General features: G+C 33.0%; 7 protein-coding genes and 3 pseudogenes across 15 annotated transcripts; 4 read left to right on the top strand and 6 right to left on the bottom strand.

Moving 5' to 3' along the window:
- The first annotated feature begins 7122 nt into the window (after window positions 1–7122).
- On the top strand, window positions 7123–10133 carry LOC145597324 (putative aminotransferase ACS10). Its single transcript, XM_081653460.1, has 4 exons — window positions 7123–7808; window positions 8019–8174; window positions 8900–9060; window positions 9163–10133. Exons 1-4 carry the CDS (start codon window positions 7338–7340, stop codon window positions 10016–10018), a joined length of 1644 nt encoding a protein of 547 aa, XP_081509586.1. The 5' UTR covers window positions 7123–7337; the 3' UTR covers window positions 10019–10133.
- A 392-nt stretch (window positions 10134–10525) lies between these two features.
- On the bottom strand, window positions 10526–14063 carry LOC145597323 (uncharacterized). The gene is made up of 2 exons (XM_081653459.1): window positions 12219–14063; window positions 10526–12107 (listed from the first exon to the last, which is right to left on the bottom strand). Exons 1-2 carry the CDS (start codon window positions 13409–13411, stop codon window positions 10643–10645), a joined length of 2658 nt encoding a protein of 885 aa, XP_081509585.1. The 5' UTR covers window positions 13412–14063; the 3' UTR covers window positions 10526–10642.
- A 5871-nt stretch (window positions 14064–19934) lies between these two features.
- Window positions 19935–25133, bottom strand: LOC145598590 (uncharacterized). Its single transcript, XM_081654961.1, has 4 exons — window positions 24582–25133; window positions 23116–23352; window positions 22791–23008; window positions 19935–20474 (listed from the first exon to the last, which is right to left on the bottom strand). Exons 1-4 carry the CDS (start codon window positions 24867–24869, stop codon window positions 20294–20296), a joined length of 924 nt encoding a protein of 307 aa, XP_081511087.1. The 5' UTR covers window positions 24870–25133; the 3' UTR covers window positions 19935–20293.
- A 6857-nt stretch (window positions 25134–31990) lies between these two features.
- Window positions 31991–38531, top strand: LOC145596585 (putative sodium/metabolite cotransporter BASS6, chloroplastic). Its single transcript, XM_081652772.1, has 9 exons — window positions 31991–32255; window positions 32343–32381; window positions 32476–32549; window positions 33549–33676; window positions 35733–35926; window positions 36009–36261; window positions 36364–36617; window positions 36711–36793; window positions 38048–38531. The coding sequence occupies exons 1-9, from the start codon at window positions 32096–32098 to the stop codon at window positions 38108–38110; spliced, it is 1248 nt and encodes a 415-aa protein (XP_081508898.1). The 5' UTR covers window positions 31991–32095; the 3' UTR covers window positions 38111–38531.
- A 385-nt stretch (window positions 38532–38916) lies between these two features.
- LOC145596586 (uncharacterized) lies at window positions 38917–41809 on the bottom strand. Of its 4 annotated transcripts, none has more exons than XM_081652774.1 (8): window positions 41597–41809; window positions 41276–41442; window positions 41143–41172; window positions 40906–41039; window positions 40236–40374; window positions 40007–40135; window positions 39845–39935; window positions 38917–39488 (listed from the first exon to the last, which is right to left on the bottom strand). In XM_081652774.1, exons 2-8 carry the CDS (start codon window positions 41354–41356, stop codon window positions 39316–39318), a joined length of 777 nt encoding a protein of 258 aa, XP_081508900.1. In that variant the 5' UTR covers window positions 41357–41442; window positions 41597–41809; the 3' UTR covers window positions 38917–39315. The 4 variants fall into 4 exon arrangements, with proteins under 4 accessions (XP_081508900.1, XP_081508902.1, XP_081508903.1 ...); XM_081652776.1 differs by having other exon boundaries at window positions 41276–41480; XM_081652777.1 differs by having other exon boundaries at window positions 41276–41484.
- A 1541-nt stretch (window positions 41810–43350) lies between these two features.
- LOC145596587 (uncharacterized) lies at window positions 43351–57141 on the top strand. 5 transcript variants are annotated; one of them, XR_014103263.1, is made up of 5 exons: window positions 43351–43719; window positions 43983–44061; window positions 48059–48127; window positions 48236–48393; window positions 57069–57141. XR_014103263.1 is itself a non-coding variant. In XM_081652778.1 (4 exons), the coding sequence occupies exons 1-4, from the start codon at window positions 43406–43408 to the stop codon at window positions 48338–48340; spliced, it is 567 nt and encodes a 188-aa protein (XP_081508904.1). In that variant the 5' UTR covers window positions 43351–43405; the 3' UTR covers window positions 48341–48845. The 5 variants fall into 5 exon arrangements, 1 of the variants encoding a protein (XP_081508904.1); XR_014103262.1 differs by lacking the exon at window positions 57069–57141 and adding an exon at window positions 48979–49389; XR_014103261.1 differs by lacking the exon at window positions 57069–57141 and adding an exon at window positions 49067–49380.
- Window positions 57142–67269: 10128 nt separating this feature from the next.
- On the bottom strand, window positions 67270–67743 carry LOC145596750 (zinc finger A20 and AN1 domain-containing stress-associated protein 7 pseudogene; annotated as a pseudogene).
- A 5829-nt stretch (window positions 67744–73572) lies between these two features.
- Window positions 73573–74116, bottom strand: LOC145599302 (zinc finger A20 and AN1 domain-containing stress-associated protein 7 pseudogene; annotated as a pseudogene).
- Window positions 74117–79626: 5510 nt separating this feature from the next.
- LOC145596751 (zinc finger A20 and AN1 domain-containing stress-associated protein 4 pseudogene) lies at window positions 79627–80222 on the bottom strand (annotated as a pseudogene).
- A 5037-nt stretch (window positions 80223–85259) lies between these two features.
- Window positions 85260–98475, top strand: LOC145596541 (kinesin-like protein KIN-UA). Of its 2 annotated transcripts, none has more exons than XM_081652719.1 (19): window positions 85260–85745; window positions 87061–87161; window positions 87245–87367; window positions 87516–87701; window positions 87876–88097; window positions 88228–88381; window positions 88899–89048; window positions 89230–89318; window positions 89641–89844; window positions 91042–91188; window positions 93750–93875; window positions 93971–94102; window positions 94655–94796; window positions 94891–94983; window positions 95055–95180; window positions 95274–95399; window positions 96037–96180; window positions 97275–97403; window positions 97490–98475. In XM_081652719.1, the coding sequence occupies exons 1-19, from the start codon at window positions 85526–85528 to the stop codon at window positions 97648–97650; spliced, it is 2775 nt and encodes a 924-aa protein (XP_081508845.1). In that variant the 5' UTR covers window positions 85260–85525; the 3' UTR covers window positions 97651–98475. The 2 variants fall into 2 exon arrangements, with proteins under 2 accessions (XP_081508845.1, XP_081508844.1); XM_081652718.1 differs by having other exon boundaries at window positions 85261–85745; window positions 93741–93875; window positions 97490–98473.
- The last annotated feature ends 12554 nt before the right edge of the window (window positions 98476–111029 follow it).

The raw sequence follows: 111029 nt of genomic DNA on the forward strand, positions 1-111029 counted from the left end.
CACCAAAACTCTTGGAACGTATATACCTTGAGTATGAACAATGGGGGGAGTTATGGGGTTTTATATTTAACCATAACTTCTAATGGAGTACAGGACGCTGTACATTCCTTTGTATTTATTATTATGCGTAGGAATTCCGCCACCTTTGAGTGGTTTTGTCGCTGGCACGGTTAGCTCCCGTGTCAGTTAACCTCAATTTATTTGGGGGAGGTATAGTTGGAAACTCGTTCGATGCGTAATCAACGCTAAATGAATTATTTAGTGTCTAGTTAAAGTGTCTTGTTGAATGTTGTGTGTGCTTGTAAACAGGTGCAATGAGGTAAGTGTGTGATGATAGGAGAAAGCATGTTAGTTTGTTTCATTACTCTTATGTACTCAGCTTTGCTGATTGTGTGTGTGTGTTTGTGTCTGGCTATGTCTTTATCTTGGCCCTACGATGATCCATTTTAATGGAGAGTAGTGGGGGCAAGTAGAGATACACTTTTCAGGTATTGAAGCATGTTCATGACGGGGCATGAGTGAAGAGAGAATCATGCTAGCTTCCATTAGGATATGATGTGTTTTATGCATTGAATATTTTATGATATTTATTTTGTTGACTAACGCAAAAGTTTAGTTGATTCGGTTTTGAATAAGGGCCTTAAATGGTTCCAAGTTGTAGTGGATTTTATTTGACTTTGGTTTTGTTGATTTTCAACTTTACTTTCGTTGGTTTGGCTTTTGAATTGTGTCATTTAAATAGTTTTGGTTTTTAAGTCTTCCGCTGTGTATCTTTGATAGTTGCCTTAGCCGTTTTCACGGTGGCGGTAATGTCTTAGATATTCCTAAACGTATTTTCAAAGAGTAAAGTGTGTATTTTAAAGGAAAGGAATTTCTAGGGTGTTACAGTTTCAATTGGGGGGTGTTTAACAAATGGCTTTTAGGTGATTTTTTCATTGGTTTTTGTCTTTTCATCTTGGTCAAACAGTCGAAAAAATGTGTTTGGTAAATGGTTTTTAACTTATCCATCAAAAGTAAATAGTTAGTCTTATGGCCTATCTGATTGATTGAACTAAACTGAACTGAATTAAACTGAACTTATTGGATCTGAACTGAACTGAATATTTTATGTGAGAAGGAAATTAAGAACTGAACTGAATCGAAGTGAACTGAACTTATTGAAACTGAACTAAACTAAACTGAACTGAACTGAAAATAATTTGAAGAGATCGAACAAGCCCTTACTAGTTTTGTGGTATTGACTTTTTGCTTTTCACCTAGGGATTCCAACGCGCGCGATGTGCGCGTTATGGCTAGCTTTGAGAAGAATTATTATCGATGTTCTTTATGTTCAATGCCGGTTTGTGTATAATGTTTTATCAAAGCTATTTGCATATAAACGATAAATGTGTTAGATGTTGTGTAGTTGTGCAATGTTCTAAACTTTAGTTAAGCTACTTTAAAATAACTCCCACATAAAGCAACAACCTTTCATTGTCTAGTGACTAATGTTGTCATGTAATTAAACCATAAACCCCACTAAATATAGAACATTCTAAATTTTATTATTCCATTCCTCCATTTAATTTCTGATTAATTGATGGAACTTAAGAAAAATAGCAAAATTAATTACACATGGGGATAAAATGGTAAACAAACAATTTGAGGGGTATAATGGTCCGTGCACTACTCATAAGAGCAATCTCCTACTTTTTATAAGGTAGGGAAACTTACTTCCATATCCTTTCTTTTCACAAATATTTAACAATTAATAGTTAATAATAAATAACTTTTTGCACTTGATCAATGTTATTGATATATTTATCACAATATATATATATATATATATATAGTTACGTGAGCACTTGTTGGAACTTGGAATCATCTTAATTATTACTTCCTCTATATTCAAATAAATGCTTCACTTTTGTGTATGGATTCACAAGTATTCTAATAGGACATTACCTACAACAAACAATTTGATTGTTTTCTTTCAAAAAAAATAAAAACAAAATTGATTGTTTATTCATTTATGACTATAAAGAGTTTTTTAATCATAAATAAAATCACATAAGTCCTAATCTTCGTCGATGAGTGAGTGAGTTTAAGGGGACAAAGGTCATGAATTGATGATTAATTTCATCCACGTGGATGAAGAATATTGAAGATCAATATTCCAATTTTAATTTTCTGAATTCAATTTTAATTTTCTACTTTATAAAAAATGTGATTTTAATAAAATAATTATGAAAACAAAATTAAGATCTTAAGATTTTCGAAAAATCAAAAATTATTTTTTGGAAAAAAGAAAACGCATTAAAGTATAAAAAAAAGAGGTTTGACAAAGCTTTTTAAAAAATTTTAACCAATAGAATTTAAGAATAGTCATGGTCGTTTTAAGAATGACCATAGCAGAATTATCGAGGTTGGGTGGTGTTTTGCGGGGGCAACTGGGTTTCGCAAGGTCGGCTGGGGCCTGGGGTTTGGAGGGTGTGGTACTATGGCCATGTAGGTGAGTTGTTCAAGGGGGTTATGTGGAGTTTTTGGTGGGGTACGGTTAGGTGTGAGAGGGGTAGGGATGTGAATTAGGGGTGGAGAGATTGGAGTTTCGGGTGGTGGCGGTGGTTATGGAGGGGTTGCCATTGAAAAAGTTGTTGGAGAGGTGGGGGGTGAGAGGAGAGATTATAAAAATTAGAGATAAAATTAACTTGTTAAACAGGTTGTGGATAAAAAACATCGTTTAATACAGATGGATCGGAGGTCGAATGTGAGATTATTTTCTGATTACTCAAAGGTGAGATTGTTTTGAGTAGAAGTGAAAAAGGTGAAAGTATTCTTTTTCATTTTTCCTTATTATTATTACTATTACCAGTAATAAAATTTTGTATATTACGATGATAATGAATATACCAATGTTCTTAAAAGGTTATTTTCTTATAAACAAACGTATAAACATCTAGCAGCCAATTGTCATACAAGGTATATTTCTTTTTGATAAAAAGCAATATTATTTACATATTTAATGATTACCTTATGACAAATGGCTTTATGGTAGTCCATAAAATTTTACACTAATAATCCTTACTTTTTTTTGGGTGTTTAAAGAGCTATAAGAATGGGATAAGAATTGTTTAGGGTAAAAAAAAACCCCAAAAACGTGGTCCAATCCCATAGTGACACGTGGCCCAGTTAGAGGGTGACACGTGTCACCATGGGAAGATGACGCGTGTCAGATGCCATAAAGGAGCACCTGAAACCAGCAAAGAGAAAAGGCCCTTATTACATCAAGGCCCAAATCCCAAGAAAAAGACAGTGAAAGCCGCAAAACGGCGCCCCCAGGTAACACGTGGCACTCTCTGATTGCGCAGCCAATCACGTCACGAAATTTTAGGGTACAAACCCTAGAGGGGCACATACTCCCACCCCTATAAATACCATGGGCTGATCTAGGGGGGGTTCATTGAACCCACAGATTTTTTGGAAAAAAATTATAAGTTTTATTTATTTTTTTCTAAAAAAAACAAAAAAAAAAAAAAAAAAAAAAAAAACAGGGTTAAAACAGTTTTTGTGAGGTAAATAATTTGTTTAGTAAGTTTGGCGCATTGGTTAGAGCTGAAAGTTAGAGCAGCGAGATGCTTATAAGTCCTAGGTTCGATTCTTACTGTCCCCATTTTTTTTTTTTTTTTTTCAGATTTCAGACAAAGTAACATTAAAAAAAAAAATTGTTTATTGGGGACTTGGAATTTTTGTTTCATGTGAAGTATAGTTTTTTGCAATAGAATTATACTTTAAAAGTAGTAGATTTATAAAAGTAGTAATGTTGTAACTAGTATAGACTTTAAAATTGAAAATAACAATTATTATATTGTTTATTTTGTGTATTATTGTAGATTGTAGAGCTTTTGTTACCAACTTACCATGAGTTTAGAGTCTTTTTGGTTGTTTTAAAAAAAAAAAAAAAATTCTTTTGGGAAACATGCCGAGAATTTGCAAAAGTCCACTACTAGTTCTTCACCTAGTTCAAGGAATCCTCCGATAGAAGAAGATATTTTGTCTCCTATTGATGATGCAGATATTGAGTCGCAAAATTTGAACTTATGTATTGAATATTTAACTAATATATAATCATCGGTTTTTTTTTTAAGATTTCGAACCCACGGTTCGAAATTCCTGGATACGCCACTGATAAATACCCCAATCATTTATGGGGGGGAGGGGGTGGATTGTGACATAACCTTAAAAAGAGCATTAAAGAGCTCCAACTTCTCTCTATTTTCTCTCTCTAGATTTTCGTTTCCCGATCTCTAACTTGATCGTCGGAGGCAAATATTCCGGTAAAGGAATATTCGTTCACTTTGCAGGTGTCCGTGTCTCATTGCCCGAAGAGCGTGACTTGTATCCAAGGAGATCACAAAAAACCCCGAAATAAGAACTGATCTCCTGAACTCGGAACGAGAGTTCTAACCACTTAAGCTACCCCACACTCTCATAGTCTTTGATTTTAAAAATATTAATAACAATAAATAATAAAAATACCTAATTTCAGTTCAAATTTTTTTATTATATCAACATATATCACAGAGTTAAATAAGTGTCAGCGTGACGATACACTTGCATAGTTGTGGCATTTTATATATATATTTTTTTTGAAAATAGTTGTGGCATTATATAATGGCGCCCATTATTATATTTGGAGAATAGGAGAATTAATGGATGGTCGAGAGACTTTGGTTCTTGGATTTGGCTGCGCTGATTTTTGTGGTGAGACAGAAAAACTTCCAAAAAGGAAGAAAGTTGTAATTTTGTCTTCAATTGTCTAATAATATTAGTGAGCCCCCAAGTTGCCTTTGATTTGAGGCTTCTCTTATCTTTAATTATTTAGTTTGTTGATACTCTTCTAAGTTCTTATATGATTATGTAACCAAACATGAAGGAACCTATAAATGAATGAGTATTTTGTTTGTGCACATGCATATACCAAGCATGGACAACAATATAAGTTGTCAACGACAGTGACAAATAAAAGTAATTAGTATAGCTACTCTGTATTATTTTATTTTAGTTTTTTTTTCAACTTTTTTATTGTTTAAAAGACTTCTCTCAATAATTAAAAATAAAATTATGAATATAGTAGGCTACATATAAGAATCTAAAAAAAAAAATACATGTTTGTGTGCGACTTATCATACCATGTGGCCGCTTATAAAAATACTAGTAACTCCTATATAACACTGACCGAGTAATTCCCGTAATACTGATGATCGAGTAAACATTAGCCAAATAACCCCTATAACATTAATAAAGTAATCCTTGTAACACTGATTGAGCAAGTAACTAAACCATAAAACACTAATAAAGACATGAAGTAACCCGCATGAAGGCGGTGAATTTGTGTTAGCTCTTAGATGACAAGAAATAAAATATAATTAATTATAATTATTAGTTCATTACCCTCATATTCATAGAAATTTAACACAATTTGGCTACATACATACACTTTAAAAGACAACGACATGATAATAAATTTGTTTCTTGTTTAATACAAGTAGGTGATTTCATGATAGAGCGAGTGTGATTATGTGTGTTATCTTCTTCCTGTTATGAATATGACATGTTCCTTGCAAATAAAACTCTGATGACATATGATACCAATAAAAGGATTGATTCCTTAGATGACTAAATATACAAGAGCCGTGAATTTTCATTACTAATAGATAGCCTGAAATATAAATATTGTTTTCATTACATCATACTCCGTATAAGGTACGAAGTATAATGAAATTTTGTATCACATTAGGAATTTCAGTCATGAAAATCAGATGGATCGAATAATAATGCATCCTTAAGTTTACCTAATAATGTGGGAAGCTCTTGAAGCTAAACTATATCTAACTTATTGCAAACTTGGATTTATTGATGAACTTAAGATTTAGGCATTTAGCCCAATTCCTAAAATGGTATGTAGCAAAGCCATTTATAAGGCATGGAAACTACTCTATCTACTGTATATTTTACAATATTTTATTCGTTTGTAGAGCCATAAAAGACAATAATGTAGAAATTTGTTAATTTGCCTAATTGCAGGTCTTAAATCTTATACTTCATGTATTATTTCCTATACTTTATAAACTCAATTCCGAAGTATATAGAAATATTGTATGAAATATATGCATAAGATTACTACTTTATACTTTGTACTTTTAATTGAGTTATTTCCGATCTTTCCTTATATATCCTTCATTATTATTAGGCATTTAAAACTTTTATAATGATCAACAGCTAAGACAAACCCAAATAGAACCGTGCACATATTCAACCATTACCAACCTAAGCTAAGTCCAAGTCTAGACCAGTTGATGGTACATAATAATAAGTCTCATGCATGATACAAACCATTGAGGGCCTCATCTGATTTGCAGAACTGAACTAAACTGAATAGAGCTGAAATGAATTGTTTATGAGCAAAGGAAATTAAGAGCCGAATGAAACTGAACTGAACTGAACTAATTGGAGTTGAACTAAACAGAATTAAACTAATTGGAGTTGAATTGAACTGAACTAAACTGAACAGAAATTAAGCTGAAGAGAATAGGCCCTGATACAAATCCAAATAGAACCCGTGCACATATTCGACCATTACTAACTTAAGTCCGAGTCCAAACCAACTGGTTTGGACTAGACTAAGGCCCTATTCTTTAGAGTTGCTCTATTGAAATTTGCTCTATTCTGTTGAGCTGTACTTTGCTCTACTTCGCTCGTTGAAATATCCTCTATCCTGTTGACACCTGCTCGGCTCTGCTTCTGCTCTGTTATGCCAGAAACTCAATAACACATAGTCTTAAGGGGAATTGATTTTGGCACACCCTTTATTGATTTTGGCACACCCCTATGTGAGAAGAGCATAGAAAACTGTGCTCTTACATAAGGGTGTGCCAAAATCAATTAGGGGTGTGCTAAAATCATTTCCCAGTCTTAAGTTCTTAACCACCTATGACATACCTAGGTCACATAACAATGCTCGTCACATCCAAAATATCCCTAAGAATTGGATCTTGCATCTTGACACTCAAAAAAATACTCCCTAATTTTCTCTCTCCTCATAATTCGTCCAAATAAGCACATCCTCCTTTCACCCCCCGCAATCCAAGACAAGTACATACACAAAACACAATACACTCCTAAAATAATGATTCAATTCATAAATACACACAAACTTTACTCAAATATTTTGCTTACACACGTACTTGTACAAACAATCCAAAAATTCCTCCCTCTTTTTCTCTCTCCTCTCTCACGCTAACTCTCAACCCACCACAGAATACCATGATTTCTCCTCCTCCTCATCATCACTATAAACTATGACCCTTTTCTCCGCCGCCGACGAACCCACCGGAAAACCCAAACCCGCCGGAAAACCCGCCGGCTCCGGCGGAGGTACAGCGATGAGGATAATCGTCCCTTTACAAGGGGTTGCTCAGGGAAGAGGGGGTCTCTTCTTTGGCTCTGTTATACCTTGTGCTCTGTTTTACTTTCTTCAGCTTTATCTTCGTAGAAATCGTTCTGATAACAAAGATGCTACTAGTGATGATACTGATAATAATTCTCCGTCGCCGGAGATTGTGCCTCCGGCGCCGGGGTTGGAGAGGTCTCTGTCGCGGTCTCTTCTTTCTCCTAGAAGCCCGGCTGGCCCGGCCCATTTATCATCAAGAGCGGTTAAATCGGTTGACAGTTCGCCGTATTTTGTTGGGTTGAGTCGGGTTGATGATGACCCGTTTGATCAGTTGGGTAATCCTGATGGTGTTATTCAGCTTGGCTTGCCCGAAAATCATGTGGGTTAATATTTTATTTATGGTTATGATACGCGTGTATAAGCATTAAATACATTTATGTCATAACAATGCGATTAGTTGTTTGATTTAAGTTTGGTATGTCAAGGCTATTATTTTGCTCATTTGGATCGTACATAGTTTATAGGTGCACGCGGAAAGTGTTTTTGAGTTAATGGAGATTAATTATGATGTTTTATTATAATGTTGCAGGTATGTGTAGATTTGGTGAGAGAATGGATGGTGGAAAATGGGGGGAATTCAATAATTTTAAGTACAAAAAATGAGTACTGCGGTGGAGCAGAAGAAATGAGTATAAGTGGGACTGCAACAGACCAACCTTTTGATGGAATCATGAAATTAAAAATGGTATACTTTACTAGTTTTCAACCTAGTTTATGAAATGATTTCTAACTTTTCAGCTTCTTAAAAAAGGACAATCTGCATTTGCTTATGATTGATTACAATATTATGCCAATTATAGTTAAAAAAGAATTTTTTTGCTGAGCTTTTTCTGATTTTGTTTTCATGGTTCTATTTCCTTCACTTAGTCATTATCCTAATCACAATTATGAATTGCTAATGCCTAATGGGTCTAAGAACTGAGACTACGCAGATTTCACCCCTAAATACGAAATTCCAAGACACTATTCAGATTATTGTTCGGGATCCCATAGCGCTATATGCATTTCGAAGAAGTTAGCAGATTGTGTTTGTATGGTAGTGATTAGAACATTTCTCAAAAAGTCTGTGTTAATCAAATTACTGCATATGTATTCAAAATTTTCATCTTTGCCAATTGGTGCATTATGCTATTGGGCATTGTTCCAGATATATCATGCACACTACTACTAGACATCGAATTGAATGAGTGGCCTTTTGGCAACCTTAATCTTCACTGGGAAAGGTGTTACTTATATAGCTCACCAGTTCTAGATATCTAACTCTCTTGCAATTGAACTAGCAATGAAATCAGCCTACTTTTGGAGCAAAACATGTTTGACATGAACCACTGACACTACTGCTCAGCATGCTTTGAATTACAGTTCTCTTAAGCTTACATTGCTTACTTGTGAGTTAATATATCATAACAGGCAATAGCTGGATTCATGTCTGAAATCACAGAAAGAAGGGTTCATTTTAATCCGTCCCAAATAGTCTTGACAGCCGGTGCAGCCTCAGCGATTGAGATCCTTTGCTTCTGCTTGGCAGATCCTGGAAATGCATTTCTTGTTCCTTCCCCATACTATCCTGGGTATTATGCTTTCCTTCTCAGTAGTCAGTACTCCAAACCCTCTTTTTTCTTCAAGTTTGTGCATGTCGAAATTTCAGAGAAATTTGACTGAAATGCCTGCAGGTTTGACAGGGATATAAAATGGCGAACTGGGGTTGAGATTATTCCTGTTCCTTGCCGCAGTGCTGACAATTTCAATCCAAGCATTACAGCCCTTGATCGTGCTTTCCACCAGGCAAAGAAGCGTGGTATGAAAGTTCGTGGGGTGATCATTTCAAATCCTTCAAATTCTGTTGGCAATCTGCTTGGCAGAGAAGCACTCTATAATCTTATAGATTTTGCTACAGAGAAAAACATCCACATAATATCCAATGAAATTTTTGTGGGGTCTACTCATGGCGGAGAAGAATTCATCAGCATGGCTGAAATGATCGAATCAGAAGATCTTGAGCGCAACAGGGTTCATGTAGTCTACAGTCTATCAGAAGATCTTTCTCTTTACAGTTTTAGAGCAGGAGTAATTTATTCTTTTAATCAAAACCTTTTGGCTGCTGCCACAAAAATGGTGCGGTTTTCTCCATTATCATCTATAATCCAACGATTGCTATTCTCAATGCTTTCTGATACAAGATTCATCCAGACATTGATACAGACTAATAGAGAGAGACTACAGAGATTATGTATGAAATTTGTGTCAGGGCTGAAAGAATTGGGCATTGAATCCACAAAAAGCAGCGGAGGTTTCTGTTGTTGGGCTGATATGAGTGGATTAATTCGGTCTTACAGTGAGAAAGGAGAACTTGAGCTTTGGGATAAGTTGTTGAATGTAGCCAAGATCAACGTAATTCCTGGATCTTCATGCCATTGCATAGAGCCTGGATGGTTTCAATGCTGCTTTGCAACTTTAGGCGAAAAGGATATTCCTGTAGTTATGGGCAGAATACAAAGAATCATGGAAACTTGTAAATCTCGTAGTTAAATTGCTATTCATTTATTATATTTTAAGTGTATAGTCTAGTTCAAAAAGAAATTATATTGTTAGGATAAGCTCCTGAAAAGAAAATGAAATTGCAGTTGCAGATTAGTTTGTTTAATTCCTACTTCCTAGTACTGGCATCTGGATATCTGTTGTAGATGAAAGAAAATAATTCTGAAAGATTACTTCAGTACCGAAAATGAAAGAAGTCCGGCATGTGTGATGTCTGAGATGGTGGTTCTCTGACCTGATGGTGCCTTCTGAGTTAGATAATGCTGTAACTAATGCTTTCATGGTCAAATTTTATATTCGAACAGAGGCCAGATTTTAAATTCGAGCAGAGGCAAACGGATTGTATGGGATATACAAAAAATCAATGAATTTATTTCAGAATATAGGGTGTGTACAACAATGGGAGAGATTGAAAACAAAGAAAAAGAATACAAAAGAATCACTGCTGTTTCCCCTGACGCCCTACCTGTTCCTTCGGAAAGTATCTCAACTTCCCTCTCCGCTAAACTACATTGCTTCACTGCACAATGAACATACACAAAAGATCCCAAATTAAAAAAAAAAAAAAAAAAAAAAAAAAAAAAAAAAAAAAAAAAAAACCACCCTTTTTCAATTTCAAGTATTGTGATTCCTAATTGACTCAAGGAATTGGACAACTTCAGCCATACTAGGTCTCTTGGAAGGAACCTGAGAAGTACAATAAAGCCCCAGTTTCATAACTTGAATCAGCTCATCTTCAGCAAAATTCCTCAACCTTCTGTCAAAGCAATCGGATGCTGATCCTCTCTCCAACAGTTCTCTTACATAATCGCACAAAACAACAATCTCGCTTGATGAAGGGCTCTCCACAGGCTTCCTCCCTGTGACCAGCTCCAGCAACACAACCCCATAGCTATATACATCACACTTGTCACTTCCTTTTGAAGTTTGAGCTAACTCAGGAGCAATATACCCAACTGCATTGTGATACTTTGTCAGGCCATAATTATCAAACATAGGAAGCAGCTTTGACAACCCATAATCAGATAACCTGGGCTCGTAATTTTCATCCAAGAGAATATTTGTGGACTTTATGTTAAGATGAAGAATTGGGGGTCTACAATCATGATGAAGATAAGCGAGTGCTCTAGCAGTTCCCAGGGCAATCTGAAATCTTCGTCCCCAATACAATTCGCTATAACCACCACGACTACTGGAGCTAGCAAGGTTTATGCCATGCAGATTTTCGTACAGGTTACCATTAGTTATAAACTCTGAAAGAATCAGCTGCATTGTTGAAGACCAGTAATAACCTTGAAATGTTGCCAAATTAGGATGCTGAATATTTCCTAATTTACCAATTTCTTGCTCAAATTCATCTTGACTTTTGATCCTTCCCAAAGTCTCGAGCTTCTTCACAGCTATCGAGATCCCACCTTCAAAACTGGTCCTGTAGACTGTACCTAGGGACCCTCCACCAACAAGACGCTCTTTGTCAAGCAAAGCTCGGGTACCAGCTTCCCAATCTTCATATTTGGACGGCAAACTTTTGCTGAACAAAACTAACTTCCCAATGATGATATTTGTTTCAGTGGAAGCCAGAGGAGTGCTTTCTAAGACCATGGTCTCCACTTCTTCCCTACTCTTGCGTGCCCCTTTATTTAATATGGTAACTATGCAAACCCCAAAAAGAATAAGAGCAGCAGCAACAATTGCAACAATGGCAGAAACTGTTAGTGCCTTTGCCCTTTTAGACATTGCCCCTGAGCAGCTGTCCAGAGGATGGCCACATAGCCGAGGGTTATGAAAAAATGATGTATACCCGAAGTTTGTGATGGTCAAAAGTTGAGGTATTTCCCCAGAGAGAGAATTATATGAAACATTAAAATGGGTTAGCTTTCCTAAATTCCCTAGTGAAGTAGGGATTGATCCAGATAGTAAATTTTCCGAAAGATCAAGATACTTTATCCCTGAGAGGTCTCCAATATTTGTCGGGATGTTACCCCTGAGTTTGTTCCTATGAAGGTCGAGAATTAAAAGGTATGTCATGTTATATATGGTTTGAGGTATTTCACCTTCTAATACATTGCCAGAAACATCCCTGCAGGAGCAAAACATCATAGAATATGTTTAAACTTTCATGTTCAAATCAAAACAAAGCTTAAGTTAAAACGATAAAGCAGTTGTGAATACTTGTAATAAGGCGACTCACAGCTCAAGGAGAAATCGACAACGAGCCAGTTCATCAGGAATTGGACCATGAAGATTGAGGTTGTGTAAATTGAGAACTTGCAATAGCTCAATATCTCCAATCTCTCCAGGGATTGTCCCGTCTATCGAGTTATTCCCCAACCTTAAGCTTGAAAGGGTCTTCAAAGTCCCAATACCCTTTGGGATATTCCCAGTTAGCCTATTGCTCTCCAAGTCCAAATTTTTAAGATTTGCACAGCTAGTGATCCATAAAGGAATCACCCCACCCAAATTGTTCCATGAAGCATCAAAATACCTCATCCTTTGGCTGCATGTAATTGTATTCGGAATTTGCCCTTGGAATCCATTATGAGAAACATTGAAATAAGTCATATTCACCAATCCTAAACGATCAAAAGGCGCCTCCCCATTGAACATATTGCTACTTAGATCCAAAAACTCTAAGCTGTTGCATCCTGTTAGCTTCCCTTTAACACTCCCAGCAAACAAATTTCTCCTCAATGACAAGAAAGACAAACTAGGCAACTTGCAAATACGAGAAGATACACTACCACCAAGAACATTGTAAGAAACATCCAAACCCAAAAGACTTGTGCAATTGATCACAGATTCAGGAATTGAACCAGTGAGATTGTTGCTAGATAAAGAAATAAACTTCATTTTCTCACAATTTGCAAACAAATTGGGTGGAATTTCCCCTGAAAACCCATTTTTAGACAAATCCAAAAACCTCATATTCTCCAATTTCCCAATAAATTCTGGGATTGGCCCAGATAGAGCATTGGAACTCAAATTCAACTTCCACAATGACTTAATACTTCCATATTCTTCCGGGATATTCCCAGTAAACTTGTTGCCAAACAAAGTGATTGACCGAAGCGATGGCAACCCAGATAATGCAGGTGCCAAAACCCCAGAAAGGCTAGTATTCCACAATACAATTCTAGCAACATTTTGGTTAGCATCACAAACAATACCAGTATAATTTCTGCACGGATCGGCCGCAGCAACCCAAGAACTTAACACATTAAGTGGGTCAATTGACACATTGCCCTTAAACTGCAGCAAAATCTGCTTCTCTTTCTCAGTAGCTGGGCAAACAAAAACAAATTCCAGAAACAAGAAAAACAGTAACACAAGAACAGGTTTAAATTTCTGCTTCTGGAATTTTCTCATGCTCACAATGCTAAACATACACAAAACCCAGCTCCTCTAATCCACATTATACTAGCTAATCATCAAATTAACCTAGAAAAAAATAATTAAATTTCTGGGATATTAGGAATCTGCAAAAAGAAAGAGCAAGACAAATATGACAACCATATAATAGCAACATAACAAATACTGACATTCTTTCTTTCAATAAAGAAAAGGGTATTTACTAGTCAATTTGAAGGTGGTCCTAATATCATAAGTAATTAACAGCAACAACAGCAACTTCACATTAATGTGTACCTGAGTGGGTACATTAATGAGATACACAAATTGGGTATTAGGCTTAATTTTGTTTAGTGGGGTCGAATCGGGTCGGTTACATGAACCAAGAATTTATCTACTAGGTTCGTCTGCAAAGATTGAACTTAAATTAGGGTAATAACAAAAAAGATTGGAGCTTTATTAATAACAAAAAATGGGATTTGTGTGAGAAATGGCTGGAAAGTGAAGTGAAGCATAAAAAGCTCAGAAATACAACAATGGTGGCCACAAGCTGATGAATGCCCACGTGCCCTCCACAGTTTCTCTCTCTTATTCTGTCACTTTCTCTCTCTAGATTACTGTGAAAATTAAGTACAGTAGTAATAATAAAGAAAGAAAAGAGTCGAGCTGTAAAATTTGGTGCTTTTGCTCACTTTCATAGTTATTTTAGTGAGTGAGTGAGGAAGATAAGAGTAGGATTTATTTAAATGGGAACAATATTGGCAACAACCATGCCACACGCATTTATATTTTGATAGGAACTGGGTAACTCACTGTCACATTAACTGCTTCACCACCAACCACTTTTATTCATTGTGAGATTTGTAAATTGTGACTGTGAAATGTAGCGAAGAAGATGTATTATTTATATTATTTGCAATGATTAGATATTTTTCCTCTATTTTATGTCAAATCGTTGCAAATAATATGAAACGGATGTACTGTAGTATTTTGAACGAGAAAAAAAAAACTTTTATGGCTCTTTTGTTTAGGTTGAATTGCTCTTTTGATCTAAAAACAGTGATTTTCTTGATTAATTTTTACTCCTTTTACTTTTCTAGGATGGTAGATTTGATTATATTTCTAGGTTTATCAAAGGTGAGACAAAGACATGGGTCCTATTTTCTTCAGCTTATTTTCAGTTCAGTTCAGTTCCAATAAGTTAAGTTTAGTTCAGCTCTAATAAGTTTAGTTTTTATCTTAATTTCGACTCTCATAAAATATTCAGTTCAGTTTAGTTCAATTCATTTCAGCTCTAATAAGTTAAGTTCAATTCAGTTAGTTCAGTTCAGTCAATCAAAACATGCCCATAGTTGTTTTATTTGAAACTTTGTATTTTGTTGTTTTATAGGAAGATTTGTTCTCTGCCATAGCAGGGGAAGAGAAAGAGAAGAATGAAAAGAAGAGGAAGAGAGGGCGTGGACAGGAAGACGAAGACTAGGGCAGCGGAAGCAAAGAAACCCTAGACACTGATACCATGAAAGAATATTTTGGTTACCTTTTCCCATTCATTCGATAGCAATATATACATCAGTGTTTACATAACTGTAGGCTATAAAATAGGGAAGGATAAATACACTTAACTAATATACAATCACATAATATATCTACAATATATTTAACACTCACGTCCTCAGGAAAATTTAAATAACTACAATATAAACCATTATATTTGCCAAGAGGGAAGAAAAAGTGGTGCTTGCATACACTTGGCGTTTTATTAAAATGCATGTCAAGAAATTTTCAAAAAAAAAAAAAAAAAAAAAAAAAAAATCTATGCCTGATACTAGTAAGTTTTTTAGATCAATATTAGACCTAACAATCCTTACTAGTTAGGCAAAGTTTTCTCAATAGTTTATTAAACTAAGGGCCTGTTCACATTTACTGAACTGAGCTGAGCTGAACTAAACTGAATTGATTGGAGCTGAACTGAACTGATTGGAGCTGAACTGAACTGAACTGAATTGAGCTGAAATGAATATTTTATAAGAAAGGGAAATTAGGAGCTGAACTGAACTGATTGGAGCTGAACTTAACTAAATTGAACTTATTGGAGTTGAACTGAACTGAAATTAAGTAAATATGAACAGACCCTAAATAATAGAATTACTTGAATTGATTAGTCCATTTCTAACACATAGGACTTTTAGATTCTATTGATTTTACTGTTAATCAAATACATGTACAATAAAAATCATTATCACAATTCTTTATCAAATATTTATATACTACAGAGTTCGTATATAAAAAGTACAATTGAAGCTTAGTTAACTTCAATCAATAAACCAAATTTTTATTGTAGTACGTATTGATTACTCAATATATACAAGTCTCTTAATCTTAGCTTCTATAGTTCTATCTATAATCATTATTAAACTAAATGACATTCTTTTTGTCCAAAATTATCTATAAATACGGAGTACAACACAAAAATTAATGAAAAACTTTCATTAATTTTTTTTTTTAAAAAAAAACTTTCATTAATAATTATCTTCATTTATGTTTATTGTAATTATTACTCTTAGCTTAGTTATATCAATTTTGTTTTAGGACCATCTAAGAGGACATGTAATGAATTTTATCAATAAATATTTTTAAGGAAAAATAAAAGTCAGTCAATGTTCTTCCTCAGATCCACTCTAATTCAACAAGGGTATCTTCCTAATCACCTAAAATGTGCTCAACTGACTTTGATTAATTTAATCATTTTTAAAAGAGTGAGATTTTATGCTTGTATTTGTCGCTGACTTGGTTTGGATGATTCTGATTTCACATACCCTAATCATTTCTCAATTTATTTTATTATATGCTCGTTCTATTTCCTTTTTAATTATTTTCAGTTTTGCTATAAACTTATAAAGCCAGGAAGTTTCTTCGTTACTGTACGACTATGACATAAATTGTGTAGGTCATCTTGAAAACTAACGTATTGCTGTTTTGACGATTATGAGTTAAGGCTTACGCGTAATAATAAATACAATATTACGTACGTCTGAAGTAAGAGCAAAGCTATTTAGTTGGGTTAATAAGTTTTGAGGTGATACACATAATTTAGAATTGAGTTTATGAATCCCATTTACCTCAAGTGACAATTGTCATTTAGTTGACGGTTGTACTATTTGGCTAGTTTGATCAATAATTTGTATTTACGGTTTGAATCGGCTTGTGACTTAAGTTATTGTGTGTTAAAAGTAGTTGTTACAAAAGAAATTAAAACCAAAAATGTAAAAGAAAGTAGGCTAACCCTTTTGATAGGATCAACCTAATTCATCCTTCGGGTGGTCTAACAGGGGGAAGGGTCAGTCGAAAACCAGAACACCATGTTACTGTAGGAGCTCACTTTTTCTGCCAAGAAATATGTCTTTGGTTAGCCTACTCGAAGCAATGATTGATCAAGAGTATTCGGCTTATCAAATTTTACACTTGACTTTGTAATGTCAAGTATAAAAGCGCAAAACTTGTTAATGAATACTAATTCTTTTGTTTTAAATAGTTGATACATTTTGACTTTTGACACTATTTATAAACTTTATTTTGATTAACATTTGTGATTTTTAAATGTGAGAAAACATAGTTGTGTGGATCTTGTTAGATTCGTTTCATTGTATACCTGGTTAAAATTTAATTTTTTGTATTTTTACAATAGTATTATTAAAGGTATTTTTCATTTGTATTTTTGTATGGACAAATATGATAAAAGAAATGTGTCAACTAGTTTGAAATGATGAAAGTCAAATATTCAATGAATCATGCTTGAACAATTGGTTGACAGCACAAGCTATGCAATTAGTATTATATACTCCTGGATCACGGTACTCCAATATTCCATGTTCAATATACTTAAATTATTTTGCCTAAGGGTCTGTTCACATTTACTTAATTTCAGTTCAGTTCAGCTCCAATCAGTTCAGTTCAGCTCCAATCAGTTCAGTTCAGTTTCAGCTCTTAATTTCTCTCTCTCATATAATATTAATTTCAGCTCAATTCAGTTCAGTTCAGCTCCAATCAGTTCAGTTCATTTCAGTTCATCTCTAATCAGTTCAGTTCAGTTCAGCTTAGTTCAGTAAATGTGAACAGGCCCTAAGTCTTATGTTATTTTGCTTAAAACCTTGTGTTATTTTGCTAAAATAATATGTTATTCACTTATTTACTTTAACATCATTTATAAATAAAATAAATAAATAAATAATAATAAAAAAAACATGCATTTATTAAAATAACATGTACTTCCTCTGTTCTTTTTTACTTGACCTGTTTCTTTTATCAGGATTGCCAATGCAAAACTTTAACAATCAATAACTTTAATTCTCCATAAGTAAAAATTGTAAAATTTACATATTATTATAGTACTTATTGAGACAAATTCAAAAAGATGCTACATGAATATGTTTTTCATTACATATTATTCACAAAAGACGGTCAAAGGAGGGGTCGTGAATAGTGTAAAAGTCAAAGCGGGTCAAGTAAAAAAGAACGGAGGAAGTACTTATTTAAAAAATAACATATATATAAATTTAAATAATAAGAGGTTCACATCAAAATAACATGAATTTTATAATTTGGAGTACAGCGAAAGGATCAGTGTTGAAAAAAAAAACAACATGCAAATATAAAATAACATATATTTATTTTAAAATAACATATATATAAATTGAAATAACAAGAAGTTCATATTAAAATAACATAAATTTTATAAACCTGGAGTACCGTACACACGGTACTCCAGGGATAGCATAGAATTTGCGCAAGCCATGTTCTTCCTTAAGTTTGCATAAGTTAAATGAATATAGAAAATGGAACAATACTTATTCAACCAACTCGACTCAATTCGACTCATTTACATCTCTGGGCCATCTCCGACAATAATCCATAACACTTTTGAATTACAATAGTACGTCCGACTAGATAAATACAAATTCTTAAATGGACCTGGTTCACACTAATTTATTGTGGACCACTAACATTAGAGAAACTATGGTTGTTTTATTAATAAAAAAAAAAAAGGTCACTATATTAATAATTAAGGTCACTATGTTGAAATAAAAGTCATTTTAATAATATATACAATATAATAGGTTAATTTTTTCAATGAAATATTTTATATAGTGGTCAATATAAATAATAAAGATCACTATGTTAAAATTAGGGTCATACGTCGTACTTCAACTTCACAATAATATTAAGCGTTATACTAGTTTTGATAAAGTTACTATGCTAAAAATAAGGTTACTATGTCAAAAATGAGGGTCACTATGTTCAATATAATGTCAGCTGCGTGTGTATAACCTCTGGTCCACAATAATATTATTGTGAACCAGGTCCACGCAAGTCTTTCTGCTACATAAATATCAGATATTACGGGTCTGACCAAGGCCATCAAGCACTAAAAGTTTTATATTCATACACTGTGAAAGCCTATATTGTATATTTTCTGCCGTTATATTGTGTTTGACATTTCATATAACAAGATGATAACAATAATTTTATCAACTGTAGTACATTGTAAAAGGGGTCGTTTGTATATAAAAATAAAATAAAAGGGGTCGTTCCTCCTTTAAACAAAAGATTTTAAAAGGCGTAGGAAGCTAGGAATACATATTCAACCATTTTACTATGGAAAACGTTTCCCAACATCAACAACTCAAGAAAACTAGACATTACCAAATCACTTTGCAACGGATAGAACTGAAAAGTTGTGTAGTTGGAGCTTTTTTTTCTTTATAATTCAACGTTAGAGCATGTTGTGTCTGATGAATGACATGCTTGCTTAGGTTCGGGTTTGGATTTCCCAAGTGATGATAATGGTTCGTGATCCGACCCATTCGAGCATCATGAAAACAAATGAAAGAACAGTAGGGTTTGCAACTTCTGCTTGAATCTGACTGCTTAAATCTCATTTCTAAGCTCAAGTACGTCAATAATATTTGGTGGGTCAATAATATGTTGATATCCCCTTGTTTTTTTTTACCTGTTGCAGAATCTCTTCTATAGCTTTGCTGCTGCCACAAACGGATACAAATATATAAGGCTAAGCAGCGCATGATCTGCCTTTGACATGTCATTGCAAAACCTGCAACATGGGAAATGTTCATTTGTACCATACAACAAATACAAATTATGTAACCCAGAATTATAATTGTTACCATTATATAGTGTTTGTTTTACCAATATAAGCACATCAAGCTACACTTGGATTATATAAACTGCCTCCCATCCCCACCATCTTTGGATCGAAATCCAGGTTTAAGTCGGTCAGTGACTCTAATCACACCGCAACTCATGAATGTGATGCAACCTACATTATGAAAAAGTCATACAAGTTGCTTAAAAGGCTAACCAACAAATCATAAAGTAACCAGAGTCTTATCATACAGCCATAGTCATAAATTCATAATGAACATCACTGTCGTAGTTTCTCGGAAAACTTGTATTTTATATATACCTTCTTTCGATAGTAATATTTATATTTAACAACATATGAGCAGCTGCATACAAAGATGAGCTTCAAACCTTGGACACGTGATAAAAATATATAGAATTGATAAGGAGTGGTTGATACAGAAGATAGAACAAACATGATCAACATGCTGCAACTCTACAGCAGAGAGGTGCTGTTATGTACAATATTAGTCTTTGAGGTGCAGCATATGAAGATAAAAAATTGAACACAAAGACACTGGCAGAACAACAAAATATACCATCTCCGGCAAAAGAATTTATAACAGATAGTGTAGTTGGTCAACTATGTTGTTCAGAGTCTTCTCTTTCGTGACTCCCTCCTCTGTATGTCATCCTCCAGAATCAAATCTCCCTCGACTGTACAATACCAATTAAATGCTGGCACATGGATCTCTCAAACCCTTTGTTAGAATAAGTTAATTACTGCAGAAGCGGCTCATCTTCAATTGGCATTGTCTTGAGCCGTTTCTTTGCAAGAATCGTGCAGATGATTGTGGTAGCAACTGTAGCAGCAAACCCAACAACGTTCATAATAATTTCTTGTGCTGAGAGTGAATGCTTTGTGTCAGATGCATCTGCCAATGTCTTGATCAAGATACCACTGCAAAAACAGAAAGAAATACAATTCTAATTAGTCTCATTCTGCTACTTGTGCATGAACTGACCTGGAATATATAATAACAATAAAGAAAAGAGGATTCAGGACGACAAAGAAAAACAGAAGGTCAAAAAAGGCTTAAGATGACATTCACCAATCAATCACCAATATGCTCATCAGCAAAGCTAGATTAGCAGGGAGTCGAAAGGCTGTAAAATTAGAACCTACCTTATCAGTTTCAAAATCCTCTAGGTTAGTTCTTTCTATCAATCTGATAAGAACTTCACATTTTCCTTCACTATGCTTGATATAAATTATTATCATCTCTCCACCTCTAACTTTCTATCTCTCCTTCAAGCTTTTCATCAAAATGTTAATTAACGGACCCATCTTCATAGTAGTCCTCTTTAACAAACAGGTAAAAGCTGAATCTTATAATTCTCTCACTGGAAGACTGGTTATTCTTGAGCATTAATTATACGGATGTTAAACCTATTACAGACAGATGAGTCGCTCTTAAGGATTTTACACCACATTTACTTGTTTGTTTCTTTTATCTTTTACTGTGCACGTTTAACCACTAGCTTTTTCTAGACTTACATGATCTTAAATCCTCAAATTCCAGCCTTGAACAGTCTTGCAAGCTATTATACGATTTATATCCACATGATTGCTATTCACTGAAGTACATATATGCAACAATGTCTAAGCCCGCAATAAGCATATGCTGAGCCCACAAAAGAGAATGGTGAATTCATGACAGCCTTACGATAAAAAGTACGCTCATGGACTTGAAAGGCCACATAGCTGGCCACCCTTAAAGGATAAAGATCACCAACAATATCTCAATCAGATCATGTGGACATGGAGTAGAGTTTGAAAAATCTACTGTCCTCTAGAGACTTGTTCAAAAGATATGAAAAATGACTCTATACAAGTGTTGCCAACAACACATATGCTTTCACCAAAAAAAAAAAAAAAAAAAAAAAAAAATACACAACACATGTGCTAAACACGTCTCTGAAATACCCAGCAATCTTCCTTTAAAAAGAGAAATGCACCTAGAAAAGAGCAAGCATAACATATTGTTTATGCACCTAAACACATGACTACAAGCACCTAGATAATCAATGTGTTCCTCCTAAAGTACACCCCCACTCACCTCTTACCCCCTTAAAGTCAGGGAAAAGTAACACCTTGAAAATAATCTTACTCATGTGTATGGTCAAATCATCTTTATAGCAACTTGACACAATATAGTAGTCAATAAATTGCAAGTTATGTCTTAAATACTACAAGCATCTCGCTCACAAGCTGCTATACTACTAATCAAATTCATCGGGAGACATCAGTCAAAAAGCCAGATGTGAGTAAGATCAACCATGCCCTTTTTTTTTTAATGAATAACTTGAGGATTGACTTTCCCTTGTATACAGTATAACATCCCAAACATACTTTATGCCTTTTACGCAATAACAGTTACTCCAATCAAATCCGTTGAGAAAGATTACTCACATTAGGAAGCCATTAATTTGCACTTCTATTCATATGAGTTTAACCACAATCTAGTGGTCTAAAATAATTACTAGTAAGGCTGCCTACATCATGACCTCCCTAAACTGTGACAGCAGAGGCATTGTTATTTCCCCAAATTTTCTGACTTGCTACCATGAAATCATTATCAAAATCTAAATAATGCAGGAAGCTATTCTAGGGAAAGTTTGCAAGGTGATAAATAATTAAAAAACATCATGTTTTGGAAGAATTAGTTCCTTAAATTTTGACGGTCAAACAGTTCTTGTGAAGAAACCACAAGAGACCAGCCAAAATTGATATAAGCCTTAAAAATCTTTCCACTTATCTTGAGGCTTGGGGGGAGTAATTAGCCTAATTTATTAAATTTAGGCATTGCTCTCCAATGTTAAGTATGCTAGCTAGTTATAAAAGTGTTGGATCTGTTAGCAACTGGAGCAAGTGTCATGATGTCAGCTAAGGTTACTAAAAAAAAGGGAAAAAGAAGAGAGGGGGGGGGGGGGGGGGGTACTCAATTTGTGTCTCTTAACTCTCTTGGAATAATGCACAAAGGTTTACAATATTTCTATAGATTCATTTATTTGAAAATCCAGTAACCTGAAACAAATAGATAGAAGATTAGAAGTCCTGCAAACAAAGATACAAAATGACATAATTCATGGAGATGAAACAGCATACAAGAACATAATACAGTGGAACAAATGGACGATTGATTTCCAAGAAAAAGGACCTCTTTATATAACAAAAACAAAGCAACATTCCTAGACAGCCACAGAAATAACTTACGTGTAGAGTGCAACCAAAACATCAGGCACCATTCCCAGTACTGACCCCAAAATATAAGGCCCATATTTGACATTTGTTGCTACAGCACAGTAATTGTATATGATGTAGGGAAAGGGAGAAATTCTTATCAACGACACAGCACGAAATTGATCAAGCCATTCTCCTTCACCAGCTAGTCTTATGATAGAAGCTCTCTTTGGATACTTTTCCATCCAATTCTGTTCAAGCATGCGAAAGCATTAGCAAATGACATACAAGTGAACAAGAAAAATTCTATTTTTAGGTATATTTTGGATTTATAACCAATGTTACAGCCAACACTTACTTGGATTTTGTGGTAGAAGAGGGAACCAATAAGGTACGGCAGAGAAACACCAATGAACACAGCTGGCATAATTAATAGGAAGCCGTATACATAACCAAAAGTCATCCCAGCCACCCACATGGAAGGAGATGATGGCAAGAGAATGGTAGGAAACAATGCTACAGAAGTAAAGATTATAAGTGCCAGAACAGGGGTACTGAATGAAGTTCTCTCCCAGTTTAGAATAGGAATTATTCCCTGCAGAAAGAAAATATTTATCTTTGTGAGAACATAAGATGCAAGAACTCAAACAATAAGGATGTACAGTAATTTCCACATCAATGATCGAGAACATGTTGTCATGCTACTAGGAAAAAGAATGTCACCAAGGCTTTTCCTAACTGTAACATTTTTTTTTTATTTCTTATCACCAAGTTTTTGCAATTATTGTAAATGTTCAATACATATACAAGAGATTCCTAATTTAAAAAAAAAAAAAAAAAAAAAAAAAAGAAAAAAAAAGAAGACTATAGCTGAAGAATATGAAAGGAGCCCTTCTTGTTCCATCAAGTTCTTATTTATCCAACTTGTGGAGATTATGCCTTCCCCCTTTAGCCTTGAGTATGTATCTTGTATCTTATCAACTACTTACTTCCCCAACTGCAAGCCCCGACACTTCACTTGCTAATAAAAATTGACAATTCATCAATGTGATCATGGAACAAAATATTGCAGCAATGGTGCTAGGCTTCTATCTATGTATTTAACTTGCACGTAATTATTATTCCTTTCGTACAAGTCCTAGTCTGAATCTCCTTTCCAGTTCTATACTTCTAGAACCTCTCCCCAAAATCAATTCATCATCTTGTTTCATGTTCTTCAGTTTACAGATCAAAAAGTTATGAATAGTCAGTCATACACTAGCGTGAGACTAAATAGCAACACTACCCAATATAAATCCTCCTCTTTTGTTCATCCATTACTTTCGAAACCGCCTCTCTAATATGATTGAGCTGACTATGCCACTAAGGGTAAGTTTGTGTACATATAGACCTCATAAACTCGGATTCGTGTTGTTTTTTCCCAACAATTAAAGAACAAAACTCCAAAGTACGGATATAATTAATATGATTGCAACAATAATCATACCACATATGAAAGTACGGAACAATATAATAATCCTAAGCACATAAAAAATTATAAAAATTACACCCAGAATTCCCAGAGATGAAAATCTTATCTATAAGAAAAAGGGGCAAAGAAAAAAAGTAAATCAACTAAATCTTCTGTTGAGCTGACAAATTTAGCAACAAATCGAATCAAATAACAACAAATACAATTATAATATGTATAATTTATGATCAATTTCCCCAAATTGTAAGCAAATTCTTACACAGAATTCCAATTATCTAATAAAAAATACCCAATTTGACATATGAAATAAAAAACCAAAAATCAGAGGAAAAAATCAAAGAAAAATTGAATACCTTATCCATTGCAAAAGGTCCAAGCCATTTGAAAACAACAAGAGCAAGACCACCCAAAAAAACGAACAATAAGAAAAATTTAATCCATTTACAGATGAAACAACATCGTATTCTGGGTGTTGAAGGTTCCGACAAACAATGATCCTCCACCATTGAATCACCCTCTTCTTCTTCCTCCTCGTACTGAACTAGATTAACGTAAAACTCATCCTTGTCGGAGACTCTTAACGTTGTTAGCTCCGGTACTGCGATGACGTCGTTGTTGTCATCATTGCCGACAAAAGTCATCACCTCTGCCGGCGATCTTCCGGTTAATTCGGTTTCCACTTGTAATCAATTGAAATTCTCCGACGAATTTGAGAAACCCTAATTGAGGAGAGAAATTAATTGAGATTGGAATTGAATTGGGGAAAAATCAACCGTTGGGAGAACGAAGGAGGAGAGAGAATCAATGAATATTGAGGAAATAATTTTGGGATGAATGAATGAATTCGTTAAAGTAAATAATTTAGCAATTTATTTATGCCCCCACCTTTTCTCCCTCTTCTTTTTGTTGCAATTTGCATTTTTGTATAATTGTGAAATTTTGTGTTTGTTTTTTTCTTTTTATTATTGAAGAAAAAAAAAAAGAATTTGTGTTTATTATAAATTAATGATTTTCTTTTTGATAAAAATTATTTGAATTAATTAGTGATGTTGATAATGAGGTGAATAACATTCAACCTTTTATTTTGATTTTTATTTTTCGAATGGTGAGAGGAAAGAAAAACATTAGAAGATAGTTTTTACAAGTGAAACTCCGTTTTTATAGGGGTAAAGGTTAATTAGTCCGAGTTTTACTCGAACTTCCTCTTTTTTGGGTTAAGAAATTGCTTAGATTTTATATTGATTTAGTAATTTTCTACTCCTATCATTATTAGATAGTTCTAGAATACTCTTTTGTCATATAAAGGCTATTGATAGATAAATTGCTTTTTTGCACTATTTATATGAATAGAGTCAAATATTATGCAATTTTAAAATGTGGAGAGAACCATTTCACCAAAAAAAAATGTGGAGAGAACCATCGATAAAATTATATGAGAGTAAATTTTTATTTGTTTTGACCTAAAATAAAGGTTGTGAATCTGACAAGGATATATAGATGAAATATGTAGAGCTACATGTAATCAATAAGTGTTTTTATTGAAAACAAAATTAGGGTAATCAGATCAATTCATCTTTTTAAATTATATGCTTAATTTAATTCACCTTTAGATCGGATAATTTTATTTCAAGTTATCAAAGTTTTCATGTTAAATTGTAAGGTTGTGACATGAACTATAAATTTTAAGGCAATATATTCGTTGAAGATACTGTAGTTATTTTGTTTATGCTCGATAATGCTTGTGAGTTGTGAGGAGTGGAGAGAGGTGTTTGACATGTATTGTTTTGTTGTGAATTTATAAACTTACATGTTCTTATAAAATTTTGAAACACTTGACCTTTTTTGCCCGTGAATATAACACTCTTTATTATTGACACAAGATCATTATTAGTTTAATTAACTCCATTTGTATTAATTTCTATCTTATTATCTCATAGATCACATGCAATTAAAAGTACATCAATTTATAGCAACTTACATATTAGCTTATTAATTTTCATTTCACTACCCCCCATAATTCGTCATAAAACTAAATTCAAATAAACCTAAATGATACGAGTAATTAGAAACAAAGGCCACTTATAATTTTTCCTTCGAGATTTACAAATACGTCATCATATATAACCAGCTTTCCAAGGGAAAGGCCATTATAAATTTGATTCTTTCTATCAAGGATTCAAGGTCGTCTATTACATGGTTTAACCGGAGCTATATAAACAATTTTAATGTCTAAGTAAGAAAAGAAATCTTCCGTTCATCATAATGAAATCAATACAACAAGTTAGCAACCTTTTCATATTTTCAGTGCTTTTAATTTCTTATTTATTGTAATTATTTTCTATTAAGCTTTAGTTGTATATGTCTTTCTTAAGATGATAAAATTAGTGTTTTTTTTAACGTTTTTTCAAAGTGTAAAACAATCATAATAATGTCATAGTAGTAATGTTTTTTCACAATTAAAATTAGACGGCTTTGTTTTTCTTTATAAACAAAAGTCAAAATATATCAAAACCAGTCTTCGTCAAAAAATAAAATCTGTTCTTTCAAAAAAAAAATCTAGGAATATCCAATTATTCCTATCGTATTTCATTCGAATGAAAATGAATTTCCCAAATTGGCACAATAGAAAAAGAAAAGGAAGAAAACGACGTCGCAAGTATGTGTTTTATCCCCTATTATTACATGACACGTGGATATATAGACTCAGACAGAAGACACGTGTACAGAAAAACGGTGAAGTGGGACCCATGGAAGTGAGCTAAGTGGACCGTCCCTTAAACGGTACGAATGGAAAGCTCCAAAATGAACTGTGATTGAGTTGTGTTGACTCCTGTCATCCAATACCACTTCCATTATTCATTTATTGCCCAATGGATTTTTCATCCATTTGTACATTTTACGTCCCTCCAAATAAATAAAAAAATAAAAAGAAAAAAAATGCAATAATTACACTAATTTATTCTTTTGAAAGAATAATTACACTAATTTAAGAGCTTGTTCAATATTTTACATTATAGGTTCTCTCTCTTCAAAAACCCTAAAAATTTCTCTATTCTCTCTCTTCAAACCTAGTCATTGATTTTTATCGATAGTAAGCCCCAAATTCTTCTTTAATTTAATGTTTTTGGCTAATAAAAATCACCATCAGTATGGTGATTATAGTCAGTCCCTCCATGTAGGGTTTTGTCAGTCCCTCCATGTAGGGTTAGTATTGTTTGTTTGTTTGATTTTAGTGTGTGCAGGGATACAAATTTAGAAGTTTCGTCTTGCAAATTTGTGGAATTGCGCGTCTGTTGGTATAAGGGTGTAGATTTCGAAGATTCGTCTGGCAAATTTGCAGATCTTGATGATCAATCAAGTTATATCTATTTTGCGACTATACATCAATGGAGCTCCGTCAAGAACAATGCAAAGTCATCTAAAATTATCCAGAGCAGTTCAGAAGCGATACCATTAGTTTAGGGGTATTTAATTCTTGTATTGAGAATTTAGATCTCTTAAGGGATGATTGTAAGTGTCGAATGGCTATTATTATTTAATGAAATCACCCCTCCCTATTCCATTAAAAAAAAAAAAAAAAAAAAGAGTTTGTTCACTTCAACTTATTTTTCCTGGTCTAAAATTATTTTTATTAAATTGAAATTATTTTTGTTGAATTGAAAATTATTTAAAGAAAATTAAAATTAATTTTACTGAACTGAAAGTATTTCTACTTAGGTGAATTTTTTTTTTTTTTTTTTTTTGATGAATTGAAATCATCTTTGATGATTCTCTATTACTGATATTTACTAGACTGCATTTATTTTATTAAACTGAAATTATATTATTGAATATTACAGTATTATTTAAGATAAAGTGAACAAGGCCTGAATAATACGGAGTAGTAATGCATCTCCATTTTAAAAACATTGCAATCGTTTCACTGACATATGTGTCAAAACATAAGTTTATTACCCAAAAAGGAATGGATATAATCTTTAAGAGATAGTGGGAGTAAGTGTTAACATCTTTGTGAAACATAGGTAGTAATAAATAGGAATAAATTAGAATAATGCATGTTGGATAAGATTAAAACTAACTTTATTAAGATTCTGGAGTAGAGTAATAGAAAATTAGAAATGCAAGAAACAAAATTGATAGCTTAACATTGTAATTTTAAAATATATGGAGTGTTTTACAGAAAAAAAAAATGAATATAATACTCGTAATAAAAATATATAATAACAGAAAACATCACAATCATATGACTCACCCTCATTCCATTTAAAAAATCTTTATAAAAATCGTTTAGAGTCCTATCTCAACTTTTCAAGATCACTATCTCCGACCTTCATCTCTAAATTATTGATGTGTCCGTCTCAACTTGCTTTTCACTTCCTATCCAACTACAATTTTTATTTGATTTCAAAAGAATATCTTGGTGATTTTCTTTTTCCTATAAGAAGGGTTATTTAGAGTACAAATCATATTGCACCAAACTGCAAAACCAATTACTCCATATATTTTACAATTCGCAATTATGTTGACCAGACCACAATTTACAGCTTAATGGGATTTTAAATACTTTCAACTACAAGTTAGTAAAAATATGGATTAATATGATGATACTACAAAATATTATGATGAAATCAACATGATATATCAAAATAAGTACTTTCTTTGACTTTCAGATAGTAAATAGAGCAAATATTAAGGGGACGACGAAATACTCAATAATAGTGAATAAGTCTGCAAAAGACTAAGGTCATGATTGAAACATTTTGTAATTGATGAAATTCATCAAAAGATTCACTCACCTAGTTCCCCGAATCAATCCCTCCTTTTAATCTTTTGTTTTAGGTTTTTTTTTTTTTTTTTATTTTTATTTGTTTCATAAAATTCTTCCATAATGTTTCATTATTAAACTTCAATTCTGACATTTTAATTCTTTCATACAAAACATTTATCTCATTCAAACATCCAAGCATATTGAAAAATCTTAGAGATTTTAAATGTTACATATTACTAGATTTATAATGTAAAACGTAAGTCATCTATTGTTCGATTTTGAGATTCAGGTTTCTAATTCATAGATTTTTATTTTTTCGATTAAATTTTTTTATTTTTATAATAATAATAATTTAATTTTCTAAATAAGTTTTGTAGTTTTACACTAAGATAGAAATGAAGGAAAGAAGGGATAGAAAAGGAATGGGAAGTAGAAGTGTTCAAAAAAACCCAACCCGATTTCCCGATGACCCGATAAATACCCGATGGGAAATTCCGACCTGAGAAAATAGCATATTATCCGCGTCGGGACATGGGCCGCATTTTTTAATACCCGGGCACCCAATTACCCGATATCTTTAAAAAAATACCCTCCCTCAAACTAAGCCCAGCCCACCCTAGTTAGGGTTCTTTCAAACGCCTCTCACCCCGCATCTCTCTCATTCCCTGCCTCCTCTTCCTCTCTTATTGCATCTCTTATTCCATGCCTCCTTTCTCTCTCTCTTCTTGTATCTTTCTCATTCCTTTCCTGCCTTCCTTCTTCCTTAAATGATTTCCTTCACAAATATAGAAAGAGAAGAAGAAGAAGAAGAAGAAGAAGAAGAAGAAGAAGAAGAAGAAGAAGAAGAAGAAGAAGAAGAAGAGAGGAGAGAGAATGTCTTCGGGCCTGTTCACATTTACTGAACCGAGCTGAACTAAACTGAACTGAACTGAACTGATTGGAGCTGAACTGAACTGAACTAAACTGAACTGAACTAAATTGAACTGAATAAAGCTGAAATGAATATTTTATGAGAGAAGGAAATTAGGAGCTGAATTGAACTGATTGAAGCTGAACTGAACTGATTGGAGCTGAACTGAACTGAAATTAAGTAAATATGAACAGGCCCTTCATCAGGGGGCGATCCAAGGCTACCATCGCCATATGTGTCGATTACTCCAGCATCCAGCAAATCGAACTCCTCAAGATGTTCCGCGTGAACTTCCTGTCGATTACTCCGGCTTCATCGCCGTATGCGTCGTCGTCGGAGCTTCTCCGGCAGATCTAATTCTTTTTCTCCTCTTTATTTTCCAAATTCATTAAATTTTGTCAACCCCTTTTATTAGTTTATTTTTCGCATCAAAGATTCAATCTTTAAGCTGTTAATTCCATGGATCTTTTTTGTACATTTTCCCACAAATTGTAAGTATAATTTTGGATTCTACATTATGTTTTTGTTATTTTAATTTTGATGATGATATGCTTGTGAATTGGGAAATCAGTGGTTATAATTTGTGTTTACCTAACAAAAAAAATTTAATTACAGCAAGTATAAATACCTAAAATTAATACAAGTATAATTTTTTTTTTTAAAGAAAGAAATCTGGGTACCCTATATCCCGACCCCGACCCGAATAATTCGGGTATCCGAAACCCGGGTACCCGAGATATTCGGGTCACGTGGGACGAATTCACAACTACCCGAAAACCCGGGTATCCGAATTTGAACACCCCTAATGAAAAGGGATGGAAAAGGAAGGGGGCCGGAAGAGTGGAGTTCATTTTCCTTCCAATTATCTTAATTTTGAAGGATTGATGTCTAGACTCTAGAGATTCCTTCCCTCTGTTTCCTCAACCTCTTTTATCCAAAATAATGGAACTTGTGCCCTTTCTTTCTTTTCTTTTATCCAAACCATAAAAGTGTTAGCTATTGGTTGATCAAATATAAAATTGGTTAAGAAAATTATTGACTAAATTATTTTATATAAACATATAATTATAATTAGGATGTCGCTAATTAACGCCTCGGGGACGTTGGATAAGCATTTAAAATACTACCTAAAGTGGTATTAATTTAGGAAAGCATAACAAAATTACGCGTCGATCGGTGTAATTAATGTTCATTTTAATTCAATCTTTCTACTTTTAGCTAGCTTATCAAACGCCCCCGTTCATTAGCTTTTGCCTTATAATTATAAAGTGCAATATGTGTATTTTTCTAAAAATAAATTATAAAATATGATCAGGTAAGGGGTAATACTATAAGAATTGAGCGAGTATAATCTCAAATGCACCACCTACTTATGAGTCATGATGAATATGAGTTGTGCCTTGTTAATCCCCTAGATAAACAAAGGGTATCTGGGGGTATAATCGTCTTTTCAAGTACCAGTGGAGGGGTATATGCGTCTTTTCATGTACTAGTTTAGGGGTACATATGCAATTTCCTCACCAAACAGTAATTGGACAGCTCACCAAAAATACTGAATAAATAACCACGCTTTTCTAATATATTTACAGAAATACCACCAGATTAACAAAATTTCGTTTATTAGGAAGATAAACTTGTATTTGTCGGATGAATATTAATATTTAGTCATGTTAACTACTCTATTCACCAAAATCATACGGAGTATTCATATTTTACCTGAGAGTATAGGATAGTAAAATAGAATTTGTACTTTCATATATTTAGGGTCTGTTCTGATTGACTGAACAAAATATTTTATAAGAGATAAAAATTAAGAACTGAACTGAAAATAATCTGAAGAGATCAGACCCTTAATAAGATTCGAACTCCAAACCACTCTATACTTAATTGAGAGTGACTAAGACGGAGACTGAGACTAGATTGAAAATGCGGTGCTGTGCAGTGCAGTGCAGTGCATTGCGACGTAAAATCATACACCCCTGCGGGCTGCGGCCCTGCCACCCTACTACCCTAGTACTCGTACAGTCGTACTCCGTATAATAAAAGACAGCAGCAGGACAGCAGCAACCTTTTCTAACACCAGTCAAAACTCAAAACCGAAGATCATCCTAAAAGTTAAGAAATAAAATCCAAAAAGAGAAGCTTCTTATTCCTTGAAAATTAAATCAAAACAAAAAAAAAAACAAAAAATGAGCACAGCAAATAATAATCTACAACTCCTCCATCTTCGCCACCTTCAAATTCAACGCCATCGTTGCTCATCTTTATCTCTCTCATGCCCTCGTTCATCCTCTCAATCTTCCAATTCTCTTTCTCTCTTCCCCTCAAAATGCAGTATTTCTCTTTCAGGTCAAACCCCATTAATTTTTTCGACTTTGAATTTTACATTTTCAACAAAAATGTAGTTTAATTATGTATTTGTATTTGATTTTGTAGGTCCAAATTCTCTTACCCTGAACCCCAAGATTATAAAATGTAATTGCTTTCTCTCTTATTTAAATTTGTAATTTAAATTTGAAAAAATTTGAATGATAGTGATTAATTGGAATTGGGTTTTTTTTTTTGGTAGGTGGGAGTTCTTGTAACGTGGTGGTTAAATGTGTACCAAAAGATTTTGAATCAGAATTCAATGTTGTTCCTGAGGTTTGTGTTTACTTTTGATTTTTTTAAATATAATTGTTTGCTTATTTAATTTGGTTATCAATCATTAGTTGAATTTTTAAGATTCTATTCTTGATTGTATGTAATTTTTGTTAAGTTTTTTGTCTGGTTTAGGCTGGAAACTAATAATTTCTATGGATATATATAAATATTGGGATTAATTGTAGGAGGAATATTGTTATCTGGATTTATGTTGCTTTAGAGTTTGGTTGTGTAATGTACACATAATTGCATATCCTTTAGTTTCTGGGTTGTGAACGAATGCGCTGTTGGCGTGAGCTTATGGGTTTTGTATTATAATTTCAAAGTACAGTATAAAATTTTCAAAAAAGTGTGTTTTTTTAAAATTTATTCAGTAGTGTTCTAAAGAAATTAAGCTGTTTTTTTTACATCGGTCATCCAATTTGATGGCTTGAGCTAGTTTCTTGTTTCTTGTTTCATATTTATAATTCTAGGGAATAGTATTATAGGACAATGTCAATACTATAGAATAGTTTGTGGTGGGGCTAATGAATAATGATTAGGGTTAAGGGAAATAATTGGACTTTTTGTTAAATGGTTGAAGCAGAAGAGAACTGGAAAGAACATAAACTTTGATCAAGCTATACTCCGTATTGATTAATGTATGATGATGTAAATGAGACCCGTGTTGATCAAATAAAGTGTATAATCTGATTGATCCTTGTAAGAATTAGGAATCTGTTATGGAGTACAAAATTGTAGATTTTGGGACCAATTCTGACCTCCTAATGCAATTCTGTATTGTAATGATTTCGCCTGTCATGGAATTGCCAGATGGTCGTATAACTGGTATTGGTATCCACATAATGAATGACTGAACTAGCATGTGTATATTATATAGTGGATGTAGTGTGACCAAATCACAGTGCTTCTAGAGATTTGGATTTATCAATGTGAATTCTGATGCGTTTAAAAGGGTGATTAGGTAGCTGATTTATTGCTATTTCTCTTTTGTTTTAGGAGGTTGAGAAGTTTGAAGACATTTCCAATATCTTGAGCAAAGCAAATTCTTTTTTGCCTCATGTTGTGCTTGCAAGTACACTGCTTGCTCTTGCTTATCCTCCTTCTTTTACTTGGTTTACCAACAGGTGGTTGTTTGTCCTGTTTCAAATTTTTATTTGGAGAATAAAAATATGTGCTGTGTTTAATAGCCATGTGTCTAAATTTGTATCTTTATGTGTTTCTGTTGCCTTTTGAATGCAAGATTCTACTACGCATTAGATAACTCCAGTTTTTTATGAGTCTGATAGACAGCCTTTCCATTTTCTCTCTTGAACACATTCATAGTGATACCACACCCTGTTTTTCTAGTTAAGAGTTTAGACACCTATAGAAGGAGATATCACTTGTTCTTCATATTCTACCTATAGTAAAACCAAATAAAAACATGTGAATTTATGATTTGACATAATACAATTCAAATAATATGCAAAATAGTTTTGGGACTTTTCAACCTGTTTATTTAATTGGGTCACCATACCTAATTGACTTAGGTAAACCTGTCAAGTTATTCTTAAAGTATAAGATGCAAGGTTGAAAAATCTGAAGGCTGAAGATTTGAACTACATTCTAGTATAATCCATCCTTTACCCTTGGATCACAATATAGGGTTGGGAACTAGGGATTTTTAAGCCCATACTGAATTCTAGTATAAATCATCCACTTTCCATCTTGAAGACTTAGAGTTCTGCTCACTACTTCTTTGTGTCTTTTCTTTAAAGACAAGCTTTTGTCATGAAAGGTTGAGTATCCTTCTTGGCACGTGTAACACGTGCTATCCTTATTAGTATTTTTCGCCTTGTAGCCTCTTCTCCTTTTGTGTATCTAGCTTACTTGCTCCAAACTTGACATAACAGATCAAATAGCTTCAATATTGGCCCCAAATTTATCGTCAGTTGTCCAATGACCACAGGCATAGCAGGCCTCCTTAAATTGCAAATTTATTCACTTGCTAGTTGCTACTGAAACCTTTCAGAGCAAGGCACCTTGAACCAAACAGTTCATAATGCTTGACACTATATAGCCATCTTGAACCAAACAGTTCATAATCCTTGACACTATATAGGTTTGTCAGTTCGACCATTATTTAACCATGTTTTATAATTTATATTCTCAACACTTATCCATCTTTTCAGTTTATAATTCTGCTGTGCCAATCTATTTGATCTTCTAGACCCTTGGCAGTTCAATTCTTCAAAATTGATTATGGTTTTCTGTGATTCATTTTCAATAATATTCCTCTTCCCAGGTGTAGAAGTCCTCCGCTGCTGATATAATTGAGATTATAAACCCTAAATTATCTGATATTTGAATTTTATTTATGGCAATAGTGGTAACCTTCCTTCCACTGTTTTCACTTGGTGCTTTACAAGTAAATTTTTGCTTCTGATTTTGATAATTTGATATGTGATCTTATGTTGCTGAAGTTAGCTTTGTAGTTTGTGGTTTATTTGTTGGGTGCTCCCATAAATGTGCTAGAATGTAACCTCTTTTTTTTTTTTCCACCTTAAAATAACAATAACCAACAAGTTTATACAATCTCACTGATTTTCAAAATATTTCATTATATTGGAAATTGAGAGACTGCCAGACTGGGCCCATGTCTCGGTCCAATGATTATATGGAACTGCTTACCGCTATGGAGTATTTGCATAACTTTAGTTTGGAGCTTGCATGGCAATAAAATGCAAGTAATCATTAAGTTGGAAAAGTGTTCCCATAAGGTAGCAGCTTTTTTTTTGAAACCCCAGAAGGTAGCAGCTTGGGAACATTACATACAGTCCTGGAGTTGTCTTGGCTGTGAGTTCAGTAATTCTCAATGTTAGAACTGAAGTATTTGCTGTTAATAATCTTTGTCTGAAACTGCTACATACAGTTTAGTCAGATAATGAGTTCACTAGATAAATTTTTTTGCCTGGAACACTAAATACAGTCTAGTCTGAATGTCTGATAATGATTTCACTAGATACAAATTTCTCTACCTGGAACACTAAACCAATCTAGATAATGCTTGGCACACTAAAGAGTAAAGACAATCAGTCAGCTGGTTTATTCTGAAAACTCGATGTGCAGAAATTTTAAATTATGATCTCACCCACCTATTGACCTATTTACTGCTTCATGGTGTTTATTGCATTATTACAGGTACTATGCACCAGCACTGGGATTTTTGATGTTTGCAGTGGGTCTAAATTCAAGTGAGAAAGATTTCCTTGAAGCATTTAAAAGACCTGCTGCTATTTTTGCTGGCTATATTGGGCAATTCGTTGTCAAACCTCTGCTTGGATTTATATTTGGCAACATTGCAGTGTCAGTTTTTGGTCTTCCAACTCCTGTTGGTAATAGTCATCCAGCTTGTTTCTCAATATATGTTACTTCGTATCATGTTATAGTAATTAATGTTTCAACTGGTACCTACAGGTGCTGGGATCATGTTGACATCTTGTGTCAGTGGGGCCCAACTCTCAAATTATGCAACTTTCTTAACTGACCCTCAAATGGCCCCTTTAAGCATTGTTATGACATCATTGTCTACAGCCTCTGCAACATTTGTGACACCCCTTCTATCACTGCTTCTCATTGGAAAGAGATTACCTGTTGACGTTAAAGGAATGATGACTAGTATTATGCAGATTGTAGTAGCACCTATTGCAACTGGCTTGCTTCTGAATAGGTGAAACCTGACTTCTTTCTTTGTTATCCTTCCATCCGTCTTCCACACCCTTTGTAATTCTATTGTTGGTGATTAGTTCGTGACTCTCATACATTAGTACAGGTTGTTTCCTAAGGTCTGCAAGGCAATACGGCCCTTTCTGCCTCCACTATCAGTTTTTGTAACATCTCTTTGTATTGGTGCACCCCTCGCTATCAATATACATGCTGTTATGTCCCCTTTTGGATTGACCATCCTTCTACTTGTAACTATGTTTCACCTGTCTGCATTTGTTGCTGGTTATGTGATGTCTGGCTTGGTATTTCATAACGCACCTGATGCAAAAGCTCTCCAAAGAACACTTTCCTATGAGACAGGTGTTGTACTTATTTCCACTGCTGATTGCTTCTTTACTTTTTTCTTTTTATATGTAATCCATATTATATAGCTAACTTAATATTACCATATAGGCATGCAAAGCAGTCTTCTTGGTCTGGCACTTGCTAATCGGTTTTTTGAGGATCCTGTTGTGGGAGTTCCTCCTGCTATATCTGTAAGTCCAAGCTTTACCTGTCACTCTTGAACTGGGTTATAGTATACTTTCTAAGATATATACAAAGCAGGTGACTAAGTAGTCCTGTCACTGATAAGAATAGACAAACATGCATGACGTATGCCAACCTTGCCTTAAACCTTCACACTCACACTTAACACCCCCCCTCCCGGGCGACCCCACTTTCCTCTCTTTTTTGAGGATGTACGTTGTTATCCCCTTTGGAATTCATTGATACAATTGCCCTCGATGTGATAATAATCCTAGCTACCTCGGCATCTGGGTTAGCTCTAGCAATGAAAACTGGGATTTTATATTTTGGTGGATTGCTCAATTGTTTAAAATAAAAAAATAGTGATTCAGCCATTATATCCTCCAATATTATGTGTGAAAGAAACACTTCTATTAAGGTTTCTGTATAACCTTCGATAGCATATTAACAGAGTCAACTCAACTGTTTGAATACGAAGCTTAGTTGTACAACAATGATGGCATGAAAGAACTCAGTAGAGCAGCTTATTTCCATATATATAGTCTAAAAACTTACGATCCATTCTGAAATTTAATTTGCGTCATTGTTCTGTTGACCTGGCATACAAGGCTCTGAACGGGAAATGTCTTGTTGAGCCACCAATTGTCCACTGAATGCTCAGCAAGATCACAATGAAGAGTAAATTATATGGATTATATCATTATAAGCGCAGATACAGTCATGATTATTTATCTATGATAGAGTTGCAAAAGAAAAGCTATTTTAATGGATAGTCTCCAGCTCAATTCTGCCAGACGTTGTGGTTTGTGGATTATGTTTTCATTACTTACCAGTGGTACCAAGCGGCATCATAAGGGAAAGATTTCTTCCCATATGGGCCTGGCCTGATTAAATACGGATTGGCGGGATTTCTACTTGGTTTATCTTAAACAGAATTCTGGAAAAAGTTTACTTGGATGCTAGATGCAACTATAACTTTAACAATCAGAATAGAAGAACAAGAGACAAAGAATAGTCTTAGAAACAAGCTGTCCTTTAGAGTATAGGCTACTATGTTCAGATTGCAGTGGTAGATGTAAGAAGGCATCCAGCTCTTTTGTGCATAGTATTTCATTTCCCAAGTTCTATGGTTGATTAAAAAAACTCATAATTGCTCATATATTATCATAATGCTTGAGAATTTGAGATGCATAAACTTCTATATATTCATAAGCATCAGTTGATTTAGTCTCACACTCACTCACAGTCCTTTTGTTTTGCAGACTGTTATGATGTCTTTGATGGGGTTCTCTCTTGTTATGTTGTGGGCGAAGAAGAAGAAATGATAGTTTCAAGTACAAGTGCCATCACAAGTTGTGGAAGAACTGGCGTGTTTGTATCGACATCTGGAATAAGTATACACGTTTTCTGATGAAGACGAAGCCCATGCTGGACCTATGAGTTCAGGGAGAGCTGGTGCAGCAGTGCTTCTGTAATTTTGTATCTAACATTAGGCATTAGTAACCATGGTTTATGATGATCGGATTGTGGTCACTTAAGTAGGTTTAAATAGCATAATGTCTGGTGTTTATACACCTGACAGTGTGTAGGTTTAGGCAGTAGCATAGCAGCTAGCCTCTTGTTTGTGTCAACACCTATTAACGTTTTTATATACCAATCTTCTTATCATTCTGGCTTTTGCATTTTGTTGTAGACATATTACCGATTCCCAAATTAATGTAGCAGATGAAGTATTTTTATTTTTGACATGGATTATTGAGTGAGCTAAGTGTATGCATTATAATCCAATATTGGTAGTTGAGCCATTATCATGGAAGTTTATTTTTAGTAAATACTCCGTATTTTGTTAGTAGTTTGTTACTAAATTACATGAAACATGTATGCTATAAAGTCTAAATTGGAAAATGTATATTACAGAAAAAGTTGTACAAATGTTCTGTCTGTCCTGGGGATTGGTAATGCTGTCGATGTAGACAAGTTTCTGACACATATATTGAAGTTTCTGACAAGTTTCTGTCTGCTGCAGTTTAATAAGAGAATAGAACTGTTTCGTTAATCATTTTCGGATGAACAAAATAATGTAACGGTGAAAGGAAGTTAAAGGGTGCATCATTTCAACAGCTACAATCAATTTTGGTTATAAAATTCAATTGATCTTCTTATCACCGTCAGCTATGATTCTGTGAACAAGAAATGGTTTGACAGCAAAGGTATCATCTTGTGAAAAGAAGCTAAACTAATACTTAGTATTACAGTTTATAATGCTTGAATGAGAGAAAAATCTCCCAGTGAGTGAAAAATCCGTAGTTTCGTGTCTGATTTTAACAATTAGCCCTTCTTTGTGAACATTCTTTATCAGCTCCACGTGGACAGCCATTACATTTGCCTAGTTTCCTGCTTCTGTCATTCCAAAGCATTCATTTGTTTTTTTACCAGGTTGCCTCTTAGCTTCCTCAGTAACACAAAAAATGCAACCTACCCTAAGCAGCGTCATTGACTACCTAAGTATCAGCTGGTAGATAAGTTAGGGCTAGGAGTCCTTTTCTGTGACCAACTGCCCAGGTCTTTTGAGATCTTGATCCCTTGGCAGAAGAAAAGGCGGGAGAAATCGAGGCACAGAAAAACCCACCACTACACATAGGAATGCGAATGCTGCAACCAGCCAAGCTTTATGGGGGATGCCCAACATCAGCTCATCACAAACTGTCATAGTTAGGAGGCAGAATGAGTAACAGGTGCAAGTTCATGTATCGGCCACATATAAAAAGCAGAATAAGCGAAGAACTAAAAACAGGAATTGTTTGATAAAGATGAATATAGAAGACAGGAAGCACAAGAAACATGTTCAATGCAAAGTATAAGAGCAATATTTATCTGGTCACTTGGTCAATTCACTGTTTCACAGTAACTGTAACATCAAGTCTATCTCTAATAAGGTGAACAAAATAGTTCATCCCAATATACTAATACTCTAAGCATCCTAACCAAAATATCTAAGCATGTTCCAGTCTATGACAATGAAGTAATCATTCCGAATCAAAGACAAGAAAGCAGCATACCTATATTGAACAAGATGTTCTCCCTTTCCTGAACACCGGGTATTGCAACAAATCCCTCAGGCTCCACAGTTATCAGAACATACAATCCGCCCTGTCCATAACCCACAATCAAATATAGTAAACCATGAGATGACCATCGATAAACAATGAACGTACTCAAACCTGACGATTGATCTCATCAAGGTCCTCCGCCTTGAAAATCAGTTTCTCAGTGTTGAGCAATTTCCTTAGCCTGTTCATTCCAACATCAGAAACACCTCTCTTCAACTGTAATGAAAACATAGCAGGTATCTGTAACACAAACAACACCCATCTGGCCATCAATAAGCTCGCAATCAACGATATCCCACGGATAATTACACAAGTTTAAATCATGTTATAAATTACATACAGTAGCTGGATATGAGATCTTCACTTCATACCAAGTATCAGGTTTCAACCCTTGAAGTAAATAATAGCGCGATCCCATCTGTAATGGTAAACTTTCCTTAAACAACTCCTTCCCTACAATCAACTCCTTTTGATCAACTCTGTGTCATATAATTGTTTTATATCTCAGACATCAAATTCACCCAAAAGTGTAAATTAAAAAACATAATCAAAATTAGCTTGCACTAAAATTACAATGGATAGTCCAGAAATACACCATTACACTATTCTAGGGTGAAAATTATTGACTTTTTAAATATCCCAAATTGAAACAAGTATGACAAATTCATGGGGTAACTTTTTCTTGATTACTGATTAGAAGCTTCCCAATAATGCATGAAATTAAACAAGATTACAAATTCAATTTTTCAGGTGAATAATTTACAGTATGTATAAATTTCATTCTAGCAACAGTAGATTATGATAAATTTTCAAGCGAATGAATGAATGAATATGGAGCAAATGAAATAATGTACTGTAGTTGAAAAAAAAAGAATTAACAATAATTAGGATTAAGAAGGAAAATTAATAATACTAAATACAATTTAAGATTATTTGAATGTAGCAAGATGGAATTTTTATAGTTGGAAACTAAAAAAGGATGAAACTTGAGTTGTAGAAAGAAGACTAACCCGTTTCCATAGGTGCAAGTTGAGAAGAAGAAAAGAGAGATGCCAAGAATGTTGAGAATCGACATCAATTTAATCTGTGTTTCTTCCTCAAATGCTCTTAGAAGACTCAATTGCGGTTTTTGGTACAAGGAAATCTAGGAATAGGAGAGAATAATTTATTTATTTTTTTTTTTTTAATTTTTTATTAGTGTTTAAAAAAATACTGAAAAACAAAAGAACCCAAATTTAAAATTATACAAGCGGCGCAACTGTCCAACAACTGGTTTCCTGCATTAACAACAAAATTGAAAATTGAAATAATAAGAAATCAAATAATTCAATTGTAGTTTACAAGAATTGAATTTTGATTTTGAATGTTGGGGAAATGTACCATATGTTTAGAGAGAGGACCAGCGCAGTGAGGACATGAAATTGGAGTTACAACTTTAGAATTTGAAGAATTCTTAGCCATCTTCAAGCTTTGATATACTGATTATGTGGTGGTTGTTCTTGATGGAGGTGGTGGAGCACCGTGGTGATATGAGAGAGAAAGTTAACCTATAATATGATCCGATGATGAGTTGATGGAGGAAATTCTGTCTCCAGATCCACTCAATGCGTGAAATCATTAGATATACTTGAAAGATTGGAACTAAAATGCGTGCTAGCATAATAATTCAAAATAAGAAAAATAAACAAAATTGAGGATTACCTGTGAATTGTGAATTGAACAATTTTCTAAAAAAATTCAAACAAATTGCCAACAAAAAAAGCTTCAAATTTAACGAACTGAGAACAAATTAGATTCAACTATCCAACATTGAAGTAACTTAGGGTTTATCAAATAGTTTATTGAGAGAGATTTAGGAGAGTGGAAAAATTTGGAGAAACCAATGTATGGAAATGCGATTGGAAATTAATTAGATGAAGCTCATGCAATGCACGGTTTATTTGATTTTTTTTTTTTTGTATTTATAAGCTAAAATTTGTTATATATTTAGATAAAATTCTTAATATTAAAAGATAATATTTAATACAGAGTATTTAACTAATTTAAACTTAAAAATCTCATCGCCAATTTTGCTTACGTGGTATTTGAATTATTTAATTCTAAAAAAAATTAATACTCTCTTATTTAATTGGATACTACTAAAATTCATAATCCTACATGGCGTGCCGAAAAAATTAGATCCTACGTGGCTCTCTAAAAACTCGGGAAAAAACTCCCCTTTATACATATATATATATTAGATTTTTATTAGTGGTTGAATTTAAATTTGAGTGGAATATTATGGTGCTTATTATTTGTAATGTATTCTGTAAAGGACAATAATGTAGACGGAATTTGATCTCAAGTTTAGATAGCGGCTCGAGATTCTAATCTCAATATTTAATAATTAATTACCACTTATATTGCTAAATTGAGATTGAGGCATTGAACCTCGTAGCTCATAAGTTGGCAAATGTTAGTAGAGATTATGATGAGATGAGGGTGTGGATTGAGGAGGTTCCCCCTAGTGATGCTATGGCTGTTGTTTGTGATGTTCCTTGAACTCTTTTGCTTTTGAATAAAAGTGTGGTGTTTGTGTCCCAAAAAAAAAAAAAAAAAAAAGAAAAAAAAAAAGATTGAGGTATTGAAACTCTAAGTTGTTTAGACTTGGCTTGAGCTTGCTCGAATGGATTTGAGCTTGAATCTATATCAAGTCAATTTCATAGTTTTATATTAATAATACTGTTATAAATGTTGATGGCTTAACAAGATATTTCAAATAAGTATAATTAAGTCGTTTGTGAGCCTAGCCAAATTGAACAAATTGTCCAAGTTAAGAAAACAATCATTGACTAAACATATTGATCATGTGTTATATTTGTTAATCTAATGACAAATTTTCAATCAAACTTGTTTATAATCAATGTATAATCAGTATAACTCAAATGTATTTATACCAACCAATGAGAGAGATAGCGGTCATTTAACATCTTCCAAGCCAAAACCAACCTAAGCTTAGTTAGGGCCTGTTCATATTTACTTAATTTCAGTTCAGTTCAGCTCCAATCAGTTCAGTTCAGTTCCAACCAGTTCAGTTCAGTCCAGTTTAGCTCTTAATTTCCCTCTCTCATAAAATATTCATTTCAGCTCAGTTCAGTTCAGTTCAGCTCCAATCAGTTCAGTTCAGCTCAATTCAGTAAATGTGAACATGCCCTTAGTGATAAAAATTGCACCTTCTAACCTTGAAATTGGAGATTCAATTCCCACTAGAGACACTTTGAGGGTGGGGATCCCCTACTTTTCCCCCTCACTCTTAAAGTATCTTACCCGCAAATACCAGACCAAGAAAACCGTGAGAGTTAAAGGTACGGTCAGGGTTTTTCTCCTTACCTTTAAAAAAAAAAAAAAAAAAAAAACCTTTCAAGCCAAAAATATAACTTTGTAATCTTTCTCAATCCAAACCCAAGTTAGCAAAGTAGACTTGAAAGTACAAAAGAAAAAAAAAAACTCCCGGCAAGCCTAACGCCAAGCATGTTATCCATTCCTTCAAATTCACCTCTTTCTTCATCTTCTACAATACCCTGTTTTCTCTCTCCTCAAAACCACTCAAATCTCCGTTTACCCAAGGTTTCCTGCTCCAATCAAACTAAGAAAACCACCTTCATTTGCAAAACCCAGAAATGGGTACCCGCTTTGTTAAGCGCTGGTGTTGCTCTTGCTTTGGTGGGTCCCGCCATTGCCGCCGATTCTTTGCCGCCATTGTTGTCATCAATTCAGCTTCATGAACCTTCCAATGCTCTCTCTCTCCCCACTTGGGCTGTCCACGTTTCCAGTGTTGCTGAATGGTGAGCAGGTCTCAATTTTGCCCCCCTTTTATTTGATTTTGTTGGTTATCATTTTGTTTGGTGTTATAATTGTTGATTCTATTGTTTAGTTTCTGCAATTTTATAATGTAATCATATTTTGTAAAGTGATTTATGTAGCCCTAGATATGTATTTGATGCTTATGGTTAGCCCTTACGATTGCATATATTAAAACTGTTTAATTGTTCATCGTATCGGTTTCGGATGATTTATACTGAATTATCAATCTTTTTGTGTTTTTAAGGGTGATAGCAATGGCTTTGGTTTGGCAATATGGGGATAAACCTGGAAATGAATCTTGGAAGGGTCTCTCTTGGGGAATGGTAAGTTTGTTTAACATTGTATGATGTTGGGTATGAATTTATCATTGAAGCTGTCATAATTTCATAAATGTGTGTGTTTAATTATTGCAATGCTACAATTTGATGTCGAGCTTTGCTTTTAGTTATACTCCGTTGCAATGCTATGATGTGTGTTTGTGTGTGTGTGTGTGTGACTTTGTTACTGAAGCTTAGCTAAGCTTGCAATTTGTTTTAGCTTCTGCAATGCTATGGCTTTGGGTATGATTGTATCACTGAAGCTTAGATTAGTTTGTATGTCTAACTTTTGCAACATTATAAGGCCGTTGCCATTCATTGCATTTGGCGATATTTGGTCTTGCAATCCAGCAATGACAGTGTAGCCTAAATTTCTGATGTGATGATGTATGTATGTTTGTGTGTGCTTATGAATTATGATATCGACTCTGTTTGTTTTGGAGTAAAGTGTATTCTTGGAAATCTTTTTTTTCCGACTTTTGGTATAGACCGGATGATAAGAAAGGAAAATTTGGATGGAAATTCTACTTTTCTAACTAGTGTAACCATTGTTCTCCAATTTGGAAGGGATGCTGCATTTTGTGTCAAGAAAGATATTAATAGAAGATAGAGACCGGCAGCTTATTGCCTTCTCACTTACCAACTAGATTAGTTGAGATGGTGGCAGTCAAGATTTGTTCACACAACCAAACAAAGGAAAACCTATCTTCAATTGCATTTTCCTTATTTCATGGAAACTATTTTCAGTTAAAATAGTTTCTGTCCAAACAAACAGAGCCATAGTGGTGTAGAACTAGTAATGACCATTGTTTTGAAGGGTATTTAGGGGTAACCTGGAATATTAGTAAAACGTAACATTGTCATAATCAGATGCTTGATAGATGAAATCATCTATGAAATTACGTGCTCCTCATCATCATGGCCTGTGATATTTATGTATAAGACTCACCTGATAGGTTGATGCTATATGAAAACTAAACTTCCCAGGAAAATTAATATATACACGGAAGAGACTAGGTTATCCATGATAGTGGGCTCTATTGGTTTAAACTCCTGCAAGGCTATGGATCAGTTTAGTGACCAGGACATTCATTCCCAAAGGCTTTTATATGAATGGCTTAGTTACACCTCGTGCTTATGCTTGAAATTGAATGAGTATGTTAGTTGAGACAACACTACAAGAAGGGGGGGAGGGGGATTGAATTGTATGTGAGTTCCTAGTTACTACTTTTGCGGAATATAAAACAGAACATAAAGGAACTTGCAAATGCACACAGGATTTTACAAGGAAACCTTCCAGGGCTCAACTGGAAGTGTAAAACCTCGACCCTTCTAAGGGATTTCCAAACCAAACCAATTTACTATAATAGGGCAAACACCAAGTTACAACCTATTATAAACAGACCTTTACTCACAAGTTTCAGAACAAACTTGCTACATAGTAGGACCCTATCCTACCCAATCTAAGTTCCACACTTAGATTCACTCGTACTCCCTAAATACTAATACTCACATCTTCACATTGGAAGCTCCTATAACTATATGCAATATTCAATTCACACACCTACCCAATAACCAAACCAATACAAACATATGACACTTAGTATGATAGGCAAGCTATGCATGAAACTCGAAACTAATATGACAAAGTTATAAGCTTGGCAAACTTACACAATTAAAGCTCAAATGATTTCTTCACGTATAATTTCACAAAGAACTAGTGAAATAAGATCTCTACTATTTATACACGAATAACTCGTATAACAAGTAGGGTTTTAAGAAGATAATTATGTTTATTTCAACCAAATCTTAAAACACGATTTTAAGTGAATTAAGCTTAGAGAAATCTTTTAGGAAAACTAGATAAAGATAGATTATCAATCGAATCATATCTCTTGATAATCAGTTTTTAAGAAATAAAATAATTTAGAAAATCTTTTCTTAAAAACTTATCTTTTTAACTTTCCTATTATAAGATATTCGCCAAGCCACTTTGCCACGCTTCTAATAAGTCTCATGCGTAATCTTGCTTACCATATTTACAGCAATTCTAAAAGATAAAATCTTAACTAAATTACTTTTGTCAATATTCTGTATAATCAGATGCTTGAGTATCACGCAGACCAGGACTGAGTTCCTGCTTTCACTTGCGCTCCAATTTTGCACTGGAACTTCGCAGAACTTGCTGTCTTCAGGTTCCCGTTAGGGAACACAGTTCTTGTTAGAGAACTCTTCTTTTATTATAATTGCTTTTTCAAAGGTCTCTTTATGTCTTTACAGTGTTTGGTTACTCTTCCACCTCCTTGGTCTATTCACCTATTCTGTTTACACACTCATAAACCTTTATAAGTTGAGTTTGCTAGAAGTTAAGTCTATCATCATCAAAACCTTCAAGCTTCAACAGAGTATAAACGTGTCTAGATTTTAATCCAAGAAGTCCAAGAGATCAAGCAGTATGAAGATTAGCAACAGTACAACTGTAATATAACAATGTTTTCTATATAAAGGAAGCAAGAACCCAACATTGTTAACATTAATTGATCTTATAATGTCATCAGATTCATCTGTTTCTCTGTTTTCTATTGCTTTGTCTCCATATGTATTACATATAAAGCCTTTAGTTGGGAAATATTGATCTTTAAATCCTGAAAGAATTTACTAGGTGATGGTATGCTGTGTCTTGGGGTAGGTCAAGGTCATACCCATGGGCCATGTAACTCTCTAGCTAAGTTAGAAGGATGAATTCCACCATTTCTTTAGTTGTATCTCGTATGTTCTATCTTGATGGATTTGATAGCTGGGTATTTGTAAGTTCGAGTAGTATCTCATACAATGTTACATGTTTTTATTTTTATTTTTATTTTTTTTACGGGAAATGTTACATGGTATTTGTTATGATACCATTCGTGATATGGGAACGGGAACATGGGATGCTAAAGAGAATCAGGTGTGCCCCGGAATATGATGAATGATTAATAATAAGCAAAAATACCTTAATGATGTTGGTAATAGTCTTTTTGAACCAGGTTGCATTGTTCACCGAATTGAGTCACTTTTTGGAATGCTTGAATTCAGTTGTTGAATGGGGGTTTGTATCATGCTCTCTGTAAAACTAAGTTCTCTTATAATGAGGTAAGAACTAAGAAGTATAGGCTTATATGTGAGCAGTGATGTAGTAATTTGGATGGTTGGCTTTGTCAAGTCCATTCAAACTTGTCATGTCACCAATAATTTTGGACAAGATGGTAAGATAGTATGCTTTATTTCTAAGGGCATAGTTGGATTAAGGGTAATGCATCAAGGGGGTGATTAAAGTCAAATTAAGGAAAATGAAGATGAGAAGAGGTAGTTATTAAAGGTAGGAAGAAGAGGTAAAGAGAATAAAAAAGTCTTGGTATGAAGAAGAGGGAAGGATGGTAGTCGTCATTATGGCAGTAATATCTACTCTCCTTTCTCATTACACTGTCATTAAATCATTCTCCAAGTAATATTCACCTCTTTTGTTCAGCTCAAAATGCATTATCCTCACTCCATGCATGCCTTATGGTGTGAAAAATAGCAATCCTTTCATTCTTTACTCTGGCTGTTTGGGGCTTGTTAGCAGTTTGGGTAGTTTCCATGTTTGTTCGTATTAATTTTGTTGTTAATAAAATATATATATATATATATATATATATATATATATATATATATATATATATATATATATATATATATGTATATATATATACATATATGTATATATATATGTACATATGTATATATATATATATATACATATGTACATATATATATACATATATATATACATATATACATATACATATACATATATATATACATATATATATACATATATATGTTTCATATATATATTTCATATATATATATTTCAGTTACTCTTATTCAAATTATATGATTTTCCTTAAGATGCTATGGTATTAACTTGCTGGTTGCCAATTACCGCCCTATTATAAAATCTTGGATTTTAATAATTGCTTAGGTACCCTTACTTGGCGGGGCAATGTGTGCATGTACATGGCATTTCTTTTACAATGCTGAGTCACTTCAGGTAACTATGCCTTTTCATACATTGGCAATAGATTGGTAACCGCTCTGACTTCATTCTGAATTTTGCTAACTGATGACAGCTTAAAATTTTACTTCTTAATGTTTGAAGGTACTGGTGGCACTTCAAGCTGCTTTGACAGTTTGTGGAAATGCCACTATGTGTGTTGCTGCCTACCGCATATACAAGTCACAGAATCGCCCAGAAAATTTATAAAATACTTCAATAAAAATAAGTTTCAAGTATATCCTGCAAGGATTGGATTTGAGGTATTTTTCTCTCATATCAATTAAACTTGCTCTTCCTGTAATATTATCCTCCTCCTTCCATTGTGCTGTATTTATATTTTTATTGAGCTGATAATGACATTCTCGTTGTTTTTAGAAGTAGGAATGGTTGCATTTGAGAATTTGACACATTTGTGTAATTTTATATTGAACTAGTCTAGTAACAGGCTTTTTTTCTTCTTAATGTTCACATATGTATTTATATTTATCATAATTTGTGGGTCTTGATAGCAAGCTCTAGTACAAGATACAATTTACAGTATGGCTGGGAACTCAGTCCTCTATTATATATTGCCAATTTATGAAAAAAAAAGGTGGTATGTAGTGGTGTTAGGAGGCCAAAATACATGTATAGTAGGCTGATTGAGATCTTAGCTGTATTGACATCTGACATTCAGAACTCATTAGCAATAAATGCTCCGTTTTATGACTCATTTGGAATTGGCTAAACCAGAACACCTGCCATCAAGAAGTTTGTATGGTGTATATTATAATCCTGTTTGTTTGATAGGTCTGGGGAAGAAATTATAGTGGTTACAGTGCTGATTTCCTATTATTTTGTTCTAGGAAAGTGCTGGAAGGTTTTGATATTTGATAGTGCAGGTGAAAACAGTATAACCTGTACTAATTGTAAGTTTTTTTTCGAGAGGACTAGTCTATCATTGCGGAGCTTGGGAAACGTTGGACACTGGGGCAGCCGATTCAAGTCTATTGACCTATAACTTGTAAAGCAATATGATAGTTGTCAATTTCTCCAATGCATTCATTTGATTTGTGATAGCTAAGATCCTTTAAGGCGACCCCATAAGAGGGCATCACTCAATGTCGAGGGCAATGTTTGGTACTCAGTAGTTGAACAAACAATACTACGTTTATTTTGGATATTAAGATAGCCATATGTTTATTTTATTATCTATTGAACAAACGAACATTTTCTATGTGTGTTGAGGCTAAAAACGGATTTAGTAGCAAAGGTAACTTCAGGGCTTTTGGTAGGTTGTTTATACGAAGTATTAGACTTGATGGTAAACTATATATCTACAGTAGGAGTTGACTGGCCTTCTGCAGTTTATTTAAGTTTTGAATAAAAGATGAGGAAGGGAAAGGACTTTTAATCCTTACTGACTAAGGGAACTAGCTAGTCAAAAACCACATTATACACATACAACAATCAAAAGGAAAAGAAAATTTTAGTAACAGTCAAGAGAGACGTATGAGATGGTTTGTTTATTTTGACATTATCACCACAAAGATTAACTTTCGGTTTTTTTTGTTCCTTCCTATGGGATTAAAAAGTTTTAAGAGTACTATATTTTATATATTAACATGATCATAGAGCTCAAGTTTGCTGACTTTTTCCACATACATATTGCCTTCATTTTTTGCATTTTATTTATGAACTAGTGTTATGTTTGGACAAATTGGTTGTTTCAAGTCAATTTCATGCATGTATCAATTGAATTTAAGAATTGAGACATCTACAGATTGTTTGGATTAATTATTAACTTTGAGGTGATCTGGAGACTTTGACAAAGGGATAGTTATAAATTGTCAAGGTTGACATGATTTATAACAGTTCTTTTTCCTGATTGAAATTTTTTAATTTGGTACCATTTATGGTAGTGAGATTTGACTGCAAAATGCTAATTAAAGCCCTCCAATCTCATTGCTACTCCATTGGTCCCTTTTTTTTTTATTTACCTAGTGGGGTGAAGTTTTATGAATTGGTTGAGGGGAGTTGATGAAAGAGAAGAGTGGTAGGACTAGATGCAAGGTTGTGATAGAAAAGTTATGGTCCCCTACAACCATTTGTAATATGGAGCGAACTAAATACTCGTAGGAAATTGGAGCAAACATTAAGGGACGAACTTTGCCATCCTAATACCTTGAACTCGAGTTTTCTCCTTAGTGACAGAAGTTAAACTTGTTAAATGTGGGAGAGGATTGTTTTTATTGAACCTATTGTGCACCAAAAAATTTAAGACATGGAGACATTGTAGTAAAATTGGATACGGGTGACTCTGGGGCTCAGCATAAATGGAACATTCTTGTTTTTTGAAGACATTATGCATGAATTTTAATGTATAGATATATACACATATAGTCAATTCTTGTTAATTACTTGTCTCAAGTCCATTTTTAGCACTATCCTACATACTATTTTTTTTCTTCTCTTGTACACATTTTCTCTTATAATTATGTGGTTCAAGATAGTTGAAGTGTTTGGGTGAGCAATGAAGTGTCAAGTATGGATTCCACGCTCTTGTTTGACTATTGAGTATTTGAGTGTCCGACATGGGTATATAATATAAAATAAAGAGTTGAAATAACATAGCATGGAGCATTGGCCAAAATAACTACGAGTAATTCTAAGATTATCTAAAGTGCCATATGATACTTAGTTGGTATTAATTTCTAGCCCAACGTGCTTAATAAAGGACTAGAATTCTATTATGATGTGGCATTTTGGGCAATAGGTTAAGTTAGAATTGATGTTACTTCGGATATAGTTCAAATTTGAGTCGATCAATTTACTTTACTTGACGGGAGGATTATTTGTTTTGCCAAATCTTAGTTTACTTGACGGGACGATTGAGACCATAACCATTAATGATGTAACACTAGATTTGTACCTAGACAAAAAGGTTATATGTTTTACATGTATGAGGCTAGATTACAAGGTGGGAAATGGTTTAGAGCATAGTTGCATTAACATAAGCATATAATTTCCAAAAGAAGTCTGGGCTAATGATTATTTTGCCGCGTCTGTAGACTAACTGTTTTTCTCTCAGTCATTTTTTACAAATATATTTATTAATCTGTGTAGCAGTTCAGTGTATCTCCTACGTCATTTGGTTTAAGTTTTTAAACTACTATGATTGCTTTGACTGATAAAACTTTGTCTATGTATTAAATACGACTAGTTAGATTTTGTGTTTATTATTGTTTTTACATAATTGGGAAAAGTTGGATGGAAATTTGAAAGCAATTCCCAGTAAAATTCTGGGAAGAGTTTTTGGTCATGATTGCATTTTGACAAGATGCTCCCTTACTACTACTATTTCATAAAAAGGTGGGCAAAGAAAGGTGATCACTCGCTGGATTGCGAAGGTTGTACTGTACTAAAAATTTGACGGGAGTTTTACGGTTTAATGTTTTGTTTATTTAAGATGACTAGGAATCAATCAGGATTGTGTTTTATATCTTACGAGTATAAAGTATAATATACCCTTTGTCGGAATTAATAATCGTATATACTTCTTCCGATCCTTTTTATTGTTCCCCATCATGAATTTACATGAGAAAAACAATAAGGATTAGAGGGAGTATTGTTTTATGTTGATGTATAGTCTTAGGGTCTGTTCTCATTTATTGAGCTGAACTGAACTGAATATTTTATGAGAGGAGAAAATTAGGTATTGAACTGAACTTAAGCTGAAAAGAACATGCCCTTACTCGTAATATATATATTATCAACTTTATAATGCCTCACCTGAATGTATATCTTGCAAAGAAATAACTCCACATGTAGTATTTCAGATGTTATGATTCAACATACTATGTCCTACATATTGAAGCCAATGCAGAATAATTTACCCCTTTTGTATTGTATTACCCTTTTTCACTTTTGATGCTTTACATCTGAAACACTCTCTTCTTCATTCACTGATACCTTAAAGTACATTCAGTGTTGGATTGGCTGAATTTTAGGAGATGTTTTTAACCATTGCTTCCTCATTCTGTCTTCTTTATTTGCAATGGCACACTACTATGACATAAATAAAGTTACCTCCTTTTTAGGACCTCATTTTTTAATTACGCTATGCTGTAGGGTTGCCTCTTTTTTTCACTTCCTTTTCCTATTTTGTCTTGCTTCTTTACTACATCATCTCTTTTCTCTTTTTCAGTTACTGGGATTTTTTTTTTTTTTTTTTTTTTTTAAATAAAAAAAAAATATAAAACAGAGATATACTAGATTTAGAAGCTTGGAAATGATTGTGGATCGAATCTAATTAATAAATACATTATACTGAATTAAGGCCTTTATCTATTTTCCGGTATATGTATATAGATATATGTATTATAAGTGCCATTTCTAATTAAATTTTGGAAACATGCTAAAATAATAATTATAACAATACTTGTGTATATTACATATTTTTTTGCTTTGGTACAAACTGAAGATTTTACATTTAAGATGTTCAGGATCTTAGATCATGATACAAAGAGATAAGTAGGCCAATGAAAAAATTCTCTGATTATTCCTTAGTCCACCCCTAAACTAGCTACTCTTAAAAATAAAAATAATACTAATGATTATTACATTAAGACTTGGGAATACTAGCAGTCTAGCATACAATAGTTATATCATGAAAATTAGACTACGATCTTCTTGCTATGTCCTTGATCATTTTGGTGTCATGAGCTGAGAGGATTTGAATCTCTTCTGAAACTCAGAAAGGAGAGCTAGATTTTCTTGTCGAAGGCGAATAGCCTTTTGCCTTAGCTGTTCATTCTGTTCTAAAATGCTTCTGTTCTCTAAGTACAGCTTCAGGTTCTTTAGCTCCATGTCCTCCGTCTTCGTTCCTTCGTACCTTCTCCTGTTCCACCAAGTCATACGTTATTACCTTGTACAATGAAAGATCATAGCCAAGAAACGGAAAAAATAGTGGGGGAAGTAAAAACTATATGAGATTGTTTATGGTTGTATCCTACAGACTGTAGAATTAGTACAAGAAAAGGTTTGCATATGTGTTTTGTTAACATGTACCGTACCTTACGATGAGGCAGTGGACTCGAACTTTGGATTTCCTCGAGGGTCGTTGGCCATTGCAAGGAGTCGGAGGAGACTGAAGCCAATCTTTTGCACTACACATTGTGTGATTATCAAGCAAGCTTTGCTATATAGTTTAGGTCGAGGTAGAGGTCGAGGTAGAGATTGAGGTCGAGACTCGAGAGGGATCAAACTAGTGTGTGTGGGACAGTGGGAGAGGAAGAAGAGACTATAAAACTTGATGGCGGTGGATTGAGGGGAGAAGAAGGGGGAAGGTGAGTTCCTTTAAATAGGAGAAGTAGAAGTATGTACCAAAGTAGTGAAATGGTGGGCTAACTTAGGTTGGAGAGAGAAATGGAGTGATCTTTTGGGTTCTTGAATGGTAATGATGGCAGGTAGACTCATCATTACAAAGTTTGGCAACCCCATCTTTGGCAATTGCCACCCAAAGAGTTTAAAGCCTAAGAAAATGGAAGCATCGTTATTGCTCCATCTTCTTTCTTCCCTCCATTACGTTCTTTGATATCTCCTTATTTTCCCCCTAGGTTATGCATTGTAATTATAGCGAACTATTTTCATCCATATTTGAAATTTAGTTGTTACATTAGTAATCCAAATAAATTGTCGATATAACAATTAATTTTAAAGAGATTGTATAGCTTTTTTGAATTTAAATTATTAATTGTGTTTTCAATAGTGATCACAAGTCAAACCGATTCATAATAACCTAAATTTAATAAGTATTTTAAATAAGAAGGCAATTCTTACAAAATTGACTCTAAATAATGGTGGCCTATAAATTGTCGACGTACGTAAAACAGCTTTGTGGGCGTGAATCATTATCAAGGTTAGGAAATTGCTTAAAGAGTTTCCTGTCCTTATGCTTCAGGTGTGGAAACTTTATTTCTTGTAATGTCTCTTATATTACATTGTTGGTATAACTCTCTTACGTGTTTTATGACCCCTTAAAAGTAAGGAATTTAAAAAAAAAATTAATCTTTTGCCCCCCTAATAAAGTACAAAACTTAGGGAATGATTAGGTGGAATTATCATGTCCACTATTATATCTACTAGTTTTGAAAATTCATCAATGAGTTTGAATTTCCTTGTAAATATAGAATATCTTACGTTTTAAGGCTTCCATTTGGCTTGATTACCAAATATTGTAGATTATAGACCATATCCGAAGGGCAGTTAGAACATCATAGGACAATATCTTGTATAAGAGACTTACCATAATTTATCGTGATTGTTTATTATTTTTACGGATTTATTATCTTTAATTTATTATAAATTATTGTAACCCTGTCTCATCTAAAAATCCATATTTGCTATAGTTTTGAGTTTTAGATTTGTTGTTTAGCTGTTATAACAAAACAAAGTTTCGGGTGGGCATAGATGGCCCATAAGAAAAGAAATTTCCACAGAAATGGGATTAGTTTATAACATAATTCGGGTCCATGCAGGTTATACTTATGCTAGAAATTATGTGATTTCCACGTGAGTTAAGGCCCGTTTCCGTAATCGAACTTTAATTAATTAATTAATTACTCGTAATCAATAGTATTACAAACAAAGTTAGACTGTTAATCAAGGAAGGGATCTTGATCCTTCTCTCTCTAATTAACCTCTTAATTTTGTATCTCATGATTAAATCTGCTTTCATAATTAGGTTTGAACACAAATATTTTAGAGTCAAACATTTCTTTTTGGGTGTATTACCCTCTTTTTTACCGCGTCATCCTCTGAATTTGTTGACCAGTTGCACGTTTGCATAACCCTACTTGCTTCCGTTGATTGCAATTTTAATTTGATCTTTATCTGTTTATTTTGATAATCATAACAATTTCACTTTTGCATTGTTCATACACTAACTATGACCTATTTTACAATATTGTTTGTGTAATTATAAGAAATCTATGAATCTAAATTTTGCCAAAATCTTGGTTTGTGCACCTGAAATTACAAGAACATAAAAGTTAATATGAATGAACATGAATCCCTAAAACAATAAAGAATGTGTATTTTAAATGCAAAGAACATAATTGATCTTCACATCCAAACTCAATGAACAATGTAGTTCAAACTCAAAACACATATTTATTTTTTTGATTGGGTGCACCATGGGCAATGTGCAATTAGGTTCACCAAATAATTAACAATTATTTCCATAATGTCATGAAGAGCAAATTATTTGTTCATTTTGAGGCTCTGTTTTTTCACCTTATTTCTGTTGAACTTAAATTATTTTATTGAACAGAAATTAATTTTACTAAATTGAAAATTAATTTTACTAATCTAAAATTAATTTTACTAATTTTCTATCATATTTTTTTATTTAAAGTGATTGTTTTTTAATGAATTGAAATTACTTTTGCTAAATAAATTGAATATTATTTTGATAAAGAGAATATGGCCTTAGTGAGTGGAATATTAATTAAGAAATTGTTGATTAGTGTACCGGCATAAAGTATATTGGATTTTTGCATGTGTATTATTGTATAGATTAGAACTTAATATTTTGGCCTAAAATAGTATAGAATGAGGCAGAGTGTGTCTTTTTTTTTTTTTTTTTTGGCCTAAAATAGTATAGAATGAGGCAGATTAATTTGGCCTTCTGTACAAATTTTGCTTAATCCTTGCCGCCAACACAAGTTTAAGCTTTTTGTGGGGGCCCTTTTGTATAAAATTATTTATCATAAATCATGATAATATGTAGAGTAGAATCTAATAATTTTACTTTGAAATTTAAAATGAGAAGAGGTTTTGATACCTACACCCACCACTTGAATGCTCACTTATTCCTTCGTTTACTATTTTGATATCCCTTCCAAGAAAAACAATCAAAATCAAATACGACTAATTAAAAAAAAGAAATGATGGTATGATATACAATAGTAGTCAACAATCAAATGAAGTTATATGCACTCCCTTGCTTCTATTTATTCTACCTTGCCCTCAAGTGATCTAAATGGATCTCTATCTGTTTTTCCTACTCTTTGTACTACCCTAAATATTTGACATGTATTGTATAGTGCTACTTCACATGGAGGTTAATCATGATAAATTGGCGAAACCCATGGAAGAATAATTATATGGATCGAATTTATCGAGCATAGTTGAGATAGTCATCGTTGATTTAACTTTATTTGTAGACACAGTAAGAACAAGTTTTAATTATCATACTTAAAAAAAGAAGAATGATAAAAGATATTTATGTTGTGAGTTGTTGTTGTACTAAATTATGTAGTGAACTAACTAAATGGATCTCTACCTTATTTTCCTACACTTGTACTACTCAAATACTTGACACTTAGTAGTGCAAATTCACATGGTGGTTAATCATGATATATTGGCAAAAACCATGAAATTTTCAAAAATATGGATCGGATCTTTTGGGTATAGTTGCACTAGTAATTGATTACTTTTTATTTTTTTTTCCAAATAGTAGGAAATCGTATCACCTTCATTATAAAGGGTGTCAATAAAATCATCAATAACAAATATTTGATGCTTCCCCTTCTTCCTCTTCTAAGCTATGATTGTAATCATGTATTTCATAATTCATCATGGCAATTCTTGAACTTGTGTAAAAAAATAGACCACATGAAATTGAATAATTTCAACTTAAACATCATGACTTTTGATATTTGGGGTAAACTTTAGGGTGTTGTATATACACTAGCGAAATTAGCTATTATTTCATATTTGTTTGTGCCTGTTATATGATGTACTACAATTGCAATTCATCATATGAAGGTCACTTGGCTTTCTTCTTTACAAACATGTGGTGATGTTGAAACCTATCTTATTGTTATCGTGTATTTATATGGGTTGATATCAAAACATATCAATTTCATTGATAAGATATTTGAATTTGTAGCTTGCGATCATGGAAGTGATGCTACAAGAAAAGGCATACCGACAAGGATTAGATTAATCATATCGTACAAGGGGGTAACAAACTGAATTGAGATTGAACTTGAGGTTCGTTGCTTTGGTTTAGCTTGTAAATTTTCAAACTCAAGATATCTCGAGATCACATACATGTGTGAATAAATTACATTAAAACTCATCGATATTCTTCACGAACTATCACATTTGATTTTGAAAATTATGACTGCTTTATCTTATAATATGGTATCATAAGTGTATATTCTTACTTTACTATAAAAAAAATTCATAGTAATAGGATCAATCATCCTTAAACGCGGGGACATGTATGTTTTTATTTTTAATATTATATTGGCATACGTTTAGGATGGATTGTGGCTAAAAAGGAGGGTATTTTGGCAAGAACAGGAGATGTGTGTGGATTCTTAACCCCCACAAAATGTGCTTGGTTTATCAATCCTCAATGGGCACTTCCCCTCTTTTGTATAGTGAGATGCTTTGACTTTACCAAGAAATTTTTTAGTGTGGCTTGATTCTAAGGTAAAGGTCATGAGACACGTGTCCTATTAATTGGCTATATTGGTGACATGAACCTTGATTTATTGACTTGAATTTGGTGGCTTAGCTTCTAATTATTTAACAAAACCACCATTTAAAAAATTAAAAACTTATTTCAAACTCTATGGCTGGCCAAAATAGGAGGTTACTTTGTTAGTGTTATACGAGTAAGAATTACTCGATCAGTGTGTTACAAATGTTAATTCATTAGTGTTATAGGGATTACTTTGTTCTTTTACAACCGATCACTTGTTATTACCAGCTGTATACATTATCATTCTTCTTACATATTGTAGTAACATGCATATCACCGGCTCACCGCTCATTAGGAATGGAAAAAAATTTCGCTAATTGATTATCATGCGTGGAAGGCCAATTAGGTCAAGGGCGAAGAACAACAAAGGTAAAAGGTACGTACGTTTCCAATTTTTGTTTTCGTGGGATCAAGAAACGCAAGGGAATAAGCTTGGAACAACTTATGGTTAGTTCCGGTGATGGATCTTCTCAACCCAGTTATTTGCTTTGTCAAGCAGTTCACAACGTCTGTAACCCCAATCCACTTAGCTTGTTAATTCTTTTATCAATTTGATTAAGAGAGTTAAATATTCTCTTTGTAGTCTTGAGTCACTTGGGAGCTAAGATGATGATCATGCATGGATTTAGACATGGGATTTTCCTTGCGACAATCGAATGCTGAACCCAACTCATACCCTCAATAATAAAAAGAATCTCAATCTCTTTTTTCATCTATCATACATTCATACCCTTTTCCAATGCAATCGCTATCAAGTATACATCGGTTTTAATTTAGATCTTACTCAATATCTTTTTGTGCTCTAGTCAGTGATAGGAATATACTGTCTCAGCAATTATATGAAAAAAATGGTACAATGAAGATGAAGTTAACATATGAGACATGCAATTGCAAGGTGGAATCATAAAAAGGAGAACTTCGCAATTATCACAAACAAGTACAAGAGATGATCAATGAAGCTTATTGGAAAGATGGAATTTCATAATACGTACATTTTTGGATTTTGTTTGAGGAAAAATTGTCCGGAATAATCCCACCTTTGGGCCGTCTGCTACAAATAATCCCACCTTTGGATTATTTTTAAATAATCCGACCTTTATACTCTATCCGCTAAAAATGGTCCCAACCGGTCATTTAACTTGTTATACCAAGTTACCTGACACGTGGCGGGTTGTGGTTGGTCAAAATCAAAAAATTAAAATTAAAAAAAAAACCTTTAAAAAAATAAAAAAAGACCCAGCCGCAGCTCTTGCCGCCACCACTGGGAGGTTGTTGCGCCAGCAACCACTCGTCTTCCGCCATCCCATTTCCGACGGTCCGGTGTCCTCCCCTTCCTCACCATGTTTTCCGGCGTCCTCCCCTTCCCATGTCCCTTTCCCATAGTGACTCTAAATCCTCCTCATCTTCGTCTTCATCATCCTTAACATCATCATGCTCATCATCATCATCCTGAACATCATCAGCAACAACAGCAGCACTAACCCCTGCTTCTGCTTCCTCTTTGCCATTCCTCCTCCTCTCCTCCTCTTCCTCATCATCAACCCAATTTCGACCCAATCCCCTTTCCCGTCGATTTCAATTCAACCCAATCCCCTTTCCCGTTGATTTCAATTTCGACCCAATCCCCTTTCCCGTCGATTTCAATTTCGACCCAATCCCCTTTCCCGTCTATTTCAATTCAACCCAATCCCCTTTCCTCATCATCAACCCGATTTCCACCCCTCCCCTTCCTTCGTCCCATTCTGACCCCCCTTCCCTTCCAAAGCATCAATTTTGCCCATCAACATCAAATTCGGCCTTCACCATCAATTTCGGCATCACCATTGTTACGGGAATTGCATCGGCTTCACCATCAGTTTAAAGACGACGGACGGGGGTAGGTGGAGGAGCGGCGACCGGCCCGGATTTGGGAGCGGCGAAGGGTTGTTCCGGGCTGATGTTGGCGGCGTAGAGGTGGCTGGAAATGGTGGTGGTTGTTTGAAGTTTTAATCATTTATTAAAAGATTTAATTAATGTTAATTACTCCAATAATCATGTTTAAAAAAATTAAAATTAAAACTTATTTTTTGACCAATCACGTATTGACACGTGTAAATTAAATTTAATTAAGAAAAAAAAAACTTACTCAACCGGTTGCAGGTCACTTGGGACCAATTTGAGCGGATTGAGGGTAAAGGTGGGATTATTTAAAAATAATCCAAAGGTGGGATTATTTTTAGCGGACGGTCCAAAGGTGGGATTATTGCAGGCAATTTTTCCTTTGTTTGATGAATTTCTTCTGTATGTTTTGCTGGAAAATGAATTTCCCATGTGAATATATGATTTTAGTATATGTTAGGAGTTGTTCAATTGATTGTAAGTGTCGTTTGGCTATTTTATAAAAGAAATCTTTAATCTTCCTGTAAAAAAAAAAGGAAAAATTGACAAGAATAATCCTAACTTTCCTCGATTCGCCCAAAATAATCCCAACTTTTGATTATTTTTTAATAATTCGAACTTTAATGTGAGTTTGCTCCCAATGGTCCCAAGTGTCCTTTAACCTCTTGAATAGGTAATTTTTATATATATATAAATTTAATTTACACGTGTCACCAACTAATTTGTCAAAAATAATTTTAATTTTAATTTTTTTAAAGAAAAGATAATTAATTACTAATTAACATTTAACTAACAATTTTAAAACTAAAAGTTTCTAATAATAATAAAATAAAAAAAAAAACTAACTAATTTAAAAATAAGTAAAAAAAAAAAACCCCACTCCACCACAACCAGCAGCCGCCCCAGCCTTCCCCCGGCGACCGGCCACGCCGACACCCATATTCACCATTTCCACCGTTAGCTGGCCCACCCCCTCCCTTTTCCCTGACCTTACACCCACAGCCATTGCCGGCTTGCCGCTGGCCCGCTGCCCGAGCTTCCCTGCCAACGCACCAATCATATTCTAAATCACCATCACAGCAGGTTAGCAGCCACGCACAAACACCAAGTATCATCATCGCAGCTTAGCAGTCTCACTAGCATCCACGGATAGCATCGCAGGTCAAGGGAGGGGAGCTATTTGTGGTGGGAAAGTGAGGGGGTTTGGTTAGGTGGTCGCGCGGCTAGGAAAGGAGGTCGGGGATGGGTCTCAGCCGGCGTTGGAGGTGGGGGATGCTGGTTGCCGGTGTGGCCAGTCGCCGACAGCGGTGGCAGCGAGAAAGGAGGTATGGCTAGTTGGGGGTGGTTTTATTATGTGTTAATAATTAATTTTTTTTTAAAAAAATCCTTAAATTTTATTTTTATTTTTTTGAATCAGTCACATGATTACACGTGTCAGGTGACTTGTGATATCAAGTTATATAACTAGTTGGGACCATTATAAGCAAATGCACATTAAAGTTCGGATTATTAAAACATAAACGAAAGTTGGGATTATTTTAGGCGAATCGAACGAAGTTGGGATTATTCTTGTCAATTTTTCCAAAAAAAAGGAGTTGTTCAAAAAGCCCTCGAGATACTTAGACAATTGTATGCAATTTTGATTCAATCAATGTTCATGAGAATAGAAACTAATAGGTGCATTTATAAATTTAAACGAATTTCTTTGATTAAGAGAAATACTGCAAGAGGGTGAATCGATAAGATTTATACAGAGTATGTAATAACTGATCTAGCTAAATAAGGTTCTTTACAATATTAAGGAAGCAAGAAAACAACACAAAGGAGTAGCTAGTATTCTAATAACCTTATTCGCGTGTTGGCCATTAGCTTCACTCTTTCATTCTGAATGTACCCCATGACATCAGCACTTCCTGGTAAAAGCTACATATACAATTGTTGTATGTGGCCCCTACGTATAACTTTAATTTGACATATTTTTATTCAATGACGGATCTAGGGGGTGGCCAACCCAGGCCATGGCCCGCCTCACGATCCAAAAAACCTATATAATAACTTAAGCTGCTTAAAATTAAATGCAAAACACCTTGGCTAAGTTGGTTCCATTGGCAAAATTTCAATCATTGATAGTTCAGAGTTCGAATCTAGCAACCTACAAATTATATTTTCCTCTTTTTATGCTTTTTCCTTAATGCTCAAGCTCAACCTTTTTTTTTTTTTTTTTTTTTGTTAGCTTAAGGATTATAATTATCTACTTCTTATAATGTTTTCTTTTTATTCTTTGTTATAATAATTCAAAATTAGGATATGAATAAATTTTAGAGGATTAGGTACGGCCTGGTCTATATATAATTTCTGGATCCGTCATTGTTTTTATTGGCTAGAATAATGGGTCCAAGTTATATTATAATTAAATTTTATTTGACTTCTAATTTTCTCCCCTTTTTTTGATGATGTGTCAAATTTCTATTGGTATTGTATGTAGGGACAACATATATAATGGGTGTATGCTTTTAATTTGTCGCACTTCCCTCTTGAATTTGTTAAAGTCTGATAAGTGAATGTGCATAAGCACGCTCGTTATTATTCATTAATTAACAAAAATTTGCATTGAATATTACGGAGTAGATTTTATTTTATACAGAGTACTCTTTGTGGTTAATTTCCCATCTATAAAAGTATACATTAATAAATAAGTTCAAGTATGGCTCGGTATTAATTACCTAATCACTTATGATAATTTTCAAACATATATCGCGCCCAAGGCATTCTTAATGTCTGAGTGGAAGTTTGGAACATCTTTCCTTGATCTAATGTGTACTTGCACTCTTTGAAATTTGTGTTATCTTTCTTCTTAATTTAGTTTTGGACTACTTCAGCTAGCCAATTAAATTTCTTACAAAGGATCTTAAATTCTTAAGACTACATTAGAGTGAAAGACAAGAGTATTCAGATATCCAATGAGCTAATTATGGGCAAAATTGGTGCAACACAGTCCATTTAATATCACATGGGATTCATGCAGCTTAATCCAACTAAACATTCACAGCCTAGCACAACTATAACAGGAATGCTGAGATACTAGACATACCAAAGTAATTGAGAATGGAAAAATAAATTGGTTATTGTAAAATATTAATACTCAAAGCATTCAAGGAGGAATCAGACTCTGCAGCTCTTCAGCTAATTTAGTTGCAAAGGATGATGGATGACCAACTGACAAAGACATTACCATCTGTCGAAACGAACCTATATATGCATCTAACTAGCTCTTGCAAATGTATATGAAATCCAGAAAATTGGTATAGAAATAAACATATTATGTGCCCTGATTTATGCAAGGTCCTACAGTATGGCCTTTCCATACTATGTCTTCCCATCAAATTTAGGGTTTGTTCTGTTCATCTTATTTTCACTTATTTCAGGTGTAATAAGTTTATAAGTTAAGTTTAGATAAGTTCAGATCAGGTTTAATAAGTTTTGTCAAGGGTTACCCATGTACAAATTACAACTAAATTAAGTTTTAATAAGTTTAGATAAGTTCAGGTAAGTTCAGATAAGTGAAAATCAGGTTAATAGAACACACCCTTAGCATGATCAACTAAATAGGGAGGAAACTGCAAAAGGAAACCACATAAATGATACGGAGTACCAAGTATAATTGCAAGACTGCAGATAGTCGATGACAATAACAAGGATTAATTTTCACGTCGAATCTTGTTTCCTCTTCTAAGAACAGAGGTGTTTGCTTATCCCTCAACCGGCCTCTTTCAAAGTTTATACATTTACAATGACAAAACTCGGTTATCTGACACAAATCAGAATTGTAATTATACTTAACAACCAATATCAAGATTTTAAGATACTCTGTAGATGCTATGATCATTGGATTAATTACATTTGATAACTAATCGAAGACTAATGCAAATTAAATTTCAGGACTAAAATATCAGAAGAACTCAGACCGATTATGCAAGACAGTAATTCAACAAAATCTTATATAGGACTGTCTTACTTAACTTGCTCAAAACAGTTCTGTTATCAACAAGAAAATTGGAATGCACATGTAACATCAAATTCTTTTGTCCAGTTGATGAACTTTGTAACATGAAACAAATTGGAAGCACATATAGTCAGATTATTGTTGCTTACACATATATTTTCCGATATCTCATATCTCTAACATTATAATTAGGAAGGTACGTGATAGTAAAATTGCACATACACGAAAGCAAATTGCACTTTGATCAACCAATAGCAAAAACAAGATTGTCATCATAAACTACCCGGCTACCAGCAAGTAGTTGCAAATCTTGAATTTGAAATAATTAGTAATAATCAGGGAATCAAAGTTTCTTAATGCTTACTCAAGACCAATAGTAAGTGCATAATAGAATGCATTGCATTATCCTTAATAATAACATTCTTGTTGCAACCATAACATCTTTTTATCAATATCACACTAAAAAGAATTAAAGAAATATAATGTTGAACCAAGAAATCATTGTTAAAAATTATAAAGTATAGATTTGCACATTAGGATAACCAAGAAACGAACTTATTATTAAAAAAAATTACTGTTCACAATTGAAACAATACTAACACTAAATCTTGTATACAATGGAGGTAACATATACAACCACTTAATTAGTCGCAAAATCACATAAAAATCACCCCTTAGCGAAATTGACTATTATATGATTTCCCTAATCGATTTAGTCATATACAGTTACCCATTGTAAACAAGTTCACTCATAACTAAATACCGAAAATTTGAAACTATAGATTAAATATGGCTTGATACCCTAATTGAATCAGATTTTCTGTAATTTATTTGGTAAGACTAGAGGATTATCCTTGACAATGGCAACAACACCAGCAGCTTTGTGATCGAACGTGCACGTATGTTCTTCAGGGTACCTATGAGATCCACAGAAAGTACTCCCACACTTGCACTTGAACCCTAACATTCCAACCTTCTTGTTACACATCTCACACCTGTTTTTAGTCGCCTTCTTCGAACACGACTCCTCCGCAACAACAGCCTCCTTAACACCCTCTTCCTTTTCTTTATCGTCAGACAAAGACAACAAACTTAAGGGCTTCTCTAAAGTGGTTGTCACAAAGGGTTTGAGACATAATTCTTTGTAACACTTCGAGCATAGATTCTTTGTCGCCGCGGTCCCGAAGAAACCACACCCATTAGCGCAGTATATTGGATCGTTTGATTGCAACAAACTCGTTTCATTGTTGTTCTTCATCATCTTCTCCATGTTGAAATCGCGGTATTGTTCACTTTTGTAAGTCAAATTCTATGAGGAATTTTGGTGACGTTTACAAAGATGGTATTGTGTAGTTTTAAGATAATGGATTTTAGGGTGTTTAGCTCCAATTTATAATGAGAAAAAGTCGGTTTAGTAATTGTTGATTGTTTGGGATTGAAGTTTGAAGACTTTCCTATTATAAGTTTCTTTGAATTTCTTTTTGTATATAATTTGTTTGAAGGAATTATATGTTAATTCTTTTACAAGTAAAGGTAATCTGAAGATTATCGATTTCAACATATCCTAAGAAGTACGTAGTCTTAAAGGTTTTTATGTGCCAAGACGTACATTAATCTTACTATCTATCATGAATCAATTCTAAATTCATTAAAAATATATATTATATATACATACAGATCAGATAATTTTTTTAAAAATTGGATAAGTTAAAAATTATGTGATGATCTAAACATAACTTTAATCAAACCCGTTAAAAAAAAGAAGAAAAAAAAAAAACTTTAATCAAAAACTGTTCAAAACTATGAGTTGGGCTGTTAAAGGTATGGTTGGACAATGTTTAAAAAAAGGTAGGGTTTGGACAAATGTTTTGCTTTAAAAATTAAGCCTTTGCAGACTTTGGGATTATTTTCTAGGCCTGAAATGAATAAAGCCCAAAATGTTTGTTTGATTGTTCATGTACTCTTGAGCAAGGTTGTTCACCGGTCCAAAATTGGACCGGACCTGTTGGGACCGCACCTAAATTAAAGAAATTTCAGGACCGGAGACCGGACCTGATTCTACAGGTCTTATTCCGGGTCAGACCTGATGCAACAGGTCCGGACCTGTTTTGTAATTTTCTTTTGTTTTTTTAAATAAATAACCCGTCGGACCTATATTTGGACATGTTATGATGATTTTAGACATGTTGCATAATTTGGACTTGTTTTGATTTTTGAAAAATAAGCTTTAAAAAAAAATACAATTTTACCGGGTTTTAGGTTCGGACCTAAAAACCTTGATTTTAGACCTGATCCGAACCGGGACCTAAATCCTTGAATTTCAAGGATCGGATCTAAATCTACATTTCCGGGTCAAGTCCGGTCCTGTTTTTGTACACCCCTACTCTTGAGTGCATACAAAGAATGAAAGAACATTGACAGTTAATCAGTGATTACTATTCTAATTCTTATTTCCTCTGTTTTTAAGTACTTGCTCCACTTTTTATTTCCAACCGTTTTTATATACTTGATCCATTACCTTATTTGGAAAACTTTTACAATATTTAAGTATTTCTCTCACCTAATGGACCCAACATAAATCATATTTTTTACTTATTTTACATTTTCTCCTTCCCATTCTCTCCCCTACTTTTGTTTTTTACAATTGTTTATTATTCTACCAATTCCACTACCTGCATATTTAATTATTTTTTTACAATTTCTCCTAAAACTCTATGTATGGAGAAATCACACGTGGAGAATGGAACAAGTATCTTAAAAAAGAGGGAAATATTATTTGAAAAATAGAGTCATAGATTGAAATATGAGCCTATGAGGCCATAAATAACACAATCATGTTTGACTCTAGACATGATCTCATGACTAGAGATCTCATTTTTTTTTTTTTTTTTTTTTTTTTTTTTTTTTTTTTTTTTTTTTGTAAAAAATTCGACCAAATCTCAAGTGGATACAAGCTATACTTTGTACTCTGTATTTGATTTGTACACTCACTAATCTAACAATACTTAGCATAACCACATTTGACATTGATTCAAATTATTATGCTCAAACCCAAACTTAGCCAGCATGCCTGTTTTGACAACGTTAAACACTCTAATCCAATAATATGCGATTGTGAATTTTGTGAGAATAGTGGTTAATTGGTTATTTGTCATTTTTGTCGTAACAATTTTTTGTGAAAGGCGTAAGATAGATTTGAAGAATAATAATCTAAAATTAATGATGAGATTGATGACATATAGCTTAATCTTGTCAATTACTATCCATGTACCATCCGTTGAACACTAAAATTTCCACGTATCAAATAAGCACTAAAGATGATGCAAAACACACGTTTTATACTTATCAGTTAAACTTTAATTAAAAATCCCAACAATTACAAAAATCATTCATGTCTCATGTCTCAAGGCTTACTCAACGTCTCAACCTCTCATCATCAGTAATTTCTTCTAGACTTTTCTTCAATAAAATTATAGCCTTGTAGAGTTTTAGGTGACCCAATTTATCAAATTATAAACAAAACTACATTATTAACAATGAAAAATTAACAATGAAAAATTAGGATAATTTAGTACTGCCAAGAGTGCCAACATAAAAATACTAAAACTCTATAATTCTCTTAATTCATAAAAACTAATCACCAATCGATTAATCCATACAAGTGCAAATTTAAATCATAAAATCTATTTAAAAAAAAAAAAAAAAATTCCTAAAACTTCAGATCTTGTGCAACTTAGTAGCAACAACCTTAGGATTTTGTTTAGCGATGACAACTCCACCGGCAACCTTAAAATTATATGTACAACTATGTTCTTCAGGGAATCTATGTGACCCACAGAAAGTGGACCCACACTTACACTTAAACCCGACAACTCCGACCTTCTTGTTGCAACTCATACACCTATTCGCCGTCTTTGTCGAACTCTCTGCCTCCTTCTCCGCCGACACAACCACTACTTCATCGGACTTCTGTTTTGATTCCTCACTGATTGAATCATGTATCAACAAAGATGTCGATGATAACGATTTTTCAACGACGGCTCTAACGGATACGGATTGGTCCTCCTTGAGACGGTGGTCACGGTAACACTTTGAACACATGTTCATTGTCGCCGCTGTTCCGAAGAATCCGCAGCCTTTAGCGCAGTATGTCGGGGTTTCTGATTGTCGGGTGTTCATCATGTTCTCCATCTTTCTTTCAATCGATCTGAATAACGGAATTTTTTATTTTTTTTGAATCGAATTCGTGAGAAGGTTTTTTTTTTTTTTTTTTTTTTTTTTTAATAGATTTGATGGAAAAAGAGGGGGTGTTGGGAGAGAATAAATAGAGAAGAAATTGGAAGGTGGTAGAAGTTTGGATTTGTATATGAATTAACGGTTTTACCCTCGAGGGAAGGTTCTGGAATACTGGTGTGGGAATATTTTTGGCAAGGGGTTTTATAAAGGTAGTGTGGCCTGTGTGGGTTTTGGAAATTTATTTATGGATTATGATGACAGCTCAAGTTTACCAGTTTGTATTGTATGGGACTAACGTTATTCTTTCGTGGAAATTCTGTATGGGATAGGTTTGCACTAAATATTATGAAAACACTTAAAATTCTTGGGAATTACATTAATGATATGTTATTTGATTAATTAAAAAAGTACAAAATAAAGGAAATAGAAATTCCTGAAATTTTCTCATAAGTTGTAAATTACCATAGACAGTTAATTTCCATTACAATCAAACGAGTTCTAAGCTACTTTTTCGATAAATAAATTATTTTTTTCTTTTTTTAATATAAAAGTAATATAAGTTCAGATTACAACTAAAACTAATCTTAATAAGTTCAAATAAGATAGATATATTCACATAAGTGAAAATCGGGTGATTACGCCCTAAAATTCAATAATAGCAATAAATCAAAAAAATTCTAATTCTTTTTCTTTGAAGAAAAATAAAATTCTAATTCTAATTGTGTATATTAATTTATTTGATACTAAAGAGAAAAAAAATATATAAAGGCAAATAAATAAGGAGATTAAAATAAAAAAATTAAAAAACATTTTTACTCATTGGTCATTCAATGTGGGATAGTCCCTACAGGATAGGAGTTCACCCATGTCCACAATTTTGATACAGGTCTCTCTCGGTTTGTTTTATTATTCATCTTTTTATATAGGTGAGAAAGATGGTGTATGTTCATATAAAATAACTTGTGCTATGCTATGTTTAATTTGTCTTATTTTTGTTCTTTAAATATTATATAAAATATTTTTTTTTTATTAATCTTAATATATCAAAGGAGGTTTTAGAAGATTTGTATAAGCATATGTATTTTTAATTTAATATGCAATTTTCATATTTTTTTTTTTTAAGGAATTTTGATTAGAAAATAAAAGATATTTAGCATTGAAAAACCACAAATAAAACGATAAAATAGATAACTTCATTTTTCCTGATATAATTGTAGCGTAACTTAATTTTTTAGATCTGGTTTGAAATAAGTAATAAGGTCCTTTGATAAAGTAGATCTAAACTTTTTTTTTTTATATAATCAAATACGTACTTAAGTTTTATTCAGATAAAAAAAAAAGTAATAAGATCACTTTTACTCCTTGTAACTACTATTGTTATTGTTATTATTATTATTATTATTATTATTATTATTATTATTATTATTATTATTATTATTATTACTACTACTACTATTAAAAAATAACAAAAACCTATAAAGACAATTGATTTACAAGAAATTAATGGGGAGCTGAGTTACAATCTAAGCTCTCACCCTCTAGCTATAGCGAACCCTATCCAACTGAAGATATGAGCAGCTGCATGAGCACCAATAGCATGAGTCCTAGCAAACGCCGGAGTACTATTACTATTACTATTACGGTTGGTATGTAAGGGTCTGTTCACATTTACAGAACTGAGCTGAACTGAATTGAACTGAGCTGAAATGAATATTTTATGAGAGAAGGATATTAGGAGCTGAGCTGAACTGAACTGAACTGAAATTAAGCTGAAGTGAACAGGCCCTAAGTAGAAGAAAATTTCAATCTTTACGATTTTTTTGGTCGAGTATTTACAAGTCAAACACTTTTGAAGAGGAGGAGAGAAGAGATTATTATTATAACCCTAAACACAAATGCAAAAATCTATTGGTGACTCTATAAATCATATCATAACAGGATATTCTATATGCTTATATCTACTGACTTGCCATGCCAAATAGAATGATTTGTATAAGTTAATTTGGGCAATATAATGAAGACTCTGCCCAAATGAAAAATTTTCATCTGGAAAGTTTTCATAGATAGTATTGCATGCAACAAAATTGAATCTCTTAAATCAAGGTTTGACTAGTTGTTCGACTTGTGGTATCTGTGCCTCTGTGGGGAGAAAAAAAATAAGGAAAAAAAAAAAAAAAAAAAACCTCCCGCGACATCTTTTTATATTTGACAAATATGCAATAATAACATGGAGGTGTGGAAGCCTTGGCAATTGGTATTCACTCAGATTGTAATGAAAACCTTACTACTTGTATTATGGATCGATGGTTAAATTATATTACAAGGTGTGCTTATTTCATCAACATATGGCCGATATGGGGCTTTTGGAATGCAATGAATAATCAAGTTTTCAAAATAAGATGGTTATAATGCAATCAATTGAAGCCATTATCTATCAGAGTGGCAATGACACAACATGATATGCATGATTCTCTTTACCCTATTCTCATTGATGGTTCGTGGCTTGTTTTTTTAGCTTACAGTAGACCGCTTCAATCTTAATAGGAATCTCAAAAAATTGTCTGTTACTCTGTTTTTTTAATTCTATTTTTGGGTTGTAATTAGTAGAAAAAATGCACCCACCCATGTACTAATTAAAAATTCTACAATGTCATCCTTTAAAAATGACACCACAATTTGATGGCAAAATATAATTGGCCTATATTTTGTATTTTTATTTTCATTTTGAATTATTTTTAATGTCCACAATGTATTAAAATTGTATTTTTTTTTATTTTTAATACATGAATTTTTTTTAAAATACATAATTATATATCATGAAAATGTATTTTTATAATATAAATTAATTTTCAATTTTATAATTATAATTAAAAATCATCGTGATAAGAATTGCTCATCATCGTTCATCGTTCATCATCATCATCATTGTTCGATCATCATTGTTCATTGTTCATCGTTCATCATTGTTCTATCATTATTGTTCATCATTGTTCGATTTTTGTTGGTATGCGTTCATCATCATGGTTCATCATTGCTCGATTGTCATCGTTCATCATTGTTCGATCATATCGATCATCATTGTTCATAAACCATGTCATAGATTAGCCCCCTATACCCAAATTCAATGTTAGTTGTATTTGCAAAGGACAAATTTCGGTTTAAATGGTTCAAAAATATGTTTTATGTAGACTCAAATTGTGCAATTTTGTCAAAGAACAAGGAGTATCAAGTTTGTAGAAGATGAAGTGGGTCGAATTCTTTTACCTACCGCAAACCCTGTTTGATCTTATAAATGTAATTAAGTTTTCTCGAAGTTGTTTGTGGGTTAGGTAATGACTTAAACTATCTTTGGTCATTACATAGGATTTGATAAACAACCATATAAAGCTAATAAAAAAAAAAGTCAATAAAAGCTAATAACAAAAAAAAAAAAAAAAAAAAAAAAAAAAGAAGCTAATTTTTAAATTTTTTTGGTAAACTCTTATATGTGAAGGTTTTTTGATATTGTTTTTAAAAAAATACTAGATATAAGCCCGTGCGATGCACGATTCTAGTAAATATTTTTATTAACTTAAGATTTTTTTATATGATGATCATTCATTAGATATTTGGATAATATTCCTAATATCATAAGATAATTTTTTTATTTTATTTTTAACACTAAAGTTATCTTTCGTAGGTTTATTTATTTTAAGTGGCGCTTGAATTTAAAATCTCAAACCTTATTCTTTAATTTTACTTAGGTGACAATTTAATTTTTTAATTAAATTTAATTGACAAATCATTTTATTTATTGGCTAAAATAAGTCGTTTGCAAATGCGTTTTTTTATATATTCGTTCTGTTTCAAAATGTTAGTCTCATATAGAATCTTTTAACTATTAAAAAATAAAGGGGAATCTTCTAAATTTCTCTCTCTATATATGAAAAACATAGTGATATGAGAATTAGTTTTATTCGTTTCGATGAGTACATTATTAATATCTAATTTTTATAATATTTGCTAGGGAGAAATTAAAGATTTTTACGATCAAAGATTTACATCCATATATGTAAAAAAGATAATTATTAGTTTTATAAATAATTTAAATTTTAATTGTTCACTATTCATTATTTTTACCTAGGTGGCAAAATTCTTGAATTTTATTCGTCACTTTTTCTTAGGTGGCGAGTGAATTTTTTAATTCTAAAATAAATTATTTCTCTAATTTTTCATTGGTCAAAATAATACCTTTTCTTATGTGGCGCGCCAAATGCTCTCCAAAAATGCCTACTTTATTTATATATATTAGATTCTCTTAAATGTCATTAACGATTTGAGAGAGAATATTTCTCTATAAATTGCTAAATAAACAGGCAAATCATATAAAAAAGGTATATTTGTATAACTTTATAAACAAAATATAAATATATGATATATATATGGCAAAAATGTGTTTCTTAACAATGATAAAAAGGATGGGTCCAAAATTATGGATGTAGATGTATATAAGGTCATACAACATGTAATTTAAGAAAGTTATCATCATCTAATATATAGCTAATAACAAAAAAAACAAGGTGAATGAAAGCTAATTAGGAATATCTCAATATTATAGCCACTAATTTATATGCCCAAGATTTCAAAAATATTTTTTTCCAAATTATAATAAGATAATTATCCCATAAATATATTTTGCTAAAATGATATGATAATAATTCAAAAAAATATTTTTTCCAAAATATAATAAGATAATGATCACAAAAACATTTTTTGCTAAAATTATATGATAAAAATTCCGTAAATTATTTTTTTTGTAGCTAGTACGATTAGCGTAGAAGTAGATTCCAACTACAAAAGTTAAACTAAAATTTTAAGGTAATGACCTAACTAAATATAGGTGATTACCTAACCACAAACAGATTACAAAAATCGGAAAACAAGATTCTAGATCAAACAATGCGAAAAAAAAACTCGAACTCTAATCGAAGAGCAAACCCTCGTACCGTTTTCCATTCATTGTTTTATAAAACTGAAAGATATGCATTTTACATAATCATAATAGACATTCCTAATGCTTTTTTCATCCTCAAAACTATCAAACAATGTGATTTTTACATTAATCGAAATTATCAATCGAACCCTAAAACAAAATTTGTAAACGAATTTGGACGGAATTTTGATCAAAATTTTGATCTTCGTTGTGAATAGATTATACAAGATTATGGGAGTGGTTAATTACTATCATGAATGATGAATGATGATTGATGATGAACAATGATGAATTTTTTAATTTATAGATTATAATTATAATTTAATTTTGGAAAATGATTTTAATAAGATGAAAAAAAAAATGATTTTAAAAAGCTATAATTACATATTCTTTACAAAAAATACATGTATATACAATAATACATACATGTATAGTATATCTAGGCTTTTAAAAATAAATAAAAAATGGACCAATCATAACATGACACATCAGCATGTTATGGTGTCATTTTTCAAAAAATAACACCGTAGAAACATCCCGTACTAATTCTACATTTTGTACTTATTGTTTAGCACTTTGAATTCTAATTATCTCTCAACAGTTACATTCAATAAAAATGTCTAAAAGCTTACTCAACCATCATCAAGACTTTTCTTCAAGGTTCATATATGTCACAAACAGTCAGGATAATAATACCACAAATTAAAAAAGAACACATAAATCAAATCTCTATTATTTTCTTAATTTTTGAACTATAATCAAATTATACAAACAAGTGCAAAATCAATTTATAAAATCTAAGATAAAAAATAGACAAATTCTGAAATTTCAGATCCTCTGCAACTTAGTAGCAACAACCTTAGGATTTTGTTTAGCGATAACAACTTCACCGGCAACCTTAAAATCATATGTACAACTATGTTCTTCAGGGAATCTATGGGACCCACAGAAAGTAGACCCACACTTACACTTAAACCCGACAACTCCGACCTTCTTGTTACAACTCGTACACCTATTCGCCGCCTTTGTCGAACTCTCTGCCTCCTTCGCTGTCCCCGACACCGACACCGAATCATCGGACTTCTGTTTCGGTTCCCCACTTACTGATTCATGTATCAACAAAGATGTCGACGACAACGATTTTTCAACGGCGGCTCGTACGGTGACAGATTGGTCCTCCTTAAGACGGTGGTCACGGTAACACTTCGAACACATATTCATTGTCGCTGCTGTTCCGAAGAATCCACAACCCTTTGCGCAGTATGTCGGAGTTTCTACTTGGTGGCTGTTCATCATGTTCTCCATCTTTCAATATAAAATTGTTGGAATTTTTTAGTTTGTAACAATTGAGTTTGTAAAGCTATTTGATTTAAGAAGAGGTTTAGAAGTTTGATAGAAGGATGATGGGTTTGGTAGTGAGGGTGTGGGAGAGTATTTATAGCAATTTCAATTTCATGTGGGTAGAATTTGGTTCAGTAATGAATTGACGGTGGTGGGATGTTTCTAGTGTGCACTAACGAGTTCTAAATCGTGTTCAACCGTGTCCGGATTTTGGTAAAGGCGGTGTAGGTTTTGGGATTTTATTTTATTTACTTCCCATAGTTTATGTAATTATTGTTTAATGGTTTGCCTTGTTTAGTTAGAAATAGGAAATCTATGAAATTGTAATTTTTAGGAAATCCCAAAAATAGTTTGGTCGGATGTAAGAAGTTCCACTTACTTTTTTTTTTTTTTTTTCCTTGAAGGTACTTAGGGGACGTAGCTAGTAAGTTAATTTCCTCCATGTGGGAAGTAGAACTTCCTACGAAGTCCCAATTCCTATATTATTGTCAACCAAACAAGTATGCATGCATATATTCATTTCCTAGGATATCAAATTTCCCATGAATTTATTTGTTAACCAAACAAGGCCCAAAAACAATCGAAAAAATTAAAAAGAATTCCAACTTTGCTCGACTTGCTCAAAATTACCCAATCTTTGAGTATTTTAGGAACAATCCTACCTTTGCCCTCCTATTTTCTCATAACAAGTCTTTAACGATTTTAAATCGATATGTGAGTTGATTTGCCATGTATCCCTATTTAATTGGTCCTATTTTTTAATAATAAAAAACAAAATAATTAAAGTAAACAAAACAAATTACAAAAAATTCCTTCCAAAAAAAAAAATTAAAAAAAAAAAGCTCTCTTCATCCACGTCACCCAATGTTGATGCTTAAAGGTTTTAATGATGATGAATACAAACTAAGCAAACTTCAACTAATAAAGGTTTTTCTAAGTGTTGTAATTAGAACATGTGAAGCAGACTTTGGAAGTGGAAGAGTAACCTAATCTAAGAAGACATGAAGAGATTCCAAGGAAAGGTTAAACAAGATAGAAGAAGAGTTCTCTAACAAGAACTATCTGAGTTCCCTAACAGGAACTTGAAGACAGCAAGTTGAAGTGCTGACTTGGTCAGCGTTGAAGACAGCAAGTTCTATTAGAACTTGGCCTGTGAAGTTCCAGTTCAGAACTTGAGTACAAGTGACAGCAGGAACTAACTTAGTCCTGGGCTGCGTGAACCCCAAGTATCACTAGTAGAAAAATTGAAAAATACAACGCTCATTGGCCACCGGTTTTTGAAAACCCGTGGCAAAAATTAGTGGCGGGATGAGGCAAAGAGTTATTGCCACCGGTTCAACCAAACCCGTGGCAAAAATTTGAAAGGCCACCGGTTTTGAACCGGTGGCAATAACTTAGTATATTAAAAAAAAAAAAAAAAAACCGGCCCTTTATATACCCAAACCCTACCATTTCTTCTCCCAGCCGTTTCCTCCATCCTCTCTCCTCTCTCCATCCTCTCTCCTCAACCAAACATCCACCTCTGATCTCCTCCTTCTCTTTCGGCCTCAACTCCGATCCCCTCTCCCCTCTTCTCCTTCATCCTCTCCTCCTTCTCTTTCTCTCTCATCTCTTCCCTCTCCTCCTTCTCTTTCTCCTTCTCTCGATCTCTCTCTCCTTCTCTCCCTCTCTGTTCCCTCTCGTCCTCTCTCCTCCGTTCTCCTCCTTCGCCACCATCAACCCACGAAATCACCACCACGCCACCACCACACCAGCAACACCAACATCAACAACACCGACAGATCTACATCATCAACACCACTTTTCGCCTTGATTTGTGCATGTTTATGGGTCTACAGGTAAATGCCTTGATTTTTATGGATTTGATTGTTGTAATATTGTTCGAAATTGATTTTCGAAATTTCTGGGTTTAATTGATTTTCGAAATTTCTGGGTTTAATTGATTTTCGAAAGTTTTGGGGTTAATTGATTTGCCGGGTTTGATTGATTTGGGTTTAATTGTGATTGATTTTCGACAGTTTATAGGTACATGCATGATTTTTGGGTTTTTTTTCGCAATTTTTTTTTTTAGTTTTAATAATTTATGATTTCTGTGTTTTTTAGGATATTTATCGTTTTTTTTTTTGGATTTTTTTCTGGGTTTTAAAAAACTGATTAGTGTTTTTTTTTTTTTTTAATTCCGAGATTAGTGTTTGTTTTTTTTTTCATCAGCTTAATTTAAACTGATTAGTCTTCTGTTTTTTTTTTAATTCCGAGATTAGTGTTCTTTTTTTTTTTATTATTCAATTTATATTTTTGTTTTAATTGATGCAGGTATATTGATTTGGATGTGAAAGTGAAGAATCAAGATTTTGATTTAGATGTTGTATGGGATTTTTGTGATTTTGATGTTGTAATTTTTTATGATTTATATTGTAATTTTTTACTGATTTATTTGATGTAATAATTGTTGGATTATATTGGAAATTTTTTTTTAATTAAATGTTGTAATTTTTCGATTAAATTGAATGATATTGTTCGATTTATATTTAGATGCTGTCATTTTTTTTTTGATTTATGTTCAGTTATATTTCAAGTAAAAAAAAAACAAATATATATATATATATATATATGTTCATTGCCACCGGTTAACCGGTGGCAATACTTAATTTTGCCACCGGTTTTGAACCGGTGGCCTTTTCAACCGAGTATTGCCACCCCCCAACTGACCACCGGTTCAAAACCGGTGGCATAGGGGGGTTTTGAACCGGTGGCCAATTGATATTTTCGCCTAGTGTATCCTAGTTTACAAAATATTGGCGAAGCAAATTAGTTTTGTTAAGTTTTTATCTCTTGGACTTGCTGTAAATATGATTGTTAGGTTTACGCGTGAGACTTATTAGAAACGTGACAAAAGATCTTGGCAAGCCCTTAAAATATGAAAGTTCAAAAAAAAGATAAGTTTTTAAGAAAAGATTTTCTAAAATGATTTATTTCTTAAAAACAGATTATCAAAAGATATTATTCTTTTGATGATTTATCTTTGATAAGTTTTCTGGAAAAGATTTTATTCTAAATAGATTTACTTAAAATCGTGTTTTGGGATTTTGGTAATATAACATATTTATCTTTTGAAAACCCTACTTTCTATACAAGCAAGCCTTGTATAAATTGTAGAAATCTTATTCATTATTTTTTGTGAGTTTATGCGTGAAGAAATCGAAGTGTGCTTAATTGTGTAAGCTTGCTAAGTTCATAACTTTGTCATATTAGTTTCGGGTTTCATGCGTACCTTACCTTTCATATACTAGGGGTCAATAGTTTGTATTGGTTGGGTTCTTGGGTGTGTGTGTGATTTATCTTTGCATACAATTGTATAGGCTTCTAGGTTGAAGCTGAGTGAGAAGAGTGCTCAGGGAGTACGAGTGAATCTAAGTGAATCTAAGTAAGGGACTTAGGTTGGGTAGGATAGGATAGGGTCCTACTGTGTAGCAAGTTTAGTCTGGAACTTGTGAGTAAAAGTCTGAGTATAATAGGTTGTAACTTGTGTGTTTGCCCTATTATTGTGGATTGGTTTGGTTTTGGAAATCCCTTAGAGGATCGAGGTTTTACTTCCAATTAGGCCCTGAAAGATTTCCTCTTAAAATACTGTGTGCATTGCAAGTTCCTTTACATTCTCTTTTTATATTCCGCAAAAGTAGCCACTGGGAACTCACATACAATTCACCCCCCTCTTGTAGTGTTCGTCTCAACTAACACCCAAGTCCTGCTCTGCCTGTACAATCACGCCCCCCCTTGCCCCATGCCCCAGTGCCGCCCCCACATGTACGACCGCCCCTTGCATACCTTGCCTTCCCCTAATTCCTTAGTAGCCCATCATCATGAGATTGATGTTTAAACATAAATTATTGCCTTTTTACTCAATTCACCATGTTTTTCTAGCTATAAAGGAGAAAGTATAAGTTTCTCAACATGAGCAACTCCTCATATTTTCAAAGGGACAAATTCGACATCTTCAATTAATAAGTTGGGTTCATGTGTAATTTTGTCTCAAAAAATCTGTATTTTCTAGTAAAATCAGAAGTTTATATTGAAGAACCATAATTAAACAATAATGGAGAAGCTAGATTTCAATGGGGAATCGAACATGGCAAAGGTTTTCAATGGAGGAGGACATAACCCTTTCCTTTAAGGGTTAATCATACCCTTCTTTTCTCCATTAATTTTGGCAGCCGAAAATATGGTGATGAAAGTGGTGTTCACTAGCTACTACAATGGAAGAGCAGTAAAGCAAGAAGAAAATGGGTATGAAGAGGTTGGAGGATGAAGAAGATGGAGGAGGAAGAAAAGAAGATGGAGTACGAATTAAAGAAGAAGAAAGGACAAAGAAAAAGTACTAAAAATATATTTAAAAAAAAACTTGTAATTCCTCTTATTTACAAAAAAACCATTTTGAGAAACACCCCATGTTTCTCATGTTGAGAAGCCGAGGCTCCCTCCCTGTAAAGTTGAAAATTAAATTAATGTAGTTGGAGGTCAAATTGATGTTTGTTGATTGGGTGATAAATTATTGCAATTGGATGAAAAAAAATGTTACAATTTGGTGGCAAATTGGGCAAGAAGTTCAGGGACTGTTTGGTATGATGCATGGAGCAACAATGGAGTTACGAAGGGTGACAACAACGTCGCAGTGGCTGGTTTGGGCGTGAAATAGTTGGTTGTTGCTGTTATTGGTGGGCAATAGGGGCTGCTGTGTTGATGAAGGTAAAAATGTCAGGGTGGAAATCTATGGTGGCTGGTGGGGTTTATGGAGTGGGTTTTTTTTTTCGAGGTGGCTAGGGTTTTCAAGGCGACGGGGTGAGAATTTTTGGTTGCTATTAGGGTTTTTGGAGTGGGGTGGGGTATTCGAGGTGATTAGTGGTGGTTTGAGTTGGAGTGGGGTTTTTGCGGAGGCTGAGTTGCATTGGGTAGGGGTGGGTCTTTGAGGTGGATTCTACCATTCCAGGGTGAGGGTGCTTGATGCTAGCTAAGGATGTGTTGTGGTGGTTAATTAGGGTAGGAGAAGAACGATCAAAGGAAAAACAAAAAATTTATAAAAATAATAACAAACCTACTTGTTAAACATGTTATAGATTAATAAGGTTATTTTGAGAAAACAGGGGTAAAGATAGTCTCGTTCCCATAAAAGGTTGGCTTATTTTGAGTAGGTCGAGCAAAGATGAGGGTATTCTTTTTAATTTTTCCAAATAAGTTTTATGATTATATATATATATATATATATATATATATATATATATATATATATATATATTTATGATAAGTATATTTATGATAAGTTATGAGCTTATACATCCAACACATCTATTGTATAGACTTTTCTTTACTCCAACTCTTTTTGGTCATTCTTGCTTAATCCCTTATAATATCAAAACTTTGCTTCAATAATCAACATACAAATTATACTTCGTAATTAAATCCCTTCTTGCCTTCTTGGTGGCCCATTGTTCATATAATAAAGACTATGAAACAACATATAATCAGAAAAATTAATCCTGCAAAAGCAAAAGAACATTATAATATACATCGACTAAATCTGTAAAATTTACTATATTTATAAAAAATTAATCACCAATTAAAACAATCCAAACAAGTGTTAATCTAAATCATAAAATCTAAACTTTCAGATCTTGTTCAACTTAGTAGCAACAACCTTAGGATTTTGTTTAACGATGACAACTTGACCAGCAACCTTAAAATCACATGTACAACTATGTTCTTCAGGAAATCTATGAGACCCGCAGAAAGTGGACCCACACTTACACTTAAACCCGACAACTCCAACCTTCTTGTTGCAACTCATACACCTATTCGCCGTCTTTGTCGAACTCTCCACCTCCGCCGACACCGACACCGTGTCATCATCGGACTTCTGTTTCGGTTCCCCGCTTTGTGATTCATGTATCAACAAAGATGATAACGATTTTTCAACAACGGCTCTAACGGATTGGTCCTCCTTGAGACAATGGTCACGGTAACACTTCGAACACATATTCATTGTCGCTGCTGTTCCGAAGAATCCACAACCCTTTGCGCAATATGTCGGGGTTTTTGTTTGGTGGCTGCTCATCATCATGTTCTCCATCTTTCAATCTGAATTATTGAGGGTTGATGTTTTGTTTTTTGAGAGAGGTTTTGAGGTATGAATGTCTTATGGAAGATGAAGAGAGTTGATTTTTGTGTTGGGAGAGTATTTATAGGAACGAAGATTGAAAAGTGGTAGAATTTTATTTTGGGTAGAATTTTATTATTTTACCTCAGGATGTTTCTAGAACGAATAGAGTATTACTCAAGAAATTAAAACACGCTTAAGAACAAGGCTTTGATTACCTATTTTGTTTTGTTTGTGTTTGCTTCACAACTTGGGCTACTAGGAGAAGGATTCGAACTAACAAAAAAAGGTATCCAAATCAATATTAATATAGGAAACCCGATTTGATAGTCCGATAATTGAGTGAGGTTACGGTTGTTATCATTTTAAAATTAACTTATGGCCTTATGGGTACTCAATAATAATACGATATTTCTGTCAAAAAAAGGAGAAAAAAAAAACATGCAATTATAATATTAAAGGTGATCAAAATTCGGGCCAGGTTGAGTCTTAGCATCAAATCTCATGCCAAACTAACAAAAAGTAAAAGATGTATTTTAAGGCTTGTCCAAAATTTATATTAAATAATGAAATAATTTCATAGTTTTATATTTTCTTTGTAATTAGTATACTAGTACTCTGTATAGATTTTTTTTTTTTTTTTTTTTTTTTTTTTTTTTTTTTTTTTTTTTTGGTTTTTTAAAGGTAAGAAGAAGGACTCTACTCCCCCTACTCCCAAACATTTTGTAGTTGATGGGGCTCGAACTCGTGACCTCAAAGTCACAAGATGAGCTCCCCACCAACTCCACCAACTCCACCAAGCTTTACTTGGTTAATATACTAGTATAGATTACCATATAATTTTTAACCTAGTTTACGAATAGTAAATATGGAATACATACAAAATATACTATTAAACATATGATCTGAAGTACTTTTTAATTTGATTATATTGATAACTAGAATATAAATTATTCTATATTTGTAAAATGCATGAAAATTTGTCTACCAAAATTAATGTATAATACTAAAATTTAAAAGTTAATTATTAAACGATAGAATTTTTTTTCCCCTTATTATTGTTCTATACTACCCCTACATAAAATTCCTAGATCCGCCACTGAACTCGTTAATGCGTGTGTAAAACTTTAAACATATGGGGACTAATTAAGTTATTAAGCTTTGGCCCCAAGCCACCAAGCATGCTGGCCTGGCATGCTGCCAAATTGCCAATACAATTAAAGAAGTGTGATCTTCAAATTAAACCCTACTGTAGGACCTTGCATGAATCATGACGCGTTGTTTAACAATATATATAATATGTACAATTTTATTAAATTTCAAGTAGAGATTTGCAAGAGCTTGTTAAATGCATGTTTAAGTTTCAATATATTATTGTCGGTTCGATGGTCACTTGGTCAGCATGCTTGTTAGCTGATCGCCCCTTGGAAATTCTTGCTGGAACTAGAAGAGTGCCTTTCGAAATCCATGCAGCTTAATTACATCAGCATGTATCTCACTTTAACCCAATTCTTAGTTATATCTTTCATTCCCTAATATTGTAAAATACATAGAATAGGAGAAGTATATAATACACTTATATGTATAGTACCTGTCTATGTGAGAATCAAGGTTGTTAGCCTAGTTGGTTGGAGGCTCTCTTTTCACTTCTGTGAGAGGGGTTCGATTCTCATCCAATAGCAAGTAAGATGCCCATTTCCCCTCTACTTGCAACGGAATTCTCCTTACTCAAAAAAATATGTGTCATGCATTGTTAGGTTGACTTGTAAATGCCGAAAAAGTTGATCTTCGTAATATCTAGATACATATGCACTTGTTTGAATTGATTAGCAATCTCATGGTAATTGGATAACGCTCTAGTTGGTTTTACTTTTCGTTAGAACGAAGTAGAAATTTTCATATGCAACCAAACAATTCTTGCCATTTCGTAGTAGTATCAATTGTCTTCATTACACATAGTAAGACTAGTAAGATTTATGAGTATAGATCATGCTCAAATCATGGACAATTTCTATTATCGAATTAGTTGTAGGGTTGCATCAAGAAAAATAAGTTGCATGGTAGAATACTAGTATAATTCATTCTATCTGTAGCTCATTTACTAATTTGAAGGAGTTCCATCACATGAGCAAAAAGCAGCACTAGTTATATAGCTCATTTACTAGTTAAATTAGATATGGCCTCATATTTTCTGATTATATCAACATTATTATTCATTATCAACATTATTATTCATTAATCATTAATTAAGTTACAAGGTCTCTTTAGCCTTACTTTTATATATATAGGGGTTGGCAAAAGGTAGCTTGGGCGTTGGTTTCCTTAGCTTTATTAGTTTATTTCTACTTTTCTAGGCATTCTAGCCTTATTTTCAACGTGTAAGCATTTATTTTGGATTTTGTTAGGTTTGTGTGGTTAGTGACGGAACCTTTAACTGTTATAATGTTTGGGCCATTTCTTTCTTCTAAACAGTTGATTGTACTGTATGTGAAGTTATGATCCAATTAGCTAGGCGTAACATGCATATAAATCATGTGGTGAGGACGTGAGGTGAAGGCACTCTTGTTATCCAACTTGTATCAAAACTTGGTTAAGAACGAACGACCTAGAGCTCTTCACATTTTTGGATTAATTTTATGTAATTATGAAAGTTTCTTTAGTTTCTCTCCATTCCTTAAAGATTATAGTTTAAGTGGTTAGAGTTTCTCTCCTGATCCAAAAGATCCTGGAATCGATTTTCACTGTCACCCTTGTGGCTCTAAACACTAAAAAAACATCTTAATTTGTCACTTTTATGGAAAGTTGTATTCATTAAGTAGGCTACTCTACATAATTTCAAATAGATTAGAGAGAAATTTTATTACGTACTCTTTAATTTACAACTGCTCAATTTTATAATACAAAACACAAAAAGAAAAATCGAGCAATTGTAATATTAGACGGGAAGGAGTATCAATCCAATCATGCCATTGCATAAATTAAAGAGTCAAACATCAAGAGTGATAGCTCATCTCAAAGACTTTTCACATAACGTATTCTTTAAGGTCTTATCTCTACCACTTCTCTTCAATTCATGAATTAAAAGGAAGAAAATATATTGGAAGGTGGGATGGATCATGGTTTGGTTAGCACTCTTTTTCAAAGTTCAATGTACTATCTTACCTTTACTTTATGTTGGTAGGGATATACCGTTTATACTTCACAAGTTCACAGTAGTAGTAACTGTAACTTCAGAAAGGCAAAAGAAGAGTATGCCCTTAAATGAACACCAGGGGTGGAATGAGCAAGAAAATATTTTATGGGACCTTATTTTGAGTGAACTTTTAGGTGTAATAAGTTTAAATTTGACCTACATCAATTTGACCTTTAAAACTCCAGATTAAGGGTATGTTCTAATATGTTCACCTTATTTTCACTTATTTCAGGTGTAATAAGTTCAGATAAGTTCAGTTAAGTTCAAATAAATTCAGATAAGTTCAGTTAAGTTCAAATAAGTTCTAATCAGGTTTAATAAGTTCTGATAAGGGTTAGCCAAGTACAAATTACAATTAAAATAAGTTTTAATAAGGTCTAATAAGTTCAGGTAAGTTCAGATTAGTTCAGATAAGTTAAAATAAGTCCAGATAAGTGAAAAATCAGGTGAATATAACACACCCTAAAATTCGAGCATTAGCATGATATATATCCAAGTTTCGTAAATAAAGTTAGTTGACTTATCTAAACTTATCAGACCTTATTGAAATTATTTAAAATGTAATTTGTACTTGGATAACCTCGATTATTTGTTTTTTAATTTAATTTTTTTTTTAAACTTATGAAATTAATTGAACTTGTCAAAAATTGGTAGGTTTAAAGTAAGTCAAAATAGAGTAAACATAACATGCCACGAGGAAATACAGATTTTTCAATACATTAATCCAACATCATATCATACCTTTATTGCTCTAATAATTAACAATGCATCATAGGTCCACAAGCTAGGTTAAATTATATTGTAATAAGATTCATGCATAGTGATTGATATTTGAACTACTCTTTTAGCCATTTATTTTCCTGTGAATTATATGAGCTTTTTTTTAGCAAGTTGCTCTTCGTGCTGTTATCTCCTGAGGGTATTTCCTATTACACTACATGGTATATACATCACACAAAAGTAATCAAGTTTCTTTATGCTACAGATCGAGTAGGCCAAGGGCGCTTATCGTGCAAGTTGATCGTCAACCAAATAACCGATTGTTGCTCATCTAGACTTGACAACTCTTATGCTCATGTTCGCTACTTTGCTCAATAATTCATTGCTCGACTCATGCGCAATAAAGTTTTGATTTGAGTTAGATTGCTCGTTACAATTTTAGGGCTTGTTTGATAAATGACTTTTTGGTATACAAAGATAATAAAACAACTAATGTTTTTCAAAGTCATTTTTATACTGTATAAAAAACCAACTTTACCAAACATATTTATTAAAAGCTAACAATCAAACAGCCAACATAAAAAGCCAATACAAACAGCGGGTCAGACCAGAAAAATAGCCAGCAACTAACAACCAACAACCAATTGTCAAACAAGGCCTTAGTCATTTCTAGATAGATTATTATTATGTACTTCGTATATCTTATTATTTATACTTTCAAATTAAGTGTCAACTTTCACTTTAAAGACAAACCTTTTTTTTTTTTTTTTTTTTTTTTTTTTTTTTTTTTTTTGTCGAAGTTAGTTAATTTTATAGATTATCTAACCATTTACAAAATCATACAATCAAGTTAAACATTCTACGCTCAAATTAAACTCATTAAAGTTTCAAATCAAATCGACTGAACTCAACCTAGATTTCAAATTTTCAATTGTAATCAAAGTCATATTTGTCACACACGAGTTGCTCAACCCGATTAACAATCCTATTACTTCGTATTAATGATTTAATCACCCTACTCTAATTTTGTAAGATGAAACCCAAAAAAATCGTAAAAAATGTGCGCACTTTACAATAGTCTTCCCCTCTCACACTCCCACTTCGGGGACACGATTTGGTCCACTTTCTCTCTTTTCTTTTCTCTCCCTCCATTACATTTACTTCCCCTCCACCACTCTCTCTCCTCCATTTCCAGCCTTTTTTCCAATTCTCTTCACTGTCCTCCTTTTATTTTTTCATAAACCCCCTTTTCAATTTTCAACCCTAATTTCAAATGTTTAATCATTTCATCATTTGAATCACCAAAATCATTTCAATTTTCTGCGATTAATTCGAGGAAGACGAAGAAGATTGAATTTCGAAAATGTCGATTAATAGTGGAAGTTGGAATCATTCCAGAAATGGAAATTCGAAATCCTCCATTAATAAAACTCATAATTCCTCCATTAATTTAAACCCTAGGTCTTCTCTTTCTTCTTCTTCTAATGTTTCTGTTAAATCTAATAAGTCTTCGTCTTCTGCTACCTCTTCGCTTCGTCGGAGTTCCCCTGCTTCTCTCTCCTCCTCCAAAAACGACGCCGCTGGTGAGTTCTTTTTCCTTTTTACTTTATTTTTTAATTATTTCAAATGTGATGATAATTAATGACATTTAGCTCAATTTATTAAGTTTCGGGATACAAATCATGGGTTGATTGGTGTAATTAATGTTTCCACTTTTAGTTTTTTAATTATACTTAATTAATTATCCATTAGGGTTTATTTAATTTTTTCCCTTTTATTTTTAAATTAAAATTCTGTTGATCCATTTAATCAAGGAAATTTAGCTCAATTAATTTAATTAGTTCATGCATTTTTTTAGATACTTCTTTTAGTAAGTTTGGAATACATGATCAATTTATGGGTGTAATTAATGTTTAAATAATGCTTAATATTTCTGCTTTTAGATTAGTGGCCTAACATGCCTTCAATTTAGTTTCCAAATTTGGTAATGTTTGATTAATTGGAAGTTAATATTTGTTGAATGAACTTGTGTGGGTAGTTGTACATTGATTATGTAAGATTGGAAGTGATATTTTATATACAACTAGAGTACCTGGACATGAGGACAAATCTCAAATGGTTGTGATGGACTACAGTATGGGACCTGAATCACCTGATATCATCTGTTGTTTTTGTCATGTTATTAAGGTATCCGAGGGCCGAGCACGGGTAATCGGGTCTAGATGAAGAATTATAGTTGCATAGATGTCATGTTGTATTCTTCTTATGATTGCCCTTGAGAATATTCTTACATGATATGACAACTGCTGTCTTTTATCAACTCTTCTTTTGGTCTTGTCTCAAACTTTGTTATGAATTATACAGCCTTAGTGCAAGGCGCTACTTGATAGTTGAAAAACCTACCGCAATTCATTTCATTGTGTTATGCCTACATGTGTCGTATTGTGCAAGATCATAAATTAAGGAGTGTGAAATTGTAATATATCCCATGTGAGTGTTCTCAACATAGCACGTCACTATTACCTAATATGTGTTCTCCCCGTCTATCCGAAAAAAAAAAACTTGTTACTTTATTTTTAATCTCTCATTTCAGATATCCAGGTCTAGGTAGATGAAATTATTGTAGAAAGACAATTGCTTGATGTGCAGATGCATAGCTATAGAAGTTTACATAGGATGTTCCATTTTTAAAATACTCCCTAATTTTATCTTCATTGCCTTAGTGGGTCATTGTAACTTTGTGCTAGACAAGCAATGAGTATTTGTAACAACCTGTATGGAATGATTCATAGTCTTGTCTATATTATCAAGCCAAAAAAGTTTAAAATATGCGATTCATCAAATCAAGGCTCATCTGGGACTTAAGAAATCTATAATGTTGCCCTTTGTTTTGACTAGTTTTGGGGAGAGTACGAGTTGCTGTGAGATTACGACCTAGGAACGCAGAGGAGTTGGTTGCAGATGCTGATTTTGCAGACTGTGTAGAGCTACAACCAGAGGTTTTACTTCTTTGCTGGAATTCATTTCTTGTAAGTATTTAATAGAATCTTCCATTGTCAATTAACTGATTTGGTTACCACAGCTTAAAAGACTAAAGCTTCGTAAGAACAACTGGGACTCAGATACTTATGAGTTTGATGAGGTTCTGACCGAATTCGCATCTCAAAAACGCGTTTACGAGGTTGTGGCGAAACCTGTTGTGGAGGTTTGCATTCTTTCTTCTGCATACTTCATTATTGACACTCTTGATGCACTGCTACATTTGCTACTTCTAGATCCATAAGCAGTTTGTGTGTGCTGGGAAAATGTTATCTATTTGACTTCATGTTTCCGTATGTTATCATTATCTGCAGAGTGTTTTGGATGGTTATAATGGAACAATTATGGCATATGGACAAACTGGCACTGGAAAAACTTACACATTAGGACAACTTGGAGAGGAAGATACAGCTGGTCGTGGAATTATGGTGCGTGCGATGGAGGATATTTTGGCTGGTATTCGTCTGGATACTGATACTGTCTTAATTTCCTATTTCCAGGTTTGTATCCATGAGAACAATTGTGAGAATCTCTAAAACATAAGCAATTCATGTCTTATCCTTTGTTTTAAAACGTCATTCTGTCCCATGATGAAGTTTGTCATGTTTAAAATATCTCTGATACAATAATTTAATTTATAACATGAAATTATTTCTTTTATAAACTCCTTGTAGTTGTACATGGAGACAATACAAGACTTACTTAATCCTAGTAATGACAACATCTCCATCATGGAAGATCCAAAGTCTGGAGACGTTTCGCTCCCTGGTGCTAGTTGTGTTGAAATCAAGGATCAAAAGAGCTTCCTAGAGCTGCTAAGATTAGGGGAAGCACACCGGTTTGCTGCAAATACCAAAATGAATACAGAATCTTCTCGTAGTCATGCTATTTTGATGGTAATAAAATCTCTCTCTCTCTCTCTCTTTCTGTCTGTGTATAAGTTCTTATAGCTGGTTGTATTGTGATGTCTCATACTCTCATCTTCTTTCATGATTGAACCTCAAACTGTTCAATGCATTCATGCAGGTACATGTGAGAAGATCTGTCAAGGAAAGAGATTCAGCTTTACCAAATGAGAATGGAAGTAGTTCTCATGTTAAAAACCTCAAACCTTCAGTTGTGCGAAAGGGCAAACTCGTAGTAGTCGATCTTGCTGGTTCTGAGCGTATTGATAAGTCAGGTGCTTACCTAAATTACTTTATTAAAGAGATCATTTTGTTTTTTTGCTTGCTTGTTCCTATCTTTAAGCACTCTTTGAGAGGTCAATGGGAATTTTACAGTTTTCACATTGCATTCCTATATGTTCTATTTTACCATTTTCCTCCCTAAGCACATCACATTTATGGCTAATTATGGAAAAATATTCCCGTTGCTTCTCTAGACAACAACATTTTTGTTAGATAATAAAAGCGTGTTACCAAAGCTTCTGTACCTGACAGTCTTGACTGGGGTTTGGTGTTATGGTGTCTGATTATACAATATGTTTTGAAAATGTTGCTAGTCTTATCTCATCTCTTTTGTTTTAGATGTTTTTGTTTGTACCTTTTTTCTCAATGCCTCACTACTTCTATGCTAATCCTGGTTTGATGTTTCTTATTTGTGGCTTTGTGTTGCTTTTTTTGTTTTGTTTTGAGGGTCAAATTTCCTCTCATTGACAATTGACATGCCCTAAGATTTCCTTGCTTCGTGTTTTTCAGGAAGTGATGGCCATGCCCTAGAGGAAGCTAAATCTATCAATCTCTCTTTAAGTGCATTGGGAAAGTGTATTAATGCTCTTGCAGAAAATAGTGCGCATATCCCAGTTCGTGATTCAAAGCTTACTCGGTTACTTCGAGATTCATTTGGAGGTCAGCTGTGTTATTATCCTTTTATGTTTGACTCCTTTTCAATCTACTAGACAGTGTCTTGCATGATGGACGTTAGAGTATTTTTATATGACTTAGTTCCCATTACCAACCTAATTAGTGGCTAGTAAATATAAGGTAGAACATGTATGAATGTATACTGAGGCAATTCATGTGCTGTCAGGTACTGCTAGGACTTCATTGGTTGTTACAATTGGACCATCCTCACGTCACCGAGGTGAAACAGCGAGCACCATAATGTTTGGACAAAGGGTGAGTGGCAAACCTATACTCTCTTGTTCTCTGTATTTAATAAAATGGACTCTTGTGTAAACTGCCATATTGTCTTCATGAGAACAGATGTATCTTTTGTGCACTTGCAATTATCGGTTATGTTGGTTCATTTTTTTTTGTTTAGTGATGAATTTTTACTCCAATAAGAAAAGAAATTAAGAAAATATATGCCAAGGTGGTATATGAATTTTGAGCTACATGTGGGGTGAGGCCACTGATTGAAGTTATGTCTTAATTAGCGTCTCTTCAAGCGTTATAGTATATTTGACTTCACATGGTGATGCTTCATAATACTTTACAGGCTATGAAGGTGGAAAACATGTTGAAAATAAAGGAAGAATTCGATTACAAAAGTTTGTCTAGAAAGCTTGACATACAACTAGACAAATTAATGGCAGAAAGTGAAAGGCTACAAAAGGCTTTCCAGGACAGGATTGATCAGATTGACAAGGAGGCACAAGATCGTGTGTCTGATGCTGAACAAAAGTATGCTGATGCTTTGGAGGTAATTAACCGTCTGTGATTCCTTATTGTATATACAGTATTTAATTATGTACAATCAAGGATATAAAGGTATGATTTTATAGAACAGATCCTGTTCTAGTAAGGTTGTTAATTACGTACTATCAATTTCTACTAAAAATTGGTATGTGAGAAAGCAATCTAATTCAGAAATTCTGAATATCGATTGTATTCTTTAATGTTTTGTCTTCTGCTGTTGGAAATAAAAAGTTATTCTATAGAATTTAAGAATATGTTTAGGCTGAACCCAGAAAAAGTAATAAATTAGAATTTTATAATATTTCCTGGATTAGTTCCATTTCATTTGCTTATGTTTGTTTGCTTCTTTAGTATTTCTGACTCCCTTTAGCCCATTAACTACCAGTCTCTGCATACCTGTTTTTTTTGCATACATTGGAATACGCTGCCAGTTGGAAATGCTTAGTAATGAACCAGCCTGGAGCTCTACAATAATTTTTTGGTGATTGGGTCTACTTTACCCATGTCCAATGTTAGACACTAGGAAAATTTGACAGGGTTGCAGGACACAACATTAAAGAAAAAACCCTTCCTGATCTTAACAGACTTATGCTTAAGCCTCTTATAATTTACATTTATACATAAGACATTTCAAGTTGACATGTTTGTTATTCTTGTTGATGTTCTTATTTTTTATTCATCTGTGAGCAAATATTATGTAACTTTCCTGTTATTATTTTTATTCCTCTACCAATATGTGGATGAACGAATTGAGGTTTCAGGTTAAAATTGGTGTGTTAAGGATGTCAACACCATGTCCTTGTGTCAAGCTTTTAAGGCAGGCATTTAGTCTAAAATGAGAAGAGAAAGCAGTATAAGTTTGGCAAATTGGCATGTTTCATAATCTGTGTGATTTAAACATTTTTTGAGGTGGTTGGGGAGGGTGCTTCAACCTGGGTGGGTGACAAAAAGCCACCTCACCAGGACTTCTCTCTTGTAGTCAGTGAATAAACTCTGAATTGCAGGCTATCAATGATTCGTAACGTTTTTTCTGTTCTGTCCATAGCAACTGTGGTCCACCACAGTGGGTGTAGTCGCACTGTTGTACTCTACTATGTCTACTCTGGTTCTGTTGCATACAATGCTGACATTGTTGGTCTAATGGTTTACTTGTGTCTATTGTTTCTAAGTCGGAGTTACTGATAATGATTTTCGTCTCTAGGAAGAGAGACTGAAATATCAGAAAGACTATATGGAGGCAGTAAAGAAGCTTGAGGAGCAATGGGCAATCAATCAGCGAAAGCAAAGCAATGAAGCCAGTACATCTGGTGCAAAGCATGATATGTCAGTCAAATCATGCACAAGAGAGGTAATCATGCTTCACTTCTCACACGTTGTGCCAATTAAGTGTCCTTTTCACTTCCTTGGTCCTCTCATTTTTTTTCCCTTAAGTTGGTTACAGCAGTGGGCTTTTTTTAATGCTCATATGTTCTTCTTTTCCTTACCATGGAATCTTCATGTAGTTACACCCTGATCCCTGACTAATCGTACATATCCAATGTGATTTTTAAGCATCATCTAGGACGCCAGGATGATACATGTATCTTAATATATGTGATCTTAAGATTACTTTGACACAAAAAGTAAATGATGCTTTTAATGGAAGAATAAATTTCTTGAACTTGCTGTTGTGTTGGTATTATAGTGAACTAACTCTTTATTCACGCAATGCATGCTTGAAATTTAGAATGTTCGTAAAATTATTAGAAATCTATTATAAAAAGAATAAAGGGTGAGTGAATAGTTTATTTAAAGTAAGTGATGTGAGAGGAAGGAATTAAAAAAAAGGTATAGCGGGGAGGACCATAGATGGAGAGAGAGAGAGAGAGATTAAAAAAGTGTGAAGGATTTCTATATTTAGAATTGTTGCTCTTAAAAAAAGGGTATTACATATACTTCATGAGATATTATTATAAGCAAATACTCCATACTAAAGTAGCACTGAAAATACACTAGAAATGATATATACTTATCTTTATCATATTTTTGGTTTTGTACAAAAGTTAAAAAAAAAATTATACTATTTCTTCCATCTTTTGTTTGTTCCATTTGTAGTCTTCCCATTTAGAATCTTGCAAAGATTCCAATGCAAATGGAATTTGATACTGTAACAATATTTCTATACTTCAAAACATAGTCATGTGAGATCTTGTTAGATCCGCCTTGATTTTTTAGTTAAATATGTAATTGTTATTGTTTTTTTGTAATACGTAGGATTTGTTCTTTTCAACATATATTAGATACTTGATACTTATCTTTATCAAAATCAGATTACATGAGACTAAAAAAATTCAGATGAGATTAGAACCTTTGATTTTCCTTTAACTTATTGCGTATTAAAATTATTTCTGAATCATTACATATTTGAAAAGTACACGATGAGACGAATTTAACAAGATCCAAATTAATAATGTGTTATCTTGTAGATTAAAGTTTAGTCAAATTAATACATCACACCAGGTCTTTTTAAAATTGGAGCAAATCACCTTTTTTTTGAGTGAAGAGAACAATTCCGTAGCTTGAGATATTTTAGTTACAAAATAATATTGGAGAACGAGCGAAAAACAAACAGGAAAAAAAGTAAAACTTATTTGATCATCGCAAGAAATGAGAGAGGTTGAAATTCCAAAAGGAAAAATTAATAAAAAAAGACCAACAATTTATTGTAATTGTAAAATCATACTTCCAATACAGTGATAGTAGCCAAAAAGTTACAACCAACAACTGTTTCGATTCTTTATAATACTCCCGTCGTCCTTAATTGATTGCCCTTGGTTTTGTGGAATTGATGAAAGAGACAAGTGGTGTGGCCAAAATTAACTTTTGTGAGAGTAAAGTTGTGGTCCCCATAGACACAATCTTGTAAAGACATCTTTATATGGAAAATGAGGCAAGCAAATAGGAACAATAGGGAGTAATAAATGTATGCATTAGATGAAAAAGGGAATGAGTCAATGAGGGTTGAAAACAATGAAAGGGTGTTATTTTATAATAAGAAAGACGGCTTGGGGGTTGGTTAATTTTTTTAGAGGTGCTACTTATTTTTGACATCTTAAAAATTAATAGGTGTGAATCATTGGTTGGTTTATGTTATTTCCAAATTTTTAGCTTAGTTCTCTATTGATGAATGATTATTGAAATGATTATGGAGATGATAAAGGTATTATTATGGAAGTGATGAATCAAACATGATTACATGAATCATAAAGTATATTTGTTTGGTGCTAGATAATTATTTTGTTTGGGAAAAAAAAATAAAAAAAAAAAACCTAAGGAAGGTGATTGATTTTTAGACATATAACATGGAGTGATTAAGCTCATGAGGTGCTTGTCATACTGTTATAGGGTTTGATTTGCCAATTGTAATTGTTTTTTAGTGTCGTCAGTAATACTTGATTTGTCTAATTGACTTTAATTTTATTTTATTTTAATATTGAACCATGAGGGGGTATTATATATTTTCATGTGAACGCCACTCCATGAATTCCCTTATAGGATAGAGAGGGAGCTTGTTTTCAACTGTCCTCACTGGGTATAGCTCTAAGTTTAATTTGTTTGATGTAGTTCTGGTGTATGAGAAACCTAACTTTTCATGTCTTTGATGCTTTGTATTATTTTGTTTGCTAAATTGTTGGACACGATCCACAGATATTCTTATTAATCAGCCAGTAAAGCTGTTTCATGATACTTTCCATGTCTATTGACCTCAGGACTATTTTTTTTCATTGATTGTTCCAAGGTTACAGTCCTTTCCTTAGCTTTTAGTAAGCCATTGAAGAGTAGCTGTACATATCATTGATTCGGTCGTTTTCTACGTATGTGTATGAAGCGCAATGAGCATTTTTAATGTTTAATTGCCAGGCGTGTCAGGTACGTGCTGATGAAGAAGTTGCTGAGGTGAGAAAGTTGCTTCAGAGTGAAAAGCTTCTGAGGAAGGCTGCTGAAGATGAGGTATCCAATCTTAAAACGCAGCTTGTGCAATCAAAAAAACAAGAGGTCTGTTGCTTTAATTGAAAGTAGCAAGTTAATTTCATGTGCTTTCTTCCATTGCTTGATGTTGAATTCTAGACTTACATATTCTTTATGTTCAGACAGCTGCAAATTCTGAAATGTTAAAGCTTCATCAGATGTTGAAGGATGAGGCTAACCAACGAGAAAAACTTGAACGTGAGATAGCTATGCTTCAAGGGCAATTGTTGCAATTAAGCTTTGAAGCTGATGAGGTATGATGTTTTCTCCAGACATCAAGACTCTCAGAAATTATACATTGTTAGTCTAGATCATAAGTGAAACTAGTAATAAATTATTATCTTTGTATATATCTTCTTTAGAAATGGGATTTTGAATGTTGTTCGAGTTTCCTGAGGTAAAAATCATGATGTATAACATCTCTATCTCGTGAATTTGTCTAGTTGCTACCAGTACTCATTAGAAAGCCTATAAACTGTCTGTCAATCTTATCCTAGGCAAAGGCTTAAGACAACAATTCCCTCTTTCGTGACACCAGTGCACCTGGCTTGATATCAACTTGTTGTCTACTCTTGGCCTTGGTACATGCAATAATATTCTGTTTTATAGAAAGCTAGATACTTGGACAAGCAACAGCATAAAAAACAATGCAAAGGATTTTCAGTGCATTGTGTTGCCATCTGTTTGATATCAGAGATTGGCCCCAGAAGCTTTTTTAAAAAAGTACTTGCAAATCTCTGTAACTGCAACATAAGTTGGGAAAGCATTTGTGGATTGTAAAAGAATTTATCTTGGCTATTGTATAGACTAGAAGAAGACTTGACAATGGGACCTCTAAAGCTCATGTTGAGGTTGATACTCAAGTTACACAAGTTCAAGGCATTCAACCTCAGACGGATGATGCAGGAAACGAGGATAAGAGCTCAGTAGCTAAACTCTTTGAGCAAGGTAAGAAACTATAGCGTAAATTTCTCTTGAATTTGTCTTGTACAGCTTGTTTTCTTGCACTCTTCTGTTTTAACAAAAATCAGTCTCCTTACAGTTGGTTTGCAGAAGATATTGTCATTACTTGAAGCAGAAGACGCTGACGTACGAATTCATGCTGTGAAAGTTGTTGCAAATTTGGCCGCTGAAGGTAAATGCCTTAGAAAATTGTATCTGCTCTGAAGTAGTTTCATTGTGATTTCACTCTCCTTGATCTTGCAGAAACAAACCAAGAGAAGATTGTTGAGGCCGGTGGGCTTACTTCTTTGCTAAATCTTCTTAGAAGCTCCGAGGATGAGACGATACATCGAGTTGCTGCTGGTGCTATTGCAAACTTAGCAATGAACGGTGAGTTGGTTAACCTTTCTTTTTTCAGGCAGCCTTTATCTTTTCCTACTTATGCTATTAACTTAATATTTGCTCCTTTTCTTGTCACTCCAGAAACTAACCAAGAGCTAATAATGGCCCAAGGAGGTGTAAGTTTGCTATCAGTAACGGCTACTAAAGCAGAGGATCCTCAAACCCTTCGCATGATTGCTGGAGCAGTTGCTAATCTTTGTGGCAATGGTAAACCATGAATTTATTGAACATTTGACTTTTAAAATCTTTTAGTTATATTTTTGTGCTATTTTATCCCTGTACTTTCAATGGGGGGGGGGGGGGGGGGAGAGAGAGAGAGAGAGAGAGAGAGAGAGGGGAGGGGGGGGGGGGGGAGTGTGTGACATTAGACCTTCAGCAGTTTAATTGTATTCCAGCTTGTCTATAGCTTATTAAAATTTTGATGTCATTACAGCATTACTTAATGCCTGAATTTCATTTGTTTAAAGCAGTGTTACCCAGTTTGCGGTATGAGAGTGGGTACAGGAATGTAATTTGTTTCTAGCTTTGCTAAATTACTTTGTTTTGCTCATGTACAAATTTCCGTTTTTTGGATGGGGGAGGTAACAGGGCTTAAGTCATGTCCATATAGTGAACTTTGAATTTTTGTATTTGGGTTTCAATAGTAGCACCCAGATATTTGAATCATGCTAAATAGTGCAATTTGTTTGCTAGTGTTAAGTTTTTCATAGATATTGTGATGTTATCATAGTCTTACAAAATATGATGTACTACGGAGTGTGTGTATATGTGTATACTGGAATTTGGAAAACTTAATTTTTTTGGTAGGAAGTTGGTTGAATTTGACTTACCAAATTTCTGTCAGACAAACTGCAGGCCAAACTCAGAGGTGAAGGTGGTATCAAGGCTTTGTTGGGGATGGTCAGATTTGGACACCCTGATGTTCTTGCACAAGTTGCTCGTGGGATTGCAAACTTTGCAAAATGTGAATCCAGGGCATCAACTCAAGGTTTATACGATTTACTATTTTTAATGTTAAACATCTACGTGTTGCTGCTTCTTGTTAATCCCCATATGATTGAACATTAATGAATACAAAGACAATAGCCATGTTTACTCTCTCTTTCTCCTTCCCTCTGCCTCTTTCTCACTATTACTGTATATAATATGGTTAAGGGCCTGTTGTGTTCAGCTTAATTTCAGTTCAGTTCAGCTCCAATCAGTTCAGTTTAGTTCTTTATTCCTTCTCTCAAACAATTCATTTCAGCTCTATTCAGTTCAGTTCAACTCCAATCAGTTCAACTCAGTTCAGTAAATCAGTATAGGCCCTACATTAAGTTTCATACCAAACTATAGTACTACATTTTTGGGTTGTTTTGGCTTGAGATAGTTGGTTGAGCAGTGTCAATCCGAAATCTATTGGGTTAATTTCACGGGATACCAATACCAGCATTATTTTTATTGTGAATAATTGAACTTGAAGGATTTTTTCTTACATTTCTTTCCTTCTGTGTTAAACTTTCAATTAACTCATGTCCATATCCTGAAATAATGCCCAGTTGCCCACTAAAAGATCAATTTGCAGAAAAAGTATTGTACGCTTTGTTTGGGTTTACACCCGAGGTTGGAATTTGGAGTTGAAGTTTTAGGTGCCCATAGATGCTGTGCGTCTTGTTTCTAAATTATTACCTATACGGCTATACCACTCCATTCAACCTATGGATTTGTGTACGAAGCAAAGTTTTTTGTTTCCATTGCGATAGATTCTTTGTTTTCCTTTCCTCTTTCTATCAAAGGCATGAAGGATATTCACATTTATTGTCAAGTTTCACTTTGAAATTTGGACTTCGACACCTTGCTGCATATTGTTAAACCTTTTATTGTAAGTCAGCAACTCAGATTTATTTATTTATTTATTTATTTATTTATTTTTTTTGTAAGGGCTGCTTTTACGATCTTGAGAATATTATTAAAGTGCTGTTTTGATGGAAGAAAAATATGTCTTGGTGCAGTCAAGTAGATGCATTGTAGGAATATTATGAACTTGTAACTCTTCAATGCTTCCCAGAGTTCCCACACTAAATATTGTCCTTTAAATTGCAGGATTTAGGACTGGAAGATCTCTGCTTATTGAGGATGGTGCACTCCCTTGGATTGTACATAATTCCAACAATGAAGCCTCATCAATTAGGCGGCACATTGAACTGGCACTCTGCCACCTTGCTCAACATGGTATAGCTTCCTATATACCAACTTTTTCAACCTGTGCTATCTTTTTTGGCAAGTTATTTACCAACCATTTTAATCCCCTTACTCAGAGGCAAACGCTAAGGACATGATTAATGGGGGTGCTCTGTGGGAACTTGTTCGCATATCACGTGATTGTTCCCGCGATGACATTAGGAGTCTTGCACGCCGCACACTTGGTTCTAGTCCCTCTTTCCAAGCTGAGCTGAGGCGGCTGAATGTAGATCATTGATTGCTGCCTCGTATATATTCAAGTACGGACAACAGAAGCTTAGAGTTTGTATATTGGGTTTAGGTAGGGTGATTTCCTTTATTATTTCTTTTATTCTCCCTTCTTTTTGTGTTAGCTTGTTCATTTTTTCCATATTTCTAGAGAAATCGTGTTTTTCCGTGTCTGGGAAAAAAGGTTAGGTAGATAAGGTTATTTATTGATACTGGTCGATTGATTTATTTGTAAAGAGTGAGTTACCATGGGTTAATTTTTATCCCGTTTCTTGGAGAGTATATCGAGCCAAGGAGCTAGTCTTCGATGTGGGCGTATCAGGCTTCATAGTTGTAACTGATTAGTTGTATAAAAGTACAGTATGAGGAATTGTTGTTATAATTAGACTGGCAATTTGAAGATGGAAATTATAAACATTATAGTATATTATTCTGACACGTTTGTTGAAAGCCAGCTTTCTTCTTCACGCCTGTCAAATGGTCCTGCTTAGGAAGCCAGAGTACAGGCTGATGTTGTTGGTTTCAGATCAGGTTGTGCAGATCCAAAGCCAGGAGTGCTGCCCATTCAGTGTTGGTGTGATAGTCTAGGGAATAATTATGATTATGGCTGTTTTCTTACGTTATGTTTATTCCTTTGTGAAATCTTTTATCGCACTCTACAATATACTCATGTCTGCAAAATTCAAGGAAAAGATCCATGACATTCACCGTCCTTTTTATTCTTTGATGAAAACAAAGTCCATCACTTGTGATCCTTGTTTCCTATTCCTATCTACATTTACGGAGTACATAGGAAGTACTCTGAAGCACTTCAGAGTTGTGTGTGTTGGCAATAAGACTTGTATAAGGTGGGTTTACATTAATTTATTGCAAGGCGGTCAATTGATGGTAACTTTAGTTTTTTTTTTAAAGGGTAATTTTTGATTTGTAATGAGTTTGATTGTATTTTAAAGTCTAATATCTAATGGATATATGTCATGGCTAATACTATTAATCTATTATGTTATAAATATTTTGTAAGGGTAAAATCTATGTTAGAAAAATGGTATAAGGGTAATTTAAAATATTTTTTATGGATTCGTCTTACTACTCCGTATAACTTAGGGCCTGTTCATATTTACTGAACTGAGTTGAACTGAACTGAACTGATTGGAGATGAACTGAACTGAACTGATTGGAACTGAACTGAATTGAGCTGAAATGAACATTTTATGTGAGAGGGAAATTAAGAGCTGAACTGAATTGAACTAATTGGAACTGAACTGAGCTGAACTGATTGGAGCTGAACTGAAATTAAGTAAATGTGAACAGGCCCTTAATGAAAATCCACTTTAATCTAGAATTTTTTGTAGATTTCAGCTTTAGGATACTATCCGTTTAAAGTTCTAACCAAATAAACTAGTCTGTCAACTTGGTTTAGGAGAAAGATTAGAAATTGTTAAAAAGAAACATAAATCCATCTATGAGAATTACTCTTTTTTTTTTTTTTTGTTTTTGAACAAAGATGGGAAATACTATTCAGCACTACAGAAAACTATTTCCACTTAACAACGGACCATATGAAAATGGGAATTTCATTTGTGGGTTTTTTTTTCTAATTTTATTTTATTTTAAAACTACTGTATATACTTGTGTCAAATAAAAATAAAAAAATTAAAAAATTAAAAAAAAAAAAAAAAAAACCTACTGTATATACAGTACGGAGTTTATAAGGAGCAATATGATTTTCTTCTCAACCAAAGAGAATATGAGGATAATGAATCATGGTGTAATAAGTGTCTAATTATTAAAAGCCATGAAATTCCAAGCCATAAAACCCAAATCCAAAGCCATGTTAATTGATTGTTTATTTCAATTAAGGATTAATAGGGTGACTAAATTGTGATGACCAAGATATGAATCTTCTGTTGTCAATAACATTGGAATAACAAATTTTTGTGATGCACTCAATCTTATACAAAATGATTAAGAACCTGGACAAATTTATATTTGCATAGTACACCTTTTTCTTATTTTTATTTTTTATTTTTTTTTTTAAAGAAAAACACGAGTAACGAAATTATCTCGAAGGTTGTACACCTCAGAATCCCTCTAAACTACCTTCTCCCTCACTAAAGAAGTTTAAAGTTGCATAAATTAGTTTATAATGTAAGAGTATATGCTGTATTATGTTATTTTTAATAAATAACTATGTTGTTAATTAAAGAATACTAACTTCAATCTCGTACTACAATTTTTAATCACGTCCGTACAACATAGGTGTAGTGTTTGGTTAATTAAAATTGCTTCCTAGAAAGAGAAATAAATTAAATTTGTTTGGTTTAAAGGATAAAGAAAAGATTCACTCCCAAGTAAGTTGGAATAATGTCTATAAGTACCTAATTAATTTAATTAAGATAGTGGGAAATTAATATTCTCTACCAATCTAAGTGGTGTGTATGATATGCTCCAACTATTTCTACTTTTTAATGTGTTTAATACATATATAGGATCTTATTATTCTTATCTCATCTCATTAACAATCTTTGAGTGTTTTTAATAGTTAGCTTAGTTGATGGATTGGATTTATGATTATGTTATACGTACTCTCTTTGTTCGACAAAGCTCTTTTCACTTTGCGTTTCAGGCTATTACTTAAAGTTCGCCCAATTTTAATTTATTCTATATTTATCAAAGAATACGTTATTATTACAACTTTCTCAACTTTTGAATGTGATGGGAACATATTAGTCCGTATCTTATCTCAATCCAATAGCAATATTTGACCGTTTTTTTTCCTAGGCTAGCTCAGTTGATGGATTAGATGTAAAACTATGTACTAAATGCCTAATTGCAGGCAAAACTATAACATAAGTAAGGTTATATGTTATACACAGAATGAGTATGTATTTTCCTAATTTTCTCATATATATATAACAAATTATGCTACAGAAATTCAAGGTTCACAATTTCAATACTTGTATTACTTATCATATGAAATGAAATTAAAAATTGAAATTTTTATTTCAAATGATGAGTTTTTTTTAAATTTTTTTTTTTAATTACAAATAAAAGGTCTCATTAATGGAAAAAGTTTGATTTTTAAGATATCACTATACTCCATATCATACATGGATAACTTTGGTATCTTCGGATACCTAATTTTATTGTTTGCATCGTGGTAATGTGGTAGATTGTGAAGATTATAATAATTTTACAACTAACAAAAGAATGAGCCGTGGTCATGCAATGTGCTTTCATAAATGATTAACAAAAAAAAAAAATGCATACCATAATGATGAGAAAACCTAGACATCTCGTTTAAGTTAATCTGTTATTAGGAATCCAAACCATGTTGAGTCGTGGGATCAAATCAGTATACCAGAGTTCTTGAGCAGTGTGATTCTGAACTCGTGGCAAGAAAGATGACACATTATATATTCTCTCTTCAATATATCCTACAAGAATACATGTAAGGTTTGCAAGAAATGAAGCTAAATTGATTGTGTTTTCCAAAGCATTTCAAATTATATATGGGTGTTGATCTCTAAAAATGTAGCATAATAAGTCATGATCTATAAGCTACGGTTTGACCAAGAACTCTAGGTAGGACAATGTACAAATATGTATTCTAGCCAAAAACTTTGGTTAAAACATGATCTATAAACTTGGGTTACATAACGCCAAATTAGAGGTTGAAACGTTTCGTGTATTAAAATTTGTTGGAATATGGTGATTGGAGAGAGACAGGAAGTCCCCACAAAACAAAATAATTAATGAACAAGATCCTAATTGGATTAGCATCTAGTCAATGAAGAAAACAAAGTTTAGACACATGATTATCAACTTATTAATCGCTAATTTCACATGGGTTACCACAGTTATGTATTTGTCGCTTAGCTTAATCTCCTTTTCTTTTATTTAATTAACACTAAAAGTCGTAATTAATCTCTATTAATCCCTACTATATTGGGTTGATTTGATTGGTTAATCAAACTGTTAAAAAGGGTAATTAAGTGAATTACAAGATAATAAAGTAATAATTAAGCTTGTGAGTTTGTAAAGACATTGTGGGCAGAAAACACAACAGATAAATTGGCAGATTCGAGGCTTTAGTAGGTGCATGTCACATGGGAAGGACTTAAGTCCAATAAAAATGGTCCAGCCTCTATATGGTTTAGTTTCATACTTAGCCTAATTAAATATTATTAATTAGGGACGATGATGACGATGATAATAAGTATTAATTTTGTGCTCGGAAATTATTAATTATTAATTAGGGTTTTGCTTAATTGATAAGGATAAAATGATATAGATTAAGACACAGTACATTGTATTATTGATTCTTAATTAGAGTCACAAAGGGTCAATTTAAGATTATGAGTCTTCCAAAATAACAAAGCTAAATTTCACTACAAATTCATGTATATCACTTTCAGCAAAGTCTCAATCATAGTTGTCATTGTCCTAATCTTCTATCAATTTGGGCAATTTGCTTGTTTCTCCGTTCTTGGAAGCCTCCAAACGTCAAATTTGTTGAAAAGGTTACATCTTTTAAGTTTTTGGGGTCATCAAAACCTTAAAAGTCTAGGAGGGTTTTGGGTGTGACAAATACATGGTAATGCCAAACCCTAGCTTTGAGCAAATCTTAGTGATTTGAAACTCGATTTTTCGTGCTTCGATTTGATTGATGAGTTGTTAAAATAGCTAGTGAAATGAAAAGAAAAGTATTTGGTGATTTAACTGCTTCCTTTAATCTAAAAAAAAAGGTATTTGGCAATTAATTGTAAATTAGTGAAAAAGTACATAATCTTTAATTAACGATTGCAGGTTAATAGCTCATTGTGCAATTTATGAGTTACCGTTACATATCACCACAATTTCTTATTATATGACATACATTAATTTGATAAAAGTGACCCCTGATGTACAGTAAATTATTGTACACCGGATGTATACAAAAGTTACTCTATATCTTAGCTTCTAACGGGAAGTTTTATTTTAGCTGATATTGATACATCTTTGTTATTAATTAGTAACTTTTACCTTTTACATTTCAATCTATACAAGCTCTTAATTAAGGCAGACATATGTACATTAAATGTTGCAATAAGAAGGGTCTTCATATTCTAACACAAAGTCTTATATGTGGTTGGTCACATCGTGTGGCAGGGGTTACTTCGTTAGTGTAATAGGGGTTACTTGGTCAGTGTTAAAGGGGTTACTTCGTCAGTGTTATAGGGTTACTAGGTTATTGTTATAGGGGTTACTCAATTAATATTGTAGGGGTTACTTAGTCAGTTTTATATGGGTTACTTTTTTCTTTTATAAGTGGCCACACACAAGACGGGCTGTTATTCTAAAAGTTATCAAATATAATCCTAATATGAGATACAAGTTAATTGCCAAATTCATAACGATAAAGTTGTTCTTTTTTAATAAAAAATGTAACCCTTAATAATATTAAAACTTCAATTCTTGTTTTCTAATGTACAAAACTTTTTAATGTGCAACATGTTAAAAGTCACCTCAAATTGGTTAAATAAGTACCCTAATATAAGAATATATACTACATATGTATACCTAGGGCATGTTCACAACATGCAATGAGATTTAGAAATAGGCGCACAATATTAGTAAAGTAAGTTATTAAAAGGAAAATTGTAACTGAAAATTTAAAGTAAATTTAGGAATAAGGCAAAGGGAAGTGAATAATATAGGTGGAACAAACCCTCTTAACTAAAAAAAAAAAAATGAAGCACAATTTGAGCATGCCTACATAGGTTAGAAAAGTAAACGCACATAAGCTTAATTAACTTTAGGATTAAGATAATAAAAGTATATAACGTATTAACGTGAGTTTCAACTTGAAAATATAAACACTTGAAAAAGTCAATTCAAAAACCTGTAAAATTGGTAGGTAAAAGCCATGTTGCTTAAACCCATAGAATAATTATTGATATATATTGTGAAGCTTTGACCTTTTTTGTGTATGAAATAATTAAGCCGCCTTGAATCGATGTAATGCCAGAGGGTTGTCAATTGCATGCAAATGGTTTTATATAAAATTAATTAACCTACTAAAACAGCTAATGTTGTCTCTATTTCTGGTTAAATTGATTAATTTAGATATATTTTACAGAATTTTAGAAGGGAAGCAAATTAATTATTGAACTACTTTTATAATTTAGGTATTATTCGAAAAGGTGATCATCTTTGTAATGATTAAGAGGTTAAAGTTGCATTATGAATAATGACATAATGTGATTAAGAAACTTATATATGTATTGTGATAATTCTGATAAATGTACGTGTACAAATATACAATATGGGAATTCAAAAAAAATAGGTTAGAAAAACATATAAGATGATGAAAGATTAATTAAATATGATGTATGAACCATATGCATGCATGTTTATTATCAATCTAATACATATGAATCCTACTAAGGCGAAATTAAGAGGGGCACTTAGCAACATTATATTAAAAAAATTTCCTCTCAAATTAATTGGTTAAAAAAATTCATTGAATCGATCTATATTATGACTTTTACTCTATAATAAATCCAAAATTAACTTTCTAAACTATCAAATTTCCCATTATAGTTAATACATGTTTAATTATTTTCTCTCACATGTTTTATTAAAATCATATTTTTTAATACTTGGTGAGTCCATTCACTATATATATTTTTATTTTGTATTATAAATTTATTATTATTATAATTATTTAAATAATTAGTATGGGGTTTAACCTAGTGCATATGTATAAAAATAAAATAGTACCTGTCAAAAAAAAAAAGTTTGAAAATAACAATTACTTTCCCATACTAATTGGTTTTGGATGGAATATCATATGATTTTATTGTAAGTGATGGTCCAAATATGTTTAGCTCAATCTCCTCCGCCTTAGATAGTCAAGGCTTCAGTAATTCTTAATAATCGCAATCATTTGGCCTTTACATTATTCATATATTGACTTTAATTATGAGTTTATGACTATATTTTATTCACTTTCATAATATAAAACAAATATCATAAAAGTATAATATTGTTAAATTAGTGTTAATGCATATATTTTTATTAATCAACTTTTAATAAATTATACTAACCTATAGTTGCATTCTTAGGTCATTCAATGGTCAAATTTGTGTATTGGTGATACCTATATTGTCCAACTATTACAATTAATTTGAAATGATGAAGAAAGCATTTACAATACTTGTTCTACGTATGTTGATTAGCAATCGGCTAGTCAGTGTTGCTATTGATGCCATTTTTAGTATATAATTTACAATGGACCTGGTTCACACTAATTTATTGTGGACCACTAACATTAGAGAAACTATGGTTGTTTTATTAATAAAAAAAAGGGTCACTATAATAAAAATAAGATCACTATGTTGAAATAAAAGTCATTTTGATAATATATACGCTATAAGAGGTTAATTTTTTCAATGAAATATTTTATATAGTGGTCAATATAAATAATTAAAATCACTATGTTAAAATTAGGGTCATACGACGTACTTCAACTTCACAATAATATTAAGCGTTATACTAGTTTTAATAAAGGTTACTATGCTAAAAATAAGGTTAATATGTCAAAAATAAGGGTCACTATGTTCAATATAATGTCAGTTGCGTGTGTATAAACCTCGGGTCCGCAATAATATTATTGTGGACCAGGTCCACGCAAGTGTTTCTGCATTTTTAGATGGTAAAGTATTGACCAAGTATTTTTTTAGTATTATATATATATATATATATATATATATATATATATATATATATATATATATATATATATATATATATATATATATATATATATATATATATATATATATATATATATAATAGGTTATTTTTTCAAAAAAAAATGTATATATAATGTCCATAATTTCTGGCTCCAATATCATAGGAGTGTGTAAGCTTCCTTCTAAAACAATTGGATTCTAGGTAATTATATACAATTATAAGGTTCAACCATATAATTTAATGAATCATGGACCTATGAATGTCTATATATCTATAGGCTTTGGTTACAGTTATTTTAATATGAAAACCAAGTAAAAAAAAAAAAAAAAAAAAAACATAAAATAAGTAGGCATGAATCCCATGATAATATTTTAGACTTATAAATACATCCAAGAGAATGGTTGAATGAATCCTAATTTTTCTCTTATGTGTATATTACTTGTGATCATCAATATAAGTAATTATTTGTCATCAATGATAATTAATTGTACTATGATCAAGATTATTCCATTGTGGGAGAATCAAGAGGAAATGAAATATTTATCTAGTAGTCTAATACGGAGTATTATAAGTTACTCTGTATAATGAAATTAAATCCGCATTGACAGTTAAAATAAGTCTTAGTTAGTAATTATGTAGACGGGATTTAGTTTAATGCCAATACCATACCCCAAAACCTTAGAATTATAGGAATTGTTGTTCTTCTAAAAATTATTTACTTAATGTTGTGAAATGGAACTTTTTTTACAAACTACTAATTAACGTCCATGTAGCCTTATTATTTTATTTTGCTAGCTAGGCAAAACCGCTACCTTGAATCGAGATTTTAGTTTAGTAATTTGGAAAAAAAAAAAAAAAAAAAAAAAGTGAAAAAGTGATTTACTAATTTTGTTAAATATTAAAAAGGTAAAACCTCACTTATATAGTGATTTTGCTTTGAACAACAGTAGCTAATTCGCCTCTTGAGGAGCGGTTTTTCTTTGAAAACTTAGAAATTGTGAACTATTATATTAGGTGCTACATATAAGAGTCAAGCACACAATTAGGTACTCAATTCTTTAAAATTTCACCTTTTAGGTACTCAATTATTTTTACTTTGCTTTTGGGTACTGAGTTAAGAATTCAGGTGAAAAAAATTAAATCAACCAAAGAATTGAGTACCTTGGGTTAAAGAATTTAGTACCCTTGGTTAAGTATGTGGGCCCCACCCGATTAAAAAATTAATATTTATAAATAAAAAAAAATTGTATTAAATTAGACTAAGAAACTAGCCGTTGGTTTCTCTATTTAAAGAGGCATGAACCTGGCAGAAAATTCATCAAAAACAGCAAGAAAATTCATCAAAAAATTTTATTAGTGTAAACCTGCAGGCATTCGATTAAAAGAAACAGATGGGCAGTCCTCCATCCACAGCTGCTCCTCAATCAAATTGAGGGAAAGTTTTGCTTAGAATATCATCCACAGCTACCTTATTACAAGTTCTAGACTGAAAAGAAAAGCAACAAACATCAAACAAACTAGCCATGCTTAGAACATCAAACAGACAGCAGCAAGTTGATTAGATGAAGGCAATCCGAAGAGGCCTTCAATCTCCTAAGCCCAGCATCATACGCATATTTGAGGCCAAAAAACATGACATGAGCTTCTGCATTACAAGCACCAATTGAACCAGAAAAAGACTTGCTCCCAGCCATAAGTTCATCAACAACAGCAGCTTAACCAGCAACAAAACAGGTTCATTGAGCATATTATTTAGGCATAAATTCTGCAAGGTTTTGCCAGATTTTGTAGAAAAAAAAAATTTTAAAAAAAAAAACAGAAACAGAAGGGTTGCTGCAAACCCCAAAATTTGTTCAAAAAAAACCCCAAAATTCGAAAAACCTAGGTCGCAACAAACATCATCAAATGGGCAAAAAATCCAAAATTTATATCAAATTCACAACATAAATGATGAGAAATTGAGCTTACCTCAAAAAAATGGCGGCTTTTGGTGTCGTTTTCACCAGATTCGAGCACAAAGAAAGCTTCCGGCGTCATTGTTCTTCGACAATGGAGTGCGCAGCAAATTGGGAAAAAATTAACTCGCAAAAAGGGGAATAAAGAAATAGAAAGGGAAAAAAAATGGGTTGACCCACGAATTTTTTAATCGGGTGGGGCCCACATACTTAACCAAGGGTACTAAATTCTTTAACCCAAGGTACTCAATTCTTTGGTTGATTTAATTTTTTTCACCTGAATTCTTAACTCAGTACCCAAAAGCAAAGTAAAAATAATTGAGTACCTAAAAGGTGAAATTTTAAAGAATTGAGTACCTAATTATGTGCTTAACTCTACATATAAACAATAAATTGGAAAATAATTAAGTTTAATTTATTCCAACGAAAGAATGATATAATTTAAAACTTTGTCATGTAAATCATTTAGAACTTTAACTAATATAGTTGAAATTTACATTTTTTTTTTCTTCTAAAACTTAGGAGAGTTCTTGTGAGTTTTTTTGTCTTGTTGTTGAGGATAGATGTTGGTGTCCAGTGGCCATTAATTAATGTTGGATACTTGTATAATTATACGAGATTTGGAGAGAGAAATTGACCCTTAAATTACGGTTTCACCATCCAGCAGAAAATTGTAATGTACTTACTACTCAAGTTCACATTGAAATGAATAAAAACTTTAGTGTATACAGTTTCCAGGAATATAATATTATTGGTGCATAATAAGGAATGATATGAAAATAATTGGTGACACATCATTATCACTGTATCCTTTGTTTATTGGTTGCTCTCTCCTGGAATTCGGTTTCTTTAGTCAACTTGTCCTAAACTTGTTAATTTATTATCAAGCCCTATTATTATTAACAAGGCTCCAACCGCTAAACTTAACAAATTTTAGATTTTAGCTAACTACTACTGGTCTACAAACTAACAATTCTTCACTCTGGAATTAAACTTAATTTCGAGATTAAATTTTATTGTGGCTATACGAAAAAATTGTGAATGAAACTCATCCTATCACAGTCTATAAGCTGAAAGAATTATTTTTGTATATTAGACTATTTATTATGATACTCGTATTAGAATAAGTTTGTGTTTTTATGAAATCGTTTTATTAATCCAAGTGATTGACCTATTATGCAACTATAGCTAATAAGATAACAACCTACTTTTTGTACAAGACAATAATAGCAACCATACTCCAGCTATATCCATGATCAATCCATCATAACATCAATCAGTTTGATAGGAACATCTTTCCAATCAAAGTATGTTTTACTTGCTTATGCTTAAAGTCAACTATATTTGAATATGAGAGTCAACATGATATTTTTAAACATAAGGTATTACCTAAAAAGAATGGTAACAATTTGATTACCTTTACAAAATGTTTATCAAAAGGAACAATAATCTTAACTTTTTCATTACAAATTAAAAAAGTAGCTTTTCTATAAAAGCTTTTCTATCTTGTTAAAATGTGTGAAATTAGTATATAATGCCCTAAAGTATGCTTTATCTTTAGTTAATAGACAACTAATACCCTTAATTCCCATCATTCTATATCCAATGTAATTAAGGCAATGTGATTAATGTCTGTCCATAAAGTATATATATTCTACACTCCCTTAATTTATTTCTTTGAGTTCATTCCTTTTTTCGCTCAAAAAATTTGTTTCTTTGATATTTTCCTTACTACGCTCTATATCTTTTATGAAATTAAATCCAGAATCATTCGTTCACGTAGTTTATTTTGATACGTCAAAATATAAGGTCGTATAATTCATTTATTATTTCTAGGCCATTTCTTTCGACTAATTTCACCCTCTTATATGTTAAAAGAAGTAAAAAAAGACCCATAGTTTTTATTAACTCCATCTTTTCATTGCTTTATATATATATATATATACATATATATATATATATATATATATATATATATATATATTTCATTGCTTTATATATATATATATATGTATATACATATATATGTATGTATATATATATATATATACATATATATATACATATTTTTGTTATGGTAATAGGGATGAACTCACGAAAACAAAGGATAACAGTCATAACACTCTTGATATATAATCCAATAGAATACCGATTAACATGTACTCGTATAATTTAATTTTTGTAATTTTAATATTAGTGGAAAAAAGCTATAACAAACCAAAAAACCTACGATGCTTATCCAAGTGAATCGTAAGTATGCATATATGCATGCACATATCCAAATGCATGTTTGATGTGGGGAGCAAAAGTCCATGACCTTCATTTGAGGATGTGTAAGCAATACTTAAATTTAATTATTGTCAAAATCAAGGGAGTTTGAGCATTGAGATTTAGGATAAGATTGGCTAAAAATGAAAGAAAAAATAATAAAAAGTGGGGCCCACCATGAAAGGAAATAAGCCAGATTTAAAGGAGAGCCCGACAAAGAGCATCTTTATGCATGGGTGTTTGTATAGTTTCATTCATCTTTCCCCTTTCGAAGTCAAGATTAAGTCATTCTATTCTTCTTCTTTTATTTTCCTTCCTTAACAAATTCAGAGCCCCTTAACTACTTCCGTTCCAATAATATTGTAACATGGGAAAGTATACGAGATGTAATAATGTGGATACAAGGTGAGAATGGACGGAATCATAAAAATTATGTGAATTACTTGTAAAATTTACGGATTAAGTGACAAAGTAACTTAAAATATGTACATGAAGGTAATTGAGTAATAACAGTGTGAAAAGAAATACGGAGTAACTCGTTACAGTGAAATTTTCATATAAATTTTTTTAGTAACAAGAACATTTTAAATGAGCATTTTAAGATAGAAGAAACAAGTTTCTCTTTGATTCGGAATGGGAGTTGCACATTAGCATTTATTTATAAACGGGAAAAATAACATTTTCGCATTTTTATTTCTTTGTAACAAGGGTTTTACTGGCTGGAACCTCTCAGCTCTCACATGTCAAATAAAGGATATGGGGATCATCAAATTCATCATCACAAATAACCTCCAATAAGATTTAGGGCATAAACTGATTGACTAAACTGAACTAAACTGAATATTTTATGAGAGAAGGAAATCAAGAACTGAATTGAATTGAAAATAATCCGAAGAAAACAAGCCCTTAATCCCACAACCTCATGGTTATGAAACAAAGAATTTTGCGCTACACTTTGCTTTATATATATATGATTGTATTTTCACATAATAAGTACGTGAATGATTATGAAGAGTACAAGCAGCTAGGGTAGTAGCTAAGTAGCGTTGTACTGTAGTAGTAGTAGTGGTGAAGTGCGGTTGTTTGCTACAGTATGTGTGATCACGCACTCTCGCACTACTGTCACTGAGGTTATTGTCAGCGCAACTCACGCTTGTTTATTTTCTCTCCATCTCATCTTTATTTATGCTTACTTCTCTCCTCGTGCTACTTCCTGCGTGCTCCTGCCCTTTGCCTCCTTGCATTTCCTCTTTAATTTGCTTGGCTTTCCAACACAACTATTCCTACTTCTCTCTTAATATGCGGTCAAACTATGCCTCTCATCATTTTGTACACTAGCTTACCATCATCACTAATAACATCTAGTTTTGAATTTTAACTAATATTGTATAATTTGGTTTTGAATTTGTCAAATTCACAAAAATCT

The sequence above is a fragment of the Chenopodium album genome, chromosome 20 (genome assembly GCF_948465745.1).
Source record: "Chenopodium album chromosome 20, dcCheAlbu1.1, whole genome shotgun sequence".
Lineage (NCBI taxonomy): Eukaryota > Viridiplantae > Streptophyta > Magnoliopsida > Caryophyllales > Amaranthaceae > Chenopodium > Chenopodium album.

Excerpts from the sequence above, each read along its gene's own strand:
- LOC145597324 (XM_081653460.1), top strand. The coding sequence starts at position 7,338 with ATGACCCTTTTCTCCGCCGCCGACGAACCCACCGGAAAACCCAAACCC. Across the intron at positions 7,809-8,018 it reads TTGGCTTGCCCGAAAATCAT|GTATGTGTAGATTTGGTGAG; the intron begins GTGGGTTAATAT and ends ATAATGTTGCAG. Across the intron at positions 9,061-9,162 it reads CCTTCCCCATACTATCCTGG|GTTTGACAGGGATATAAAAT; the intron begins GTATTATGCTTT and ends AAATGCCTGCAG.
- LOC145597323 (XM_081653459.1), bottom strand. The coding sequence starts at position 13,411 with ATGTTTAGCATTGTGAGCATGAGAAAATTCCAGAAGCAGAAATTTAAA. Across the intron at positions 12,108-12,218 it reads TGTCGATTTCTCCTTGAGCT|GGATGTTTCTGGCAATGTAT; the intron begins GTGAGTCGCCTT and ends TTGCTCCTGCAG.
- LOC145598590 (XM_081654961.1), bottom strand. The coding sequence starts at position 24,869 with ATGACTTTTGTCGGCAATGATGACAACAACGACGTCATCGCAGTACCG. Across the intron at positions 23,353-24,581 it reads GACCTTTTGCAATGGATAAG|GGAATAATTCCTATTCTAAA; the intron begins GTATTCAATTTT and ends TTCTTTCTGCAG. Across the intron at positions 23,009-23,115 it reads TCTTCTACCACAAAATCCAA|AATTGGATGGAAAAGTATCC; the intron begins GTAAGTGTTGGC and ends ATGCTTGAACAG.
- LOC145596585 (XM_081652772.1), top strand. The coding sequence starts at position 32,096 with ATGAGCACAGCAAATAATAATCTACAACTCCTCCATCTTCGCCACCTT. Across the intron at positions 36,618-36,710 it reads AACACTTTCCTATGAGACAG|GCATGCAAAGCAGTCTTCTT; the intron begins GTGTTGTACTTA and ends ATTACCATATAG. Across the intron at positions 36,794-38,047 it reads GAGTTCCTCCTGCTATATCT|ACTGTTATGATGTCTTTGAT; the intron begins GTAAGTCCAAGC and ends TTTGTTTTGCAG.
- LOC145596586 (XM_081652774.1), bottom strand. The coding sequence starts at position 41,356 with ATGGCTAAGAATTCTTCAAATTCTAAAGTTGTAACTCCAATTTCATGT. Across the intron at positions 41,040-41,142 it reads GTTGGACAGTTGCGCCGCTT|ATTTCCTTGTACCAAAAACC; the intron begins GTATAATTTTAA and ends TCCTATTCCTAG. Across the intron at positions 39,936-40,006 it reads TTGATGAGATCAATCGTCAG|GGCGGATTGTATGTTCTGAT; the intron begins GTTTGAGTACGT and ends GGTTATGGACAG.
- LOC145596587 (XM_081652778.1), top strand. The coding sequence starts at position 43,406 with ATGTTATCCATTCCTTCAAATTCACCTCTTTCTTCATCTTCTACAATA. Across the intron at positions 43,720-43,982 it reads GTTTCCAGTGTTGCTGAATG|GGTGATAGCAATGGCTTTGG; the intron begins GTGAGCAGGTCT and ends TGTGTTTTTAAG. Across the intron at positions 44,062-48,058 it reads AGGGTCTCTCTTGGGGAATG|GTACCCTTACTTGGCGGGGC; the intron begins GTAAGTTTGTTT and ends ATAATTGCTTAG.
- LOC145596541 (XM_081652718.1), top strand. The coding sequence starts at position 85,526 with ATGTCGATTAATAGTGGAAGTTGGAATCATTCCAGAAATGGAAATTCG. Across the intron at positions 89,319-89,640 it reads CCATAATGTTTGGACAAAGG|GCTATGAAGGTGGAAAACAT; the intron begins GTGAGTGGCAAA and ends AATACTTTACAG. Across the intron at positions 95,400-96,036 it reads TGCTAATCTTTGTGGCAATG|ACAAACTGCAGGCCAAACTC; the intron begins GTAAACCATGAA and ends AATTTCTGTCAG.